At 45.4% G+C, this 143,789-nt stretch overlaps 1 protein-coding gene across 3 annotated transcripts; it reads left to right on the plus strand.

Annotated features, from left to right (window-relative positions):
* The first annotated feature begins 1,052 nt into the window (after positions 1-1,052).
* On the plus strand, positions 1,053-68,329 carry Nuak1 (NUAK family kinase 1). Of its 3 annotated transcripts, none has more exons than XM_048356707.1 (8): positions 1,361-1,500; positions 19,805-19,890; positions 31,759-31,879; positions 48,505-48,656; positions 50,016-50,081; positions 62,085-62,204; positions 64,054-64,186; positions 67,163-68,329. In XM_048356707.1, the coding sequence occupies exons 3-8, from the start codon at positions 31,807-31,809 to the stop codon at positions 68,314-68,316; spliced, it is 1,698 nt and encodes a 565-aa protein (XP_048212664.1). In that variant the 5' UTR covers positions 1,361-1,500; positions 19,805-19,890; positions 31,759-31,806; the 3' UTR covers positions 68,317-68,329. The 3 variants fall into 3 exon arrangements, with proteins under 3 accessions (XP_048212647.1, XP_048212664.1, XP_048212657.1); XM_048356700.1 differs by lacking the exon at positions 1,361-1,500 and adding an exon at positions 19,149-19,167; XM_048356690.1 differs by lacking the exon at positions 19,805-19,890 and having other exon boundaries at positions 1,053-1,500.
* Positions 68,330-143,789: the final 75,460 nt, after the last annotated feature.

The following is a 143,789-nucleotide window of genomic DNA, read 5'->3' on the forward strand; positions in this document are numbered from 1 at the left end:
CCTGCCTTCCCTGCGCCGTCTCCTCCGCGGTCACGGATGAAGTCCGGCTTCCAGGCCTCCCTAAGTTCCCCGGGCCGGGCGCCCCTCCCGGGGTTTCCTAGAGACTGCTGGAACGGTACCCCAGAATCGCCGAGCCCTACTCGGGCCGGGGGGTGCGGGCTTGCGGGCCGGGGCCGGGGTGCCAGCCTCAGATGGCAAGGAGGGGGGTTTAGGGGGACCGTGACTCACCGCCTGCCTGTAACCCAACACCGAGCGGCCTCCTCTCCCCGGGCCTCCCCTCGGCTCCCGCGGGGCCTCCAGGCCGCGGCCACACCAACAAGAAAATGAAAGGGCGTCGGGGTTCCCGCAGACCCCGGGGCCGATCGTCGCCGCCGCGCCCGCCCCGGCGGTCCCCGGCTCGGTGCGCTCTGGGCTCCGGGGCCGCGGGGCTCCAGGCACCGCCGCCACCGCCCCGGCGCGAGCAGGAGCGGAGGCCGAGCCGCCGGAGCCGGAGGCGGCGGTTGCAGCGGAGGCGGGTGAGAGCCCAGGGGGGACGGAGAGGGGGGGCGCCCGGGCCGGGGTCCTCCTTGGGTCCCCCCATCCCCAGCGCACCCATAGAGGCCTGGGCAGGACAAAGCCCTCGCATCGGATCGTGGTGGCCGGGGCCTAGACCAGGCTGCACAAAGAAAGGCCCGGGAGGGGGTGGTGGTGGTGTCCCAGTCCTTCCCAGCTCGGGGTGGGCGGCCCCGCGGCGGGGAGGTGGGAGGTGGGGGGTGGGGGAGGCCCTGGCCGCGCCCCTCGCCCCCACCCCTCCGCCGGGACCCCGCGATCGCCCCGCCCGCCGCGCGCCCGCCCCGTGCCCGCCCCCGGGGAGGGGTGGTGGGCGGGCGACGAGGGGCGCGGCGCCCCACAAAACACTCCCCCTCCTGCGCTCGGAGCCACCCTCTCCCCTCCCTCTGGCAAACACCGCCGCCTCCCCGGCCGCCGCCGCCGCCGCCGCTGCTGCCGCTGCCGCTGCCGCCTAGCCCGCCGCTCCGCACTCGCCCGGCCCGGGGGCGGCGCGCCGATCCCTCCCCGCGCGTCCCCGGACGCCAGATGTGCGGTGTCCGACGCCGCCCGTGACCCGGGCCGCGGCCGAGGCTGCGCGGGAGACCGTGAGCCCCTCCGCGTCCCTCCGAGGGGGTCCCGACACCCCCAGCCCGGTGCCCACTCCTGCGCTTCCCCGCCCGGCTCGCCCCGCGCCTGGACATGGAAGGGGACGCTGCTGCGCCCGCGGCGGCCGACGGCCCCGACCTGGGGCTGGGGGCGCCGGGCTCTCCGCCGGAGGCGATGGCCGGGGCAGCTGCAGCTCCCGTGGCGGAGGCGGTGACGGCGGTGGCGGCGGAGCCCAGGAAGCCGCACGGGGTGAAGCGACACCATCACAAGCACAATCTGAAACACCGCTACGAGCTGCAGGAGACCCTGGGCAAAGGCACCTACGGCAAAGTCAAAAGGGCCACCGAGCGGTTTTCGGGTCGTGTGGTAAGTGGGGAAGTTTCCGAGGGAGGTGCGTTGGATGTGTGTGTGTGCGGGGGGGGGGGGGCACCGGCTAGCGGAATTGGGGATCCGTGCGCCTGGATCTCTCGTGATGGAGAGGCGGTTCCCCGGGAGGCTCCCCTCCCCGCCCCAAACGCCCCACTGTCCCCCATAGCACCCCGTGACTCAGGCATGTCTCTCCTGAAACACTTGTTACATCCTGTGTGCACATATTTTGGGGCTCCCCCCCACACCTTGTATCCTGGTAGTAAAGTAGTATTTAGGACTCCCCAACATTTCCCAGCGTTGGGACCCTGGGGTTCCACGCCCCCCCCCCCCCGCTCGTCCTTCCACGGGCACACATGGAGAGCGTGATCTGGAATGTCTGTACAGCTCCCTCAAAGACACGCATCCCCGCGCGGAGCTGGCCCCTCAGGTCCCCTGGTTGGCTTCCCCCACTTCTCTCCCATCTCTCTTCCTGCATCCCTGCGACTCCAGTTGCCTACTCCTCCCAGGCTGCTGTCCCTTTCCTGCAAGGATGGCCAGACTTCTGCCTGTTTGGAAGACAGAGGGTTAGGGAGCAAAAGAGACAGCTACCCCTGTGCGTCTGAGGGGGGGGGGGGCAGGGGGTGACCGTGTGCACGGTGGCTTGCGGGAAGACTGGCACGGATGGCCATGCACGCACGGGCCCTGAGCTGCAGCAGGCAGGGCCCGCTGGTCTTTTCCTTCTTGGCTGCTGCAAGGGTGCCAAATTGGTTAAGGGGTCTGGCCTGCCGCCTCGGTGACAGTTCAAACCCTGCCCAGCTCCACAGAGGGCTGTTGAGTGCCTTGGGGTCTGTATTGTCCCAGCCTTGATTTGTTGTCATTTTCCTTTCTGCAGAACAGGCCCTTGAAATCCACACTGCTTGTGGCTAGAGAGTTTGGTTCAAAGTGACTGACTTGCAGAAACATTTCGTGTGGTGTGTGGCAGAAAATTAGCATGGTTCTTTGATTTAAAGCAGATCAGATGTATTTTAAGGGATGCAGGGCCCAACTCAGAAACTCCTGAGGAGGCTCCTTATGTGAACTTTGGGGATGGCGGGCGGGGTAGGAGGGGGGTGTTTCAGGGCTCAGGATCACTTATAAAGCCCAATACATGGCCACAGGGAAAAGCAGCATGAACTGTCAGATGAAATGCTGGCGTTGACGTTTTTCTTTTGCATTTGTACAGGGACACTTCTGTGGATAAAAAACGGGTACCGGTTAGCCAAGTTCAGTGCCCCCCCACCCGAATGATCCAGCAACTGGTTCTCCACCTATATTTCTCATGCTCATCCTCTGGGTCCAGACAAAGTGTTATCTCTGTAACTTAGAAATGTTATTAATAACTTGGAAACTTGGGAGCTGTATACTTTATTCTCAGTGTTATTGATTTCAGCTTCCTCTGTTATAAACACATTGGATGGCACACAAGTTGAGAAATTCACTGCGCAGGTGCCATTTTCACAGGTTAAAAGTCCTAAAGAGAAGGTGCCCTTTAGTGAAAGAACCGGCTTTGGGGTTTGTGGAAGTGGCTGGGGAACTCGTACTTCATTCATGCTTTTCTCCCGAGGTGAGACAGCCCAGGCTGGATGTTGAATAAGCAGAAACTGAAGCTGAGCTCCTTGCTCATATTGTCTATGATAGCTGGTGAAGAATCGCACTGGGAAGTTGGAAAGCTGGATAATGAAAAACAGACGCGTTTTTTTTTTTTTTTCTCGAGGAGCAGGTTGAGGATGTGAGAACGTGAGGGGTTGAGGGGAAAGGGTGTGTCTGGTTATTTGTGGAGGGACCCCCGATATCTAAGAAAAAGCTGGGAGCCGACTGGAAGGAGGAGGCTGTGTGGTAACTGTAGACGACTTCCTGAGCTTCTCTGGGGCTTCCTGTCAGGCGTTCTTCTAGCTGTCTGATCCACAGGCTGGGTTAGACAGAAAGGCTTGCATCAGTAGGCAGGAGCCTGCCTTTCTTTTTGGTGGGTGTCTGGCTCTTTATTTGTAGACATTGTGAACATTCCTCCAGGATTTATCCCTACTGTCACTAGGGGGCGCCCTGAGAACGCTAGAGACTCAAATCTCAGCTGCAACCAGCCTCTCTGCTGGCTCTGTTATTGTCCAGCCCTGCTCTACCCTTCCATTGTGCTATTGATTTCAGCTAACTCCCTCATTTTACTAAATAAAATAAAATAAATAATATTTTGAAACTGGAAGCATATTCAAGTCCAGAAACTGGCCACCCCCAAATGGCTTTACTCGCCTGCACGATTATTTTCTCCTTGATCGCTAATCTTAGAAATGTTAACAAGATCTCCTCTCTGTGGAACACCTTGCGTTTAGCAGATGGGAAACTGAGGTTTGGAAGAAGGATGTACATCCTTCTCGGCTCGGAGTCCTTCCTTGCTGAGCACACGGCTCACAGATGGTAGAAAAACTTAAGTGAGAAACAGGAATTGTCAGATGGAAAATTCCTTGTGTCTGGCTGAACAGAAACACACACACACACACACACACACACACACACACACACAATGAAACAAAAGCAACAAGAAAAAGGATCAGCAAGTTGTTCCTGCTCATTCAGTGCCTGATGACACAGATTGTCAAGTGATGATATATATATATATATATAATATTTTTTTTCATCTAAAGTCTGGCTCTAGTGATCCGTGAGAATCCATCATTGGGTAAGGTCTCGGTCCCGCCTGCTCCGTCCTGGGGTAGAGTTTGGCCGTGATGTTTTCGTGCTTATGTCGGTCCCAGCCTGTTCTACATCTCTCAGGAGGAGCAGGGAGATCTGCTCTGCTTTGGCAGTGCAAGGCAAGTGCCGCATGGGATTTTGGGAAGGCCGCATCCCTGTTGAAAGCAGAGAGAGTTTCTTCTTGTGCAGAAGATGACATGGCATGGCTGGTTGTTGCACATCTGGAGAAAAGCTTCCTCATTCAGCCGGCCCTGTGCTATGGTACCGCCTCACCTTCGTTGTCCCATGAGGTAGAGTCGTGAGGACAGTGGTAGAGGCCAGAGCTGTGAGCCAGCCAGCCTAGTCCTCTGTGCACTCCAGTCTTCTCCTTGCTCCATCCCTAACCAGCATCTCACCACCATTGCTTGAACATGTCCATGAGACTGGGACTCCAAGTCTCTGGAGATGGTCAAACCCAGACTTTGAGTTAAGTGCCCTGGCTTGCATTCCAGATCCTTTGCAAGGTGCTAGTTGCTCTGTGACTTGAGCCAGTTGTGTAACGATAAAGCCTCAGTTTTCTCATCTGTAAAATGGAGCACTTATAGTGCCAGCTTCTTGGCCTTACAAGAGGTGAATAAAATTATCCATATGGTGTAAGTCCCCTGAAGTGGAAATGAACCATTTTAGTTCCTGTTTTCCAGAAGATTTCCTTTCTTACCTTACTTAGGGTTTTATTTTGATTTTCTTTGTGCATTGTGAGGCTTGAAGTCAGGGTCTAGGCATTGTCCCTGAGCTTTTTTGGTCAAGGCTAGTGCTCTACTTCTTGTACCACAGCTAAACTTCTGGCTCCCCGCCACCCCCATCCTCCACTGCTTCACTGGAGTCTTGCAGACATTCCTGAGATCTTTGAATCCAAGGATCTCAGCCTCCTGTGTAGCTAGGATGACAGGCACAAGCCACCTGCAGTTGGCTGGTTTTATTTAGATTTTAAGACCATCCATTCCAAAGGCAGGTTACATTGGGCAATTAGCCTTAGGCTGTACAGAAAGAGAGGTAGGGGAAAGAATCAACTTTTTAGGGCAATTAAATTAAACTGCTAGATTAATTAGGGAGGTACATGCATAGGAAGGTGAGACAATCAGGCTAGATAGGATCTGAATATGCTTCTAAAGTCTTCCATTCGGGCCTCATTCATCGCACAACCTTTGTTTGGATACAGTTGTGGGCAGAGTGCTGGGGTGAGCCTCTGGGTCATCCATCATACGGCGTGCATGCTTCCTTAGTGCCCAACTCCTTGGACCTTCAGGCTCTACAAAGCATTGCCAACAACAACAACCCTAATCAAAACTCGGTGTTAACTGGACACTGGTGGCTTATGCTTGCAAGGCTTAGCCCTTCAAGAGGCTGATATCTGAGGATCCTAGTTTGAAGCCAACCCAAGGAGGAAAGTCCACAGGACTTTTATCTCCATTTAATCACCCAAAAGCTGGAAGTATTTCATTAGCACAGCACACAGACTGGCCATCACTCCAAAGGAACCTGAGAGTCTAGTAGCACAGATGAGTTGGACCTATAAATACAGGACTAATTCTGTTCAGTGACATAGATGTAGACCCCACTTGCTGCATGCCAATCAGCTTGGGAACTGCAGAGACACAGTGACGAGTGACCCATGCCTTTTCTGGGCCACCAGTCCCTCTCCACAGAGAGGACACATTCATTTCCGGCCAGTGTGAAGCTTAGTTCCTTCATTGGCTTCTGCCCTGGGCAGGGGCTGCTCCTCCCACTCTCTCCCCTGCCACTGTCCTTACCATGGCTGAGATTTTTGAGGGCATCACGGATGTGGTGCAGTGTGTATGCTTTCCAGACATCACCCCTCATTTTGCCTTGGTGCCTATCGGCGGCTGTGCCCTCTGCTGGGACCCATTTTCTAGATGGAGAAAATGACTTGTAGGCAGGTCAGAGGTACTTGCTGCGGGTCATGCAGCTAGATTGGGGCCCTCACATCTAGAAACATGGAGAATTTTCCCGATGGTGCACATCTGGTGATATCTCGATCTGCGCATGGTACTTTGCCAGTGAAGCTAGAATCACAACAGTCAGGTGATTCTTTGTGGAGTGTTGTAGGTTTGTTTTTGTGTGCATGTGTGCGTGTATGTGCATGCATGTGCGTGTGTGTGTGTGTGTGTGTGTGTGTGTGTGTGTATGTGTTGCATACCAGCCAGTCTTGGGGGCTTGAACTCAGGGACTGGGTGCTGACCTTGAGTTTTTTTCTTTTATTGTGCTTGTTGTTCAAGGCTAGTACTCTACCATTTGAGCCAAAGATCCACTTCCAACTTTTCGGTGTTTAATTGAAGATAAGAGTCTCAGGGACTTTCCTTCCTGGGCTGGCATTGAATTGTGATTCTCAGATTTCAGCTTCCTGAGTAGCTAGGATGACAGGCGTGAACCATGTGCCCAGCATGGCTTGGCGTGGGTTTTTATTGCTAGTTTGAGAGGGGGACATAGCAATATGAGTGTGTGGGGGATGGGCATTCTTCACCAACTAAGGGAAGGGCAAGTGCTTTTCAGGATGACTTTGGATCTGGGTTCCGCTGCCGGAAGCAGTGGGTGTTTTAGGTGGTGTTTCACTGGTGTGTGTTTAGAGAAGGGTGAGCAGGCTAGGCATGGAATGCAGGTTTGGAGGCAAGATGAGTCAGGTGAGATGAGGGCAAAAATAATAATTAACGTTAACTGATGGGCCCGTCGACACAATCCCCTATCATTCCGTTCTTTTCATATGAAGAAACTGAGTCACAGAGAGGTTAGCCAGCATGTCCAAGGTCACAGGCAACCACAGAGCCAGGGGGTAAACCCAGCCTTGTATAGGCAAGGCCTGCAGCCTTGGGAAGGTGGGCTGAGCTGCCCTGCTCTGTGGGTGCCTGTGGGAATGGGATGGGGAGAATCTCTCTCTCTCTCTCTCTCTCTCACACACACACACACACACACACACACACACAGAGCTCTTTGTTCTCCAGGGAGCCCAGACCATCCCTGGAGGGCCTCAGTGGTGAGCGAGTTCACTTCTCTGCCCCTACTCCATGCCAGGGTGCGTGGCTTGTCTTCTCAGGAGGCTGTGGAAGAGAAGGGGTGGAGTGAAGGTCTCTTGTTTGAGTTCTGCCTGGTCTGCCTTGAATCCAACCCTCTTTGATGTCCTCCGTGAAAGCCTTGCTGAGGGCAGGCCATCCATGAAGGCGTATGGGATGGAACAGAGAGGAATAAAGTAAGCAGGAGAAGGCTAGGGGTGGGATGGGGAAGTAGAGAGACTGTAGGTTATCATCCCTCACCTCCAGAAGCATTTTGATTGGTTGGCCAGAAAAGACATGGCTGGGAATGAATGGATGTCTCCACAATGAAGTCGGCGGAGGCCCGCGGACCTTCCTGGCACAGAGTCTCTCTGGGATCCATTCGCTCAGACCCTCGTTAGGGAGAGACGTCGTCATAGATGCAGGGTTTGTGGGGTTCCTGGCCCAGGGCTTCCGGTCCTCAGTGGCTCCAGAGTCAGACAGCAGAAGTCTCATTTGTCTTTCCCACATGAAAGTCTTGGAGCGCATCTGTAAGTTATGATTTGTGAAGTATCTGCTTTAAAGCACAATGCATTTATCATCCTGCTGGCCCAGACAAACACTGGCGAGTACAGGAATGAGAAGATCTCAGGCCCCGGGATGAGAGGAGGGGGCTGGGTCGTATGACCCACCCGTGAGGAGAGTCTGGCTGAATTGATAACATTCCCTGGAAACAGCCCAGCAACAGCCAGATGTGGACTTCATGGTGAGACTCCTTGGTAAACTTTTAACTGCATGTTAAAAACAACAACAACAAAACATCCAGGGCTGGGCAATTCCACTTAGTAGTTCTGCCTGGGAGAAATGCAAACATCAATACACACAGAAACATGTACAAAAAAATTCGGTGAGGTGTCATTTATAAGAACCTTGAAGTAGAACCCACCCCCCCCTCCTTCCAAAAAAAAAAATGTCGGTCAGCTAATGAATGGAGGCCTGAAATATGTTCACTTGATTTAAGGAGTATGATTTATGACCGATTGCATCATTTCACTTTTGGAACATGTATGGAATATAATTTAGCAGAAGGAAGAAATGGAGTAGTTAACATGCACCCACAGCAGATGAGCATAGACCCACCGCAACATCAATGAAGCTTGGGAAGGCGGTGGTGGTGAGTGAAAAATGCTGGCGATGAAAGAAAGCCATCTACATGCAATGTACAATTCCATTCCTGTGAAATGTCCAAACTGAGCCCGTCTGGAGGGGCAGAGAGGCTAGTGGGAGTCAGGGCTGGGGTGCAAATTGGTGATCAGTAGCGGCTAACGGGCATGAGATTTCTTACTGGGGTCATGAAAATATTTTTCAGTTGTGATGATGTCCACATCACATTAAAAATGGGGTACAAGGAAGGGGGGGCAGAGAATGGAGACCCGTATCTATCGGGCCTTCAAGATGCCAATCTTATCCCTTGATGGCTAGTTGCTAACCTTAAACCTCTGGGGCTCATAGTAAGATATTCTCTCTCTCTCTCTCTCTCTCTCTCTCTCTCTCTCTCGGTACTGAAGCTTGAACTTGGGGCCTGGATGCTGTCCTTTTTCACTCAAAGCAGGCACTCTACCACTTTGAACCACAGCACCACTTCTGGTTTTCTGGTAGTTAATTGGAGATAAGAGTCTCATGGACTTTCTTGCCCAGGCTGGCTTCCAACAGTGATCCTCAAATCTCAGCCTCCTGAGTAGCTAGGATTACAGACAGACGTGAGCCACCAGTGCTGGCTCTGGAGTCTCTTTCGCTCAAGGCTAGTGCTCTACTACAGCTCCATTCCTGGCAATTTTAGTAGTTTATTAGGTATAAATTGGATATAAGAGTCTCACAAACTCTCCTGCTGGCTTTGAATCACAATCCTCAGATCTCAGCCCCTGGGTAGCTAGGATTATAGACGTGAACTTAGGTCCAGATTGTGTGTGTTGTTTTTCAGATAAGTCTCCCTAACATTTCAAGGCTGGCCTTGAACTTGCAGACCTCCTGCTTCCATTTCCCCAGTAGCTGGAATTACAGGCATACACCACCACACTCAGCCTCATAGTAGACTCTCAAAAACGAAAGCTAGCATTGTTATTTTGGGGGAGAAGTTAGCGTGAAGACCCCGAGGATCTGTTGACCTCTGATCTTTCCTGTTAAAATCCTCCCGTGGGTGGCATGGGGACTAAAGTCAGCGTTTCCGGGCCCCGGAAGTCCTTTTTCCTTTTCCCTGGTCAGATTCCCTCCAGTCTGTTGCTTTCATTATTTTGTGTGTCGATTCCCTGTGTCTCCTCCCTGTTAGGGAGGAATCAGGCTACTGTCCATCTTACGGGCTCCACAGTGCGAGGCCTTCAATGGATGCTCAGTAAGAACAATCGAGTGAAGCGGAAGTCCTGAGAGGAGGTTGTGCAGAAGGCAGAGGCAGCAGGAAGAAGGACCCTCCCTCCCCCGCCCCCCAGCTGTGTCCTCTTTTGCAGGGTTACCTCTGTCCTCACCCCTTATACTGCCAAAGGTGTGTCTCCATCACACTTAGCACTGAGGCTGCAGAGAGGGGGAGGTCCAGCCCACTTCTGTAGTTTTGGGGGAGCTCCACGGGCCCCTTCTCAGCAGGGTTTGTTCCTATCCTGGCTTGTCTTCCTCTACATTCCGCCCCCCCCCCCGCCCCCCCACGCTCTGCTCGGAGCAGCCCTGGTTCTCAGCTCTGCAGAGGGTGCAGGCGCTAGATGCAAAAAGGCGTCTGCAAGGTTTCCAAAACATCTCTTCCTGGGGTCGTAAATCAAGCACTTTAAGAACTGTAAACCGGCTGGAGTGCGGGGGCCGTATTAATGTATGTCTGGAAAAAACACCACCGTGATTTGCCTTTTAAACTGGAGGAAAGAATTCCATTTTGTTGACTTTCAAGAGAGGTCCAGGGAGAAGGCGCGAAGAGGAGTCTGTGGTAGGTTTGTGGTGGGGGTTCAGTGGCTCAGAGCAGTGGCCCAGGGGCAGATCTGCAGCTCAGAAAAGGTAGCCTCAACAGGCCCTTGTCCCTCCTGTCTGGGCAAGGCTCCTACTGAACACTGTCGATAGTCAGCTGGGACTCAGTTTCTCCGTCTGTGAAATGGGAACAGCCATGAGGGCAAACGAGATCTGTGTGGCCCTCCGTGAGCTGGTTCTGGGAGAAGTCCTCTGGAGAAGGGCAGGCTAGAGACTCAGCGTTCTTCCCACCTCCAGCAGCCTATGGAACTGCAGGACGCAGAGTAGGTGCCCAGGGGTCAAAGGTCTTGACTTTACCTATAAGTGGAGTGGTGGAGACAAAATGGAGGCTTCATGGCTTATGGCTAGGCTGTCAGCAGCCTTGCTGGGGGAAAGGGAAGTAGCTTCAGCTTTCAGAGCTGCTTTTCGAGAATGAGGAGAATCTTGGACCATGGTGTGTGTGTGTGTGTGTGTGTGTGTGTGTGCTTCATAGTCTCTGCTCTCTAGTGGCCCAGCCTGCCTGCCTTCCTTCTCCATCCCTTTCCTTTCCTTTCCTTTCCTTTCCTTTCCTTTCCTTTCCTTTCCTTTCCTTTCCTTTCCTTTCCTTTCCTTTCCTTTCCTTTCCTCTCTTCTTTCCCTCTCCCCCTCCCCTCCCCTGCTGTTCTTCTCCCTCCCTCCCCTTTCTCTCTTTCTCTCCTTTCTTTCTGTCCCCCCTCCTTTCTCCCTCTCTTCCTCCCTCCCCCTCGTGCTAGTACTTGGTCTTGAACTTAGGGCCTTAGTGCTGTCCCTGAGCTTTTTGTGCTCAAGGCTAGTGCTTTACCATTTGTGCCACAGCTCCACTTCTGGCTTTTTTTGGTGATTAATTGGAGATGAGAGTCTCATGGACTTTTTTTTTTGCCTGGGTTGGCTTTGAACTGGGATCCTTAGATCTCAGCCTGCTGAGTAGCTAGGATTTTAGGTGTGAGCCTCCAGTGCCCGGCCCCAGTCTTTCTTTCTTTCTTTATTTTTTTTTTTTGGCCAGTCCTGGGCCTTGGACTCGGCCTGAGCACTGTCCTTGGCTTCTTCCTGCTCAAGGCTAGCACTCTACCACCTGAGCCACAGCGCCCCTTCTGGCCGTTTTCCATATATGTGGTGCTGGGGAATCGAACCAAGAGCTTCATGTGTAGGAGGCAAGCACTCTTGCCACTAGGCCATATTCCCAGCCCCCCAGTCTTTCTTAAGTAGGTCTAGGTGGTAGTTTTCAACCAGACTTCGTGTGAGACTGGCATGTTTCACCCTCTAAACTCCCCCCTCTGCTGGAGGGTTGTTGGGACTCAGGACCCCAGATGACAAGGTTGTCTGCCAGGATCGGTGCCTGTCATCTCCATAGGAGCTGGCACTGCTTCAGGTTCAGGGGTGGTGCCCAGAGGGGTTCTTGACTTTGTCTTTAGGTCTTTTGAGCTTGAGGAGGCTTAGTGTTTGGTTCTAGTGAGGCCAGCAGCCCATGCTGCCTCTGCTCTTGGCCATGCATTCGAATCTCCCCGTGGACCCCGTGTGTTCTCTCTGTGGTGTTATTAGCAGTGACCGGAGGGTTCCCCATTTGCAGAGGGTTCCCCACAGAGGCTGCTGAGGCCCAGGGCCAGCCTACTTATACCTTGGGGACGATGGAGACAATGCGTGAACTCGGTGATTCCAGATTACTTCCGAAGAGGAGCAGAACTATTTTGCTTCTATTTTCCTTGTAGAAATGATTCCTTCTCTCTCTTCTGGGTGACAGGTAAAACAATTATTTACTCATCTATTTGTTGACTCCTTTCTGTGTGCCCGGCTCTGTAATGGTCATCTATGGAGGAAAAAATATGGCCACCATCCCAAAGACTGCACCCAGCTAATTCCTGATTGTAGACTATCTATCGGATTAACCCTTTCCCTGTCTAGATCATTAGCCTTTGTGGTTCACACAAGTCTATCTTGCTGGTTCATTTAAGGAGATCAATTCCCTGTTGGCGTTTTTTTCTCCTTTAGTCTTTCAGAGTTTCATCACTTTACATTAACGATCCATTATGCAAGCTGTGTCTTCCTCAGTATCAATTAAAAGAGATGCAAGCACACTTTGAGACGCTCCCAGTGGCCCCTGATGCAGCCTCATTACCTCGTGTATGCTTCTTCTTAGATCCAAAAAGCAAATTGTCTTCAGCTCTCCGTGGGTGGGAAGAAGCTAATAGTTTACTGGGTACGCTCAGAGCTAGGCGTGTGAATGCATTCTTGCGGGGAGTCATGTGATCACTCCAGATAGAGCCCCTGGTACAAGCTTAGTAGAGATCTTTTTCCCAGGCAGAACCAGGCTGAGCATTTAGGAAGAAATGATCAAATGATGGAGTGAGCAAGTGGCTGTACAGGTATCCAGGAGCAGACGCCCCGTGTCAGGGACTTTCTATGATGTGAAGGGAATCTGCTTCCCCTATCTTTTTTTCTTGGTGCTGCTACTAGGGCTTGACAGGCCCTCTTTGGCTTTGTCACTCAAAGCTGGTGCTTTACCATGCGAACTACTTCCAGCTTTTTGATGGTTAATTGGAGATAAGAGTCTCGCAGACATTCCTGTCCTGGCCTGGCTTCAAACTTTGATCCTCAGATCTCAGCCCTCTGAGTAGCTGAGATGATAAGCATTGACTCATAGATGCCCAGCTTCTTTAACAATCTTCATAGCAGGAAACATTTATCGTGTGACCCGTGGGTGCCAGGTACTTCATAGCCTTCCCTTCCCTTGTCCCCTTCTCCCCATCCCTCTTCTCTCTTCCCCTCTCCCCTCCTTTCCTCCCTTTGCATTGCTGGGGATGGAACTCAAGGCCTTTGCATGCGAGGCAACTTCTCTACCACTGAGCTAGGTCCCCAGCCTTTGACTACTTTGCATGGTTTTCCTCCGTGATCATCACTGTTATTTTTGCAGACCAGGAAGCCAAAGCTTTGAGGAGACCAGTGACCGGCCCACAGTCATGGACTAGGATTTTGGGTCAGGATGCCTGGCTCTGGAGTTTGGGGTCAGAATTCTGGCTTCATGCTCTCTCAGGTTGATAAGCATTTGATGATCCCTGACTCAGCCAGCTCAGAGAAGTTTCTATGCTTCTGGAAATAGCACTGGGGCAGTCGTGAGGCTCGTGGCCCCAGTCATTCTGGATCTTACTCATGTCCTCCTCTGTTCATGTGAGCCTGATCTGGCTCACCAGAGGAGGACAATACATGTTTGTGGAATAGCTGTAGAGGGCCGGGAATCCTGTCAGGAGACAAGGGTGTTGGTCCCACTCTTGTGTGACCACAAAAGTTGTGCGATCTTGAGCAAGAAAAGCCTCTTTGGTGGCTTCAACCAATTTCTTTTTTTCTGTTACACGAGAGCCTTGGGACAGATTTTGGTTTAGGGTTTATTATTAAGTCAACAACTGGAGGCGGCTCTCAACATATGGTGGAGTTTACATCTAATACAATTGATAGCATAAGTGATATGTACATTTAAGACATCTGATTTACCAAGCATGATAGTCACTCTGAGCACTAGAGTATATGTTTCTGTGTATGATCCCTGAGACTGGCTAATACTTGATGTTCCATGCCAACATCCAGTATCTTGAGAGAGAATCCCATATGGCTACCTGGGAAAAAATATTCAGATTCTGAAGTATGGTTTCTTCTGCAGACCTATGTTGTTCCCACCAGGCCTTTATGTTGTGTTTGCTCCAGTCAGACACTGCCTCAGGCAATAACACTAGAGTGATTATAGCAGATTATGCTAGAGCAATTATGCTTCTTTGCTCCTTGTATTCTAGCCTCTTCCACTGACTGCATCTTGGGAATGGATACATCTTGCATGAATGTCTTCTTTCTCTTTCTTTTTTTTTTTTTTGCCAGTCCTGGGGCTTGAACTCAGGGCCTGAGCACTGTCCCTGGCTTCGTTTTTGCTCAAGGCTAGCACTCTGCCACTGGAGCCACAACGCCCACTTCTGGCTTTTTCTGTGTATGTGGTACTGAAGAATCGAACCTAGGGCTTCACGTATACAAGGTAAGCACTCTTGCCACTAGGCCATATTCCTAGTCCTCTCTTTCTTTCTTTTTTTTTTTTTTTGGCCAGTCCTGGGCCTTGGACTCAGGGCCTGAGCACCATCCCTGGCTTCTTCCTGCTCAAGGCTAGCACTCTGCCACCTGAGCCACAGTGCACCTTCTGGCTGTTTTCCACATATGTGGTGCTGGGGAATCGAACTGAGAGCTTCATGTGTAGGAGGCAAGCACTCTTGCCACTAGGCCATATTCCCAGCCCACCTCTCTTTCTTTTTTGTACTGGTACTGGGTCTTCAACGCTTGCTTCAGCTTTAGCTCTTGCTTGCCTTTGCTGATCAAGAGTGGTGCTCTTCCACTTGAGCCAGATTTCCAACTTTTTACTAGTTAACTGGAGACCAGAGTCTCATAGACTGCTTGAGCTGGCTTTGAACCTCAGGTCCTCAGATTTCAGCTTCTTGAGTAGCTAGGATGACAGGCGTGAGCCAACCAGCGTCCAGCTGATAATCACTTTTCTAATGAAATCTCAGCATGCAAAAATTCTAGTGCTACATAAAATTCAAGAAGAAAGCGAAACCAGGTGCTGGTGGCTCACACCTGTCCTCCTAGCTACTCAGAAGGCTGAGATCTGAGAATCACATGCCATTCAAAGCTAGTCTGGGAAAGAAAGTCCAAGAGACTCTTTATCTCCAGTTAACCACCAGAAAACCGGAAGTGGAACTGTGGCTCAAAGTGGGTAGACTGCTCAAAATGGTAGCCTTGAGCAGCAGGGACAGTGCCCACACCCTGAGTTCAAGCCTACAACTGACCAAGAAAGAAAAAGAAAGAAAAAGAAGAAAGAAGAAGAAGAAAGTGAAAGAGGGCAGATGTCGCTGTGTACGTTGGAATGCAGCTGAGGCCAGGAGGGTGTCAGGAAGGACTCCTTGCTTCTTTGCCTGGTGATGCTTTTTTTTGTAAACCACGCCCCCTCTCCCCCCACCCCCTTCCACTTTGCATCAAGCAGAAACAGCACTGGCTTTTGGAACAGCTCATGAAGGGGAAAGAAGAGGGGGAAAAAAAACCCCCAAAAGAGCATGACAAATATTTAGCATTTCTCTGGTGGCAGCACCGTCTGAATTCCTTTCAGTCCCACAATGAGTTCTAATTTTATGAAATGTTTGCATTAGCCACTAATTTTCCGGTGGAATTTGGGAGGCTGTGTGTGTGTGTGTGTGTGTGTGTGTGTGTGTGTGTGTGTGTGTGTGTGCGCGCTTAGGCTTGAATCGAAGCAAGCTCATAAAAACCCATACGGTGTCTCCGTCCCAGTGGGATGGTCTAACCAAGGACAACATGGCCATCGTCAGTGTGCTGGCCACAAGGAGAGCTCCGTGGCTGCTGGGTCCAGGCTTTGTGCACAGTGATGTGTTCTGAGTCCACGGTCCCTGGGGTCTGGCCATGCTGCATACCTATTCCAGCGGATCATGGGCTATAAAAATTCTAGCCCTAGTGCAATGCCTCGTACCTATCCTTGACCTTCCAGTTCCCAGAGCCAGAGAGCATTAGAGCATCCGGGTAATTGGGTGACGGGAGTTGGATGGCGCATGTGTGCTCTGTACGCTCATAGCAGCACTTGCTGCCCTGGGCTCTGATGATCCATTCCCATCTCTTCTTCTCTTTGCCCCTAGACCTTCCCTGGCTACTAGGGGACTCTCACAGCTGTTAAAAAAATTAATTATCATGAGATACAATGGGGAAAATACTGCTTCCTGGTTACACCAGCCACATGCAAAACTGCCTGTATCCCTGGGTTAACTAGTAGCTACCACTGGGCAGTGCAGAACTAGTGTTCTACAGACACTGAGTTAAGGAGAGCCGGGACAAGGTGGTAGCCCTTACCTGGCTGTTGGCAAGAGTCTTAAGCATTATCACACATAAGTTTTGTTGTACTTCTAGTGTGTAGAATGTACACCTTACTAAGAGATTCTTAGAATGCAGGAGTGAATGAATGAATACATGAATGAAGACTTTTAGAACTGCCACCGAGTGACTCCTTTGATATTTGCAGTGTTTACTATGCATCAGGCAAAGTTCAAGGCTATGGGGTTTAATTAAGAGACAGATGTGGATTTCTCTAGTTGGAGAAGTCCAACTGGCGCTTCTCCAGTTGGAGGATCCTTACATTTAGCAGGACAGGTGAATCTTTGGGGCGTGCTTGTTTAAAGGCATCCTGCTTCCTGGTTTGATTCAGCAGGACTGGGGTGGGACCAGAGGTCACCTGGGACCTTCTGCATTGTAACCAAGCAACTCCATGGTCTATACACTTTCTTCAGTCCTTACCTTCTCTTGTGTTAAGGGTGGGATTCTAAGGCCTTGGGTTCTTATCTTGGGCTAGAAGCTTGAGAGCTCTTTCCTTGCTATCCTGTCATGGAATAATAATAATATAGGTAACTACATAGCAGCAAGTGGGTACCTCACAGTGAACCCTAAGATGCACACAGTTAAGGCTGCTGTTTGATAGGTGGCTAAACCAAGGTTCAGGAAATTAAATCACTTGTCTGCATTTACACTACTCCTGAGTGGGATTCAGACTCTGGGCTTCTGTGACACCTGCCATTCATGGCTGCTGAACTTGGCTTAGCTGCTTCTCAAATGCCAAGTGGGTCTTTTGGGCCAGTTGCTTATAGTCAAAGGTTGGGCACATTTATGAAAGGTCTGTTGAGGAGATTAACAGACATGGACTTAAGGGTGTCCGCTTGTCCATCTTGGCTCTCGAGGAACATAGTTAATTAACTCAGTGGACATTCCTCTGGGCCTTCTTGTGTGCCACACTCATGCCTGTCTTGATAAGGATGTTCTGCACAAGTATCTCACCCAAGATAGGTTTTCTTTCACACAGAGAAAGCCAAGCAAGTCTAAAAAGTAATCTTCCCCTTATTTTGCTGCCCATGATCCCTTTTTTTAAAAATACAGTTTGATGTTTCATTCACCAGAGGTTTCCTTGTGCACAGGAACATCTTCCTTGCCGGCTAGAGCTTGGGCAACCCATTTTTGTCAGCACTCTTGTTCACACTTGCTTCTTGGGCAAGCTATAACCCTCTTTCCACTCCCCCACCCCTATCCCTTTAAACCACTTAGGCAGGAAATTCCTTAGATTCAAGAACTTTCCAGAGCTCCTGAGCCACACAAGCCAACTTTGCAAAAAAGAGAAGGGAAGGGACTTGGGTTGGTATTATAGACTACATCGATGTATGCATGTATTTGTCTGTCTATCTATCCATCCATCTATCTTGCATTTGCTGAAGCTTTCATTTTTTTCTTTTTCTTACTATCTTTAAGTAGTTGTACAAAGGAGTTGCCATTTAACAAAGCAGTTTATGAGTAGATCCCTAGTTCATTGTAATACAAATGATAGAGTTGAGCACCACTGGTTGCAGCAGGTCCTCAGTAGGGTGGGGGTCCAGGGTCTGTACCCCTGACAATGTCTTCATCCTGGCCTGGACAAATTGGAGGCCTTGCTTCCCCGAGAAGAATAGCCTCCTCCACCTTGGCTCCCAGCACATTTTCTTCCCGAGGCCTAGTTGTCCAACAAGTCATCCTACCAGGCCTGGGCTGGGGACCTTGTGCTCTGTTGCATCAGAGGCTGCCTGTAAATCGGTAGCTGGCTTGTTTTCTTTTTAGGCCCCAGTTGTGGTGACCTTTGTGTGTTTGTTTATTTCAAGGAAATAATTCCGTCCTGCAGAATGGATTCCCTGGGGGATCCAGAAGTACATTCGGAGGCACTTCTTGTAGTGGGGCTGGCCTGAAATGGCCTCTCAGAAGAAGCAACAGCTGCTTCCTTTCTCTAGCCCCTTCTTACCCTGCCCTCTCACAGTGTCCTCCCGCCTGAGAGTTTGAAGGCTCCGTGGTAGGGCTCTTCCACACATGTCCACCCAAAGCACTGTTTGTTAACAACCATGATAAAAGTGATGAGAACAGTCAGCCTGCTGACCACAGATGGTGCTGTGGGTTAGGCGCGTTATTAGGCATTTTCTGTATGTTATTGCGGGGCATGTTGCTTTCTCTTGAAAAGGAGAGCAGCTGACATAAGTCCAAAGTCAGATTTTTCTCCTTACGAAGGGGGAGGGGGGAGGGAATTATGACGGTGCCACACTGTTTCCTAGCTTTGTTGGAGAATGTGGTGATGTGTGAGGGAGGAAGAGGGTGCCGTATTGGAAGTGCTTCACGTGGCTAGGATGAAATGAAGATGGTTTGCTGTCTAATTGAGTAGAAGGATGTGTGTGTGTGTGTGTGTGTGTGTGTGTGTGTGTGTGTGTGTGTGAACAGTACCAGACAGCAACTCAAGTGTGTACCCTTCCATGTTAGTCAGACAAAGCAACTTGATGCGTTGAGTAAAGTCGAATACTGATATTTTGTAAGAGAGAGAACTCTAAATATGACTCCCCCCCCCTAGTTATCCAAGCTTACTCATTTATGAGCCACATCCATTTTAAAAACTGTAGGCATTTCTTCAGGAAGTCTTCCTCAGGTAAATGTACATTTTTTTTTGGGTGGGGGGGCTGGTTATAACAAAGTACCTTACAGGTAGGTTGAAACTTTTGCTTGCTATTATTAGCTAACTTATAAATTGTTCTCAGTACTGTATTTGGGGCTCTTAGTATATGTTTATATTATTATAAATATATTTATAATTATTTATAGTTTATGCATCAAGTGTATTAATTTCTTTTCATGATCTTTTGGAAATAAATTTCTCTTTGTTTCCTGTAGTAAATGTAATGTTCCATGTTGAATCTTACAAGACAGAAAAGCTAAAGGGCAAAGGGAAGCTGGTTGTTCTGTCAGTGAGGCTGTTTCTAGTTCCATTTTCCAGCTTCCCTACTGATTCTCTGTGACTAAGGCCATTGGAATGGTCTTAGCAGGATGTAACTGGGAGTGATCATGGGCAGGTTCTCCATGAGTAGTTGCCATTGGCATTTTGGGGGGGAGGTTGGCTTTCCTAGGAGTTATCCCCCTTCTTTGAGCAGTCTTTAAGGCTAAATGAAGCATGAGCATGAATCCAGACAAGTTTTGTTTTCTTGCATAAACAGGATGGGCAACCTTTTTTGGGGACTAGGCTGGCCAGCCACCCCTCTCCCACCTTGTCCACACATCGTTGTGTTTGGTCCCCTGACCCCAGGTCAGGTCAAGTGCATTTCCTACGTGGCTACTTGTTATGTATGGTTTAGCTTGTGGATGAAAGGATAAGTGGTTTGGGCATAAAGGAACTATACCTATGTTTAGACAGTTGAAACCAGAAAAAAAAAGTCTTCTCTTTACCTCAATCCATCTAGGGTTGCTCAAGTGACATATTTTTTAACTTCATTTCTGACGGAATAAGAGGCAGAGTTTATTTTAGTCCCTTCCTGAGCATGCCAGAACCCGGTTTCTGTTGGAACATCGGTCTTAGATTAATAGTGAGATGGACTCAGAGACACACTTGAAAGCATCTTGGATTTTTATCTGTACATAGCTTACATTTTATGATCTGCTTAAAGATGCAGGGAGCATAAATCTTGGGCAAGACTGTCTTATTTACTTCTTCGTCTTTTCTGCAGATGGGGTGTTCGCAGTAGAGGCAGACGGGCCTCAGATGTCTGCTCCAGGATGTTTTAGCTGAACTCTATGAGTCCATTAAACAAATGTAAGAGTTTTGGGAAAGAAGAGCGATGTCTCAAACCAAATGTTTTACATGGAGAACATCTGGGGAATATTGGTATTTGTGTGTACGGTACATCAGAAAGCAGCTTGGCGGGGTTCCGCTGGGATGTTTCTGGCCTGTGGTTGCTGGGCTTGACAGTTTCGTTGTAAGGCAATGGTTCTTATGAAGTATTGCCATCAGAGCAATGGTTGATCCAGGAAGGAGGGTCTTTGTGGAAGTGCATACTCAACTTGTTCTGATTAGCTCCCTGACTAGATCTTCTACAACAGTCCAACCGTCTGATAGCCAAGCTAGTTTTTCCCCAAGGCTTCGTCTCCAGGAAAAGGAAATGTTACAACAACCTGGGTCTGAAAGTTTTCTTCTTCGTCAAGTGGTGCCACTAATTTTGCAGAATTTAGAAAACAGGTGTGGTGCCGTGGAACACAGGGCTGGCCACTGGGTCAAAACTAAGGCATTGCCTTTATGAACTTGGGGAGTTTTAGGGTTTCTCTGGGGTTCAGTTTTCCTCTCCTGAAGAGTAAAAAGCCTGTCTCATAGGATAGTAGGGGGCGTGCGATAAAGTGGGATGGCACTGTGTTACATAGGATGAGGTCATTGATACAGTAACCCTGCACCCGTGGCTTCATGGCTTTGTAGTCTTGTCTGCAAGTACAGAAGCCGCATGGGGTCACACTAGAATCCGGAAGTATTGTCTGACCTACAGCAACTTGCACTTTCTGGGCCACGTTGGTGTGGAGTGGGCTTGTAAAAATGAATCAATTCTTTTTCCTTTTGTGTAATCGGTACTGGGACTTGAACGCAGGACTTTGCACCCTTGTTTGGCTTTTTTAAAATACAAGTCCTAGGGCTTGAACTCAAGGCCTGGGCCCTGTCTGGAAGATTTGGTGTACAAGGCTAGTGCTCTACCACTTGAGCCACAGCTCCACCTCCAGCTTTTTGCTGGTTCATTGGAGATCAGAGTCTCACGGACTTTCCTGCCTGGGCTGACTTTGCATTATCATCCTCAGATGTCAGCCTCCTGAGTAGCTAGGATTACAGGTGTGAGCCACATGCCTGGTTTGCTTGTTTTGTTTTTTTTTTTAAATTCAAGTTTGGTTCTCTACCATGTATGCCCTGTCTAGTCTTAGAGGGTGCGACACAGAACACCAATAGATGTGCTGTGAAGACAGAAGTATTTAAGTAGGAGCATAAAGTAAATAGACTTTGAGTGGAGTCTTCAGGTACACAGATTCCATTTCGGCTCATCTTTATCAATCTGATAGTGTGTGCCAGGCACTGTGCTAATCTCACTGTCGGCATGGCACACAGAGAACATCCCTATCACAACGAAAACCCTTGTACACTAATCAGAAATGTAAGACAAACACAGGGTGGTCTCCAGCCTCAGTGAGACCCAGCTCTTCGCCATGCTACTCCACCTGCCCCAGACTCCATTTATATTCATGGAGATAGCAGACACAATGCTTTTCTTTCTTTCTTTCTTTCTTTTTTTTTGCAAGCAACTTAATGAGGGAGAGGTTGAGAAAAGTAGCAAGAAATATCCCCTCCCCCAAATAAAAGCCCCCTAATACAACAAAAAAATGGTACCCACTGCCTGGCGTATAGTAAACACTTGATAACTGGTCATTGGTATTGCTGCTTGCTATTATTACGGGTCATTCTCCAACCTTCCTGCATTGACCTCGGTTTTTATGTCCATCTGAAAGACAAGGAGTTCATGCGCAGGGATCTGAGAGGACAAGGGTCGGGTCAGTGCTTGGAGATGAGCCAATGAAGGAAGACCCAGCAGCAGGCAGGGTGTAGACTAGCTGGAATAAGATGGCTCTCGGGGGTTTTATATATTTTTAACAGTCCTTTCTAATATTGGGGTGCATTTTAAGAGCTCCAGCTTCTTTGTTATAGACTTACGCCTTAGGACTTGCATGGCCCTGGCCAGCTATAAATAAAGTAGAGATGTCTTGGTGCAAATGAAGTTTCCAGATATTGGTGAGCAGATTGAGAAGAGGGGACCAAGTTGTGCATGATGGGAGCTATGGCAGGGGTGGTTCTGTGTCTCAGGGGAAGGATGTACAGGGGTGGGCCAGCTGTCGAAGTGAGTCTCAGGTTGTAGTGTGTGGAAGGCTCTTGGCAGAAAGAAATGACAGGTGCAAATGTTCTGGGGCCCGAGCTCACTCCCCACACTGGGGTTACTCCTCCGGTCCCTCTGACGACCACAGATCCATCCTCCAATCTCAATAGTAACGACGGAGGACTGGATGGGTCTTGTTGTCTATGGTGCAGCAGGAAATGCCTGCCAGAACTGAGTACACAGTATTCGAGGGGTCAGATTGTCATTGTTTGGGGTCACCCCATTTATAGCCAGAGGTGCAGCTGCCATGATCACCCTGGAGCAGGCTTTCGGAGCCCTCCTTAGGGAGATTCTGCAATGGGGCTGGGGCCATGTCTATTAACTCTGAATAATGAGTAATTCACGTTTCTCTCACAAGAAGCAAGCAAGCATGCTGCTGCTTGTGGAGAAGTGAGCCAGAGTCACTTGGGTGTGCTCTGTTCCTGAGGGCAGAGGGGACAGGTAGACCGAAGCTGTGACATCCCCCACCCCCACTGTGAGTTTCCTACACCCCCCCGAATGACTAGGAATCAGAGGCCTTTAATACTTACAAGGCAATATGTTGTACAACTCAGGGTAGGGGGGTAGGGGAGGAGGGAAGGTGGGAGAAAAATGAGGGAAGAGGGAAGGTTTGACAAGAAATGTACTCAGGGCTGGGAATGTGGCTTAGTGGTAGAGTGCTTGCCTAGCATGCATGAAGGCCTGGGTTTGATTCCTCAGCACCACATACACAGAAAAGGCTGCAAGTGGTGCTGTGGCTCAAGAGGTAGAGTGTTAGCCTTGAGCAAAAAGAAGCCCCAGGACTGGAAGAACAAACAAAAATGTACTCACTACCTTACGTATGTCACTCCTTTGCACATCACCTTGACCGAAAAAAAAAAAAAGAAAAGAAAAGAACCCAGTCGGTGATTCTTTCTTTTCCTTCTCTGTCTGTGACATCACCCCTGGTTAAATATAACATAAAATGTAAAGCCATGCCTTTGTTTTGTCATGGTTAAAATGTCTCCCATCTGAAGAAATAAAAAACATGATTTTCTTTGTTCTGCCTCCCTAGACAGGCTAAACTCAATGGACTTATCCTTTTTCTCTTTGGAGATCTGATTGAGCCTCTTAGGTGGTATTATTTTTTTTTTAATCCCTTGCTTGTTGTTCCGTATTTAAAAGCCATATTTGCCATGAATGAAGAAGGCACGGCTACAAACCTCCGGAGTATGCTTATTCTGAAGTCAGGCCTCAGCAAGTGGAGCAAGGTGGGCCGAATGGCATGGAGCACAGTGTCTCTCCCCTCTAGCCACGGGAGCACACAGCCAGCCTCCCCTGGCATCAGACTGCGGTGAAAGCGTGTGCCAGGCTGTGAAGCGAGTCATAATTTGCCAAGCACACTTAGAGGTATCTGTCACTCCCCCATGCGGAGTTATTAATAATGCAACAGCCGGGGCCTCATGGCCTAGGGGAGCCTGTCTGGGAGATGAATGTTAATAAGTCTTTGTGTGGCAGGTTGAGCCCTGCTGCTAGCTGGGGCTTGGGGTTTCCAGTCCCTTCTTCTTGCTCATTCCTGGAGGAGAGGCAGTCGGGACTCGCCTGTTGCAGGGTTGCTGTGTGAACTTGGGTCTGTACAGAGCTCCCTGGGACACAGCTTTCTCACCTGTCCTGTGAGGGAAGGGGCTGGCTTGGAACACTTGAAGGTCTTGATGATGCTGCCTATCAAGTCTGTGTATGATGACGATGCTGGCTCTCCCTTAGAGGAGAGTCCTGGGAGTGCGGAGAAAACCCGTGTGTGCATGCTGGGTTCCTGCCAGTTCTGGCCGGGGCTAGCACTCTGTTAGGTTCATAGGGATGGGTTGCCTAGGAACAGCAGCATCCGAGGGGTCAGGGGTCACGGGCGCGGAGGCCATCCATCTTAGAAGAGCCTCAAGCTTCTGGCTTATCTCTTTCCCCTTCCTCTTCAGGACATTCGTAACCTTGAGGAAAAGCAAGTCTTAGATTTCAGCTTTCTGCTCTGGTGATGCCTTTGGCTTTTGGAAATGTGCAAGGTGAAAAACAAATGACAGTTTGGCGGCAGTTGCAGTCCCAGCTCCCAGGCCTTGTATTTTGAGTCTTTCTGTGAGTCCAGCATCATCTGGGTTGACCTCTCTTGTGTCCCCAGGGCCTTTGTGTGTTCCAGGTTATGTTCAGACTGAGAGATAACGCTAGCCTGCTTTAGGTCATCATCACCCCTGAGCCTGCCTCAGGCTAGAAGGAGGGAAGTATTTGCTGGGAGCAAACTTTCCATTTGCTGGGGGTAAATTACCTGGGTCACTGGGGCCTCCTCCAGGAAGCAGCTTGTTTTTAATTGTCCTTCTTATGCACAGACAGCTCATTAGGTTCATCTGTCATCTAGTATGTAATATGTCTGCGTCATACGTAAGTTTCCAGAATAATAGGAGCTGGCAGGGTTCACACTGAATCTGGTTCAGGATGCTAGTTCTCAAACCTCTCAGAGTATAGTAGAATCACCGGGGCCACTGTAAGCTCTCTGATGCTGGGTCCACTCCAGGCCTCCACGGAGGGGGTCTCTGTGGGGTCTGATGTAGGTGCTCATTACCTACCCTTGGGTAGAAGGTTGGCTTAGCGAACCAGCTTGTCTTTCTAGGCTGACTGCTGGCTCACTGTTGGCACAGTCACCTGTGATTAACTTTCCATTTCTTTTCTCCTCTCATTTGGTTCTTGCCTGCTCAGCCATGGTCTCTATCCTGTGCTGATGAAACCCAGGACTATACAGGGAGTAGGCATCTGTCCTGAGAGTTCTTGGCCCTTGGTCCTTTCATTCCCGGTATGGTCGTTGAAGGGGGCAGGGGGAGGATAGGTGCAGGGCCAGCTATGACAATTCATGTGGCTGGAGGTGTCCCTGCCTGTGCCCCTGCGCAGGTCTTGGCTTGTTCAAATACAAATGGGCTTTGCTACAGACATTCTGGAAATAGAACCCATTTGCCTTCGCAAGAGACAACTCACCATCATCCAAGGCATCTTCATCTCTTGTGGGAGTTTTGGAAGATAGACGATTGAGAAGCAAGTTCTGGAGGAATATATTTTCCAGGTTTTCTTCCAGTGGTGGGGTGCTCGTCTCAGAAGGAGAAGTGGCCTTCTGGTCTTGGGGCCTCTGTACTCCAAACGTGCGTGCCCAGCTCTTGGCTTCCACCGGTTCCTGCCTAAGAAAACTTCGCATCACATGAATGAACAAGCCAAGGAGGAAGGGAGAAGGAGACATGTGCCTTGAGGCAGAGCTGGCTTGGGTCCTCTGGTGTGTGTGTGTGTGTGTGTGTGTGTGTGTGTGTGTGTGTGTGTGTGTGTGCGCATGTTCGTGTGTGTGTGCATGCTGTTACATCCTGGCAACTTGCTGAGTTGGCTGGGTTCCCCCTACAAAGAGCTGAAGGTCATTGAAGTAATTTGGGGCTTGGGTTGCAACATGGCCTTCTGGGTGGCACCGCCGAAGCGATTTCAAACAGAAGCTTTCTGGGTAAAAGCCCCCTGGGGACCTAGGCATCCCTTAGGCTGGGTGGTCCCCATGTAGCCATCCCTGGACACTGGGACTGCTTGATGTGGCCCTGGGCCCCGTGTTCTGACTCAGCACCCCGTGGCTTTGTCAGCGGCTCTAGCAGGTGTGAGCTCACACCTTGTGCATGGCAGGGAGGTTGCCAGCTCTGGTTGCTGGGATTAGGTGAGGTGCTTGCTTGTAGTCACTAAGGGATGCTAATGCCCTATTTATGACATGCGGCTGCTTCCTCTGCTCCACTCACGCCCCCTTGCCTTCCTTTAGGCGTCTTAGGGAGTCTGTCACCTGCAGCATGGTTCTTCTGCCTCCTCTATCCACAGCCTCAGGAGTGCTCTGCTCATCGGGGATCCGTGGAGTTCCAGCTTGTTTGTTTGACTTGGGACAGCACTGATCCCATCTGTACAATGAGTTTTAGTAAAATAAGATCTGCCCGCGCCCTAGTCTACACATCCTGGAAGTCCGTGAATGGGTTACCGTGAATGTTACTGGCAGGGCTTTCAACTTGGTGGTTCTGTGGGCTAGGGAGACAAAGCAGTCCAGGGACTGGTGGGGTTCCTAGATGAGCAGCTCTGGCACCACCTGGGAGCTCATGAGACATCCCAGGATGAAGAGCATGGCAGACCTCTCAGATCCCAGGCCCCAGTCCAGAATGACTTGAACAAGATGCCCTGCAACGCCTGCTTGAGAGGCGCCCCTTGTAGGTTGACATGCGTCAGTGAAGGAGGGTCCAGATGGGGTGGCTGGGGGTAGAAGACACTGGGAGTCTTGATGAGAATGTCACGTGCACATTGCCTGCCCAGACCCCCAGCCTTCCCTTTGTCCCCCTTTGCTTCTCTGGGGGCAACTGACTTTTTGTTTTAACCCACGTTTGCCACTGTACACTGTACAGTTGGGTTTACTGGTGGGGAGGAACTGGAAGATGATTTGCTGTGGGCTTCTTGTTCCTTATGCGTGGATGGGGACCCTGTATCACTGTGTCTCCTGCACAAGCTTCGTTTATAACCACGGACTGAGGGAATACTGACAGGGGTGCTGCCACTTTACTTCCATGATTCCCACTTCTCACCACGGCCCCAGGAAGGTAACCCATTTACAGATGTGGAGACTGAAGGCTGTCTCCCACCCAAGAAGAAACAAACAATCAAAACGTTCCCTTGGCCTGGGGGGCCCCTCCATCTTTGCCTGAATTACCAGCCTCTCAGCCTTCACAGCAGCTGCTAGGGATGAGTCTGTTCTGAAGGTTTGTGGCTTTCAGTGATTATCCAAAAAATGGGGAAAAAATACCCCCTTCCCCCCCCCGCAAAAAAGAGAAGAGAGCCAGGCCTGTTCGAGGTGGGGTTGATTGGGCTGAGTGGGGCTCTTACCTTGTCAGTCATCACAGGACAGAATGAGAGGGCCGCAGCCAAGTCTGCTGCTACATACGGTTTTAACATTAAACTATAGGGTGGCCGGATTTAAAAGCTGGCTGTTTTATAAGGCGCACGGTGCTGTCTAGACTTGGGAACATTTATGACGGTGGCTGCTCAAGGTTGGGCTCAAACACCTGTGCTCCCTTGTCTCAGCCTTGCCTTTTCACAGTGTAGGAAAGAAGTGGATCTTGCTGGGCGGTGGCGGGGGGGAGGGGGGGTGCTGATGGTAGAGTGCTGGATTTCAGACACTGAGTCATCTCTTCCTGCTGAGCCCTTTGCCTTACCTCCACTTCCCTGTGTAGATGCGAGAGTGAAGGAAGACTGTGGAGGGGCCTTTTCTGTGATGATGGCGTACGGCTTAGGTTCCTGCGGTATCCCTGGCCACTGGGGGAATTCTGTCATTATTGGTGTCCTGTTTGGTAATGGTTCACCTCCTTCCTCCACGCTGCATTGGAATCACGCTGTCTTGCTGCTGTACAGACTGGTGCATGGCAGGTGCTTAGAAAAAGAGTAGGTCAATAGATTAGTCCACAGTCATTAAGTATGGAGTGGGCTATTATTGTTATTTCCTCCTCTTCCTCCTCCTCCTCCTTCTTTTGTGATGGTCTCAGGGCTTGAACTTAGGGCCAGTGGTTTTTTGTTTTGTTTGTTCTCATGGCTACCACTTGACCCATAGCTCTACTTCTGGCTTTTTGGTGTTTCATTGGAGGTAAGAGTCTCACAGACATTCCTGCCTGGGCTGGCTTGGAAATGCGATCCTCAGATCTCAGCTTCCTGAGCAGTTAGGATTACAGGTGTGAGGCACTGGCTCCTGGCAGAGTGGATGTCTTCAGACAGATTTTGATCCTGAGCAGTCAAATTTTATCTGTTTTTCCCAGTGTAGCCGAAGGGACAGTAGTAAAGAAGGGTTGGGGATGGGGAGATGATTCTGGGGTTGCTTTTTGCTCAAGAGTTTACCCTCTTACCTGGCTTTGGACACCAATGTCATGAGGTCTAACTACTCTCAGATTCTTTTTTTTCTTCTTCAGCTAATGTTACCATTTAAATGCCCAGGATGGAGATATCTTGTCCTATATTTATTTTTGGAAGCAAAGGTGGTCCCAGTGCTCAAGACTTCTATTTCCTTCCCTTGAGGAATTCAGGCTTGCTCTCAGGAAGAATGGAAGGGTTTTACTGATGGGGCATCTACTCTGGGTGAGAGTGGCAGGTGTTTGCTGAACAATTATATGCCCAGGCATGTTCTTAGGCACCTGACATGTCATCTTTGCAGGAATCTGTGAGGCAGGCACTGTTATTGTCTACTTGAATGAGGAAACTTCGGTCACACAGCTAGAGAATGGTTTTAGCCAGGACTCAAATCTATGTGCCCAAATATTATGCTATACTATCTGTGCTTTGATAGTTTAGCTTATCTTCCAGCTTCAGGGACCAAGGAACTCATGTAAGAGCTATGTGTACAGACTTACTTTTTTGAGAAACTTTTAAAAAGTGTGCCAACTATATCTGAGATTCAGTGGCTCACACCTATAATCATCGCTACTCAGGAGGCTGAGTTCTGAGGATTGTGGTTTAAAGCCAGCCTGGGCAGAAATGTCCATGAGACTCTTATCTAACAATTAATCCCCCCCGCCCCGACAAATCTGGAAGTGGAGGTGTGATTCAAGTGGTAGAGTGTTAGCCATGAGAAAAAAAAAGTTCAGGCACAGTGTCCTAAGTTCAAGCCCTAGGACTGGCACAATAAACAAAACCAAACAAAACAAAATGTCCCTAACAGGTCTAGTAAGCAGTAAACAAGTAAAAGAAAAAAAAAAGAAAAAAAGACAATGTAACTTGGTGTGAATTGATGATTTAAAAATAAGTGGGAGGGGTGTAAGAGAAAGGTATGGCTTTGTCAGCTGGAGGAGTCTGGGTAGGGTGGAGCTGAAGCTTGACTAACAAGTGTACAACACCAGTGGCTTTAGGATCACTGTCATTATTGTTCTCCTGGCCTGCCATTAGCTGTCTGTCTGACCTTGGGTGGGCCCTCCATGGCCGTCAGGACTGGAACCTAGTGTCTTCTGAGCCTTGGCACTGGCATGGCTCTTTGTGGTGTCTAGCGTTTGTCTGGTCTTGCTTTCCAACCACCCCATTTGAAAACAGGAGCAGAATGAGCCCTCTGGCATTTGCAGAGGAAGATTTGTTGTAAAAGGCGAGGGCAGCTTTTGGGGAGGGGCAGCCAGCTTGGTTGCTCACATTTGCGAAGCCTTTGTGAGTTTCCGAAGTGCGGAGTGGAGTCTGATTGGAATGTGGGCACTTTCCTGTTCGTGCCCAGCTGGAAGCAGTGCCCTGGCAATTTCACTGTGAGACCATCAGCCTGTTGTTTGACTGTTGGTGTTGGGGGCGGAAATGACAGTGGGCCCATTTTCTTAGGCTAGCATGTCACTGACCCAGGATGGTGAAAGAATGTATTCCTATTGAATAGGGCCTTCTTAAGGCCAAGTTCAGCTTGCTGCCTAAATGAAGGGGGGTGGTAGGCAGTGGTGGTTTCTAAACCCTTGGTCCATCTTTAGTTTATGGAGGAATGTAGGAGTTGGTCCAACAGCCACCCACATCCTCCATGTCCTGTGTGTGTTTCACTGTCTGCTTCTTCTAAAACCAGACTCTCAGGATGCAGGCCTGACTCATGCAGAGTGAAGCCTTCCACTCACACTGTGATTGACTTCTGACATGAGCTCAAAGGAGAGTTCTCTTGGTGTCTATTGAATGGGACTATGGTGAGGGTCGAGGCAACTCAGGGCCTGGCACCAGGGTGAAACGGGGCCTTTGAACTGGAAGGCTCATTCATCAGCCACAGGGTCCAGCCCGGGTCCTCCTATGATCCAAGGGAGGGTGGATGATGGATGCCTTTCTGGGGTTCACGGCTGTGTATCCCAATGTCTCAGCTGCTTTCTACAGTTTTTGACTGTCCTGGGAAGGTTGGAACAACAGAAGATCATGTTTTTGCAAATGTACCTATGTTATCAGTATTATATTCAGGAAAAAGGTGGTCCCTTTTGCCTGGATTTCTCCACTACGTCTTTGTTTTGGGTTCCCATTACCCTAATATTATCCACTCCTTCTTGCCTGTTGCTTCCTTGCCTCCCTCCCTCCCTCCCTCCCTCCCTCACTCCCTCCCTCCCTCCCTCCTTCCCTCCTTCCCTTCCCTCCCCTCCTTCCTTCTTTTTTTCTTCCTTCCTTTTCTTCGTCTTTCTTTCTATCTGCTGCCTGCCTGTACTGAATGTTTGCTGAGATGGACCAGGGGCCAAGCATGAGGGTAAGGGCTGGAGCCAGAGCCCTGAATAAGATCCCCACAACTGTAAAGCCCAGTACAGACATAGGTCTGGATGCAAGCACAGATTGGGAAAAAGACTGAGTGAAAGGAGAGACACAAGTGTGGACCTAACCTGGGTGGATTAACCTGCTTTCTGGGAGCCAAATCAGGAACACCCACTTCCCTTGCTGAATCCCAGATGGATGGACTGCCTTTTGGGAATGGTTTTGGCTTATCAGGCTGGGTCAGAAGTTTCAAATGCTCTGGTGTGTGAATTCCCTTCTGCTCTGGCTTGGCTGTGGTGAGTAAGCACAGTGCTGGTCAAGGTGTAGCTGGAGGCTGCTGATAATGTGGACTTGATTTCTGCCGATGAGAAGTTAAGTGCGTGATGTTATCATCCAGAAGCATAGGCGAGCTGCCTTTCAGCTATGAGAAGTCGTACAGGGGAGTGTAGAGGTCACAAGTGGGCCGTTCGGAAGGGAGCTTTAAGCAGGCTTTCAGAGAAGGTTGGTAGTTTTCCTTGTTACCCCTTGGGTGCCCCTCTCCCCCCCCCCCCACACACTTTTTGTCCCTCTTATAGCCAAGGCGGATAAAATTACCAACTCTACTTGTTTACGAGCAAAGATGACTTCGTTGGCAAATGTGTTTTTCCTTGTTAGATTCCTATTGTCACTTAATGCCCTATTATTTATGAGTTGCTCTTGAGTAATCTCTGCGCTGGCCTAGCAGTTCTCTAGTTTAGATTTGCAAACTCCACTGGCAAGGAGCTTTTGGAATCTACTGGGCTGGGCACAGAGCAGAGCTGAGCTGTCATTCCTTTTGTTGTGTCCTGGTTTGTCTGTGGAAAAGCCTGTTTGTCGTCTCTGTTGAAGGTACCTGGGAAAGGAGGACAATTTGGCTCCTGTGCAATTGAGTATACACAACCTAGGCTGGTGAAGTTGCCTAAGGTGACTTTTGTTTCTGTCTCAGTACTGAGGCTTGAACTCGGGGCCTCTCGTTCTCTCTTAGCTTTTTTTTTTTTTTTTGCTCAAAGCTACTGCTGTGCTGTTTAAGTCATGCTTCCACTTCTGGTTTTGTTTTGTTTTGTTTTTTGCTGGTTTATTGGAGATAAGAAAAGCTGAGTGGTCCAAATTGCACCTTACTGTGTTTAGTCATCAATAACCCTGTAAAGGAAGCTCCCTATTTTCTTTTCTTTTTCCGAAAGGATCAGGATTCCCAGAGTAAGGGAATCTCACTAAGTTAAACAGTCTCTGTTTTATGAAAAAGAGAAAAATATTTAAAAAAATCCAGGAGCCCAGCCCTAAGACTGTTAAAACCTGATGTCTTCTATTGCAAGTGAAGGGTGTTTTTACTACAAATAAAAGACATGACAAGGAGGGTATTTCGAAGCTTTGTTTTGATGATTGTTCATTCTGCCAACAAGTAACATCTGTATTTATTTTCCAAACTCTTTCAATAGCTGATTTGCATCTGTTTAGTTCTCTGAGTAACATTTCATTTCCTGACTTTATAGGTTGCTATAAAATCCATCCGTAAGGACAAAATTAAAGACGAACAAGACATGGTTCACATCAGACGAGAGATCGAGATCATGTCATCCCTCAGCCATCCTCATATCATCAGTATTTATGAAGGTCAGTGATTTTTTCCACCCCCCCACTCCTGAATTAGTTACCATTTTTCATACCATGGGGGCCTGCCAAAACTTTTAGGTAATTGCCCTTCTGGGAAGGAGCCAAGTCTTTTGCCTCATGATGCAAAAATAGCCCGGTGTTATCTATTTGGTTACCTTGAATGCAACTAGACACACATAGGGCAGTTCATTGGAGTCATAAACCATCTCGGGCGGCTGTCTTCTTCCCTCTTCCAGTGCCTTAGGGGTTGCTAAGCAACCTGTCTCATTGAAAGCCAGTGTTTGAGGTAGCTGCTGGTCTCTGAAAAAATGACTACTTGCCGAGTGATCAGCCAGAGTGGCTATGTTGTCACTGCCAGTCCCTGAAGCCCATCACTTTGCTGGCAGCAGGAAGGAAGGAAGGTGGGCCTCTTTGAGTTGGGGATGAAGTCTAAAACAGGCCCAGAAAGCATCCTGAAAGAGGGTTAGTGCTGCAGACCCTCCTAACTGGAGTCCAAATTGTAGTTGGTGTTTATAAAAGTGCAGGGTGGGGAAAAGCTTATAAGAATGCTCATGCTTCAGTTCAATTCTGGTCCATCACAGGAAGAAATAAAAAAAACTATAAACCTCCCACAGCCTGTAATTTTTTTAATATCCTGTAAAGAATCGCACAAGCAATGTGTGTTTATTATAGAAATGATTGAAGTGAAAGACATGACATCTCTCAGTTCGTTAAATGACTATGCTATCTGTATTTTCAATCTATTTCTCTGTGTCTCAGTGTGGTTTTTATCCAGAATTAGATTATAACATTTTTACTGCTTTTTAGCTTTTTCTTTAAAAAATTGTTATATCATGTATCTCTTCCTATGTCAATAAATATTCCCCAGAAAGACATTTTAAAAGATGTTATAATATTCCATTTATGGACATACCATAGTTTATTGAATCTAATTCCTTTTTGCCAAGCATTTAAGTTGTTCCAAATTTCTGGTTATTGTAAACAGGGCTTTTATTGACTCTGCTTGTACATCATCTTGACATTCATTTCTGATTAGTTTCTTAAGAAAATTTCTTAGTTTTGGACTTACCGAGTCAAAGTGTTTGCCCAGAATATTTTTTAAGATGTGGCTGAGTCAGTAAAAATGAACCTCTTTTTAATTTCTGATCTGCTCATAAATTATCAGGTGGATCTGAAAGGAAACCAGACGATGGTCTTAAAATATTTTAGTTTTCCTTCATCTGGTTCCCTGATCTTTGGTCCATTCCCTCCCCGCCTCTTTGCTGTTTCTATTTTTACTTCTTATCTAGGAGTGAAGGTTGGTTCATATCATTTATCCTGATCTTTCTAAAGCTCACTTTTGGAGCCCTTGGTGAATAAGATTTCAAAGGGAAAATTCCATTCATTCAATTATGTGCTCATTCCACACACACATCTTACATTGGTCTCAATGTTGCAGGCCTTGGGTCAATAGTTCACCATCACTTGAGATGATAGAAATGGTTACTTGCAGGCCTTACCCGGGACCATGGAACAGGAAACTCTGGAGATAGGGCTGGCAGTCTACTTTAACAGTCTCGAGGACCATTGTCCTACTCAGTATCTTATTTCTTGTTGAGCCTTCTGATAATGAGGTTACTAAAGATGAACTGACATACATCCCATAATTATGGCCCAATACAAAGCAGTATGGGAAATGAGTGTAGGGTTCAAAGTGTAGCTTGCTGGTAGACTGATTGCTTAGCATGTGTAAGACACTGGGTTTGATTAACGAAAGTATGTAGACTGGTGAGCAAGGTCCTCTGGCCCCATGGAGACTTGAGTGTTGAATGTTTCATACAGATAGATGATACCCTGGCTGAGCCTTGAAGGAGAATTTTAGGGGAAGACTTGGTAAAAGTAGAATTTGGTGTTGATAAAACAATTCAGGTATGCCTCATGAATAAGGGGAAGTTACTCACTCTAACTTAGAAAAGAGTAGAGATACAAAATGCAGGGCAAGAGTGAGGTTCCTTAAAATCGGAGGGTTTTTGCTTCGTGTGCCCAGTTACCATAGAAATCAGCAGGCCAGGGTGAAGGATGCCCTGCACTGTGTGGGCCCGTGTGGGTCCTGTGCTCTTGGAGTACAGCTGCATTTCTGAGCTTCTTGGCTCTAATGCAAGGCCTTAAAAAAAAAAAAGATTCCAGTCCTGGAGCTTGAACTCAGGGCCTGGGCACTGTTCGTGTGTGTGTGTGTGTGTGTGTGTGTGTGTGTGTGTGTGTGTATGTATGTGTATGTTTTCTCAAGGCTAGCATTTTGCAACTTGAGCCACAGGCTCTCCTTCTGTATTTATGGTGGTTCATTGGAGCTAAGAGTCTCACAGATTTTCTTGCCAGGGCTGGCTTTGAACTATGATCCTCAGATCTCAGCTTTCTGAGTAGCTAGGATTATAGACATGAGCCACGGTAAGGACCCCTGCTGGAGGCTTCATAAAGGAGAGAAGCCCTTGCATTATAGCCTTAAAGATGGCTACCAGTGTGAGTTAACTTTCAAGGCCTCAGGAGGGATCTTGGGCCTGCATGTGTGAAACCCTGAAAGCCGGCTGTAGGGAGTCAGGGAAGAGCTTGAGTTTGTACATTGCCCATCAGACATATGTGCGTTTGTCCCAAATTTTCCACGATGACCAGAGATGGGCAAGATGGTGGGTCTCAGTAATCATACCATCAAATGGATGTGGCAACTCTACCATGCTTCCAGGGCTGCAGATAGAACTAAATGGTATGAGCACCTACCAGCTCCAGAAAGTAATTGTTATGAGGAGACTTTCATTACCATACTTCATCAGTAACCACACATAGCTAGTGGCTACCATACTGGACAGGTTCGATCTAGCATATTCTCCGCATTGCAGTACATTCTTTTGGACAATATTGATATATAATGTTTTATATGTCACATTTGGTTGTAAATTCTCCTCCCCTCCCATTGGACAAAATGCATAACCTTTATCAGATTTTCAAAGGAATGCCTGCTCTCAAGTAGGTTAAAGAGAATGCATTTCCTTGAAGTGTTCTTGGTCTGTCAGGACCATCCAAGCAAAAGGTATTATCTTTATCCAGAAAATTCCTAGAGATTTACATGTGGTTGATTTTTTTTCCCTTTTAAATGCTTAGAGTTCTCTAGTTTCTGTTCTGTTCCCTTTCCCTTCTCCCACACAAGTTCTGTTTCTCCCATGTTCATTCAGTAAGTGTAGAAGAAGGCACCTCTCTTCTTGGGGGTCAGGAGAAGGAGTTTGCCACAGCTCTGACTGTCACCCACGGCCCTCTGGTTCCGTGACTTTATGTGCTTTATTGCCTAGCATCCTACGATCCAGTTCTGTGAGTGAAATTTGAAATCCTAGTGTCTCCATTGGAACTCTTTACAGTTTCCAAAGATCTTCCACGCTTAGACTCGCTGGATCCCTCCAGCAAACCCTGGAGGTGGCAAGGCCAGTTATTTCCATTTTGCAATTGTGGAAACTTGGGCTGTCTGGAAGGTTAATGAGTTGCCATTTTAGTTGGCTGGGACTACCAGGACACAGCTCTAGAGATGAACAGCTTGTTTTCTCATAGCTCTGGAGGCTGAAGTCTGAGATCAAGGTGAATGCAAATGGCTTCCCTTGGATAGCTAGGAGCGAAGGAGGGGAAGCAGCCATTCCTGGTCTTCTTCCTGGGCTTGACCATCTTATCACTGGGTCCCAAATGCCATCTCTGTGTTATTCCTCCTTTCATAAGTTCACAAGTCAAAGTGGATTAGGGTCCGTGCTAATGAACTCATTTGAACTTAATAACCTCTGTAAAGATTCGGTGTTCAGAGTCACCTCTTGCGTAGTGGGTGTTAGGGCTTCGGCATGAGTTATGAGGAAGGAGAAAGGGTTCCATCCATCATATTTGCTGTCACAGCTAGCTGGTGACCACCCACTGTCCCCCCCTTCCCCCTTGGCTCTGCTTTTTGACCTCGTCTCTTACTTTTCTGACTCTGTTGGCACCTCTAAGTGGCCTTTGCTATTCTGATCTTGTTGCCTGTTTTTAGTGATAGAATAAGGACAAGGGTGCTAGCAGCAATGGTGGGACAGGGCCTGTGGGTCTGTTATGCAGGTCTCCTGCCATTCACAGAATGGAGGGAACCTTTTTTTTTTTTTTTTCCCCCCCTGGAAGCAGCTCGGTGACATTGCCAATCAGAAGCCTATGCTGAGTATGGAAATGCATTTGTTTGCTTAGTAGGAACTTAATGCTGGGCACCTAAGTGGCTCTTTGGCTATTATCCAGGTGAATAGAAGCTCTTAAAGAACATTAAAATTTCTTTTCCAATAAGAACCTTTATAATTGACATACATGCAGCAGCAGCAATGTGACAGCGCAGCGGCTTGTCTAACCCTGCGTGTTTAGGAACCTGGGGTTTTCGTGAGGGGAAGGTACCATCTGGCTCCGCACTAATGGGGGATGTTAGCCTGGGAAAGAAAGTACTTTACTTATTAAATACATGAACCCAGTACCTACAGTGTACAAAGCCCTGTTTCAAGCAGTGGAGATACAAGGACAAACAAAGCAAGTGTCATCTATCCGGGGGCTGACCTTCAAGAAAGTCAACATCGTGAGCAGATGAGGTGGTCAGGAAGGTCTTTCTGATTCACTTCTGAGCTGAGTGATTTTTGAGGAATTGTTTTTCCTCACTTCTCCCAGAAAAGCCTCATCTACTGCTTTAGCCACGCCTCCAGCTTTCCCTCCCTCCCTCCCTCCCTCCCTCCCTCCCTCCCTCCCTCCCTCCCTCCCTCCCTCCCTCCCTCCCTTCCTCCGTCCTTCCTTCTGTGACTGCGTCTTGTTCACTTTGCCTGGGCTGGCCTGGAACTCTTTCTGCCTCTACCTACTGAGTGGCTGGGATTACTAGTGTGTACCACCATGTGTGGCTTGGGCAACTGAATTTTGAGGCAAATCCTTAAGGAAGTAACGTCTAAGCTGGGCCTTCCAGGAAAAGGGGCAGCACGTACAGAGCAGCATGCTCAGAGGAAGGAAGAGCTTATGTTAGCAGAAGTGACAGGGAAAGGGAGAGCTTGAAGAAAGGTGAGGAGGGGGAGGAAGAGGAGAGAGCCAGATATGAACCACACGAGCTAGAGAAAAGGGTATGGGTCCAACAACAGGAATGATGGAGAGCTACTAGAAGGTATTATTAGTTACTAGTTAAAAGCAATTATATTTTCATATAACACACATATATTTCTTCATATATAATTTATAATGATGTAAGATAATACTAATGATGGCTAGGAGCTGCCTCAGTGCTCGGAGGTATGCATGTATTACCTTATTTAAACCCTTATGAAATATGAATTTTTTTTTTTTTTTTTTGGCCAGTCCTGGGCCTTGAACTCAGGGCCTGAGCACTGTCCCTGGCTTCTTCCCCCTCAAGGCTAGCACTCTGCCACTTGAGCCACAGCGCCCCTTCTGGCCGTTTTCCATATATGTGGTGCTGGGGAATCGAACCCAGAGCTTCATGTGTAGGAGGCAAGCACTCTTGCCATTAGGCCATATTCCCAGCCCCGAAATATGAACTATTAACACTCCTGTTTTATGGGGGGAAAAGTTGGCTTACAGACAAAATTCCTTTTCTAAAGTTATACATACCAGTTAGTAAATGGTGAACTGGACTTTGGAATTGGGGCAGTGGCTTGCTGAAGTTCTCCCAACACTGCCCAGGGTCTTGAATTTTCAGTTCTTGCTAAGGTAAGTATTTTTCTAGATTCCACAATACAGAGATTCACAGTGGTAACTATGTTATGTATCTGAGAACGTGAATTCCCCTAGCTCCGTAGGGATTGTGGGAAATCCTTCTGTTCACATCTCAGGAAGAAATCCTGAGGCCTTACATCTCATAACTTCATAGGCCAAGTGTTTTCTAAACTTCAGAGTGCTGTGAAAATAGTTTATTTATAGATCATTCACAATGCCAACGGGCCTATAAAATTGTGACTTCACTGAGTCATCTTCTGGTCTTTACCAAACCCCAAACGTAATTTCTTTCAACTGTGTCTTTCTGGATTCAAGAGCCTGAGGTTAACTATCTTACTGACCCATGGGGTGAAGGTGATTGACTCTCAAATTTGTCAACTCTAGGTTAGAGGCAAGCCATCATTGACTCCTGAGGCAAAGTCAATAAGAGGCCAGACACAGGCTGTGTGGTGTGAACTTCTAGGGTAACCCAATCAGGAGAGCAGACAGAAATCTCCCACTGCATCTGAGGTGGGATCCCTCAAAAGAATTCCATTCACTCAGCAGGGAGGTAATTGACAATATGGGGGTGGGGGGGGGTGGGCGGGGAACCCAGCTGAAAAGGAAGTGCCTGCTGGAAGCTTTCAACTTGGTTGCCTAGGCTGGAAGAGATAAAAAGGTTTTGCCTGAGGTTTTGATTTCAGGCTGAGTTCAGACATCAAAGGCAAACTGTCTCACCCCCTCACTTCCCTCTTTGAAAGCTTAGGAGCCCCCAACCTAACAAAATGCAGGGGATACCCACCTCTGTTACACAGCATGCTGGGAAAACTTCAGCTAAGAAAACAGTCCTGCAGGTGAAAGAGGCAACAGCAAGTCAAGGTCTTTAAAAAATCTGGAAGAGCAGAGGGAGAAATCAAGAGTCAGGGTGTATGTGGAGAATCCTGGAGCCCACCCTGTGGCCGGAGCGGTGGGGCAGTGGAAGATGTTTCTGCAGAGTCCGGCCGAGCATCTAGGCGTCAGAGTGTGGCGATTCCATCCTCTGTCTTTGGGAAGTAGAATGGCAAGACTCCTGGTGAGCTTCCTGAAAGATGCCTCTGAGAAGTTGTTTGAGCAGTGGTTTCCGAAGGGAGGCCCAGGATGAGCCAAATCAGCCTCAGTTGGGATCCCAAGGTGTTAGAGAAACTGCTCTGTGGCAAGGTAGAAACCAAAGTGGTGCCACATCTCTTACATACTTTGTTTCCAATTAGTGGCAGCCATTTACAGCTCTTTGGCTTCAGTGGGCTACTCCAGGATTCTCAGACAGCAAAATTTACAAGAAGGTGCTAATTTAGATTGGGCAGGATGATGAGGATCTAACAAGATCTGTTGCCATTAGCACTCCCTACGATTCTCAGTGGTCTCAGTAGTTGCACCTGTCTCAGTATTTGCTCATTCAGTCATTCATTCATTATCAGTTGTTTTGCAAAAATGAAATATTGAGCACTGTATATGTTGTGTGTGTGGAAGATCAAGGGGAGGGGAAGACTCATGGAGAGAAGAAGGGGGGGTATACTTATAATATTCAATGTACATATGTGAAAATTGGCCCAGGTAACTTGAAGGAATGGGTGGGGTTGGGAGAGATGAGGGAGAATGATAGAAGGGGTGTTGTCGATCAAGGTGCGTTGTACTCAAAAACTAACATATTCAGCCCGGCACTGGTGGCTCATGCTACTCAAGAAGCTGAGATCTGAGGATCATCTGGACAGGAAAAGTCTGAGACTTATCTCTAGTTAATCACAGAAAGAACTGGAAACGTCACAGTGGCCCCAGTAGTAGAGTGCTAGCCTTGAGCAAAAAGGAGCTCAGGGACAATGCCCGGGCCCAGGACTGGTAATTTTTTAAAATAAAAAAATAAATAAACCTAACATGTTGAATTAAAGCCCCCTTGTACAACGATTTAAAAATTATAAGTTAAAAAAATTACTGAGCCCTTATATTTCAGGAACTACTAGTTAGGCAAGTATGTAATTTATCTTCCAAATAGGCTTAGATTTGACTAAGCTCTCCAAGACTCAATTTTCTTATCTGTAGAATGGATCATTACCTAGCTACTCTCCGGATAACACTGTAAGAGTAAATGAGCTAATGAATAAAATCACTAAGCACAGTGCTGAGGTCCTATTCAATATGTGCTATTGATTATTCTGGATGTGAGATTTAGGAACGAGTCAGAAGTCTTTTCTGGCTGAAGCAGAAAATTTGTGTGTGTGTGTGTGTGTGTGTGTGTGTGTGTGTGTCTTGAACTTAGGTCTGAGGTGCTGTCCCTGAGCTTCTGCTCTAGGCTAGTGCTCTACCATTGGAGCCACAGTTCCACTTCTGGATTTTTCTGCAGCTTATTGGAGGTAAGGACTTTCATAGATTTTCCTGCCAGAGCCATCTTTGAACTGTGATCTTCAGATCTCAGCTGCCTGAGTAGTTAGGATTACAGGTATGAGCCCCTCAGCTCTAGAGTAGAAAGTTCTATCAGGAGGTTGTAGGAGAAATGACTGGGGCCTTTACTTCCAGATTTGTGATTTTTAAATGCAAGGCCTACACCGGACTCTCATGAGGAATTTGTAAAACATGATTATGCCCGAGAGTCACCCTCGAGGATGCTAATGTATTGGGCAGGCTAAGAAGTACGAACTGTTTCTCTTGCTCCTTTGACCAAGAGTATATGAGTACCTTTCTGGAGAGTCTGTCTGGATCACTTGTTCTCAGTGGATTCTAGAATGTGTGTCTGGCAGTGATCACCGAGGGACAGTGAGTGACACCTAGGGTGGACATGATTAGCCATTTTGGTTGCTGCCCTCCTCAGAGGCCTAGGGCCTGTTTGTTGAACTTGGCAATGAGGTGTACTAGCCTTCTGTTTACTCTTCAGAACCCATGGTGGATTGTGGAGCATTTAAACAGACACTTCTTGCTGCCAGGTTTACAAGTTCCCCACACAGTCCCTCAAGACTGGACTCAAAGGAAAGAGAGCTCACCCCATTAATAAGCCAGACCCAGAATTTTCTTCCCTTTTAATTACAGTAACAAGCTCTTTGGCTGTGAGTCTGTCCGGCCACACTTCTAATGAGTTTCCTATGAAGTTAGCTATTTGACCTTCAAGTGTATTATTTTCATTGTTTTCATTTGATTACACCCAAGTCATTTTTTTTCCCTAGGGGCCAGAGATTAGAAATAAAACAACTAAAAACGAATGCTACTCCCTGGCTGTCCTGCCTCGCCCTCTTGGGTTTCCTGGAATTCAATATTTTTTCAGTGCCTTAAATAATACCACTTGTACTTGAAGCAAAAATTTTTAAAGAAAAAAAATGAACTGTACTGCATTTACTAGAGGGCCTATTGAGATGGACTGAGATGCGTAATTTGCCTGCATAATTTGCTCAGGCAGTCACAGTGTCCATGTAGGAGGGCTCAGGGAATAGGGAAGAGGGGTCTCTCTGATGGTCATGTCCAACAGAGAGATGTGGATATGGAAGGGGGATTGGATGAGCTGTACAATCTGATTGGGGAATTTGTGCTGCTTCATACCATGCTTTTTGACAGCAGTAGGCTCATCTAGTCAGTTGATCCATGCACCGAGACCTTGAGATTGACAGCTATATACTTTGGACGGTGCTAGGGACTGATGTGAGGAATCCTAGTAAAAGGATCCAGGCTTGCTGTCAGCTCAGTCTTTGGGTGGACCATGCAAGGCCATGTTAGTCACCATCTTCGCCGTTTTCCCACCTCTTTCCATCATGCACAACGCACATCTTGAAGACATCAGTGTGGTCCTAGGTGTGGATTCGGTGATGACAGATCCAATATCCTGGCTCGAAGACCCATTTCTTATGCTCAGACCTGCTGCCGGGCTGTCACAGGGAACTCCTCTTCCCATTTTGCTTCTGCTGTGTGCTGCATAGTGGGAGACAGGTGGAGGTTTTGTTTTAGCAGATGGAGACACTGAGGCACAGAAAGGTGAACTCTCGGGCTGGGAATATGGCCTAGTGGCAAGAGTGCTTGCCTCATATACATGAAGCCCTGGGTTTGATTCTCCAACACCACATATATAGAAAAGGCCAGAAGTGGCGCTGTGGCTCAAGTGGCAGAGTGCTAGCCTTGAGCAAAACAATAGAAGCCAGGGACAGTGCTCAGGCCCTGAGTCCAAGGCCCAGGACTGGCCAAAAAAAAAAAAAAAAAAAAAGGCGAACTCTCTTGCCCAAGTCATCCTGCTGGTAAGTGGCAGAGCCTAGATGAGAACCAGGGGAGGGAGCCTGACTCCAAGAGCCCAAGCTCCTAACTGTTGCCCTTTGGTGCCCAATGAACCAGGTCAGAATTGGTCCTCAGGGTGGTTCAGCAATCCTTGATGGGTCAGGCAGTGGCTACAACAAGTGCTATGGTAAACACAGGCCTGGCTTCCCACCTTGGCTAGCTAGGTGGCTGAGCTATAGCAAAGCTCTTAGAAAGATCAAGTCTGTCTGTCCAGAAGGATTTTGACCCTTGGGAGAGCTTACCTTTTTAATTTTAACTCTTCTTTTCTTGTGGTGCTGAGGATAGAAACTCAGGGCCTTGTGCATGCTAGAATACAGTTTTCAATTCGTTGCATCAAGTTCAAGAGCCTTGCTGCAGCTTGGGGTAGGTAGGTGTGAGAGGTTCTGATCAGTTGCTGAGACTCAGGTTGAGGCTGATATGTATATAAATGGAAAGACAGAGATTGAAGTAGATGGGGGTGACCAGGGAAACTGTAAGGTATGGTTGGTGGGTATGTGCTGATGGCCAGTGGAGCACATTTAATCTTAAGAGTCCTAATTGGTTCCCATGAAAATACCATGGCAATGGTGGAAGGAGGATGGAGCTCAGTGGCTTGCAGCTTAGTGTCCTCAAACCCCTTCTTTATTACAGCTCTCCCTCTGTCCTGTTTTTTCCTCCAGCCTTCCTAGGATTTGCTCCTCTATCTTGGCTTTTCCCCTTGCCTTCCTAGGACTCAGTATCTGTTAAGTCCTCAAATAGCACTAAAAATCAAGTGATACTGATTCTACAGGTCATGTTGCACTTTCCATTCCCTCTGTGTTTCTGAAGCCCATTGTTGGCCGTGGGTGGCCAGACTGGCTGTGGGTCTTCTTGGTATGCCAACCAACATCCAAAAAAATGTTTTGGTTTGTGAAGACAATGGGGGAACTAAAAAACCTTGTATTGTCCAGACCAGGAAACACAATGAATGATTCAGCTCTGACCACCTCATTGACAATAGAGGAATTACCAGTCTAGCCGAATTTTCTCACCCTCATTGCACTGGGCTTCCAGACGCAAGGAAACAGAAGCTGGAAGCCCCTGAGGTATTTGACGTTTCGCTCTGGGGAGGACACTCTTAAAGAATAAATCGAGTATTGCCTAAATTATTTCATTAGGCTACAGAGTGGTCTTTCATTTCTCCCAGGCGAGAGCATTGTTTTGATAATGTACATTCTGTCACGTTGTACAAGTTGTGTTATTAACCTTGAGGACAGCAGGAGGGAATTATTAAGAGTCGGGTAATTAGTGTGGTTGTGAAAGTCAGACAATCAGAGAGCAGAACTGGACTGTCAGAGCGAACATCTGATGAAATTCAGGGTTCATTTGGAAAAGTAGCCATTGCTACAGCAACCAGTCCCCACTCTCCCTTGACATGGAAAATAAACAGAAAACAAGACAAGTAATTCAAGTTGGGAAGATGGAAGAGGAAAAAGGGTGAGAATTTGGCTATTTGGGGTATGCAGAAATAATGGCAAAATTATTTCATTAAATCCAAATGTAAGACATTTGGAATGGTCCACTTTCCCTAGGAATCTTTCCCAGGACCTGTAGGCTCATTTCATGGGCCTTTGATCAGCTAGGTACTAGAAGTCTGGATTATACATATTAGCTCCTGGATTACTGGGTAAATTCTAGTCATTTCCAACTAAGAAACAACTCCTTGTGCTGCTTTTGTATCTGCTTTGACACATAACAAAATGCTGAAAGCTTCAAATAGGCTGATAAAAGGGCATTTTTCAGAAAAGGCCACAAAGTCTTTTACAGAAGGAGAGCCCTTATAGAGGACAAGGAGGGAAAATGGGTACTTGACAGTTGTGGGGAAAACACGTACTTTTTTTTAACCATCCTGGGATTGAACTCAGGGTCTCACACTTGCTAGACTGACCATGTGGGCTACACTTCCGCTCCTTTCCTGTTTTAGTTTGTCTTTCTGATAGAGCCTTGAACTTTTTTGCTTGGCTGACCTCAGAACTGAGATCCTTCTACCTCTGTCTCCTAAGTAGCTGGGATTACAGACATGCCCTACTGTGCCTAGTTAAATCCACAGGCAACAGCAACCATAGAGAAGTAGGAATGCTGCCCATGACAGTACTTTTCGTAATGAGTCTTCAACTACAGACGGCTCACATGTCAAATCAGCAGTCCGATGGATGAACTCATCAAGGTTGAATCATATAATGGAATACTCTACAGCTGTGATAATGAACCATCTTGAACTACACAGGAATAGATGGATTACTCTCACAACATTACATTGGACTGTTGAAGCTAGTCACAAGAGAGTACGAACTGTATGTTCTGTTTCATTTGAACTTCAACAGTGGCAACATTCAACACTGTTACTGGCTTATATATTCAGTGTGTTCACTGTCTGGGAAGTCTCTTGGGGAGAGGTGAACCCTGAATAGGTACACGATCTTGGATGCCACCCTGGCTCTTATTTTTCCATCTTTTGGATTGTTCTTGGAAATGTTTGGTCCCCTATCTGACAGTCCAATCTCTCCTAGGGGTCATTCCAGGCCTTGGTGTGTCGTTCATTGCCCTCTTCTTGTTTTTCTCTTATTCCTTGGCATCTGGCACTGGCTGGTAGTTCTCTTGCTGCCCCTTTCCTCCTTCTCTCGACTGGTAGTCTTCTTTTATGCCCACCAATGGCATCCACACAGTAAGTGTTTTATGAAACTTTGTTGCTTAAAGGCTTTGGGCCACATGGCCTTGGCCCAGTGCTGTGGGCTGTCCAGGCTGAGCTCAGTTTCTATTCATGGCATTCCATTTCCTGGTAGGCCTGGCATGTCAAGGGCCATAGTTTTCCTTACCACGCTGGAGCCACTGACCTTCTGGGTAAAACTGTCTGGCCAAGAGACACAAGCTTTCATTTTTCAGAAAGGAAACCCTTCCCAAGTGATGGAAAATAAGCTTTAGCTTAGTGACTAATAACATAAACACAGACAAGATTTCTGGGCTTATAAATAACCAGTTGTAAAAGTGGGGGGGGGGTAAGGGACCCATTTTGCCAGAAGAATGGATGAGAGTGTTCCTACCACCTTGCTGGCTAACAGTGGCTTGACCCAAAGGCAAGGAGCCCTGGGCTGAAAGCATGGAACATGGCTGTTCTTCAGTGCGAGTTCCCAAGGCTTAGCTCGTATGTCTTAACATCCTGGGCTATTCTGGAAAAAACCAAAGAAAAGAATGGATGATCACTAGTCCTTTTCTACTTGAAAACGCTGTGATTCTGCAGCATGTTTTAAAGGATGCTGGCTAGCAAGGAGAAGAACACTTAGGGTTTTGTTTTGCCCCAGAGGCAGGTGAAGGAATGAGGAGAATAGCTTCTGTGTATTGAGCATCGGCCAAGGCACTGTGCCGATGGCTAGCTCAGTGTGTTTGGAACGTTTTAGCCTTCTTGGCCTGGTGAGAGAGTGAAGTGAGGGGATTGGTGCTTGTCTATGGAGTGGTAATAGAATGACTGAGAGTTAGAGTCTGCAATCAGACTGTCCTAGCCCGGTTCCCGGCACGGCCTGTGCCTCCCTGAACTTGGCTGCACCCAGGCAGCTTCTTCTCCCAGTGATGGAACGTAGTTGGCCTACCATACATGTTACTGATGTTACGGAAGGGCTCAAGAACACCCCAAACACCACATAGCTTCCTTGATGAGTCATTTTGCTTCAGGTCTGGAGCTAAGCATCCACATTTAGGTCCTGTCAGGTTAACATGTAGGGTTAATGGTGATGAGACTGGGCTGCTTCCTGTGAGGGTGACAGACGGTGTCCCAGAGACAGGCGTGGCTGAATCCATTCTCCCATCAGGCTGCTCAGCCATGATAAGCAGAGGTGTTTTGATCACTCAGGTGCCCTTTCATTCATCCAGGATCTCCCAGGCTGAGTCCTGATCCGTTCTCGGTGTCAGCAGGAATGGGCATGTGGCACAGTTCACCTGTGGAACTGAGGGAAGGACAGGCTGCCCAAGGGCAGTCATGTATAGGACTTGGTGTTTTCCAAACATCCTATCTGTGTACGGTCACGGCACACTTTCTCTCCAGAGTGGCTTTCTGGGGAATGCTTTGGAGAATGTGCCTGTGGTGCTGCTATGCGGAGCCCTCATGCCATACAGTCAGCACAGAGGTAAGAAAGGAAGGTGGATGCCCCCCTGCCCCAAGCTAGGCTGGTGGAGCACACACAGGTGCATGGACTTGGGATGTGGCTCTCCTAGACCTTCTGGGAGACCTCCTGGGAGCTGCATATTGGGCAGAATGGAACTGAACTGGACTCTCTTTCCATGGTGTCAAGTCAGCCAGTTGGGAAGAGGAAAGTCCATCCCTGGAACAGTCCTTGTGTCCGTGTGAGGCAAGTGACTCAACCTCCCATGACAGGTCAGCAGCTTTGAAGGATGGGTCACACTCTGGGGGTGTGAGGTCTTTGTTTATACCCCCCCCCCCCCGCCGCTTGTTCTATCCCCCATTCAAAATTAGAAAACCTGATGCTTTCCCAGAGTGCATCACTCCATCAAGTGTGGAGCCGGAGCCACGTTTCCCAAAGCAGCCTTTCCAGTTTCCAAAGTTCGCTGTTAATGTGAAGTCCACCCCAGGTTCAGTCCTGTTGGGAGCTCGGGCGGCAGAGTACAGCGAGGCCAGCAGACATAGGGGCAGCCAATTTTATCTGGCAGTTCCTCCCCCTCCTGCCTGCCTTCCCTCCTTCATTTTATCAGAGGAGTTTGACTGGACTTGAGGGAGCCAAAAGGAACTGGAGTGGGAAAAGAGGTGTGTGTGTGTGTGTGTTTGTGTGTGTGTGTGTGTGTGTGTGTGTGTGTGTGTGTGTGTGTGTGTGTCAGGAGCTAGGGTGGGGTGCTGAGCTTCTAGTAGCCACTGACATGGTGTGGGAGGACAAGGGGACCCAGGCCTGGGGCAGATCCTAGTTGAGTCAGTTTTCAGTAAGTGCCATGTGTCTGTTCTGATCCCATTGTGTGTCCAATAATACTGACACCAGCAGTCCTTGTTAACATGATCGAGTAGGAGCTGGCTTTGCTGTAAACACTTACCGGCTGTCAGTATTTTCCCACAAGATTCTACGAAGTACCTAGGAGTTCCATTCACACTTTATAGTTGTATAAACTGAGGCCCAGAGAGGGAAACACACATCACACAGCCATTGAGAGAGAGAGAGATAGGAATCCTACTTAGGGATATCTGGTTCACAAATGAAGATTTCCAGTCTCCGTTCACAGCCCAGGCTGGGGGAGTGGATATATAATGGAGGAAAGAAGTTGGCACCATTAGCCAGTACTGTGAGTTAAGTATCAGCTAGTACATGAGAGGTAGAAGGCAGGTGATGTAAAAGTGCAGTCCAGTGCAACCTGTGAATTAGAGTTTCCCTGACAGGGGAGGCAGGTGAGGGCAGAGAGGAGAACAGGTAGGTGGGAAACAGTCTCTCTCTCTCTCTCTCTCTCTCTCTCTCTCTCTCTCATATGTGTGTGTATGAAAGTATTGATATTCATGTGTGCATGTGTGTATGTGAGTATGCATATGTCTGTGTATGCAATTATAAGAAACAGCCAGTAGTTTTGTATTTGGACTTTGGATCCTAACTGCAGGTCATAATCCCCACATGCCTCAGTTTCCTCATTTTGTTTTCAAGTGGCAAAATGACAAATACTTCCTTGGCAGTTTGTTGTAAGGTTTAAATGAGTTTGTGCACCTTGTATGAGCCTGGTACACAAGAAGTGCTATGCAATGGTTTATTATTGTCTAATATGCATTCATGAAGTTTTGAGTTTCCTCATTTAACAAATATTAATCAAGCTCATCCAATAAGCCATACACCATTCTGTATGCCGGTTATACATCAGTGGGTATACTAGATCAGCCCTAATTTACATTTGAGTCAGGGAGACATGGTAAACAAATTCACAGAATGGAATGGAATCAGGCAAAGATGGTCTCTGGGATGGTCTGCAGGACTTGATGGACCCCATTAAGAAACTGGGGTTCTGTTTTGAGTGAGATGGGAAGTCTGGATAGTTTTAAGCAGAGAGATGCCAAAATCAGGCACTTGTTTTGGAGAACAGGTCTGTCATAGATGTGACTATGTCAGATGCTCAAGAGATGGCCTGGCTTAATGGCTCATGTCTGTAATCCCAGCTACTCAGGAGGTAGAGGTAGGATGATCATGGTCAAGCTGAAGCAGAAAACCTTGTCTTAAATTAAAAGGGCCAGAGCTGGGATGTGGTTCAAATGGTAGAGCACCTGTCTAGGAAGCACGATGCTCTGAGTTCAATCCTTCCCCCAAATGAGAGGAAAAAAATAGGCAATAAACGATCATTGTGTTTGATTATTACCCCCTATCTTATCCATAGGAGAGCTGGACTGATGGGAAGAGGTGAGACATGATTTTGGCAAAAGTAGCTACAAAAGAACCACATTCCTCTCAGAGTGACGTCCAGTCACCGTAGTGCGACGCTGATGTCACCCATCTTGCTGGAGACTTTGCCCAAGTCCTTGTGATGGGGAATGCGCCCATCTGTGCCTGGATCCTGTACTCTGACGTCTCTCCATCATGCTTCTTGCATCATACGTTGAACTTGCTGGGTTAACAGGGTATTTGTTGATTGTCCCCCTCTCCCTTACCCTCCAGTGTTTGAGAACAAAGATAAGATTGTGATCATCATGGAGTATGCCAGCAAAGGGGAGCTGTATGATTACATCAGCGAGCGGCGGCGCCTCAGTGAGAGGGAGACCAGACACTTCTTCCGGCAGATCGTCTCCGCTGTGCATTATTGTCACAAGGTACTATGGTGCCCAGGCCACAGCTCCCACCGCAGTTGGTTCCCAGGGCATCCCGTGAGGCTTTTCCTATTAGAAAATCATCATTGTTCAAATCCCAAATGCTTAACCCATGTGAGCAGTAGTTGACCTCTCTGTGGACTACCACAACTCAGACCACACGCTGTGTTGTAGTCGGTCCTTGCGTGTCATTACCCAGGATTCCAGGCTGTGTTTTTATCACTTGAAATGTGCAAATGTGGATTCAGGATGAATGAAGTCTTATTAGACTCATTCCATCTTATTATGCAAAACCAGGAATATAGCCAGGTGCTGGTGGCTTATGCCTATCATCCTAGCTACCCAGGAGGCTGAGATCTGAGGATCATGGTTAAAGCCAGGCTGGGCAGAAAAGTCCTTGAGACTCCTAGCTCGAATTAACCAGCCCAAAGCTGGAAGTGGAGCTGTGGCTTACGTGATAAAGTGCCATCCTGGAGTGGAAAAAGCCAAGTGAGAGTACAAGGCCCTGAATTCAAGTCCCAGGACTAGTACATATGCACATATGAAAGAGAGATTCAGGAATATAATAATGTGAACCACATAGCGCCTTGTATTTAAACTCGGATTGTTTGTGCTGAGACCCTCTCCTCTAGGAGACTGTGCATTTCTGAATTCAAAGCTCATCACAAGGGCTTGGATGAGGAAGAGAGTAGTAGAGATACAGGTGGAATCAGATGCCAGCTCAGCCTTCAGCTTGCCGGGGTCTCCTTGAATGAGGAGGTCACACAATGGTATCCCTGTTTTAGACCCAGCCCCGAGTCCTGATGCTGAGTAAGAGTAGGACTCCCAGAGTCTTTCCAGATAGCAGCTTCGGAGGAAGTACCCTGATTACCCTCAGAAGGGACCTGGATCCATTTCATTTGACTGAGTAGATTGATTGGTCGGGGCCCCTTTTCCCAGCATGGGAGGTGCAGACAGAAACACCGACAGGCAGAAGCGGGTGAGGCCTGGGAGTTACCCGCTCTTGAGTCTGCTGCTGGCCTGGGAATCCTGTCTCAGACAGACAGGGTCTGGATTCTGCTTTTACACAGAGGAATCCCATCCCGACAAAGATTCCCCCTTCTCCTCTACAGGCTCTGGGAGAGCCGGGATTCCTGTCATTTTTCCCTTAACCACACAGCAAGTGACTAATGCTGTCCTGTCGCTGGTGGCTGACAGGGGAGTTTCCTGACAGCCAGTACAGCCCTGAAGGATGGAGGTGAAGACCACCAGGGGTGGGGGGCATTTCTTTCATCTGTCAGACGTTTCCTCCTTCCTCTCCTCTCTCCTCCCATCCCCATCGGCAGCTCCCCATTTCAGTGCGCTCCTGTCTTCTCGTTGCAGAATGGTGTGGTCCACCGGGATTTGAAGTTGGAAAATATACTGCTTGATGACAACTGCAATATTAAGGTAAAGCTCCCAGGCCTTATGGATTGATAGGCAGGGTCTGGCTATTCCAACCCAGTGGGGGCTTTGCTTACAAGGCTGCGGTCTGAAATGCCAAAATACAGCAGGTTCCAGGAGGGTCTGCCCGCTTCCACTCAGTTCTGTTCAGAAAGTTAAATTCCACAAGCATTAATTGATCTGTGATGGCACGCCAGATTCTGTTCTTCCTGCTGGGATAAAAAGAAGCAATTAAGATTTTTTTTGTCCTCAGGAAGCTCACATGCCACCTCCATTCCGGTAACATAAAAGCCCTTACACATCGTTCCTGTGTGTCTTACATCCAGTTTGCCTGGGATTCCCTTAAATTTTGTCCTAAGGACCACTGTATGTGATGGGCACTGTTTGTTTATTTCATTGTACCTACAGGGAAATGGAGGCACAGAAAGGTCAAGGGACTTACCCCACAGTAACCTAGGGCCAAGTAAGGAGGACAGTTGAGATTTGCACCTCACAAACCCAGGGTTACTGGATTGACTTGTCAGGCTCCAAATTATTTTGAATGTATTGCTTCTCTTCTATTTTGTTGTTGTTGTTTGTTGTGTCGTTTTTGTCACTTCCTAGTCTTCCACTTCTGAGCCAACTGAGGTACTGGTGGGAGTTCCTGCAAAAAGCTGGTGGGGGTGTTTGCTCTTGAGACATGGCAAGCGATGGAGTTGATGTTTATGGAGACTATTGTTGCTGGCTGCTCCTGGAGCTGGAGAAAGCTTTCCTGGCCGACAGGGTTCAAGTGCCTCCCTGGGAGTGCTCTGAATGTTCTTTTGATCACGTCTGCAAAATAAGCAAATATGGTTTCAAAATAAACGCAGCTCACCGCATGGGTTTCATTATGAAATGGCCTTAGTACTCCCAGCAGCAGCGGGAACTCTCCAATTGGACACTTGTGACGTGAATGGCTTAGCCCTGGTCCCCAGACAAAGCATGGGAACGAGCTCATACCTTCAGTGGTATTGTTGCAGTGTGTGTGTGTGTGTGTGTGTGTGTGTGTGTGTGTGTGTGTGTATGTGTGTGTGTGTGTGCGCGCGCGCGTGTGTGATGGAACCATTTTCTTTCTGGGACTTTGTATGTAGAACGAAGCAGCCACCATTTAGCCTCATCATCCTTTGAGAGATCCCTGGAAGCTGTGACCCCATGACCTCTTGTTCTTGCAGAAAAGTTGACCTTGGTCACATATTTCTGTTGTCATCCATAGAGTAAGGAGGAAATAGCTGGTCAAAGCACTTCTCCTGAGGACAAAGAAGTGAAGTTGCAGGGTCTCTCCCTTTGTGGTGGAGGGGCTGGGATTTTCTAGCAGGATCACTGGTTGCAGATTTTGAAAACTCTGGGCCCTACTAGCTTACTAGCTTACTCGTGGCTTACTAGCTGCTTGACATTGAGAAAGGCATGTCATCCTCTTCTCCTCAACTGGTAAAATGGGCAGCAGTGATACAGGTTTGCTTTGGGGGTGAGATCAGATTTTCTCTGTGTTTGGTTTTGTGAGCTGCTAATAAGCACAGTGGGCAAATGATTGTTTATGAGGAAGAGTAGTGACTTGGATGGAGTTGGATAGCCTGAGGTTGTTTTGCAACCTTGTCTCTTACTAATTGCAGGATCTGGGGGTAAATTGGTCTTGGTTTCTGCATATGTCAAGTTCCTAGGGCTGCCAGTTCCTGTGGCTAGGATTTGTTGTTGTTGTTGTTGTTATTTGCAGTATTTTTCTGATCAGTTACTGTGTGCAGTGCCCCATATCCAGTCCTGGGGCATGAGTAGGTAATAAAGACGGTCAACAATACTGTAGTCAAAGCAGATAGCACATTGCTATTACTCTACCAGGAGCCTGCTTAAGTGGCTGGCCTCTGAAGAGGGAATTGAACCAGAAGCCTACTGTGCCCTGTGAAGGTGCTGGGTTGGTAGGAAGGCTCTGACTGGAAAATTGGATCTTGGCTTTCTAAAGGCTTGTGTCATTGACCTTAGTGACTTTCTCTCCTGATTCTGCCTGCCACCTGCCCCCAGAACCCTCAGAACCAAATGTAGTCTTTACAAGGCCTGGAATGTGAGCCTCTCGCCTGGGGATTGGGTTCTGTGGCACAATGTGACTTCTTGGTCCCATGATGTCGTTTCAGAAGTGATAAGGCGCATAGCTTCCTGCAGAGTCATAGAATTCTCCAATGGAGGAGGAGACTGGCTTGGATTCTGAAAGCAATTGTGCAGGGGACAATGGGGCAGGAGCCTGGAAGAATGGCTTCTTTGCTGAAGCAATAGGACAATGATGTTGAGCCTCCCAACTCCCAGACACCAGAGCCCTTCTGCCTGGGTTCTTATTATATATTATACAGGCAAATAACTTACTTACTTACACACACACACACACACACACACACACACACACACCATTATAAAATTAAAGTTTGTTCATAGCTTTCTCTTTTCCTTAAGAATTTCTGCTCCTGGCAAGGTACACACACACACACACACACACACAGACACACACACACACACACACACACACACACATCCTAAACAGAAGTCAAACCTTCCCAATTTTATCAGTTATCTATTGTTCCTCTTTCTACTTATTCAAGGGATCTTATTACATCTTAAGATCCTAAAGAATTTGGAGAAACTTGGGCAATCATTTTCCAACCCTTTTGTTTTGACTGTTCTGAGTGAAATGCCCGAGATCCTGCGGTGGATAATTAAGATGATTGTGTTTTAGTTTCCCTAGCTTGTCACCTCCTACCTGACACACAGTAGGGACTTGAGAGCCATTTGATTTTAAGGCAAAGGATTGATGAGCCTGGATTAGAACTCGAATGTTTGACTTCTGGGCAAATTGTCTTTTCATCATCTGACACTCACTTCCAGGGTTTTTAAAAATGTGTTTCAGCTGGCGTTGATTTGCCTTCCGGCCATACAGGCTCTGTTCTTCCTGACTCAGCATTTTTCCGAAGCATATTTAGAAAGGGCACTTGCTGACAGAAGCAGGCAGACACATGGCTACAAGCTGGCCTCAGTGTGCACAGAAAGCCCTGGCCATTTCTGCCATCTCTGACCGAGAGTCCATGGGCAGAGACGAGCTGCCCTCCAGCCAGATGTAAGCAGCAAGGTCCAGCCACAGCCCTGCGATGCCCCCATTGTGGGGCCATCTTCTGTGCTGAAGGGTGGAGGACTGTGGCCACAGTACTTGGGCCTTGGTGGCTCCCACCTATAATTATGGCTGCTCCACAGGCAGAGATCTGAGGATGAAGGTTTGATGGCAGAAAAGTCCATGAGATTCTAAACTCCAAGGAACCACCAGCCTAGAAGCTGAAACTGCAAGTGTGGCTCAAGTGGAAGAGTGCCACCCTCAAGTAGAAAAAGGCATGTGAGAGCTTGAGGTCCTGAGTTCAAGCCCCAGTACCAGCACACACACACACACACACACACACACACACACACACACACACACACGCTATTGGGTCAGGCCTTGGTGGTTCATACCAGCAATCCTAGCTAATCAGGTGGCTGAGATCAAAGGATTGTGGTTCATAGCCAATTAATTTCCAATTAACTACTTAAAAAAAAAAAGCCAGGGGCTGGGAATGTGGCCCAGGAGTAGAGTGCTTGCCTCACATACATGAAGCCCTAGGTTCGATTCCTCAGTAAGTACCATATAGAAAAGGCCAGAAGTGGCGCTGTGGCTCAGGTGGTAGAGTGCTAGCCTTGAGCAAAAAGAAGCTAGGGACAGTGCTCAGGCCCTGAGTTCAAGCCCAAGACTGGTTAAAAAAAAAAAAGCCAGAAACTGGCATTATGGCTCAAAAGTGGTAGAGCAGTAGCTTTGAGCACAGGAACTCAGGGACAGTGCCCAGGCCATGAGTTCAAGCCCCAGGACCGGCTCCAAAAGAAGGAAAAAATGGTTTGAACTGGTCACACACTCCGCAGTTTTATAGCTCTTCCCTGCTTGGTGTTGCAAAAGAGCCCATGGGGCCATGGAAATGTATTATTGTTACTATCATGATTTTGCTGTGCTGGGATCGAACCCAGAGCCTTGTGCATGCTAGGCAAATCACTCTACTACTGAGCTACTCCCTCAGCTGGAAATTATTTATCTGGCCACTGCGAGAGGGTGTGGTTTCTAAAAATATTTGCACTCGCGCAGTCGGTCAGCAGAAGGAATGAAAGCAATGTGCCGCTCCGGGTTGCATTCCGTACTCTGTAGAAGCCTGAACTAAAATAGCACCCAGCGTAGCATTAATTCGCAATTAATAAAAAATGGGCCAGCTTCACATCCCACTCTCTGGGAGAATGGAATGCTGACAATTCCCATCGAAGGCTCCTGTAACAAATGCCTCCCCAGGAGCAGAGGGCCAGGCACGAGGGTCGGCTGACCTCCTCAAAGAGTGCTGGGAATCTGCTGAGCTTCAAGGGCTCAGGGTAGAGGGGCTTAGGGGAGATGATGACCTGTTGTCCCTGGTGACAATGGAAGCCGAGCTGCTGGGGATAAGAAAAGATGCTTTGAATGGCAAGGGACAGATGAGACAGAAACCTCAGGGCCTTAATAAGACGGGAGGCTTGGGATCATAGGCCGCTGGGCTTTGATTCTATCAGTGTGAGGACCGCATTCGTGCATTCATCCATTCATTTGTTCCTTCGTTTGTCCATTGTGCATACGAGTGTGTATGTGTGTGTATCCCTTATGCCAATCTATCTTTATCCATGCGTGCTGCTGCCACTCATCTAGTCCTGCATTTATAATAGATATCGTTTACTCACTCATTGAACCTCTGCTATGGACAATACTGATTTCCAGGTTTCTATTATGTGTTTGGTTATTGTGGGATTTAATAGTGAATCACAAAACCAGGTTCCTGCCATTGTGCATGCAGAATCCAGCAGTAAGAGAGAGAACAATCGAAAGATAAATGAAGAAGGCACTTTTCTAGTGGATTTGGAATTCTGCATGGGAAGAGATGCAATAAAGAAAGAACTACGTGGTACAACTGTCTACAGAAGCATAGGGTAGGACTAAAGCAAGGTGAGGCTATGGGAGCCAGGGTGGCCAGGCCCCCTTGCCTGGTGTTTTAAACTCTGTGAATCTACCACATTTTCTCTGGCTTTCTGACTGTGGGCATGTCTGGCCCCTTTTGTCTACAGTGCCCTTCTCACTCCTCCTTGCCTTGTCCCTCCTCTTGGGTTCTGTTGAGTGCCTCTTCTTTCAGGAAGCACACTCTGATCCCTTGGACAGGACCAGATGGCCCGTGTCGTGTGTGTGTGTATGTGTGTGTGTGTGTGTGTGTGTGTGTGTGTGTAAATGTTAACCAGGAAGTTGTGGATCTGTGCTCCAAGGGTGAAGAGCTGGATTTTGAAGGATGAGTTAGGGGTGTGACGGAAAGCAATGGGAGGATGGTTATCGAGGGTGAGGAAGAGGGCTTGGGAACCCTTAGGAAGTGAGAGCCCGGTGTCAGACCTTCAGGTACCTCATTCATTTGGTCCTCAGGTTGTCCCTAAACAGGAAGAGGCTCTGCTAGCTAATAACTACAAAGCTGTGGTTATTTGACTCTAAATTCTACCCTTTATCATATGACCCAAAGTTGCCCTCAGTCCAAGAGTTGCATCACCTGAGGACCTCTTGGGTCCTCTCCTTCATGTCAGCCGTATCTCGTGTGGAGGAGGCTTGCAGACACCGTCCCTGGGAGAGAATCTCCCAGTGCTGACTGTGGCCCACAGCCAGACTGCCTGGGGTCACAGTGAGAATAGCTGTGTAGGAGGCTGCTGTGGTGTGCGCAGTCAACCAGCAGTGGCTGGGCCTTTGCATTCTCAGGAGGGCTGCCCTTGGATGCCCCCTCCATGAAGAGCTTCCCCAGATTGCTCTGGGTTGCTCTTTTCTGGTCTCTTGAGGAAAGCCATGTCCCCTCCACCCATCATTCCACTCCCTGGGTTTTCTTCTTCACTGCACAGGCATGGGACCATCATGGACAAAGCCAACGGCAATCAACTCCGAGGCCTGAAAGGAGCCATGACATGTGTTTTCCTGGCTGGGATGGGCTGTCTTCCTTGCATCACCCAAAGCCCATTTCCTGGGTGTCCCCTCCTCCCCCACAAAGCAATGACCCTTCTTATTGTAAAACTTCACAGCCACTAAGGGAAGGCCTCCTCTGTATTGGATGTTGTGCAAGTGCTCTGCGCGTATCCGTTTCCCTGGTTTTATACCAGCCCAGCCAGGCTCCTTGACCCTTATCAGCTCCATTTTTGAAGATGAAGAAACACAAGGCCCATGTCTTAAAGGAACCCTCAGGCCTTCTTGTTAAGATGCAGGTTATGAACTGGGCCTAGGGTGAGGGACCCAAGTTTCCTTTCTAATATATTCCCAAGTGGTGTTGGTGCTATTGGTCCATAGCCTCAGGTTGGGAAGAGAGGAGGTTGGGATTTGAACTCAAGTACTTCAGCCCTATATACCTTATTTCCTCATCCTCACACACTGGCCATGCTTGTTTCATATGGGGGCAGTAATAATATCTCTTGACTCCCAACACCTTCCGTTCTGAGTTTGCTGTGTGTAGCAAACAGTTATAAAGTTAAACCACCCACCAGCTTGATCATGATGGCTGTGATTTATAGTTTGCCTTACCAAGACCGCTTCGTGGGTTTTACCTGTCTCTTCTCCACACCCTTGAACTGAGTCCTGTCATGAGTCCCAGTTTGCAGATGGAGACACAGAATGACTCGGCAGGTCCTACCTGGGAGGTGCGTCATAAATGAGGCCAACCTTGGATAGGTCTAGTGCGCCATACTTCCTTTTACACATTGTGAGTGCCAGACTACTGTTGATTCTTATCAGCTTCCTCTGTTAGTGTTAATATCAACAAGCTGACACTTCCTTTCCCCCTAGGTGAGCCCATTGTTCGCAGGGATCTAGGCTTAATCTGCTTTTTATGATTACGTGTACTTTAATTTGTGTCATGCCACATCCAGTAGGCTGTGTTGGTGTGCATAGCACAGGGGCATTAAACATGCTCTCATTCTGCAGCCATGACAGCTTCCCTATCTGTCTCCAGAATATGTTCCTCCCACTCTCCCGCACCCCCCTCCCCCCCCCCCCCGCCCCTGCCAATCTCCACTTCCACTGAACACTCCACTCCATGCTTCCCCTCCCCCACTCCCCGACAACCACTGCTCTACTTTCTGTCTCTATGACTTTGTCTACTCTAGGGAAGGCACATAAATAGACTCAGACAGTGGGCCTGGATTCGTTCACTTAGCGCACTATGTTCTGGGTTCATCCGTGTTACAGTGGGGGTTAATCCTTTTGACAGGTGAATGATGGCTTCCTAATTGATCTTTTGAATTCTGATTCTGACTTAGCGGGGCACATATCTCTAAAGGACTGATAGTCACAGAAGTTCCCGCTTCCCTCTTCCTCCCTCCAGATTAAGGAATGAGCCTCGCCATCTCCACACCTAAGCAAGAGCAAAGGCTGAACGGCTGCCCAGGGCAAGGCAGAGACAGAACAAACATGGTTCTGAACAAACATGGGGCCAGGGAACAACCTAGTGCCAGCCACAACACCAGGGAGGCACCTTTCTCTCAAGCTTACTTGTGTCAGCAAAGTGCTACTCTGAAAGCAAAGCCTGGTGGCCTCTTTGCTGGATAACAATGACCTCCATATTACAGCTGATGCTCTGTTGCTGAGAAACTGGACAGCTGGACAAGACCCACTGGCCTGTGGTTTGCATCTCTTCTTCCTGACCTTTAGCAAAGCTTCTCATGCCCAGACCCCTAAGCTGCTTTGTTGCCTGAGTAAAGGGCAGGATTACCATTATTTCAGGCTCTTTCATGTGGAAATCAATTCTGACATGTGATTATTTTTGTCTTATTATGTTTGCATTGAATACCTCCCAAATTTCAGTGTGGCTTTTATTCTTCCTGGATGATGATTATTATTAATTTTCTAGGATGGCTTAATATTTTCAATTTATTTCAAGTCCTTTTTCCCCCTAAAGTAATAATTAGAAGGAGAAGAAGCCATAAATAATTGCCTATCATTGAAAGCCAATGTGGTGAGCCCAAAGTAATCTCAAAAATAAACATAATAGAAACCAAGTAGACGCAAGGGGGATTTCAAAGTTCTAGCTTGATGGAGAGCGACTAAAGATAGTAAACACACAGCCTACTCCCCCTCTACCCCCCTGCCCCTTCCCAACCAAGAATTGCTCCTGGATTTAATTGGAAGGGCTGAAAAAAAGAACTCACAGAGAAATGAGTTCTTCCTTTTGTGATTCAAAGCTGTGCAATTCTTTCCCGGGCACCTAAACCTTCTCTATTTCTTCACTGTTCAGTTCAACTGTGTCTCAGGCATCAGGAAATATGCTAGCTGAGTTGAAAAGGTGGCAGGCAAACATTGATTTAGTTCCAATTGGGTGTCTGTTACTGTCGTAAGCATCATTAATTATGTTGTATTGTTGGTCACTAAAACACTGTAGGGGTATTAAGACTCTTCCTACCCCCCCCCCCCCCCCGCATTTTACAGAGGAGAAAAATGAGGCCTATAAAGGGCCCCCAATTACACATAAGCTCCCTGTGGCATTAAATCCAAAGAGCTAAAGCCCAAATTTGAAAGGTCTAGGATTTGAGGACATCCTGCTCTCCCCCCACTTTCTCTCCCTCTCTCTCTCTCTCTCTCTGCCTTGATTAATATTGCTTTTCCGTTTAAGTGCCAAGAACACGGGCTAATCTAGGTTTCTATTAATCTTGGGTCCTGAGCAATGACAGCTTTACAGGGAGAGGCTGATAAACATCAGTCTGTGCGGATGGGAGGGGGTCATAACATAAACACACTTCTCTACAATGGCTGCTCAGCCTAGCAAGGGTGCCCAACTCCTGTGGCGTGTGTACACAGCGGGGGCTCTCACACTTGTGTGGGAAGGAAGCTCCAGCGTGTCTCAGACAACGTGCACGCGCTGTGGGGAATGGGCTTTCCTGAGCTGTGACTGAGTCTGCTGTAGCTGGACAAGACTCGTTGGGATTCTCAGTGCTGCAGTCATTCCGTTACTGTTCTGATTGACAGGACATAAAGCTTCCAACCAACTTCCTGAAAGCCAGTGTGTGTGTGTGTGTGTGTGTGTGTGTGTGTGTGTGTGTGTGTGTAGAGGGGTGGGGGGAGGGTGCTTGATAAGAAAAGTGGGTGGAACTCGGGGCAATGAAGTGCAATCTGAGCTCTGAGAATGTACGTTCCGAGGGTGGTTGTAAGCCAGCTGCTTCCAATGACATTCCCTTCATTCAAGGATAACTTTGAGCAGATTGGCTGCTTCTAGGGGCTTCATTCAAAGCAGAGGCTCCGGTGGTATTCAGGCTGGGCTGTTTGCTGTGCTTGTGGCTTGTGAACCACCCAGCCTATTTATAAGCTGCAAATGGAAATCAGGTTGGGGAACTGCAGAATCCGCAGGGGGTGGGGTCGTTGTGGGGGGCGTGGCTTCACCGAGTGAAATGCACAGATTATCTAAGGGCTCGGTGGCTTAGAGGTCCAGGTGTTTATGTCACTGCTTACTAGTTAGTTACATGCCTTCCCAGGAGTAGCCTTGGCTCCTTCTCTCCCGTGTCTCCTCATCGGTGTAATGCATTCATCGACAAGTACCCAGGACATGAAATAGACCATTTTTTGAGCACTTTTAGGTGTAAAGTTGAGTGGTGTAAAGTTTACTCACACAGTCATATCGTCACTGTCATTGTTAGGATGAGACTAGGGCATACAGCAGTGTCTGATCATTTGTTGAATAAAGTTTATGGTCTGATGCCATTCTTTTACATTATCTATTGACACCTTGGGCTTTTCAGGATAGATAAATGCTGTTGTCCTGACTGGCACTCTGCAGGGAATGATTCAGGAATGGGGCTGGGGGAGGTGTGCAACTTACCAATTGCCTCAGGACTTAAAGTGTGGAAGGGAAGGCCCATATTCATGCCTGCGTGTAGAGCGAACAGATGTGCCTGTGCTCATATGAGATACCTACTAGGCACATCCACATGTATAAGGAAATAAATAAAACACTTGAAGTAACCAAAGAGGAGAGCAATGCCAAAGAGCATGAAAGAGAACAGAAGCAAGGTTAGGTGAAACATTGGTACGGAGCTTGCAAGTTAGGAAGCATGTTTGCCTCTATGGTCGCAACCTGATGAATAATTATTATCTCCCCATCATCCTCTGAGCTAGAACAGGGCAGAGATCATGATTTCCATTTCTGGGTGGATACAGGTGAGGCCCAGAATTACAGAATCACACAGAGGGCTAGTGTGCCATGAGCTAGGATGGCTCAAAAATCTAGCGCTCTCTGCATCTCCTCTCGTGTTCCACAGGGGTTAAAGGCAGTTCTGATCAGAGTGAGGTAGATAGGAAGGCCGTGGTGTCAGTGGAGTAGTAGGCCAGGATTTCCCACTGTGTGATACGGACAACACGGCAGGTACAGTCCGACAAATTTTAAATGAATAGTTGCATAGTAGTCTCCCATACTTGAGATGTTACTTGCTGTGATTTTAGTGAACGACAGTCCAAACGTATCACATGGAAAATAAACATAAGTCATACGTTTTAATTCTGGAGTAGCACGATGACATTGTGGAGTCTTCCAGTTCTATCTTACCTGGAAAGGGATTCATCCTTGTGCAGTGTAGCTTCACTGCCTTCCAGCCCTCCCTCCCCACACCTGTGACTAGCTGTCTCATTTATCTGATAAACTGTCCGGATCCTGCTGTGCTTGTGGTCACGTGACCCTTATTTTACTTAATCATGGCACCAAAGCGTAAGACTGGTGATGCTGGCAGTTAATTTTATTACAGTATGTTGTTAAATTGGATTTAAAAAATTTAGGTACTGCTAATTTCTTACTATACTTGATTTATAAGTTAAACTTGATCAGGAATGTATGTATGAAAACATAGGATATGTAAGAAAAAGAAAAAAACATAGAATGTGTAGGATTCAGTGTTGTCTGAAGCTTCAGGCATATACTGGAGGTCATTTTTTTTTAAAATTTAAGCTGTAGAACAAACACAGCAGTAATTTCTATGTTAGCCTCAATAGGACAAATAAATTAGTTATTTTTGTTTGTCACTCATGGGGCTTCAATGCAGGGCCTGAGTGCTGTCCCTGAGCAACTTTGCTCAAAGCTAACACTCTACCACTTTGAGCCACAGCTCCATTTCCAGTTTTCTGGTGGCTAACTGGAGATAAGAGCTTCACAGATTTTCTTGCTTGGGCATGATCCTCAGATCTCAGCCTCCTGAGCAGCTAGGATTACAGTTGTGAGCCACCAGCGCCCAGCTTAAGTTCATTTTTTAACATCACTACTGCACTCCAAAATTGGAGGCAACACATTTATTGAGGGCCTTGGGACACAACTTCTACAATGAAGGCTTCTGTACCCTTTGTGTCCCTTAGGTAATCGTGACATAGGTGATTTTGTGTGTGTGTGTGTGTGTGTGTGTGTGTGTGTGTGTGTGTGCTTGCGTGTGTGCCAGTACTAGAGCCTGAAGTGGAAGCCTTGCACTCTTGCTGGGCTGTTTTGCTCATGGCTGACATTCTACCACGTGGCCATACCTGCAGTCCTGACTTGTTGGTTAATGGGTGATAAGAATCTCATGGATTGGTCTGCCGCAGCTGTGACTCTCAGGTCTCAGCCTCTGAGTTAGGAATGTAAGAGTGAGACGCCCAGTGCCTGGTTAAGTTGGTGATTTTGTAGACATGATTGCTCAGTTTCAGCATAGACCAGAGTCCATAGGAAGAGTGCTTTTGAGTACCAGAGCCTGCAGTGCATGGATAGGGCAGAACCGGAAATGGTGCAGCGGAAACACTGCCTGTCCCAGTCCTGCCAATTGATCCTTCCATGGAGACTCAGGACCGGAGAGAAGAGGGCCATTCAGATTTCCCATCAGCTCCCAGTGGGGATGAATTGATGATCTATGGCTCACACTAGTAACTTAACCCTAACGAAACTTCTTGTGTCTCACTTCTCATTGTAGATTGCTGACTTTGGGCTTTCCAACCTGTACCAGAAGGACAAGTTCTTGCAAACATTTTGTGGGAGTCCACTCTATGCTTCCCCTGAAATCGTCAATGGAAGGCCTTACCGGGGGCCAGAGGTGAGCAGGCAGCCTAGTGTTTACAGGGTTGGGGGAGGAGGAGGAGGAGGGAGAGAAAGAGGTGTTGGTGGTGGTGGTGGTGGTGGTGAGAGGGAGAGGAGGAGGGAGAGTCGAAGGAGGGAGAAGCAAATAAGCAAAACAAAACAAAAAAGCAAGCAAAGAAAGCTTGAGATTAGATTGCAATCATAATATAGACTATTAAAAGCAATAATATACACACCTGAGAAAATTTAGGAAACCTAGAAAATTCTAAAGGAGAACATAAAGTTATCTGCTACTCTTCACCCAGAAGAAACGTATATGTAAGGATAGATATACATATGTGTTCAAAATGACTCTTCTTTTGGACTATTCCAAGATAGGGCTCTGCATTTCAGAAATAATAGAGCTCTCAAAAATAATTGAGATCACCTAAAAATAACTGAGGTCACATTACTAAAAGACAAGGTCTCCTCCCTGTGACACACATATCTCTGCCCTTTGCTAACCTAACGTTATATTGTGACATCTTCCAAAGTCATTATTATTTAAAATGTAATTTGTAAAGATCACATAATTTTAATTATTTATCGGCGCCAGTTCTTAAGGTTCAAAACAGGGCCTAGGTGCTGTCCCTGAGCTTTTTTGCTCAAGGATAACGTTCTACTACTTGAGCCATAGAGTCTCCTGGACTTTCCTGTGTGGGCTGGCTTTTGAACTGCAATCTTCAGATCTTAGCTTCCTGAGTAGCTACCATTACAGGAGTGAGCCACCTGGGCTGTGCCAGAGATACATTTTAATTGCATCTTTCTTTCATGGGAAAAGTATTTCATGTCTAAAGCTTCCAGATAGATACATATGAAAGTATTACTTTGCAAATGGGCGAGGTGTAGGGAATCACTCTCCTTTAGGAAGGTGGTTCTCTTTACAGAGAAATTCACTCAGTGTCCTTTAAATAGCTGCTGCTCAGTGTGTGGAAATGTTTTCTTACAAATATTTATGTACTGTTGGAGAGTGTTTAAGGGGCAGGGCTGGGAGTGAGGAGAGGATGCCAAGAGCTTGCACCAGAGAAGAGAAGCACGGGACTCAATTGACATAATGGTTGAAACTTGACATTGTAAATTTATCATCGCTAATGAGTGATGGTCTCTCATGGCCTATGTTTGAAATGCAAAGCTGGCAATCTATGATCTAGCCAAGCAAGCATGCTTTATTTGGCCATACTTGTATTTGTAAGAAAAGCAAACAAATACTTAATGATGGAGAGATTTCATAGAAAAGTCTTTTTTTTTTTTTTTTTTAAAATCCCTGTAAAAACTAAAGTCTCTGACAGTGCTGGTCCTGCATTTCTACACAGTAGCAATTAGCCAAAGAGAGGCTGCCTGCCTAGGATGGATGAATACATTCTACAGTTTGTTTCTGTCCCGAAACCTCCATATTATATCCTTATTATTTTTTCTTTTTCTTTTTTTTTTCCATCTGCCTGGCTCCTATGTAATTTGAGTTTGCAACCCATGGTGTATCTGAATCTTCAATTGGCAATGAGGAGCCTGCATCCTAATTTTACCTCCATCACTTGGAGAGAGCCTCTGGAAAAACCATTTTGTGGTCTTGTGCCTCAGTATTCTAATCTATCAAAAGGAGCTAAAAAGATTCCAGTCCCCCCACCATCCTGCTTCAAAGAATTATAGTGAGGACCGAAGATGATAATCTACTGAAGACAATTCTTAAGTAGGCAGGGCCTGTTGCAGCCCAAGCTGCCTTGATTGCTATGTCAATTGTCAGTCTGTCTACTTTGTCAGCCAGGTGCTAAATTCAGTTCCTTGGGGGCCGTTTCTCAGCTCCTGTGTCTCCTATCTCCCTGTTCCAGGTGGACAGCTGGGCCCTGGGCGTGTTGCTTTACACTCTTGTGTACGGAACGATGCCCTTTGATGGTTTCGATCACAAAAACCTGATCCGCCAGATCAGCAGCGGAGAATACCGGGAGCCCACGCAACCCTCAGGTGCGTGTCCTCTGGAGGGCCAGGGAATGAGGCGGGGGCTCACAAGCTCTCCTTTAGATGTCTGTACATATGTCTGTAAGGAGTCTTCTGCTTTCCCTCATTTGTCTTTCCAGAAAAGTCCTCCTAGACAAAGCTGGCTTGTGAGACAGCTTTATCTAAACCGTCCCAGGTGGAAATTTCGAAGCAAATACTCCTATCTACATGGCAACCTGGGGTTTTTGTGTGCTGTACATATCTGGGCAACTCAGTCTTACTGGCTTGGTTTCTCTATGTAGACAGATGACCACCACTTGGCCTGCACTGACGTGCCAAGAGAGGGTAATGTTCTGTCCTTTTCACCCCTGTGCCTAGAGTCCGATTTCTGGCATCTGGTCCTTCTGACCTCCTAAACCAACTCAGTGGCTTAAGTAACCACCATGTAATCATCTCTCTCCATCCTCTAGGTTGAGCAGTGTCCTGGCCTTGCTTGGGGGTCTGGTGGGTAGGTGGAGTCTTCTCTAGTTGTAACCAGCAGGGGGAGCTGCTGCTGGGGCTGAGTGTTAACTTATTCAGCATGTTTCCTTGTGGACTCTGCCCCTTTGAAAGCCCTCCTACCACATGGCCTCTCTTTCCAGCATGGAGCCTGGACTGCTTACAGATCAGCTGAGGATTCTTAAGAAGGAAGGAATCTGGCAGACATTCTTACTGACTGTGCTTGGAAGCTGGGTACTGTCGCCTCTGGTGTGTTCTAGTGGTTAAAGCAACCAAGCTCCGTCTCTTCAGGGGAGAGCATAATGTATACACAGTGAGAGTGTGTATAGATGACTATCTGGGATCTACTTAACCCAGGCATTTCCACTTATCTACAACAGAGATGTGTGCATACCGACCGAGATACACACATAGAGCCGACTCTCATTGCTTGCTACAATTATGCTTTAAGAAGTTGCTTCAAGCACTGAGCGCATACTGATCCATTGTTTCTAGGGGGAATAGTGGGTTAGATTCCTGTGACTTCCCATCATAGTATCTATCAATCAATACTCAACGATGTTTGTATATTTAACACACCTTGTGAACTATATGTTATTAGTTGGGCACTGGTAGCTCATGCCTGTGATCCTAGCTACTCAGGAGGCTATGATCTGAGGATTGAGGTTTGAAACCAGCCTGGGCAGGAAGGTCTGTGAGACTCTTATTTCCAATAAGCTAGAAATAGCCAGAAGTGGCACTGGGGCTCAAGTGGTAGAGCCATAGCCTTGATCAAAAGAAGCTCAGAGACAGCCCCCAGGCCCTGAGTTCAAGCCTTAGGACTGGCAAAAAAGAAAAAAAAAAAGGAAAAGAATTATGGACAAATTAACCTTGAAACCAGTGATCGGTAGCTGTGTAACTCAGGCCTGACGCTTGTCTAACACATATTTTCTTTTTGTACTTAGGAATGTTAAGCAGTACTTCTGTACTCTGCTTTGGGCCATTTTAAGTAGTAGAATCACAGCAGAAAGTCCCCAAATGTGAAATACACTTCCCTAAGTAGACTGAGAAAAGGATGCTTGTTTACCGGCTCAGAGCTGAACCCAGCTGCCAGCTCACATAGGTTTTGGGGCCACTCAAACATTTCACTGCTATGTGAGCGTGCAAAAATGCCTACAAGAGCTGGGAGTAGTGATTTGGGGATTGCAAATAAGTTTTACTTAGTAGAGGAATTTGTAAATACAGAATCCGTGGACAACGAGGATTGACTTGTCGATGAAGTTATAAATGTACATATATAATATAATATATATAACACATACACACACTTGCACATATGTGTGTATGCTTGTGTACCTTTATACACACATATTTGCATATGTATACAAACATATTGAAACAGAAAGAGTTCCAGAGAGAGAGGAGGAAGTACATGTATGGTAATATCTAGCTATATATGTATATATATATTTTTTTTTCTCTCAATAAGCTAAGCTGTTCTTTTGGGAAATTTTTGGAATAACTTCTTTGGTGGTCTTATTTGCTTCACAAGCTAACTGGTGCTGATAGAAATCCTGGCACGTTGTGGGAGTTCAGGAAATACTTACTGGATGACTGAAGGCCATCCCTTTGCTTTTCAGGGGTGCAACTCACTGGTCCCCATTGCCAAACCTTTGCCAGCTGCTCAGCAGCCTTCTTAGGTGGCCGGGGAAAAGTGGCAGCTTCCCAAGATATAATTCAACCCCAACTGGTGGGGGAGGGGGGAGGATGACATACTTTGACCTAACAGTCAGCTGGTTGGCTAGGAGCATCCTTGATCCTCTTTGGCCAGAGAGATGTATGAGGAAAATGTTTCTGAGACAGGCTGTGGACAGAGGGGTAGGTAGAAGATACAGATTAACCTTCTCATCGGACAGCTTAGTGAATACCAGTATGGCTTAGGTCAGGCAAGGAAAAGAGGTGAGCTCATTGGGTGTGGCTCTCAGAACATGGCCCAGGCCTTGGGGGTGAGGCTAACTTTGGGGGACAGCTGCTTTCCTTGCCCAGGTGTGTGAGTGAGCACCACACCTGGCCCTGTGAACTCTTCTCTGCTCTCTGCCTCCAGTACCTTTCCCAGGGATTGGAAGCACAGAGTGTTTATAGGTGCCACGGTACTCAGCCACCTGCTTTCTGTGTGGGTAAAGTGATATCCACTAAAGGAATGGCAAGGTCAAGCCTAAATTCTTTCCTAATGAGACCTGGCCTTCTGTGCTTTCCAAAGGTCGGGGTGGTGGAAAGGTGGGTAGTTCCAGGGTGTGCTATGCTAGTGCCTTGGCCTCTGTGTCTGCGCCTTGATCATGCTCTTGTTGTCCAGTCTGAATGAAGGGCTCTGGCTTCTTGCTCCATCATGAGTCAGGCCCAGCCCTCCCCATGACCTTTTCCTAAAGCGAGTGTGTGTCTCTTTAACCGCTTCCGGAGAGCCACCCCTGCCCCAAAGCCCCAAGATCCCATGCATCTTTCTCAAGCCTTCTGTCTCTCATCCCCTAGACGCTCGAGGGCTCATTCGGTGGATGCTGATGGTGAACCCCGATCGCCGGGCCACCATTGAGGACATCGCGAACCACTGGTGGGTGAACTGGGGCTACAAGAGCAGTGTCTGCGACTGCGATGCCCTCTGTGACTCGGAGTCCCCGCTTCTGGCACGGATCATCGACTGGCATCACCGTTCCACTGGGCTGCAGGCTGAGGCCGAAGCCAATAGGAAGGGCCTGACCAAGCCTGGAGCGTCTGAGGTCATGCTGGAGCGGCAGCGATCGCTGAAGAAGTCCAAGAAGGAGAATGACTTTGCTCAGTCTGGCCAGGACTCAGTGCCCGAAAGCCCCTCCAAGTTGAACTCCAAGAGGCCCAAGGGCATCCTGAAGAAGCGAAGCAACAGTGAACACCGGTCACATAGCACGGGCTTCATTGAAGGCGTGGTAGGTCCTACCTTACCGTCTCCTTTTAAGATGGAGCAGGACTTGTGCAGGACGGGTGTGCCCCTGCCTACCTCTCCCGAGGCAGACATGCAGGGGAAACTCAGCCCCAAGCAGTCAGCCACCATGCCCAAGAAAGGAATCTTGAAAAAGACCCAGCAGAGAGAATCAGGTTACTATTCCTCACCAGAACGCAGTGAATCCTCAGAGCTGCTCGACAGTCAGGACGTGATGGGCAGTGGCCTCCCTTCCCCCAGCCTCCCAGACCCAGCCAGGGTGACGTCCCATAGCCTGTCCTGCCGCCGGAAGGGCATCTTGAAACACAGCAGCAAATACTCAGCCGCCACCACGGACCTGGCCCTCACGGGTCCTGAAATGCCCACACTGGAATCCTTATCACCATCTGGGGTCCCCACCGAGGGCCTGTCACGGAGCTACAGCCGACCGTCCAGCGTCATCAGCGACGACAGCGTCCTGTCCAGTGATTCCTTTGATCTGTTGGATATGCAGGAGAATCGCCCGGTCTGCCAGCGCATCCGAAGCTGTGTCTCCGCTGAAAACTTTCTCCAGCTCCAGGACTTTGAGGCGCTCCACAATCGGCCCAGGCCCCAGTACCTGAAACGGTACCGGAATCGGCTGGCGGACAGTAGCTTCTCCCTCCTCACGGACATGGATGACGTGACTCAGGTCTACAAGAAAGCGCTGGAGATCTGCAGCAAGCTCAACTAAGCCCTCCAGGGCACCCGGGATGGGGCGGGTGGGGGCGAGGGAGGAAGGGGAGCAGGACTTGTACTAACAGGCTGGTTAGTTACCTCTTTGCTGGCCCACGACCACAGACTGAAAAAGGACTGGCGCCGTCTGGGTTGGCCACGTTTGCAGTCTTGAGCCAGCGCCTCAAAGGGAGAAGCAGCTCTCTTGCCAATTCTGCCAACTGCCAGTCTGAATAAGCATCCTAATTGGCATTTGCATATGACGCCTTGTGGAGGACCAGCTGTCCCAGGAAGGGAAGGTGGTATTGGCTAGCACTTAGTGGGAGGGGGACCCAGCGGGGGAAGGTCGCATTTCCCAGAAGCATTTCTAAATGCTTTTGGAGGAGGAATAAGAGAGACTGGGGCCATCTACTTTGATGAACCCAGAGAGCTTGCTTGTATGTGTGTGTGTGTGTTTTTCCTTACATAAGCAAGCTTGGTCTGACTGCATGGGGTTGGCAAGATTTCAGCCATTTGAACTTGAATCGGTGATCAATTGTTGATGTCTACAGGATGTGCTGATTTGAGTAGCCCAGGCACATCAGAGTGCTGTGATTGATAGTAATGGCTGCCATGGGAATGGGAAGTGAGAAAGTAGCAATCATGCTATGTAGTTGTCACTTTTGATTTGTCTAAGCCCTGGGAATCAGGTTAAAGCATTTTATCCTATGAGGTCTGTCTTACCTCTTTCATGCCATTTGTTCGTTTTCTACTCAACCTTCAGTGGGAAATAGGGCTTTAATAAGAGAAAGAAAGAGAGAGACAAAGAGAGAGACACACAGAGAAAGACAGAGTGTGTGCTTTTAGCTCTATTAGGGACACAGAATCAGTACATGGTAATTTTTTGATTCCTTGTTGTCTGATTTCTTTTTCCTGATGCCTGCTCTTCAGCACAACCTCTTGAAGATGGACAGGGGGAAAAAAGATGGCAATATATCAGAGTCTGAAACTATTAGGTATGATTAAAGCATAAGACCCTTTGTGGTCTTTCACAGTTGGACATAAAGTGAGCTACACCTGTAAGGGGCAACTTGACATTTTTCCTTTAATGTCTCAATATGAACTGGAACGTTGTCTCGTGGGTTCTCACCTGCCTGAACGGACGCGACACCTCCCAGTCTCCATGAAACCATTTGGCTCCACCACTGATCCCCCACGCACTGAGTACATCAACATAGTGTGGAGTCCTCCGCGGTAGATGAATTTGCATCTGGAGTTGGTGTGTAGGGGGCTATTTCAGTGAGGAAAGGAAAGTCGGGAGGAAGGTACTTCATTCCCCAAACCTAAGTATTCTGAACTGTGGTCTTAAACTTTGACATGAACTCCTGGGCTTTGGGGAGAAAGCATGGTCTACCCGTTTAAGGGAATGAAGTGTTGAAAAAGGAGAATGGGGTAGGAACAAGATTAGAGGAGAGTAATGCTTCCTCTAGAGTCATCCAGATGGCTCTGGAGGAGGCAGAAAAGAAGTGTGACTCTTAACTACTTACATAATCTCTAAATTTCCAGGTTACCAGAGATGATATTCTCCCAGTGTTTGAAATAAATGGTCTCTCTGGGATGACATCAGATTCCTTGGGCTTAGGCAAATCAAAACCTTTTTCTCCAGGTGGCTCCACAGAAAGGTAGGAAGGTGGGTCTTGGGATATCCTCGGAGAACCTAGAACTCACCTTACAGCACTGAGAACAGTCATGAGGATGACCCTTCCGTACGGACATGGTTCTATTTCCTTCCTACCCACTCACTCTGGTGGCATTCCATCAGGTTGAGCTGAGTGCATTGTGGGAAGCTGCTTAGGTTATTCAATCAACTTCACAACTCTTTCTGGAATGCCAGTGGAGGCTACAAGGGAGAAAAGTCTATAGATACTAATTGGGGGTGCGGGGTGCATGGAGGGAAACCCATAACCTCTGAGTTCCCATGTCCTTGGCTCTTTGTATGCAGCCATTTGTGAACTGCCCCCTGCTGCTTCACCGCTGGTCTCCAAGCATGGCTGCTGGCCTCATCAGTAGCTTTCAAATATGACTTAAGGCATAACATCCACCTACTAGTCTATGTGATTTTCCCCCCGCCTGTTGGCCAAGTGATTGCATCTGGTTTGTGTTTTCCATCCTTCTAATCTTTAAGCAAAAAAAAGGATTTGATTCAGGAAAACCCTTCTTCTCTCCTTTCCTACCCAACATCAGTATGTCCTCACCACAGATGGTGGCAAATCCTGTCCTGCAGCCAGAGGCCGGGACTCTGAGATGAGTCCTACTGGCTGTGACATTGGAAGGCCTCAGATACCTGAGGGGCTGTGGGAGGGGACTAGTTGGTTTTTGTTGTTTTTTTCCTTTTTAATCAACGGAGACTTGAAGGGGTGAACAGGCTGGTCACCTAGGCCCTGCTCTGTTCTGACATCTCTTTCTAGATGTGACAACTGTGCTTTCAAGGAAACACTTAGAATAGAGGGGAAAATCTCTTCAAAGCGACTCCTCCACTGCTTAAATCCTCTCATCCCTACCAGCCAAACTCCAGCCAAAGACTTTATGCTTGATTAATTTCAAGGGAGTTATAAGTGAGAGACACTCGAGGGCCTGGTGTCCTGGCCCTCTCCTGCCCTCTGGGGCCCTTCCAGCTCTTAGTTTACATGTCTGCCAAGGGGTGGAATTATACTTCTTCTTTCTTCTTCTTTTTCTTTCTTTCTTTCTTTTTTTTTTTGTAGAAAACAGGTAAATTTCAAGGCAAGATCAGTTTTCAGGAAGTGCTTCAAGACCCCAGGCGAAATGAAAGTGCGCGTGCCCTCTGAATTTCCACCCCTATTAGCAGGTGCTCTTCCTTGCTCAGCTGAACAGAGCGCTTTGCAGGGTGAAATTCGAGTGAGTTTTGCCCAGGCCTGCTGTCTTGAGTACAAATGTGAATGATCCGCTGACTGCTTGTTGCCAAACTGGAAATATTCTGTAGGGAATTGACTGGCATGAGATCATTCCTAGGAGAAAAAAAGAAGAGAGAGAGAGAGAGAGAGAGAGAGAGAGAAACTTGACTGCACATTTTTAAAAAAAAATCCGTGTTGTGACTTTTATTTAATTTCTATTTTTTTTGGTAATAAAAAGTTGACTTTTTAATTTGAATTTGTCTTTTTTTATTTATTGGTCTGAAAGGCATTTCAAAGGTATAATAATATATTGGTGTAATTTAATTGGTGCAACATGCTTTATGGCTCCAGTCAAAATTGATTTTTACTCATTTGATTGGTTTGAGAACATGGAGAAAAAGCTGGATAACTACCCAAAGTGTTTGTTCTTTATTGGAAACTGATTTTTTTTGTTTATTTCTATTTTTAAATTAAATAAATTGCAGTGAACTGAACTGAACCGGGACCTTGCTTCTTTATTTGGTTGTTCAGTTAGTGCGTATGGGGCAGGATGGGTGTAGGTAACAGAAACTTACCCAAGATACCATGAGCACCTAGAGCACATTTATTCTACATTCTCACGGAGATGCGGCTCAGAACCCACTGGGACAGATGGCTGGAGATGTGGGGTTCCGGAAAACTAAATGCTTTCTTTTTTGTTTGTCCTTACATATCATTTTTTTTTCCTTTTCATTATCAAATGACACCAAACCCTAGCCTGTTACCAGATATTGGAGTCCTATTCTGTAACTAGTAGTAGATCCAAGCCAGAAAAGTCTGACTCTCCAAGGAAATTGAAGTTATATTCATTTCCTGATCTACTGCAAGAATTCCTTCTAGTGTACCATACTAGAATCAGGATGCTTCTGTGATTGACTTTACTTGAGTCTTGAGGTTCCATCCGGTCCAGACAGAGTCCAAGTGGAGATCTGCTCTGATTGGTCCACTGTCTGGACCATGTGACTACCCTTGTGGTATACTTGAATGACAATTGCTTTACAATCAGAGTGTGAGAGTGCAGATAACATTAAATAATCCCAAATGTGAACAGTACATGAAATAAAATACCTAATATTGCCTGGCTCAAAGAAGATTTTAAATTCATATAGACAGTTTCAGTGAGGACATTAGTAGTAGCAGTACTGTAGAAAGGAGATATGTTTGTTAGGAAGATTTTTATCTGTAAACTCAGCTATATCAGGAAAGTCAGCTGAGGTTGGCTTAAGCATTGCAGAGTTCAGAGACCTGGAATTCTAAAAGATAGGGGCAGGTTTCATGGTTGTTTAGAGCTGGCAGAATAAAGGAACAACAAGTAAATATAAAGCCTCTCCAACTTACCTACAGTAATGTGTTATAAGGAAACTCAATAGGGTGCAGAGAGAGGAGTGTGGAGGGCTATTTCCTGTAGGAGTAGTCAGAAAAAATATCCCTGAGGACATGGCCTTTGGTCATAGACTGGACGAAAAGAGCTAGGCATGGGAAGAAGAAGCATTCACACAGGGGGAATGGCATAGGCAAAGACTCTGGGACCTTTGAGATGGCTTTACAGGGTTGATTCTGGTCCACTGGCAAGGGACAGCCATGATGAAGGGAATGTGGTGTTTTGTGAAACATGTGTGGCCACACTCTGCCGACTGGCTCTGATGAATCATGACTCCCTGTGCCCTTAATTACAAATGGCAGCTTCCCTCGACAGGTGGTTCCCAGACGAGACTTGTGCTGTGATGTGAGATTTTAAATGAAAAGATGTTTCCGCTGCAGATATACACTGCCAATTTATTGCGATGGAAAGGATGTTTTTAATCTACAGATGCGTGCACAGCTTGGGGCATGGGAATGGAACAGCAGGGATGCTGTGTGCAGACTGGAAGGTACAGACTAAGGTTTTAGCCTCTCCCACGTGAGCACACGGGCCTCTTTCCAATAGGAAAATGTGTGAGAAATCAGCAATAATTCTCTTTCAAGATTGTGACAATTACATTCTTCCTGATGAACAATTTACCCTCTACCTGATAGGGAGATAACTCAATGAAAGTCTGGACCCCTAGACCTCATGATGTTTTCAGTTTTTGTTTAGCTTTGAGTTAGTCTGAATAGGCTATGTCATGCTGCAATAACAAGTAAACCTTGAAATGTCAGTGACACAACATAATAGTATTTCTTCCTTGCAATAAGTCCGTGATGGGCTGGGCAGTTCTCCTTTCATACAGTCTTAAGTAGACACGAAGGGATTTGAGCTTGCTGCACCCTGTGGTTCTGGTCTTCCAGGGTCTTCGGTCCTGGGTATGTAAATGAGCGAGAAAGCACAAATCCAAATCTGTAAAGTTCCACATGTCATGCCCATCCCACATTGGCCAGAACTCAGTTCCCTGAGCCCAACCTAACTTGATAGATAGCATCAATAATGCTTAAAAAGCAAAAAAAAAAAAAAAAAAAGAAATGAGATGATGTCATTGGGACACTTGGCAATGTTTCTGCTACAGTTGATTTTTTGCTTCCTGTAAGGATCTCTCAGCTAAAAAGGGAAAAAGTAATTACTGGTATTATTGTTATTTTTTAAATTAAATTTTATTGACCAAGTGATATACAGAGGGGGTATAGTTATATAATAAGGTAGTGAGTACATTTTTTGCCTTATTTGTTACACCTTCCCTAGTTCAGGTAAGCATATATACAATATCCAGTGTACCAAAATCATATACAGTGACCACAGGGGGTACGCCAAAGAACTACTGGTATTATTAACCTACGTAGCAATCTGACTACCTTTTGTGTATCTGACATCTTTGAAAGCTCCTCATGTCTGCTTATATACATTTCACTCGATGAAGGAACAGTCAGTGACTCATTAAGTCACCAACTGTTACATAAGGAGCTGGATTTAAATAAGGGGTCTGGCTCACCCACTTCAGCATGCAAGCTGTTGATTGTTCAGTTAGCCACCTGCAATGGTTCTTCTGCAACTCAGACTCCTTGACTGTAAGGCCCAACTTGTCATCACCTTAGTTCCTGTAAAGAGCCTTTTCAAGGCACGGGGCTGAAACAAGATCAAGAAGGAAGACACTGGCCCAAGACAATGAATTCTCCAAACTAAAATGAAATGAAGAGCAATGCTTTCATTCGGTTTTTAAAAAAATGTATGTCAAGTTCTAGAAGATTCAATCTGGAGAGATGGAATTAGAATGATTCAAGTTGAAGTTCTTGAGAGTGGAATGGGGTGGGAGAGTTTTTCTTTTCCCAACCAGAATACCTGAAGCTAGGTACCTGGTCTTCAAAGCTCTGTGCGCATGCATCAAGTGACCTCCTCCCGCCTCCCCCATGCTCTTTATGCTGCACAAGGTCTCAGGAATGTTTGCTGGAGAGCTCCTATCAGTCTTCCTGTGCCCAGAAGTCAGGCTGGGCTGCACCAACCTGCCTGTCCTCAGGCACTTCACAACAGCAAATTCTCTTGCACCCAAAACAGCAGCACCTAGTTTTCAAGCCCTAAGCATAGGTAACTCGGGCACCATGCCAAGCCAGACTTCCAGAGAACACCTCCTTGTTGGATGATACTGGGTTTAGAGGACAGTTCCTTTCAGAAGCTAATGGAGAAAAAGCCTCCCAAAATATAGCTAGCCTGAGAACAGTCTACAAATTGGAATTTGTAAATCACTGAAAGCTGAAAAACATCTGATTCAGCAGATCCCAGGGCATTCCAGAAGCTTCAGCCACCCTGCTTTGGAGTCCAGACAGAGCATATGTTTGAAGCAGAAAGCCAGATGCAGACCTCAGAACTAGCCCTGCCAGTTTGCTCCAAAGAGGTCCTGGTTGTATGTAGGTTCAATTCCTGTGAAGTACAGCTGGCCCCTGGAAGTGAGCCCTGCCTGGATTGGCTTCTCAGACACATATGTCACGGGGTACCATGACAATGAAGTTAAGAGACATGGGAGGCTGTGAAGAAATTGCCTTCCGCTCCTTCTCAGATCCAGAATGGTGGGCTCCTGGTGCCATGAGGTGAAGCGGAAGCTGCTCATGGAGAAAGGGGTTTCAAAGTGAAGGAACAGGCTGGAAAGGCAAGCAATCCCCCGAGGGCCCAGAGCGGTTGCACGTCTGTGCTTTGACTGGTGTTCGCCTTGCGGTCTTCCTTTCCTTGCCCCTTCCATTCCGGGATATTGCCTCCAGGATCCAGACCTGTGCATGTCCTGCCAGCTATATTGCTTGAAGCCCAAGTCCTGGACCTCACTGCTCTGGCTCCTTCCTCCCCCTCGCCTGCCAAACCAGTGCTACCTTCTCTTGACCCTTGAACTCTGGCTTTGCCTTTGTTCACAGCCTCACACTCCTTCCTCAAGTTTGATTTACCTTGCACGGGACTCTTGGATCTGTCTGTATCCTCTATCAATGTTGGACCACCTTGTTGTCTGACCCAGTGCCTTGTAAGTGACCGAGAATCATTCTTTCAAGCTAAAGGAAGTCAGGGTGTGTGGTCCGTTGCAGATACCCATGATGAACCAGGAGACAGGAAGTCTTAGTTCTGTTGTTTGTGATCTTAACCCATTGTTTTCCCTTTCTGGGCTCCATTTCTTAATCCATTGATTTCTCTTTCTGGGTAAAGGGAGGAGTTGCATTGAAATAGTGATGTTCAGATTGTCCTTGAAAAATCATCTAAACATGGCTTGAAGAGACCTGAGCTACATCAACCTAAAATAGTCCATTTCATCTACCTGTGTATTGTCTTCTTGAAAAGTCTTTGTTCGAAGAGGAGAAGGCATGCCTTTGCCAGTGATATTATTGTAAGCAATGCTTACCAACCTGTACTCTGGGGCCAGAGCATCTGGTCTTGGAGAAGGAGCAGGGTATGAGGCAATGAACTGGGGTGTAGCATTTGCCAATTTAAGTCCTCTGACCCCAGAAATGTGCAAGTTAGTAACGGCATATCAACCAATGAATTGCAGGAAATTAAAAAAAAGTTTCTTATAAATCCATTGGCCCATTGGGCCCTGGATTTTTATTTTCTGGGAGACTTGATTACTATTTCAGTTTTATTTCTAGTTCTAGATTTATCCATATCTATATTCTAATGTTTCTTGGTTGATTTTTTTCCTAGTTGACCTATCTGTGGGTAAGAGTGTCATACTGAAGTCTCCCACTACTGCATTGGAATCTCTCTGTACTTTTAAGTCCAGTGGTGTTTATGTAATAAAATTATGCCAGTGGTATCTCATCTTGATGAACTGGTCCCTTTACTAATATGAAATAATCTTCTTTGTTTCTTCTGACTAACTGTAGTTTAAAGTCTGTTTTATCTGGTATAAGTATAGCTATTTTTACTTATTTTGGAAGTCCTTGGAAATATTTTCCCATCCTTTTACCCTAAGCTAATGTTTATTTTGGTCAATAAAATGCATTTCTTATATGCAACAAATGGGTAGGTCTTTCTTCTTCTTTAAAACAAAATTACACATATATTTATTATTTTTAAAGTAATCGTACAGAGGAATAGTCATTTAACAAAGCAGTTTATAAATGCATTATATCTTGATCCATGTCAAGGTCTTTCTTTTTAATCCAACCCACCAGTCTATGTCTTTGATTGGTAACTGAGACCATTAAGAGTCATTATTAGGGGCTGGGGATATAGCCTAGTGGCAAGAGTGCCTGCCTCGGATACACGAGGCCCTAGGTTCGATTCCCCAGCACCACATATACAGAAAACGGCCAGAAGCGGCGCTGTGGCTCAAGTGGCAGAGTGCTAGCCTTGAGCGGGAAGAAGCCAGGGACAGTGCTCAGGCCCTGAGTCCAAGGCCGAGGACAGGCCAAAAAAAAAAAAAAAAAAAAAAAAAAGAGTCATTATTAATATAGAACAGTATACACACACACACACACACACACACACACACTTCCTGTCTTTTTTGGTGGCATTTGCTTCTTTTCTAGTTCTCATTTGCTAGGTCTCTTATCTTGTGGGACATATTTTTCCTGTATTTACCTATTTTTCTTCTGTCTCTTTTGTGTGTAGTATTTCTTTACATATGTCTTCTGTAGTGCCGGGTGAAAAGTCATGAATTCTTCAGTTTCAGTGTATCCACAAGAGTTTGCACATTTTCAATTATGAAGGATATACTAATTTACAGTAGCAGTTATTTTCTATCAGGCTTGGAAAATATCATTCTTTGACTTCTTGCTGTCTTAAAAAATTGCTGTTATTGATAGGTTTACTTGCATCTGTATCTGGTTTGTTGCTTCTCTTTGCAGGTTTCAATATTCTTTCTTTTTCTGTGTATATTTTGTATCTTAACTACACTATATCTAAGGCTGTTTCTTTCCTGATTTTGCCTTTTGCTTTTCTATAAGCCTCCTGTACCTGAATGTTCTTTTGTTTTCTGATATTATTTTTGAGTATGTTTTCTATGCTTTTACCCTTTATCTCCTCTCCTTTTCCTTTACTCATGATCTTAAGTTGGTTTTTTGTTAGTACCCCAAAGTTCTTTCATGTTCCATATGCATGTCCTTGTTGACAGATCCAGTTATTTTCCTTTATCTTTAATCCTCATTACTTTATTCTCAATGTGTTCCATTTTATTAGTAAGAGTATAAGAATGTTAGTTTAGATTATTGAGCCTTTTGTTTCTAATATTTCAATTTGATTTTTTTCCCAGGATTTCTGTGTCTTCACTGAATTTTCCCCTTTGTATTACTTCATTCCGTTGTTCATTTGAATATTTCAGCTATTTGTTTTTATCCTCTTTGGTTTCATCAAGGTATTTATATATGTCCTCTTTAATTTTGTTGATAATTCTTGTACTGTTCTTTTGATATGATTGTTTGAAATTTGATACAGTGGTGACTTTTTCTGGTTACTTTTCTTTGTCCAGTCTCCTTTGTGTGCAAATTAGTATAAACCCCAAGACCCAGAATGCCTCTAACACGGAGTTTTGAAGCTCTTTCTTTAGTGCCTTCTTCTCTAGGACTCTGTGCCTCCAAATCTAGGTGTTGTGGACTCCCTAATCTCTGCCACCCACTAGGTTCTTGCTTGGAGCAATTCAGTGCAGACATGGGGTTTGTCTTATTTTTCCTTTTATTCAGGATCATGGTCCTCTTTTTCCTTTTGTCTAATATCTGAAAACAATTGTATAATATATTTTGCCATCCACTGCAGTTTATTTTTCCAGGGAGCAGGAGGTAGAACATCTGGAGGAGCAAAAGTTGGATTTCCGTTCATAGCAATTAGAAACTCAAGATATGTCAGACTTCAAAGCCCCTGCCCTTCGTCATTATCAAGATCCCCTTTCTCCCTTTTTGGTCATGTTCTGGAAAGTAGGTAGTTAAAAGCAAATGATTTGCTTTGCTTGTTCGCAATTCTGGTGTAGAAAGGATTAGCTAGGGAGCTTGCCATGATAGTCGGCTGCTTCTCAGGGTTCCCTGCAGGTTCACTATCATTTAGTGAGCGAAGGAAGACATGTAGGGCAGGTCTTTATCGTTCACTCATTCATTAATTCTATCACCCATTCATCAGATTATTATTATTATTATTTATTTTTTTTGGCCAGTCCTGGGGCTTGGACTCAGGGCCTGAGCACTGTCCCTGGCTTCTTTTTGCTCAAGGCTAGCACTCTGCCACTTGAGCCACAGCGCCACTTCTGGCCATTTTCTGTATATGTGGTGCTGGGGAATCAAACCCAGGGCCTCATGTATATGAGGCAGGCGCTCTTGCCACTAGGCCATATCCCCAGCCCATTCATCAGATTATTTATGGGAGCCTTTTATTGCGTTTCAAAAACCGTAAGCATCAGGCTCCTTCCCCCTTCTCTAAGCACTGAGCTTTCTTTCTTTCCTCTCCTTTTTAATTTTTTTCTTTTCCTCCTTTTTCCTCTCTCTCTCTCCCTCTCTGTCTCATCCCCTCCTCTCTCCTCTTCACTTTTCCCCCTCCCTCCTCTCTTTCCCTTTCCTCTCTCCTCTTCTTCTCTCCTCTTCATATGACACTTAGTATGCTCTACTCATTAAGTTTCTCTTTGCTTTCTTTTTCTTCCTCTCTTTGCTTACTATTACATGCCTTCAGTGTGATCACATAGAACAGGCTCAGATGGTGACATTGTAGGGATGTCTTGCTGGACCCTGGAGGAAACTGTGGGCAGTTATCAGGGAAGTAAGGGTCTCATTCTCTATAAAATAAATCCCATTACTTCCGAGAGGAATCGTGTGTTAAGCTATTGTCAGATAAGCCATCTAGTCATTAACATTTCAGGAGAGACTGATGAACTGTTGATTTTGTAAAACCCCATGAATAGAAGTGGCAGCCAAAGGCAGAGAGGTGTTGAGAGACTAGATAGAAAGGTGGACAAATCCAGATTTTTACAAAGTGCGAATTACTATCAAATTGTAGATAGAGGTCTAACCCCCATCCCCACCCCTGCCCAGTGGCAGCCAGACAAGTAGTTCCTCACATCCTAATTCATTAAAAAATGTTTGTATGCTCAACCAGGAAAACATGGGCCAGAGCAAATTGGCATGTACCTGGCTTTCCTAAAACAAGAACTACAAAACAATCCAACAGAACAAAACAAAACAAAACAAAAACCCCCAACCATTAACAGGTTCAATGTGAGTTAAGAAATGGTTTAGAATAAATGACCATCACAACATCATCAGCTGACTATCCTAATGAATCTATGTGTCCTAATGAATAGGTCTGAGATGCAAGCCAAGGTCATTGGTGGGCAAGAGATAGTTGTGACCATGATGTCTGTGGTCCGGTCCAGTGGGATCCTTGCAAATATTGAGTAAAATAATTGGAGAGCACTGCAGGCCTTTTAGGGTATGGGAGAAGAAGACAAAGCAAAGGCGTTCTCACTGGAAGAAGGTAAGAATAGACCCTAAAATGTTGTTTCCAAGCTAGATCATTTAAGTGAATGTCCCTTCCTCATTGTCTCTAGCCAGTGTCATAACTAACAAGACTGAACAACACTTTGGAACTTACAGCCACATTTATTTATTTTTTCCTTGAATCCCCCCTCTCAGTAGATCTTGGAGGTGTGGATCACTATTGCTGATGGAAGGGAAGCTAGGAGAAGAAAAGTCACAGGCTCAAATGGTCCAGCTGGAAGTGCATGGCCCGAATTTGAACCCATGCCATCTGGCTCCAGAGCTTCTGATCCTAATTCTAGTCTGTCGTCCAAGCATGCAAATATGCTTGCTGTGACCAAATAGTTTCTGTCTTTATTACTGCTGCCATCAATTAAACATTTTGCATGTGCAGCCTTTCCACAGTGTACCAGGTTTTGTGTCCAAGGTCATCTGGGCTCTTTTGCACACCATCCAGATGTTTGTTGCCAACTTTGGGAATGATTTCTTTCCCTTCGTGGCTGGTGGATGTTGATGGAAATGAAAAGGCAAGTCGGGCCAGCTACTGCCTGAAAGACCAAGAAATGTCAAACAAAAGGACAAGATGTTCTCATCCTAAAGCTCTGCACAACATCTGGGCAACTTAACTAGAAAGAAAGGCTTTCTGAGGAGAAGCCAGAGTCAAATGTTAGTGTATTGTAAGGTCTGTTGCTGCTGGAAAATGGAGTGTAATGTACTTGAAGTTGTAAGTCCACTCATCAAAGAAGCTGGAGTGAAGGTTAAATGGGTTAATGAAATCAATGCATTTCCTGCTTCCTCATAACTTTATTTCCAAGGCTGCACTGTATAATAATTCAATAAGGCTGAAATGGCAGGAATGTCTGGCAGAGTCTTTTGCAGTAGGATACTTATCTCATTAGGGCAGGTCAATTTCAGTATAAGCTGGGAGAAAAGTCACAGGCCGATGGGTGGGGTACAAAGGAACATCAGAAGCTGCGTGACATTTTCCTCTTTCAGTATCTACCACCTCAGCACTGCCTAGTCCACTGTAACTTCATTCATGTGAATACAATATGTTATGTACTGATTACTTCCTGAAGCTTAAGGTCTATTTGAGAATGAGGTTTTCACTGCCTACTAGTCATGCTTTTCATAATTAGGAAGTTTACGCCTCAGTTAATGGTCTCTCTTTTCCTCTTGCTGTAACGAGAGACTTCATCTCTTTCCCTTGAGTAATGCCTGGGTTCAATGCTCAGGGCCATTTTCCACAGTATGGGTCCCAGAGACTATTTGAAACCTCTTTCTTGGGTGTGGGAGTGAATGTGTGTGTGTGTGTGTGTGTGTGAGAGAGAGAGAGAGAGAGAGAGAGAGAGAGAGAAAGAGAGAGAGGAGAGTGGTGTTGGAGATAGGAGGGGGTAGAGAGAGAAAAAAGGAACGGAGAGGAGCTAATAAAATTAATAAGAGTTTCAATTATGGTATTTATTGAACATCAAGTATGTGCCAAATAGTGGAAATCTGCTCCTTTTTGGGGGAGGTGTTAATCAATTCTTCATCATATTCTTGTGTGTCCTGTCTCTCTCCATGCAATGTGATGCTATAAGACCATCACCACATGGATTTCTCTTTATCAAGACCTATGATTGATTCTGAATGAATTCAATCCCTCAAACATGTCCTCCCAGTGATGTTTGGTTTAGCTTGGTATGAATGGTGAGCGAGAGGTATTTATGGGAACTACCTTCCTTCCTTCTTCCTCTCTTCTGAGCTTCCACGAGAATTATGATATCAGCCTGATATTATAGTAATGTCTTTACTACTATCAAATTTTATTACCAAATGATAAGAGGAATGCTCATGTAGATGACAGAGAAAGAAAGAGAGGGCGAAGTGAAGGAGATCAGAACAAAGAAGCAAGTGCAATGTGTGCTAAAAACCACTGGGTCTCTGAGTCAGGCAGTACCCAAGGCAAACACCGATACGAGACTTCATGGTGCTGAAATGCTGAGAGCTTGAAAAGTGTTCCCTGGTTTGGATTAGATTTATTTGATTTGGGTTTCTGTTCCTTGCAACCAAAGGATTTTTGATTGATAAAGTTTCTGAGCATAACAGTATGAGCATAAAAGTATGAGGGAACCTCTTTGTGGTAGCCAAGACTCTACTTTCGTGTTGTTTATAGTGAAGGGAGATGTCCTTTCACTGGTTATATCTCAGTCACAGTTCTTAGTTTTGAATACCAGAAGCAAATTTGGTTCTTTTAAGTAGGAATAAAATTCATTAAAAAGCTCTTTAGTAAACATAGACTCTGCATGAAGATTAGGCTGAGCCTGCATGTGCAAAACCAAAACTCTGTCATAGAACTTGTCAGTGAGAGACCTCACAAGCACAGTCATTGCTGTTAGTGAGGAAGTGATCTGGAGGACAGGATACTAATGATACAACATTTGTTGTGGTGTGTCTCTGAAACTTGGGAGGCATAGCCATTGCCACTTCCTGACTACTATGTTGTGTGTGTGTGTGTGTGTGTGTGTGTGTGTGTGTGTGTATGTATGTATGTATATATGCAAGAGAGAAAGAGTGCACAATGGAGTCTGTGTTTAGGCTTGGGGACCATTCCAAAGCTAGCTCATAATGACTGTACAAGTATCTCAAAAGCCAAATAGTCTGAAATCAGAAATACATCTGGCCCCAGATATTTCAGGTAAGAGATATTCAACCTGAATCTTTATTTTATAGAGGATGAAAACAAAGTCCAGAGAAGTCCCACAGGTGGTGAGCCCAAGATTATATCAAGAAGTGGCTAAGTCAAATGGCAGACAATTCATTCTTCCTGACTATTCAACTCTTAGCTCTCTGCCTCTGAAGAAGAGCCACAGTCTTGTGTACCCCATGAAAAGTAGTATCTATTCAACTTTTACTTGGTGTCAGGTAACTGTGCTAAGGGTTTTATGGTGCCACCGAGTTAGATATTACTGATTGCATTCTAAGTGTGGATGACCAGAGAACATTAGAGAGGTTGAATAGTCTGCTCACGGCAACACAGCTAGTTAAGAAACTAGCCTAGCTCTTATGGGATTCCAGAGGTCGTGATCTGTCCAGTGTATTTCAGGGCAGGGGCCTGAGGAAGGAATGGAAGGGTGAGAGGGAGATAAGAAACAGGCTGTGGTGGGGCACATTTTGGAGCAGACAGGCAGGAGTGAAGGAGAACCCAGGTGGCAGTGCCCTACTTGGGCTTGGAAGCATAAGGGGCCTGGGCAGGAAGCGCAGAGTACCATCTGGATCTCCAGAACATCCCCCGGCAGCGTGGCGCAGACGTGCACGGAGGCAGCAAGCTCGCATTTCGGAGGAGAAGGCCAAGCTGGCGAGGAATGCTGTAGCAGACAGACGCCAGGCAGACACTGGCTCCCAGCCACGCCGTGGGTGTGCCTGAGAGGCTCATCCTCATCCTTGCTCCTTGCTGGAACTTTCTACGTTCAGACCTCCTTCTTTCTCCTTGGCTATCCTTGCTGTGGTAATTTTTAATTTGCCTTTGATTTTTCTCAAGTTCCTTTGCCTAGGCACGGGGGAGCATCTTCGCTCCAGTGGCTCTTCATTCTGATGGTCCATAGGATTTCCAAGTCTAAAGTATTCAAAGCAACTCCACATTCTCCCCACCTAGAAAGCCCCTGTCTTCTCCTCCCTGGCTTCCCGTTTGGCTGGCTGGTACTGGATCCTCAGCAAGGATATCTGGGAAGAGCAGCCATGCTTCCTGCCTCTCCTTTTCCTGCCATTTCCCATCACGTTTTGCTGCCTGGCCCAGTTCCACTCTCTCCCTCTCTTCCTTGAGATTTCAGAAGGTTTTTCTAAGCGGAGTCCTTGACTGCTTTGTTTCCTCTCTTCCTTGGGCACCGCATCTTAGAAAAGACTTGACTCCGAAGTGTTTTCTAGGTAGGGCAGTCTTAGCAAGAAGAAAAACGCAAGGCATTTCGGGAAGGAAGGGGTGATGGGCAGATTTATCATCGTTACCCATCTCCTGCCCTAAACCTGAGGGCTGGGATGTTATTCCCATGGCCAGCAGGACTTTGTGGTTGCCATTTAGGTTGGATAATCAGTAGAGTGTGAGATACAGAGATGGTCCTGGAATAACTAGGCTGGCCAGTGTGATCACATGAGCAGTTAAGTGTGGAAGAGGAAGGTGAAAGGGGAGCAGAATTATTTAAATGAGGCCTTCCTGCCTTGATGGTTTTGTGATGAAGGGGGCATAGATAAATAGATGATTGATTGACAGAAAGACAGACAGAAGCCGTAGTCCTACAGCTTCAAGGAAGTGAATTCTGTCAAGATCCTCACTGACCTTAAAAGTGGGTTCTGCCCCAGAGCTTCCAGCAAGGAATGCTGTTCTGCCAAGCTCTTGATGTTGCTCTTGTGAGATGCGGAACAAAGAACTCAGTCATGTTGGGCCAGACTCCCAAACTATGGCACTGTTGCCCAATGTGTGGGTGTTGTATCTTAGCCCCTAACTTTGTAGCCCTTTGTGGAGGCTGCCCAAATGCCACTCAATACTAGCAGAAAGAGAGTAGAGAGAGAAAAACGAGCATTTCCACGTTCTGCTGTCCAGGTACTGCATTGTGCAGTGGGTGCTGAGCTAGACATGGCTCTTCAGGACAAGAAAGAGAAAGGAACTTCCGCTGACCTAAGTGGAAAAATAAATTTATGGAAGGAGATGGTACCACCCTAGAATCCCCAGGAAATCTGGGAAGCAAAGACAGGAGAAAGCCAGGCACATGGAGGAAGCAAGGTAGCCAGTGCCCAGGCAGACTGGAACCACAGGGAGTGTGCTGAACTGATCACAGCTGCTCAGCCCTGGCTCTGTTGCCCCAGCCAGGTTGGCCTCTGGTGCCAGACATTGTGCCCAACGGGAGTGTTGTCTGGTCCCACCGGTGTGGTTCATTACAATTCTGAGCAGGCAGATGTACCACTTATTAGAATGCTCTGAGGCTGGGCAGGCAGAAAATGGTCCACTACAAGTGACAAACCACGGGACACCATCTCTTCTCAGTTAATCCACAGAACAAACCAGCAGGGTGTTACCCCCGTCTCACAGATGAGGAAACTGAGACTCCAGGGAGAGGAAACTACTCCCCACCCCCCCCCCCCAAGCTCCTGATCTCACGTGATCCCTTCCTCTGGGGATCTGAACGGGGCCAGTGGGGTTCAGTGGGATGCAATCCTACCTGGCTATACAAGATAAGCATCCATGTGTGCTGAGGTTGGGGATCCGGCTTGCTCTTTCAGTGCTCAACCCATCTAGTGTCCTTGATCCAGTTTGGTTTCCCACCCTGAGCCAGGCCAAAAATAGGGGGAAAGGCATTCGTGTGGGTTTGTAGAGCAGATTCAGCCACAGGCCAGTGATGGAAGAGAGATCAGTTAACTATTTAGAGTGAGGGTCAGGATGAAGGGAAACAAGCTATCTCAGATCTCACAGCAAGGAAACCCTGGTCCTGAAGTTCCTTGGGATGAACACCAATAAAAGCCATTGGTGAATGTGACTTGCAGTTCCGACAAGACTTGGTTCATTTAGGCTGCTTCCTCCTCCTCCTCCTCCTCCTCCTCCTCCCTCTCCCTCTTCTTCTCCCTCTCCCTCTTTCTCTCCTTCTCCTCCTTCCCCTCCTCCCTCTCTCCCTCCTCCTCCCCCCTCCCTCCTTCTCCTCCTTTCCCCCCTCCCCCCTCCATCCTCCTCCCCCCCCATCCTCCTCCCCCCCCCATCCACCTCCCTCATTTCCCCTCCTCCTCCTCTTCCTCCTCCTCCTCTCCCCTGGGCATTAGGCTTTTTGTGTTCTTTCCCTTCTTTTCTTTCTTCTCCTCTTCCCTTCCCCTCTCCTCTCTCCCCTCTTTTCTTCTGCCTTCTCCTCTTCTTCCCTCCCCTCCTTCCCCTCCCCTTTTCTCCTTTCCCCTCTTCTCCCTTCACCTCTTTCCCTCTCCCTTTCCCTCCTCCCCCTTCCTCCCCTCTTCTTTCCTTTCCTCCTTTTTCTCCTCTTCCTCCTTCTGTTGGACCTCTATTTCGTTCTTTCTCTCTCTTTCTCTCTTTTTCTGGAACTTAGGACCTCTTACTCTCACTTGGCTTTATTGTTTGTGGCTGGTGCTCTACCCCTTGAGCTATACCTCTAGTCATGCATTTCGCTGGTTAATCAGAGATAGAGTCTCATGGACTTTTCTGCCTGGACTGGCTTTAAACTGCAAGCCTCCTGGCCTCAGATTTCTGAGTAGGTAGGATTATACCAAAGCAGGAGAAATTTCTCTCTACTCTTGTGGCTGCAGGTAGCCACTCCTTATTTGAGCACTTAGGAGGTGTAGGGCTCTTGGAGACATCATTCCTAAGCCAAGGACAATAAAATAGCAATTTGTAGCCAAGTCAATCAAGACTTGAGAGGTCAGTAAACTTGCCACCCCGGGTCATGTGAAAATGAAATACAGCTCTGGGCTATCTGGTTGCAAACTCATGCTCTGACTCCTACTTCAGGCTGCTCTGCTTTAGAAGGTTCTAGGCAAGGGGCTGGGAATATGGCTTAGTGGTAGAGTGCTTGCCTTGCATACATGAAGCCCTGGGTTCGATTCCTCAACACCACATGTTCAGAAAAAGCCAGAAGTGGTGCTGTGGCTCAGGTGGCAGAGTGCTAACCTTGAGCAAAAAGAAGCCAAGGCTAGTGCTCAGGCCCTGAGTCCAAGGCCCAGGACTGGCAAAAAAATAAAAATAAAAAAAAAAAAGAAAGTCTCAGGCGAGCATTGTTAGGGGCACATTTGCGGGGAGGAGGGATATTTATTCTTTTATTCTACACTTTTTGTTTTTTTTTGGCCAGTCCTGGGGCTTGGATTCAGGGCCTGAGCACTGTCCCTGGCTTCTTTTTGCTCAAGGCTAGCACTCTGCCACTTGAGCCACAGCATCACTTCTGGCCATTTTCTATATATGTGGGGCTGGGGAATTGAACCCCGGGCTTCATGTATGCAAGGCAAGTGCTCTTGCTGCTAGGCCATATCCCCAGCCCTATTCTACACTTCTTTATGGAAGTACTTCTGTATTTTTTTGTTTGCAATATAATAGATAGGAAAGACAATAAATGAGCAAATAAATAATTTTGAACAGTACCAACTATTTCAAAGGAAGACAAAATAGATAAAGCAGTAGAAATGATAGGAAGCTGGGGTTCAGTGAGGTCATTTTGATAAAACGAATTCTACATTTGAGACATTCTTTCCTTGGTAAAGGAAGAGTTAGTAGAGGTACGAAGGCCGAAGAAGCTTGGAAAGGGAAATTTGGATATTTAAGGAACAGAAAGGAGATAGTGAGGGGAAGGAATGAGTGGATGATTCTAGAGATGTAGACTAGATCCACCTTAAGTGCCTTAAAAAAATCACAGAAGACAAAACCTATTAAACATCTTCTTCCTCAACCCCTGAGACACAAAACTAGACTACATTTCCCAGTCTTCCTTGTGGCCATGTGTCTCCATGTGACTGAATTCTAGCCAATGGCACCTCTTTCAAGCTTGGGACTTTATACTCTCTTTTTTCAAGGCATCATTAGAAGTCATGGACTTAAGGTGGTAGAGTTGAAGATAGACAAGATTAGGGGAGAGTAGAAATTCAGCTAGGGCACCTTGGCAGCAATCAAGGCACCAGTGGTAAATCTCCCTGTTGGGAGATTATTTCCTGGGATAAACTTACAGCCCTTCCCACTCTTATTTCTTATCCTTCCCACTGCTTGAGTTCAGTAAATGGAATCCCATCTAAGGCCCCCAAACAGTAGCCCTAGAAAACGAGTCATTTAAATGTTTTACCTCATGAACAAAGCCCTATGAAATTGGACTCTCTTTTTCCTTTCCTGCATTCCCGCTTTGTCTCTCTAAATCCTCCTGTCTTTGTTCATTTAACACTGCATTATTTCCCCCCTTTCTGTTCCTCAGACAAAAGGCAGCTTGTCCTAGCTTCAGGGTCTTTTGCACACATTTACCTTTCTTTCTGGAATACCAGGGCCCCAGCTCTTTTGCATGGCTACCTCACCATGGCATCATTCAGGTCTTAGCTCAAATATCCCTGAGAAAACAACAACCCAACTCATTGCCCTCCGTCTTATGTGTATCATTTCTGTGTCTCACTTTCACCTGACCCTTCTCACTTTCGGAGGCACGGCTCCAGGTGGGGAGGCCCCAAGGATGCAGTAGAAGGGAAGGCTAAGCTTGGCTGTGTCTGGGACCCATTCCTGACCCTGGTGACTCAGATCTGTCTGTCGCTTGCAGAAGATGCCAGAATGAATGAAGAGTGAATCTAGCATGCACTGACTCAACCTGCAAGTGGAGCAGAAAAGTAGGGTGGGAAATAAAGCTCCCAGATATCCAGAAAAGAAGAAAATACCATCCCTGGAGTAGGAGCCAGGGAGCAGCCCTTGCTGTCTGGTGGTTGAGAGGGGATGTTGCTGTATTCATTGCAGTCTCTGAAGACTCCTCTACCTCATTAGGAGGACTCTGGTGGGCATTCAGGCTCTCCTGATTATGTGACATGGGACAAGATAAATTCTGCTTGTTACTGGTATTAGGTAGTGGGGGAAATGTTGGCTAAAATGATGGATCCTCTTCTTCATAGGAAGTAAAGTGGGATCGATTCACTGGACTAAGGCAGAGACACATGGAAAGAATGCTGACTCCGCTCAGGGCTCCCCTGCCAGCCCTGCAGGACATTTTTGTGGGCCTGTTATAAGGGGAAATCTTAGCCAGTGAAGGACTTTCGGTCTTATCAGTCTTTCAGCTGCGTCTATCCTGAGAGCATTTGGTGTGTTGGATACTTAGGGCGGTGTGGGGAAAATCTTTACTCCAGCCACAAGTGGTTGGTTAGAGGTTTTGACCCAGAGAGGCCTTCCCCAGGAATTTCTTCCCTTATTTTCCTGTTCCCATGAGGAAAGTGGGGAAAATTTCCAGGATGTGCATGAAGTAGTTGGGAAGAATAAACTTGCAACATCTTGTTTGCCAAATCAGAAGCCAAGAGAGTCTAATCCAATGAATTGATCAAATTGAAATGTGTGCTCATCTGTTCTTCCCTTCAGGCCCTATTTTTTTTTCATGGCCTACATAGTCTTTCTCAGAGTCTTCACAGACAGTTGCTCAAGCTATGCACTGCACAACTCCATAGTGTTCCACCTGCATAGAGGATGCAAGTGGTCTATCGAGTGCAGGCCCAGAATTACTCTGCAGTTTTAGCCCCAATGTGGGACTTAAACTCTCATAAAAAACACCTTGAATCAGAATCCAGAGCTGAGCTTTAAGGATAGATCTAGAAAGCCATCTCTTATTGTCCCAGCATAGGGCTCTATGGTGTGTAGAACATACATACCTTCTCCCTACCTTCAGATGCTCACATCTTAATCTGTGGAATCTGGGAACATACTATCTTATGTAACATGTAGCAGACACTATTTGGAGTCTTGAAATGGGGTGCTTGTTCTGAATGATCTTACGATCACAGGGCTCTTCTAATTGGTGTGATGTTGGGAGGAAAAAAACAGAGAGATTCAGGGATGTCTGCTGTTGACTTTGAAGATGAATCCAAGGCAATCTGGGGCCAAGGAGAGAGTGTCTGCTGAAGATTAGGGACAAAAGAAAAAGAAGACAAGGGTTTTGCATTGTGACTGTAGAAGAGAAGCCTTGAAGGCCTTTCCAGAACTGGCAGGACTCTACTCACAATCCATTCTCAATGGTGTAAAGACTAACTCATTTGAAAGGTTTTCATCTGAGAAGCAAGCTCCTAGGTACCCTGCCTGCATTCAGATATCTAGGCACTCAGAGGTAGATACAGTCATGGTCCACAGGGCTTGGCTGCTGTTGGAGCTGGTGGAAGACATTGGCATCAACCGTGTGATGTTGGTTTTGCATAACAAGAGTTATTGGGTTATGGAGGCTTCCATCCAGATATCGGAGGAAAGCACAGAAGATCTGTCAATACATGGTAGACAAGAGTTCGGTCCTGCAAGCAGCCCCAGAGAGTGTGATGTGTACATTTAACAGAATAAAGGCTAAGAAACAACGAGACTCCGGGAAGTTCAGGATACCAGGAATGTAGAATGTCTACCAAGGAAAGCTCCAAGCAACAAACAGAGCCAGTCCAGGAGAAAGCATGTGTGTTACAAATGGTAGAACATGGGGACAAGGCAAGCAAGTCCTTGGAAGTTCACACGAAGCCACCATGTGTTACAGGAGCACCAGATGTAGAGCTATAGGATTTAATATTTGCTTGTCCTGTTGGATTTTGGGCTCACTTTGTTCTAATTCCTCCTTGACGTTTCCAATGACTGCTTTCCATAATGAGAAGGTTGGCCCCGTGCCTTTCGTGGGGTGGAGGGGAGGTGGGGGAGGGTATGTTACTTGTGTTTGGCTTTTATAGTGGCTCACAGCTAAGAGTTTGCTTTGAGTTTTGGAGGAGACTTTGTTGCACTTTGGAACAATGTTGAAACTGTTCGAAGACCATGGGCACTCCTAAGAGATGGACTGAATGCCCTTGGAAAGATGAGGTACTTATGGCACTTTGGGGAAATGGCGGTGGAATATTGTGATTTGACCAGATGCACAGGAGTGTCAAGTTTACAAGGGGTGGATTTGACTGGATTGAGAAGTGCCTAGGAAACTGGAAAGTCCATATTGGGTTGACTCTGTGAGAGCGTTTCCAGACAGGGTTCACTAAAGGAGGAGGACTCTCCCTGAACTCGGAAAGCACCATCGTCAAGGCTCCTCACTGTCTGCTCAGCTTCTGGTGCTGAAGGGTCTAATAGACCCCTACCACAATGGTATATGTCCCCCCCCCCCCGGCCCTCCTCCCCTCCCCCCCATCTCCTCTTCTTCCCCTCTCTTCAGGATCTCAGGACTCCAGAATAGGTCCAGTTGCTAGAGCAGGGTGTAGGGCTTTATAATGTAAGTCTCTCACAGGAGGGATTTTTTTTAAGCCATTCCAGATTGATTACTCTTCAAGTGTTTATGCCAGTGGCATTTCAGGCTAAAATAGCTGCTGTTATCTATTTCACAGGAAGTGGGAGATGGAAGCTGCTAGACATTGCGTGTGAGCAGCTGGCTGCGGCTGAAGCAGTCATTCCTGGCCTCCTTTCTGCAGGGTTGAGGCTGGGGCTGCCCTGGAGCCGCTCTGAGGTTTATTTTGGGGTATTGCCTAGGCGTAGTGAAGCACTATTCCTCTGAGAGACAAAACAAAAGAGCCAGAGTGGCTTACACGGGAAGAATTGGCATGCATCTGAGAAAAGAAAAGATTTAGATTTCATGCCAACATTGCTACTTAACTCTGGGAACTTTGGGCAAGTTAATTCACCTCTCTGGATCTCAGTATTATTATTATATTTATTTTTGTTGGTCATGGGGCTTGAACTCAGGGCCTGGGCACTATCCCTGTGCTTTCATGCTCAAGGCTAGCACTCTACCACTCTGAGCACACTTACAGAGCATGTAGCTCTGTTTCTGGTTTTCTGGTCCATTACTTAATCAAAATACACATGAGATAATTAAGTGGAGATAAGAGTCTCATGGACTTTCCTGCCTGGGCTGGCTTTGAACCATGATCCTCAGCTCTCAGCCTCCTGAGTTGCTAGAATTACAGGCATGAGTCACCAGTGTCTGACATAGATCTCAGTTTTATTTGTTTGTTTTTGAAATGAAAACAAACCCAGTACCTCATGTCAATCTTGAAGCTACTTCTTTCAAAATAGCTATGTTCAGTGGGATGGTGTATTTCAAAGGTAATGGGCATTAAAAAAAAACACCCTAGTATATTGTGGGAGGTGCTTAGTAAGCAGTGACTAGAACTCACTTCTTCAATGCCTATTATATGGTTATGAAGCAAGTATTATGTCCTGCTTTGCTACACATTTCCACAGGTCACAAAGAACTACTGGAGCCATATTCTGATTTTGTTTTATATGTGATACTACCCAAGAACACCATGAATACATTTTCTTTTGTTAAAAAAAACAACGCTTAAAAATTCAGAAAGTATATAAAGCAGAACACTAAATTCATCTCCGCTGCTGTGGTGTGCACAAATGCCCTTCTATGTGATAAAAACCTGGCACTCAGCCCATGGCACTCTGGGGAGGGGTCTTGAAGGAGTGGGGCTGAAAGTTGGGTGCCAGTGGTTCACATCTGTAATCCTAGCTAATCAGGAGGCTGAGATCTGAGGATCATGATTCAAAGCCAGCCCGGGGAAGAAAATTCCCCGAGAGACTCTTACCTTCAATTAACTGTACAAAAAACAGGAAACAGAGCTGTGGATTAAAGTGATAGGACACAAGCCTTGAGCAAAAGAGCTCAGGGACAGTGCCCAGGCCCTGAGTTCAAGCACCATGACCTCCAGAAAACTACAAAAAAAAGATGTGTAGCTGAGTAGGTGTTCTGGTCACCGGAGGCGTGTCCTTGCAAAGGATGCTGGGACTCCCACCTCTGCCCTTCCCTTTCTCTCTACATTCCAATCGTTAGGCCAAGGGTTTCACGGTGATTCTTGGTTGGATGGATAGCCTTTGCCACAGGCCCAGATGCAACGGGGCCAGCCAAGCATGGATGGGAACCTCAAAAACGGTGAGCCGAAATAAACCTTTCTTTCACCTTTTTGAGTTAATTATCTCACGAGTATTTTAAGTAATGGATGTACCTATTGACCTCATTTGCCTGATAGAAAAACCAACTAACAGTTCACTGTAGTCCATTTTCTCTGTTGTTACATAATTATTCCTAAATAGATTTTAAAAAATGAATGGGATTTCTCTTCTCGTCTCTTTCCACTTCCTTGCTTGCCCTTCTTCCTTCCTTTCCTCCTCTGGTTTCTCCCATTGTTTCTGTCTAGCTAGTTCTGTGACTCAGTTTGACACTCAGCTCTGGATTTGGGTTCTCTTGTAACTTTGCATGATTCTTTTTAACCACTCCATAAGATTCCTTAGAATGGCTGTGAGATAAATTATGTAATCAAGATTACTGATGATTTTCCTACGGAAAATCATCATGGACTATTTGTAGTGTTTCTTTCTTTTGTTTTTTTTTTAACTCCATTTGTTGGCTTTTCTTTTGACATGATTTTTTTTTTCTTAGTCACATCTATCTGCTAGTCTTTGGTCTTCCAACTTGAGTTTTGTGACATGCATTGGAGGATGTCTTCTTCGGGATTAAAAAACATTCTTCTATTTTTCTTCAAGCAGGCTACAATTCCACTATAACTCTGAAAGTGCTGCCCAATGTAGGTAGCACCCCCTACAGGTGTGGGGGCTGGTGTAGTCAAGCTGCTAAGGATAAGACTGAAGTTGTGCTTCAGTATTTTGTGTCTGACTGTGTCAGTGGTGGCGTGTGCTTTGTAGCCGTGGCTTTTTGCATTCTAGTCAGATGCATCTGGGACTCATTGTTTTTTTTTTTTTTTGGCCAGTCCTGGGCCTTGGACTCAGGGCCCGAGCACTGTCCCTGGCTTCTTCCCGCTCAAGGCTAGCACTCTGCCACTTGAGCCACAGCGCCACTTCTGGCCGTTTTCTGTATATGTGGTGCTGGGGAATCGAACCTAGGGCCTCGTGTATCCGAGGCAGGCACTCTTGCCACTAGGCTATATCCCCAGCCCGGGACTCATTGTTTTGAACGGTGTGAAGTAGGATCTAATTTGATTCTTTCCTTTGTAAATGAGCAGTTTGGCTAAAACCATGTATTGTCCAGTCTTTCCCTCTCTATAATTTAAATGGTCACCTTTATCAGGAAAGTAGATCCCTATTTATGGACTTGTTTCTGAAAGCTCCTCTTCTATTACTATAGTTTGTAGCCATAACCATGTCATTTTTTCCCCCCTGTTCCATTGCTGTGCTTGAGCCAATATGAGACTGGAAGATAATAAGTATTCAGATAATACAAAAAATAGTTTTGAATGAACTAATGCAGTGAATTATAGAAGCAAACTCCTCATTTCATGATTGTGTTATTTCTTTTATTATACCGCTAAGTACAGTCAGTTAATATTTATATAGGGCTTTGCAATTAGCATAAAGAAAGGAAAGATAGCTGCTGTTTTAATCTCTTGTTTTGTTCTTTAATTTGCGTGCTCTCCTTGTCTGACTTTAGTAACAGCAAGTGAGTCCTATGCTCATCTTACTGGCTCCTAGCTTCATTCAATTGGATTTGCACATATGTTAGTGACAGATTTTATTTCTGCTGTCATGATAGCTCTTAGCTCTGGAGCATCAGAGAAAAGCTGTAACTTACAAAGAGGCAAAAACAACAACAGATCTTGATCATAGAAGAAGTGACTGAATGTGGGGGTTGTAAAGAGGAGGAAGTGGAAGCTGTAAACTTGAGGAGTCCTGAGTTCTTATTCCCACCGTATGTGAAAATGAGCATGCCTTTATGTGATGCATTTGCCTGAGTATTTGCATATGTAATTGTGGTAAGCCTGCATACAAGAGAATGTAGTATATACATGGAACAGGTAAATGAGTATACATGTCTGGGAGTGTATGTACATACGTATGAACATGTGGGTTTTGGAAATGCTTGTGTGTGTACTGAAGACATTCCTGCTTCATTCCATGGCTGGTCAGGACTCTGCAGAGATTGTTTTGCCCTTCCAGGTTTAAAAGATGGACACACAGAAGGCCAAGATGGAATATACCTGGGAAAGGCTCAAGTAAGGAAGATGAGACCCAGCTCTGACTTATTCCATTTAAATCTCACCTTCCACCAAAACCGTGACAACAACCACCAAACAAGAACAACAAGGACAACACAGGAGAGATTTAATATGCCTTTGTCCCTTTATCTGGCTTCAGGCTGGGTAAGGGGCTCCATGAGTTAAGGTCTGTGAATGGTCAAAACTAAAGGATGTGCTATTAAGCTCTGGCTCCTTATTTCCCAATTGTTTGGTCACTAACAATGCTGGGACAATGGCTGACATGGGGACTCTTGACTGGCTGGGTTGCTTCCTCTGAGCTGTCAAGCAATATGGGGGAATGTGCTTTGTAGGAACTGGGGCCCCTGGTCACAAGACACAAAAATTCACCCCAGCTACAAGGTAACATCACTTCTATGCACCTGTGGATATAGGTATTGGCCCCTTTTCCTCCATTTTGCACTTGGCATATGCATAAGCTAAGCCAAGGCAAAACAAAAACAACAACAAAAAAACCCTGTGCCTCTCTCTTTAGGACAGATACCTGACAGGAAGTTCAACCATCCTGTTGTTTAAGTTATTCAGCAGAGTCTACTAATTTTCTCTCAGGTTTCTTTTTTTTCAGGTTTAAAGGGAGCTTTGAACAGAACTTATATGAAATGGTCTTCAGCTGAGAGAGAGAGAGAGAGAGAGAAGAGAGAGAGAGAGAGAGAGAGAGAGAGAGAGAGAGAGAGAGAGAGAGAGAATATTTGCCAGTTCTGGGGCTTGAACTCAGGGCCTAGCTTCTGTCCCTGAGTCTCTATGCACTCAAGGCTGGCACTCTACCACTTGCACTTGAGCAATAATAGTGCCTTTTCTGTTTATGAGGTACTGAAGACTCAAACCCAGGGCTTCATGCATGCTAGGCATGCACTCTACCACTAAGCCACATTCCCAGCCCATGTGGGCAGTGTGTTTTGTAGGGTCTTCACAGCAATGCTTCAGGTGCTGGCAGCCACAGAATGGATGGACAGAGGATCAGAGCAGCAAGGAAGACCTGTTGCTTTGGGTCAAAGGAAATCTAGGAAAAGAATTGCCCAACAGTAATCCAACAGATCAAATAGAACCAAAAAGTCCTGTCAGGTCACATCTCATGGGAAGTGTATTGGGACTCTTTCAGTGTAAATGACTGAAACAAGATAAAACAAATACCAGTTCAAATTAGCTCATGGAAAAGTCAAATCTATTAGCTTAGGTGACTGGGAAGTCCAGAGTATGTTTCAGGCACAGGCCTCAGGGTGCATTTGTTGTTGTTGTTGTTCCTGGGACTTGAACTCAGGGCCTGGGTGCTGTCCTTGAGCTCTTTCATTCAAGGATAGCTCTCTATCACTTTGAGCCACAGCTCCACTTCTAGTTTTCTGGCAGTTAATTAGCAATAAGAGTCTCACAGACTTTTTTTTGTGCCTGGGCTGGCTTTGAACCATAATCCTCAGATCTCAGTCTCCAAGGAGCTAGGATTACAGGTGTGAGCCACCAGCACCCAGCTGCATTTGTTTTTATCTCTGCCCCATCTCTACATTGCAGAATTCTCTCCTCTTAGAGATAAGTTAACTCTCTGTGATCCAAGAAGATAGTTGCTAGCTTAAAAAAAATCCCTTCTTTATTTAAAAGCTTTAACGGATATTGTCCATATAGGCATACAATCTGCTTCAATCATATTCATATTCCTTCCAATCATTCTCTCCTTTTCCCTCCCATCTGCTACTATGTTCCCACAAACAGTCCAATTTTTACATTTATGTAATTTTTATAAGTCTAAGTTTTCTGCATATAAGAGAAAACATTCAATATTTGTCTTTCTGAGTTTTGATGATTTTGCTTAACATGATGTTCTCCAGTTCTATCGTCCTACACATGACATAACCTCATTCTTCTTTGTGTTGAACAATTATCTCTTGTGTGTATATAACACAAGTTCTCTATTCAGTCTTCTGTCAGTGGACACCTAGACTGAATCCACAATTAACAGCCCAAAAGCCAGAAGTGGAGCTGTGGCTCTAGAGGTGGGGTGCTAGCCTTGAGGGAAAAAGTTAAAGGATAGGGCTTACACCCTTCCCTGAGTTTAAGCCCCAGTACCAACACGCACACACACGAGTTATATTGCATAAAACACAGTAAAAATTCTAGGTTTGACCACCTAGCTAAACCAAAATGTCCGTGTTATCTTTATTTTTTATTTTTTGCCAGTCCTGGGCCTTAAACTCAGGGCCTGAGCACTGTCCCTGGCTTCTTTTTGCTCAAGGCTAGTACTCTGTCACTTGAGCCACAGTGCCACTTTTGGCCATTTTCTATATATGTGGTGCTGAGGAATTGAACCCAGGGTTTCATGAGGCAAGCACTCTTGCTGCTAGGCCATATTCCCAGCCTCTGTGTTATCTTTAAAAAGCAAATTTTCCTTGTAATGAATTCCCACAAACAGTGGCTTAAACACACATTGATAAACATCACAGTCTGGTAGACAAGGAACCTGAGCATGGGACTCTCATAATACTTCAGCAGGGCTTTACCTGGAGGTCTGATTGTTCTTTCAAACAGGTGCTGCTAGATGCCTGAGTGTGTGTGTGTGTGTGTGTGTGTGTGTGTGTGTGTGTGTGTGTATAATCTTTAAGTAGTGATACAAGGAGTTGCCATTTAACAAATCAGTTTATGCATACAATATATCTTGATCAGTATCACCCCTTTCAACATTCTCACCCATCCTTCCCCATATCCACCCCTTCTCTCACTCTTAATTTTGTAGGATATACCTTGCATGCCTGCCTGCATTTTCCTCCTCTTCTCCTCTTCATTTCTTTCCTCATTTCCCCTTGACATTACCCCACCCCCTTTGAGTACCCACTTCCTGGTATTTGTTTCCTGAACCTTGATTCTGGCTTTCTAAGAAATTACACTATTTGAGATCTCCCTTGGCGCTACTGTATTTCAATTAATACATTTGTATATACTTGCATACCACCCAATGTATTTACTTACGAGTTTGTAAGATAAACCTAACTTCCACATATAAGGGAAAAACATGGATTTTTTGTTTCTCTAGGCCTGATTTACTTCATTTAACCTATTTCCCTCCCACCCCCAAATACTGTTTAGTCTTATTTTTCTCAAAGAGTCCTTCCTAAATTGTATAATTTGGATCTGCCTCTCTTTCTCTCTCATTACTGATTCTGTGATTTGCCGGGCTAGATTTGCCTCCCCTGGTGCGGGGATGCTCAGCTTACTCCCTTATCAGTGCTCCCCTTTTCACCCTCTCCCCTGGGCGCCCGACCCGCGGGCGGCCAAGGTGGAGCGAAGGGACACGGGCAAGCCTACAGTGCACGCTGCCGAACGAGATCCCCTTTTCCTCCCTCCTTACCCACCAAGGAAGCCAGGCGCAGACAGATCTAGGAGACGCTTTGGAGAGCAATCTGATTTAATCGGGAGGGGCTTACAGTAATATAATGATGATGACAAGGATTGAGCAGGAGCTGGCGATAGGCTAGCGAGCTTGTCCATCCAAGAGCAGCTCCCAAGGACCTCCCTCATGGGCTAACGTCACTTCCCATAGTACCGCCCTCTGGGCAAAGCCCGCGAAAAAGGGAGCACACATGCTTGCTGGCGCAAGGTGCGGGATGGTCTCAAAGCTATACCTTCTGGGTATCCCTTCTGGTTCCGGACCCAGAAGGAGATAGGTGTGGCTCACTTTCACACTGCCCCAGGGCTGGGGGAAGGGTGGTGTCTCGGGAGCGCTCTCCTCGCTCTTCCCCCCCTTAAGGCCAAGATGAATTCCCAACAGTGATTCAGGATCCTCTTTCTGAGTAACCAAGCATCTTTGGGAAATGAGCAGAGGGCAGGGGAATCAGAATGCCTTTGCCTTCATGTCCCTCTGGGCATCCCATTCAGCTCCAAGAGTAGAGTGAACATGACCAAGTTACAGGCTGATCTAGGTACCTCTCAGGAACAGGCCCACAATTCATGAATAAGCCTAGTTATTTTATGGGCCCGTTAACTAGGGAGGCCGTTGAAGAGAAATTCAACACTGTACAAGGCTTGTGTCTCCTTGTCCTCATCCCTCTTTTCTCTCTACTGTAGCCTGGGACACTGCCACTGTTTAAATTTAAGCCCATTTGCTCTCAGTATCTGCAGTTTGATTATTTGACTATTGCCTGGCTTCTTAGTAAAATTACTGGGGAGCCCACTAGCCAGTGATTAAATATGGGCCATGATTATAATGATCTTATTTGAATTGGGACTCTGTTTATGGGCCCACTGGTATTAGTGTGCAGTGTTATTGTAATGAAGAATTAACCTCCTGGAAATAACCATGTGAAGCACATCAGCTGAGAAATGCTAGGCCAGTCGAGTCTGTTGTTTGGTCTTTACATCTTTTATCTTGCTGTGAATGAGAGCATGTGGGAACACTGGCAATTCTGAACATTAGCATGCATCAGGCAGGACCTACACATGTTTCCATGTCACATATTTTATTTTTAAGTGATCAAATAAGTAGTGGCATTAGCACATTTTTATTTCCAGAGGAGGCACAGAAAAGTTAAGAGAATGGCCCCCAGTCATGCAACTAGCAGGTGGAGGTGGTATCTGCTCGGTAGTCTGCTTGACTTCAACACTCTGACCTCTCCCCTTTCTGTTGATTGCTGGTATGTAATCAGACAAGCACACCTCCCATCAATGGCAGGTACATAGGCTAGTTAGTGCTGTTCTTTGTCCTGTGTGTGGTATATACTTAGATAAGTACCTCCCATTCTTGTGTGACCTTTTGTCTTATTTTTGGTCCAATAGATCTCAGTATGGGAACTGCCCTTTGACAAGAGGAAGTTCCGAAAGGTCAGAATTTAGGTGAAGTCATTTTTTAGGAAGACTCACCATGATTTTGGAGAGGGAGAATTAAGTTTGTGATTGTCTCAGAGTTTTGTGATTTTTCTGTTGTGATAACAGAACCCCTAGGGAGTGGATTTGCAAAGGAAGTTTATTTAGCTCTGGCCTTGAAGTTCAAGAGCAACGTGCTGTGATTGACAGGTTTCTAGTGACAGCCTCATGCTGCTTCAACTTGTGGTAGAGGAGGCATAAGCAAGCTTTCGAGAAAGAGGTACATACTAAGGGTAATTCACTTGATCATGACTGCCCTTTGGGTAAATAAAATCTAGTTTTGTAAAGAGAACTTAGTCATTCCTGAGAAACAGCACTGATCCACTTATGAGGATGGAGACACAGACCTGAGCACCTCCAGGGTTCCATTTCCCACCACAACAGCATTGGAGCCGCACATGAATTCTGGAGACGTTTTCAGACCAGAGCGGTGACATCTCCAGCATCTTCGCTTTTTGTCTTCCTCATGTTGTTATTTTGATTTGGAAAGTGATTCCAGGAACTGTTTTGAAAGAGAAGGACAACGAAGTATGTTTGAATTGGAGAGTCCTTGCCACAGCCTCTACTTGAGAACAGAGTTGCCTGAACTCTGAGAAAAGGGTGAGGAAACTGGGCCAGATGTTTTCTACCCAACAGCTATTCCCTCCCAACTTTTTTTTTTTGTACTTACTCTCAGGACAGCAGTTTGATTTTAGGTCATGTTGTGGGTCTTTTAGGTAAAGGATGGGTGTTTTCCCAGGGATGAAAAGTGATTAAAAACTGATTAAGGGGGCTCTCATTTCACTTGTCACCAGCAAGTTCAGGTGTGACCAGGTGATGTAAAGGTGATGGAAGCTATGGGGGTTTGAGGTGTGTGTGTGTGTGTGTGTGTGTGTGTGTGTGTGTGTGTGTGTAAAGCTACCCTTATTGGTTGATAAGGAGGAATCTCTCTCCTTTTTCTATCTTTGGCAGACCCAGAGATGGAGCAGCTATCCTGGAGACATAAAGGAAGCTGACCCAGGCAGCCAGGCCAGCTCAGTGAAGATGGCACAGTGAAACCAAGAGAAAGAATTCTTGAAGTTATCATGAATCTACTGATTAGCTCTACTTGGAGCCACTCACCCTTAGGAGCTTTGAATAAAAAAAAAATAAAGAATTTCTAGTGAGACATTTTCTAATATTGACTAAGGTTCTAAACCTCAGTCTTACCCCATTATATACAAGTGAAACAGGGATTTTTAGACCCAAGGCCCAAAGTCTAAGAGTCCCAAGTTAGGTCTGGCCACCCCACTCCTCCAGTAGGCCAAATAAATAGGCATGGCGAAGGACAGAAAGGAGATTTATTACATGGCAGCTATGGATAGACAGCACTACAGTACATCTTTAGCTCTCTTCACACAGATACACAGAGACTTCAGATTAAAGAGGGAAAATTGGGGACAGAGGCTGAGAACTGCATGTGTATCAAGTCACAGGTATTGCTGGAGACCATATCTCAGTCTTTTTCTTTTTCCCCCTTGGAACGTTCTGGAGAATTATTAACACTTTACTACGAGAACTGAGCAGGAACAAGATGGCCTCCTGAGTTTTGGGCTGTTTCCCTTAAGATGATGAAAAGAAGGCATTGCCTTTCACATATGATGCTTATTGTCCAGTCTTTTCTTTCCTGGAACTCAAGGTGATTGCAAAGGGACTGTAGCCTTGTAGCTCAGATCAAAGGGCACAGACACAAATTTGGGGGACTTTTAGCTAAGTCACAGGGCTCATCCAAAGCATCTTACCCAAGGAAGTACTGAACCACCATTTTGACCTTTTGGACTGGACAATTCTTCATGATGAAGGAATGTTATCTTAGTATGTTTTGCATTACTATCACAGAATGTGGTGACTAAGTAGTTGAGGAAGGACAGAATTTATTTCTTAGTGTTTTGGAGTGTCGAGGTGTTGGCCTCTGAAGAGGGTCATCTTGCGATGACATCCTTGACAGAAGACCAAAGGCCAAAGAAGAAGTGCAAGACAGCAAGAGAGTCTCCACGGAGTCCACCGTGGACATAATAAATCGGCTTCCAAGGTAAGCACACCAATCCATTCACGTTGGTAGAGCTCTTACAATCTGATCACTTCTGAACTCCATTGCTTAGGGATTGATTTTCTAGCACTTAAACTTTGGGGGGAGGGCACCAGCATCATGGGAGGGTTATCAATATCCCTGCTCCTTAGATGTCCCACATGACAACTGAAAATGTCTCCTGACATTGCCAAATGTCCCTAGGAAGGGGAAAGGAGACATCATTTTCCCTGGTTGAGGATATGGACTCTCTATGAACAATTCTCTCCAGGTCCCCTTCCCTTGGCAAGAATGAAGAGAACTACTCAGAGCTAAATGCATTTCCACTGTCCCACGCTGGCTAGGCTGTAGAAGCTGCTGGAGCTATATTCTATTGGAGCTGAGCCTGTTTGAGAAGCTCTTAGGAGAGCTTTGAGATGTCTGATGATTTAGGGGCTTGAAGGACACTGCTGCTTGGAGAAGTGTAAAGGTGAAAAGCTGGCTGGGGTGAATGGCACTGGCTGGGGTGAATGGCACATGAGGGCAGCAAAAAGCAAGGGCCATGGTAGTAGGGAAGCAATAGGATGGTGTGTTGAATGCCAGGCATGGAGTTCCCTTGCTTCATGAAATTGTGAGTTGAGGGGAGAGCACATGAGGTGTACTGGGAAAAGCTGGCAATCCATCAGTCAGATGTGGGGGATTCCCTGTGCTTCTGAACACAATCTGGCCCGTAGCCCTCAAGGGCTGAGTACCCAACAAGCATTGAAGGGTTTCCACACATGGCTGCTATTTCAAGCAACAGTGGTACCACCTGATGAGAACTTGCCTCTCATTCCTGCTCTGAGCCTGCCCTGAACGATCCAGAAATAACTTGAGCAAGTGAAGAGACCGATGAGGAAAAGGGATGGGAAAACATCTCCAAGTCCCCTCTGCTCTGGAGGCTTCCTAGATGGTATGGCTTGAACCAAATAGTAAAGAGGCCCTGGTAGCAGGAAGGAGTTTCAAAGTGGGGGGAGAAATTGCACTTTTGACATTTGACTTGAGCTGGACTTTTATTACCTGAAACATGATAGAGTTCGTGTCTAAGAGCAAACAGAAGTGCTCATGCTATCATCCACGGCAGAGTCAGCAATCTTTCCTATTGAAAAGGTCGAGCAAACATTGTAGGTTGGTGGAGCCACAGTGTTTCTGTTGTACATACTGAACAGTAATGACCATTGTGCCCTGAAAACCACTGTGGTCGGTTTGGAAATGAATGTGTGTGGCTGTGGTTCATAAAGTTTTGTGTACAAAAAAAAGAGGCAGTAGGCTAGATCTGCCCTATGAGTGATTGTTTGCCAACCACTAATAAATGGGTTCATGGTCTGAGGTCTAGAAGCAGTGAACTATTGAGAAGTTTTAAAAGACTAAAGGTGTCTCTTATCCTCTGAATCCAGCATACTTTATAAGCCAGTTACATAAATGTATTTCAGTTATTTATTTATTTAGGGCAGTATTGAGGTTTTGAACCAAGTACCTTACTTAACAAGCACTACCACTTGAGCCATGACCTCATTTGCTTGCAGTTATTTTTGTCAATAGGCTCTTGCACTTTTGCCCAGACCATTGTTTGGACAGAAACCCTCTTATTTCTACTTCCCATCTGGCTTGGATGACAGGTGTGTCCCACCAGGCTTAGACTTACTGGTTGAGATTGAGATCTTACTAACTTTTTGCCTGGGCTGGCCTGCAACTGTAGTCTTTCCACTCTCTCCCTCTGGTGTCACTGAGCTTTATAGGTGTGAGCCACTGCACCTAGTTCTGGGGTCCTTGTTGTTAAGCTTTCTGTTATCCAGGACCAAGCCAGACACAGAATTCCAAGCCAACTAATCCTGGAGGCATTATAATTGCTACTTCTCTCTCAGTGCTAAAACTGGAGCTGTGTAGCTACTAACCAAGAATCCCCCTGTCTCCCTCCCCATTCCTAGCATCCACTGTTGTACCTTCCGTCACTCTGACTTTGACTATCCCAGGCACCTCATGTAGTGGGCTGCACCCTTTATGTTGTTTCACATAAATAATTCCCTCAATGATGTCACATGTGACAGGATTGCTTTCCTTTCGAAAGCAGCACAGAGTTTCTTCTGCTGTATGGGGAAACCACATTTTGTGCATCCATTTATACATGGGTGCTTGGATTAGTTCTAGCTATTGGTTACTGTGAGCATTGCTGCTATGAACATGGGTTAAAGTCTGCTTCTGAGAGCCTGAATTCAATTCTCAATGTTCCACAGTGGGGTTGCTGGATCAGGGTGCATTTCTATTTTGATTCTTTTTGAGAAGCTACTACACTCTTCTCCCTAGCGATGACACCATTTACAATCCCACCAGTGATGCCTTATTTGTTAGTCCTTTAATTTTTAAGGAAAATGTTGGGGTTTATTCTCATGAGTGGAAAGCATCTCCCCCCAACTTCCTTTGAACCTACTAGCATGAGGTTACCATCCAGGTTAAGGTTTTTCCTTGATCCCCACTCACTGCCCCATCCTCTGTAATGCGGCCACAGCTTCAGTTAATAGTTCCTGCTTGTTTGCCCAGCACAAGCTCTGTGGGGGCTGGCTAGGTCTCTGTGTCCATTAGTTCTCTGGCCCAGCACACAGTAGGTACCTCTGAAGTGAATACTTGCTGATGGAATGGACTGCAGCCTTCCATCTAGCCCTTCTCATTCCTTCCTCACTCTGGGGTTTTGATGCAAAGTGGCCTATTGGAGAAAAGGGCACGGATGATGGAAATGTGGAAGGAGAAAGGGGTGAGGAATTTTATGCACATGAACCACATTCAGCACCAGCAAATTCACCACATTCTTTAGACGCCTCTGAAGAGCTGGCAGACAAAAAGGAGTCTTGTAAGTGGGTGGTAAAAGATGAGGATGACCACGAATGGACTGTTTTTTGTTTTTTTTTTTTGAATTGGAAGAGGGTGAGGACTGGCTAGCCCTCTTGGACAAGAGAGTACAGTGTCTTCCAATTTTCAAGTCTTCTCTTCTTCTACAAAAGGCCCAATTGATGAGTTGGGAGGGGCTTCTCTCTTGGGAAAGAAAATCCATGTGTTGGCACGAACAAGGGAGCAGCCTCTGGAATGAAGCGTGTCTTGTAGGTGTAACCACGGAGGAATTCGACCCCACATTGTGCAAGATCACAAGGGTTCCTGGACAGTTAAGATGGCCGAATCTCTGTATTTCCTTCTGCAAGGCATTATTATTTTGAGGTAGTTCCAGATCTAAAACTGCAAGACAAACAAACAATGCCCCCCCCCCCCCGACAATTGCAAGAATAGTATGAAACATTCCCCAAATATTCTTCAAGTTCCTTTTATCTGAGTTTTTTTTTTTAACTCATTCTCTCTATGTAGATGAATTATCCTGTCTCTTTATGGACTGCTTGGGAAACATATCTCTCTATTTCTAAGTAATTTAGTGTTTATTTTCCTCAGACTTAGGGCCATCTCTTACAGTGATCAATTTATGTTGATATAATACTATTATCTAACCCACAGGGATTAGGGTGTTTTGTTTTTTTTTTTCCCAACTGACCTAATAAACCACTTGGTCCAGGTCCTGGATTGGATACAGGATTACATGTTAAACTTGGTTATTGTGTTTCCTCAGTTTCTGTCAATATACAATTGTCATTAGGCTTTGTCTTCATGACCTGACAGTCTTGAGAGCATGGACCAATTATTTCTTTTAGAATGACCTTCAATTTTCCCTTCCTTCTTTCTTTCCTTCCTTCCTTCCTTCCTTCCTTCCTTCCTTCCTTCCTTCCTTCCTTCCTTCCTTCCTTCCTTCCTTCCTTCTTTCCTCCCTCCCTCCCTCCCTCCTTCCCTCCCTCCCTCCCTCCCTCCCTCCCTCCTATCCTTCCTTCTTTTCTTCCATTCTTCCCTCTTCCTTCCCTCTTTCCCTCTCTTCCTTCCTTGGCAGTACTGTTGAACTTAGGCAGACATGCTTGCCGAGCAAGTGTTTTTGTACTTGAGCCGCACTTTTTCTTTAGTTATTTTTCAGGTACAGTCTCATACTTCTTGTCTGGGGCTGGCCTCAGATGGCAATCCTCCTATCTATACCTCCCAAGGACCTGGGATTATAGGTGTGAGCCACCATGTCCATTTGATCTTTTCTCATACAGTCACATGTCCCTTAAGGACAGGAATACAGCCTGAGAAATACAATGTGAGGCGATTGTGACACTGTGTAAATAGACACAGGCAGGTGGCAAAGCTTATTGTATTCCTAAGCTACAAAGTATAGCTTGTGTATGTTAAATTTTTTTAACTCAAATTTTTTTTTATAAACAATGAGAAAGTAAACATGCACAATAACCTAGGTCTCTACAGGGTCAAGGCCAGCTGGATCACTGTCTTCTCCCTTTCTGTTCCCCTGGAGTGACCTCAGGCACAGCCACACACAGATAGCTATGACAACCGTGCCTCTGCAATTCCTCCTGAAGGGCTCTGTGGAGGTCGATTTACAGCTAACTTTGTTCTTCAATCAGTAGAAAGAGGGCACTGCAAAATAACAAAGAAATTATAGTAAATTCATCCACTGGCTATGTGGTCATCTGTCTATCAACGATTCCGTAAAGCACATGGTTGTAGTGATACGTTTTTGTGCAGGAGACTTGTTTGCATCAGCATGACTGCAAAACATGTGCTAAGTGTGTTGTGCCATGGTGTCACAACAAGTAAGATGTCCTCAGGATCTTTTCAACCCTGTCACGGTCTTATGAAGCTGGTGTCATAATGGTGGGCTTTACTGACCAAAAGAAATGTGGTCAGGAGGTGCCTGGCTTGTGGTTAGATTTGGATTTGCATTTTTGGCAAGAACACGCTAAGAACAATGTGGCATTGGTGAAGGCTGATGTTGAGAAGGTGGTCACTTCAAAGAGCTGGCGATTCAAGATTGTTTGGAAGCATCCCAGAACAGTCACAGTTCCAGGCTGTCCGGGGTCAGGTGTGCAGTTTAGCTTACAACCTTGAGAGAGTCTTTTTTATTTTTCCTTCACTTCTTTGAGGCTTAGCTTCTGTGCTAGTTTCTCATCGTTGTGAGAGAAAACCACATAGAACAACTTAAAAAGCAGAGGGATTTATTTTGGTGTCTGGTTTTAGACATTTCAGTCCGTAGTCGATTCTAGACCCACGGTGAGGCAGAGTACCATGGTGGAGGCACATGGAAGAGGCTCCTCATCCTCATGGTAGACAGGAAACAGTGAGGAAGGGACTGAGGACCAGGTGTAACCTCTAAAGGCATATCTCCAGTGACCTACTTCTGCCAGCCAGGCCCCGCCTCCTAAGCCTCTGGGCACTGAATGCTCTATACAGGAGCCTGTGGAGGACACTGCATATTCAAACCCTAATGGCTTTTTCCTCAGTACATTAAAGTGTCAGAAGCTTTGGATGCCTTCCTGGTGGTGGCTCATTTAATCCTTCTGGAAGTCTTATGACAGGAGGCATTTTGAAACCAACCCTTTTCTCCTTTTCCTGATGATGAAACAGGGGCACAGATAGGCTCAACTGGCAGAATGCAGGGATGAGCTTCCCAGCCAGGGACTGTCTCCCAAGCTTTCCTGTTTAATCACGACACTAGACCAGTTCACTGAAGTCATCCCTTGGAAGGGCTGTTTGTGAGGACCAATCGTGGGTACACAAACAAGCATCTCACCCAGCACCTAGCACATCACAAAGATATCAAGTGACAATGGTTAATGTCTTCCTTTGTTCCACTAGTGTCTTATTTTAAAAGTGGTTCAAGGAGATCTTTCAGATGATACTGAAGTCATCAGGAATGCAAGGCTATCCCAGGACCCTATGACAAGGATGAGTTCCCTGGGATTCATGAATGATGAATTCAACCCTGAGCTTGGTCAAAGGGTGGAGAAGGGGTGGCAATTCATCATCTGTACTTGGATGATAGGTGGTTCTCAGGCTTTCATAGACTGCCGACGCCCAGTGGTGGCATGGCCTGCTGAGTGAAGCTTAGTGAGAGACTGCGAAGCAATTTTCATTGAATCTTGGAAGGCTGCAGAGGAACCTTACAATCTCTAAGGCACTTGTTTCGGATGATCGTTTAAAGGGTGTTTGTATTTCATAAGTTCTGGCTAACTTGGGGGAACATGGAAGAGGCTGCCAAATTAGATCCTGCTGGGCAAGAATTTGGACACTTTGGGATTAGAATGTGTAATGTTAGGGAGGGGTGGAGAAAGAAATCTCAGAGGAGCTGAGTTCATCACATTTTTGCAGGGATAACCACCACCCCAGAATCACTTTTTCCTTCTGCCCAGATGGCAAGGAGATTAAATCGATGGCATACTCCGTACATCTAGAGTGATGCTCAGAGCCAGGCTTCGTGAGCAGGTTTCAGGGATTCTGCAACCCCCCTGAATTGTACATAAAGTGTGTGTGTATGTGTGTGTGTGTGTGTGTGTGTGTTTGCATGTATTTTCCAAGGAAGAAGGAGAGCTTTTCAGTTTGTGTTAAGCCCTCAACTGTTCTGTTATTTAAAACAAGAATCCTTGGGGTGGGATGGGGGGGTGGTGGTCAGGGAGAGGAGCTGAAAGAGAAAGGGAGAACAACAGAATAGAGGGAGAAAGAGAGAGAGAGAGAGAATATCATCTCATAATAATTATACAGGAAGTTGCTAGGAAACCATTCATGGGCTTTGTGAATTAGAAACAGTTTTATCTTAATCCCCAGATAAATAGATCTCATATCAGTCTAATGATGAGAACCCAGCTGTTTGTGTGTTCAGGACAGTAAGGGCTGGGCTCTGTGTGTATAACCCTCACTCAGCACAAGCATGTATGAGACAATATTTCTAGAAGGAAAGATATCCTTTATGGAGTGGTGAAGGGGAAGGGAGAATTTTTCCAGGCAAAGGTAGGCTGAATGGATGGGCTGAGGAAGTTCACTGCAGGTAGGAAAAGTAGCTTGCACAATGGCAGAGAGGTGAAAACCAGAGTAGTGGGGGCTAAGGATCCCCTCTGTATTCCAGAGGGAGCTCTAACATAGGAGCTCATGGGGCATAAGGCTTGGAAAGAAATGGGAGAGTGACACACAGAGGTCCTCGTGCTCAGGTATTTGGCCCTTTATACCACAGTTTTAGAAACTACAGTGTAATCTTCCATCCATGGGAGAATACAACTCAAGACACCCAGCATGGCTCAGGCAGAACTGTGGACGAGGAAATAAATCTGCTTTCCTAAGTCATTTCCTGAATTTATTATTATTATTGTTGTTGTTGTTGTTTGAATTTAAGAATAATAAAAAAACAACCAGGGATTGATCTCACTCACAAAACCTAGAACTTGAGCCTTGCTTTTCTCTCATCTCATTGGAAGTCTTTAGAGCAGTCAGCTGTAGTAAAGCTAAAGGACACAATATAGGCCCCCAAAATATTACACAGTGTAAATTCAAACAGGCTTCTGATTGCGTGAAATATCCTTTGGAGTATCTGAAGTGCAGTTCGTGCCAGCCGCCCATTGGCACGGCTGATTCTGATGATAACAGCATTACACGTTCACTTCTGGAGAACACCTAGACCCATCCCTTTGCACTATTCATTTCCCATCTGGTTCCTTTAGCATTTGCAACATAACTTGAGCAGGGTCTAACCCACATGCCAAAGGGCATTCCACTGAGCATCTGTGCTTCTTTCTCTGCACATATGTTTGTTTACTTGTCTGTTTTGCTGCTTAGCGGTTGTTTAAAGGGATGATGTTAAACAGATTCTCCCTGATGAAGCCATTCTGCTCATTAATGAGATCATGTGCCTTCTTACGATATTCCTTAGCAAGTGTATTCAGAGGAAGGGAGGCTTCCTGACAGTGTTTACTGTAAAGCCCATGTAGGAGTGTAATTCTGATGATTTTGTGGAAAGAGGCAGAAAGCCAGGGCTACCTCAAAAGCTTCTCTCAAACAGGGAGGTTAGAGGCGTTCACATTTGTATTTGCATTTTTCCAATAGTCTTCTGGCTGCAGTTCCCAGAGCTGTACAGTATGCAACATATCATGTGGTAAGGTATATATTCTACCCTCAAAGGCAAAGGCGTTATTAAAATAGGAATATGGTAAGGTTTAGTGGCTAAGGACAGGGAAATCCTAGGAATAATACATATTGCATACTGGGATAAGAGGTGTCCAGTTGTTGGAATTCACCAGATCCAGGGTTCAAATGTCACCTCTGACACTTTTTTACATTAGCCTCAGTTCTCTTGTCAGTAAAAATGTGTTTAGTAGTTCTCACTCCATAGTACTGGTGGAAGAGTGAAATAAGAACAATGCCTAGCAAAGAGTGTCTATTATGATTATACCAGTAATGATAATATCTTTTAAATGGATTTATCGTTATTAAAAAGGTGATGTACAGAGGGGCTATAGTTATATTAGTTGCATAAGAGCAGTTTTTGACAGTGTCTCCCCTTCCATCACTTTCTCCCATTTACATTCCCACCCACAAGTTGTGTTTATTTTCAACATACGGTCCAGTGAGTGTCATTGCTGTATTTGTTCACCCTTTGTCTCTTCATTAATGACAATATCTTAACTGGTAGTCTCTGAACACTGTGAAATGAAAACCAGGTAGTTACGGTGGTTAAACGTTTGGGAAACCAGCTGGTCTGAGTTTACATCGTAATTTTGCCGAGGATATCTGCATAAGTGTTGAGAAGTCTTAACTTCCCTACGCTTCAGTTTCTTCCTCCATAAAGTTGGATAAAATAAGTACCTAGACAAATTGAAAGCACCTAGACTATATAATAGAAGACTAAGGCTTAGGCATTGAATAGCTTATGTGGACCAAAAGTCTATGGCCCTTTGTGTTCCTACCTGGATCTCTGTGCTGTCTTTAGGAGAGAAGGCATGTGGAGAGGGTTCTGGTTGGGGGCCACTTTGAACACCAGTGTTCCTGCTATGCACCAGAAGTGCTTTCCAGGAAGCTGGAATAAGGATTTCTGTTCTCTGTTCATAGGACAGAGCCCTTGTCCCCTAAAAAACTCTGAAAGGTCTCACCTTCCAATATCTTCACAGTGCCCTTTAGATTACAATAGGAGTTTAAGAGGGGACTTTTTAAGTCCTTGTATCTCAGAAGTTCTAATTTAGTGATGGTGATAAGATATGGCTGTGTTTTGTGAAAGGGATATGAAAAAAAATCAGGGACTTGGAGAAAGTATCTGGGACTTTGCAGATCAAGGGATGTAATCTTAAGTCCTAGTTCTGGTCGTAAGTAATTCTTTTTTTCTCCTAGTTTTATTCTTTCCTTGTTTCTTTTTTATTTATTTTTTTCTTGTAAAGGTGATACTCAGAGGGGTTACAGTTACATAAGTAAGGTAATGAGTGCACTTATTTTTGAACACTGTTACCCCCTCCCTCATTTGCTCCTGCCCTCTCTTCCCCCAACTCCTCTTCCCCTAAGTTGTAAAGTTAATTTCCAACAGTGTCTAGTGAGTATCCCTGTTGCATTGGTTCACCCTTTACCCAAGTCACTTTGTCCTTCCAAGTGAAATTCAGTCATCATTTTTTTCTTTTTGTTCTGTCATCTTTAAAATGGGACTGAGCATAGAGAGCAGCGAGTGAGACAAGCCTCATCTAGGAACAGTAATTTCTCATATAGGCACAGATCGGCATGGCTTTGTACCATTAATATCAGCATAAATATTATCATCACTAACGAGTCCTCATAGTCCTCTTGGTGTGTGGGTGTGTTCACCTGTCTGTGCCCACTGAGTTCTCCTTGATAGATTAGTATTATTTCACTGTTATTCATGAGCTGATCTGACCAGAGGGATTCAGTGAACTTCTATCTACTTAAAAAAAATCATTCATTGACTACATGTATTGGGCAAGTCCTGGGCACTGAGGATATAGAATTGAATAATCATCGACAAAATCAAGGTCTGCTTTCCTGGGATTTATTTTTTAGTAAAGGAGCCATGTAAGATGAAATATTTAGTGAAATATGAATTACAATGTCAGAAAGCGAGACAATGATGCATAATAAAGAAAGGAGACTGGGCATCTTGCTATGACACGGAATATTTTATTCCTGGACTTAATTGCCCACACCATGTCCAGTGCAATAAGTTCAAGTTTTAGCTGTCTTTGCACATGATAATCTCAATCAGCAGGTCATGCTTGAGAAGGCACTTCCATTATCATCATCAAGTGACCCCAGTTGTCCAATGACAGACATGGCTCTCATGTGACTAGAACATTAGAGACTGCAACATAAATGCAAAGCCTGAGAGAGGAGCGTCACTTCACCATGACACTGAAGACAATCATTCTCCATGCTTATTTGTCACATGTGTGGCCTTGGTTGGGAACAGTTGCTTTTTCTGTGACTGGTTCCTTTGGTCAGAGTAAGATGTCTAATTAGCTTGATTTATTGATCTCTTAAACATTCATCAGATATACCTGACTTTACCATTATTTATGGCTTGCTGAGTTCTGGCAATGAGCTCTGTAGGAAATAAAGTACAGGTGGAAGGAATGGCTGGGGGCTGAGGAGAGTCTGAGGTAAGGAAGGGAAAAATCCACGCTTCCTTAGCTGATGTGGAGCAGATGGGCTGCCAAGGTGGTGAATTTCCAAAGTGTGTTTAGCTTATCCTCATTCTCTAGATTCCTTCCACACATCCGCCTCTCTGCTTCCTGTTCCCTTCCCTCCCTCTTCCAGAGACTGTCTCCCCCTGGCAGACAGGCCCTCCTCAGATCACATGATGCGCACACCAATCCTGCCCTGTTTCTGGAATTCATTTTATAAGTCCTGTCATGGCATCCTATTTTTTATAAATGTGGGGAGGAAGGAGAGGTGAGAGAGGGGAGGCCTGAGGAGGAAGAGAATCAAATGCTTCTCATGTTGAGTTTTCTACTGCAAGTGCGGCTTAGCTACAGGGATATCACACCTGGCTGCCCCAGTAGTCAAGATAGAGGATCTGAGCAGAAGCCTCGGGTCTCCCTCATCTTCTTCCCCTCCTCTGGATCCCAGCAGGCATTGGGCCCTAAGGAAATCACGCAGTGTTTACATTTCTTTCCAGGGACTGATGGGAAAGCACGCCTGGTGGCTGCCCCTGAGTCATGTACTCAGGATATCCCAGAGGCCCCCTTTATATTCAGTCTCCTTATGCTCTGCACCTTTATGAACATGCTTCATCCTGAGCCAGACAGGAGCTGGACACTCTTGAGCTGTCATTGTACATGAAACACCCCAGACTAAACACTGAGTCACTGCTCCCTTGCTTTCCTTAAGCTCTGGTTTCTCAGGGATGACCTGAGGGCTTTACTGAGTGAAATAGTTTCCCCTTTTTCTTGCTGGGTGGTTTTAAGGTGCGGCAGTGTCAAGATTGCTGGGAAAGTTGTGGGTGGGCAGAGGGCCAAATAGAATGAAGGTATCACTGGGTCAGCATTTTGCTGAACATCTACTCTGATTGCTCCTTCCCACCCCAGCCCCCAGATTCTCACTATCCTCTGGCTGGCCAAGGTAGCATATCCTATTGCCATTGTCTTAGGCCACCAGGACAAGAGGCAACTAGGCCATCAGATCCCATAGCGAAGGGAGAAAGGAGAAGAAACAAAGGATAGAGGGAACAGAAGACTTGTCACGCTAGAGGCTGTTGGAGATTGATCTCCCAGGCCAAGTCTGGTCTCTCAAGCCCAGTGCTCACATCCCAGCAGGAGGCTACAGGAAACAGCTGGATTATATAGTGAGGAAAGAGGGAATGGGAAATTTGGTATTGGAGTCTTAGGGAAAATGGAAACTGGCCTCCCACAGTGAACACATCAAGGCGTGGCTCCTGGGCTGGGACATTTGTTCATTGGTCTATGCACTGACCCAAACATTGCAATTTTCCATAACTAGAGAAGGGCACAGAGGGAATGATTGGCTCTTAATGCCTTAGCCTAGTTGTTGGAGAAGTTGCTTAGCTTGCTAAGCAGAGGCTGGCCATCCCCGAGCAACCTGGGGGCTTGTGTGTTTTTTCCATCTGTCTGTATATTAGGGTTTATCTTTTGCGAATGGGAGATCAGCTTGATCATAATGTATCTTACAGAGATAGTTCAGATTCATGGTCAGTCACTGTTAAGGCATTTTTAAGGTCAGTCTATTAGAAGACTCCACACTGTGATCGATGAGCCATGAAATTTAATCTAGTCTATGTGTCAGTGTTGCATAGCAGCTGGGTTTGTTCCCATTTTTGTCTATCCTGTGGTGACAGATCTATTAATGGATACAAGGAGAAGAGCAGTGGAGGAAGAGAGGAAGGCCAGAGAGAAGCGTTTTGTATGTTAGCATGACACCTGCTCCTGAAACCTGTTTAAAACACAAGAACCAAATCAAACTGGAGGAAAGTATCCCGCTAATTCTACTGAGCCTCTGAATTGGTCACTCTCCTAAGGTCATGTCCTAGGGAAAATGACCTTAATAAAGGGAAACCCCAAAGGATAAGAAAATTTGAAAAAAAAAAAAAAAAAAGGGAAACCCCAACTGGGACAGAATGAGGGAGAGGAGGACACTGTTCACTAGGAAATGTACTCATTACCTGACTTATGTAACCGTTATCCCTCTGTATATCGGCTTTACAATAAAATTTAAAAAGTTAAGAAAAAGTAAAGGGAGAGCCTGGCTGAGGCTTATGGTTGGGGAGTAGCCTTCTGCTCCCTGGTCCTCAACTGAGTGAGCCACAGGTTGGCACCTGACCAAAGCTCAGGATTGCGGGGAGGGGAGAGCCATCTGACATCACCCTATAATCTTGCTCTTGGGGCTTAAGACACAGCTGTGGCGTTATGATTGATTCCTAGGTTGTCCTATGCACAGTTACCTGGCCAGTCTTGGCTTATGCAGGGGACCATCTGTAAGTACTCATAGTGCCCCATTCACTCAACGTGAGCTGACTTACATGGCTTGCGTACTATCTTGGGTTGGCTCCTGCTGATATTGTAAATGTATATGATTACAAAGAAATTTCATATGCATCAGCTCATTCTTTTTCATAAATAGATTAGTTTCCTTCCTTCTGTGTGCCACCACTAGCTACCTGGGATCTAAGCCAGACCTAGGAGTCAGCTGGGTCCTTCCTTCTTGAAGGAATCCATGTATTGGCTCCTTAAGTCATTTGAGTATCTACCCATGACTGAACACTGCGAGACTTGCTGGACATATTGCAGCCAGTGAAATGAATAATCTTGTTTTCTTTGAATTTATAAACAAGCTCAGTAAATAAATATCCATAAATATAGCTGTGGGTGGTGGTAAATATGGTAAAAGAAACAACCAGGCTTCTTCTTTGTACTGAACATCCCAGTCCCCAAAGGGCCAGTTTATGAACAGAAGTGTGCAGCAAGGATTTAAGGGAGTCTGTTGACATTTTAGGTGATCATTCTGCAAAGCATGTAAGTAAACAAAGTTCTGTGAAGGGCAACATGGGAGGCCACATGAGAGGATCTTACAGTTTTCTAGAAAAATATTGATGGTAGGTTCCATGAGGATTAGTAGAGATAAATAAAAATAGGCAGAGTAGGGAACTGCTTTTGATGTACAAATGGTGAGGGTATGCGTCCAACATGAGAACCAGGTGAGTGAATTCATCAAGAAGCTGATGGTGGCAGATAGATTAAATCCTCACTTTAGAACAGCATTGGGAGTATGTATGTGGCTCTACAGGCACATGTAATATAGTGGGATCTTAGATTTAGTCTAATATTCTGCTGTGGCTATGTTGAAATGATAGTAATTTGACCTTCGCATGTGTGATCTGTAAGTGGTCTGTTTGGACAATGGAGTGCACGTGTGTGTGTGTGTGTATGTGTGTGTGTGTGTGTGTGTGTGTGTGTGTGTGTACAGAAGAGATGCTGAATGGTCCTATCTGCCATATCTTGCCACTTCATTTCCACATAGCACTTGTGAAGTACCTGAAGTACATGAATTTCAATGACGTTTAAAATGAATACAAGGTGAGCATAAAATGTCCGTGAGTAGCAAAGTGGAGGCACTGCCCCCCCCACCAAAAACTGTGCTTTCCTTTCAAATTGGGACTTCCCTTGAACCCAGAAAGTAGGCAAAGGTATCCTAATAAACATAATAACAAAGGAAGCCAAGCATGTCCTTCCTTGAGCTGCAAATGAAGGTATGGAAGGAAAGAGAACAAAGAACAACTTGTAGTTCTCCCTTTGTTCCTTTGTTATCATTAAGAGGAAGGTCAAGAGTATTAATTGAATGTATGTTAAGAAATGATGTAAAAAGTTGAGCTAGTTTTGTACATCGTTTTAACCATTATGCTATGAATGCAATGTAGATTCATGTTAGTATTAGGAAAAAAGTATTCTGTAATTTTGGTTGTCTCCTCATGAGTTAAATCGCTTACATTTGCCTTTTAAATTGTCATCTCATGAAACAAAGATGAAAGGGAAAATTTATGCCAATAATTGAAGTTTTAGTTTTTCTTAGAATGACAAGACATAGCAAATAAAAATATCATGAAAACTTTCAGGGTAAATGTAGGAGAAAGGAAACATTTAAATAATTCTACATTTTTCATGTTACACTGGATGTTTCAAATTATGGAGCTGGGCCTGGATAGCTGGTCAAGGAACTGAGTTAGGAGCTCCATCTTGCAAAATCCTGTTGAGTCTGCCAATTAACTATGTCATCTGTCCTCTTGTGCTTTACCAGCTTGAACTTGAACCACTATAGTATTCTTTTACTGGTCTTGCTTTCCTTTGCATCCCTCAATTCCATCACTGTGAGAACCCCCGCCCTTGCCATTCTTTAAGGAGAGCTGGCATGTTCAGAGTAAAGCAGAGATACATCCATAGAAAGGCTGAAGGGAAGAAGACTGAAGGACACAGGAGAAGCCAGGGAGCTAACGGATGGCAAAGGGGAGAGCCCATGTAGGACAATTCCAGGAGCCCTAGAGTTCATAGCCAAGGAACACGCAATGTAGCCTTGTCCTTTGTGTGGTGAGAGGAGACAAGTCGTAGTTGACTGTGTGTTGTGGAAGAACAGTGCGCAAAGTGCTAATGTGCTGGGAAAATACTGAAGATGATTTTTCTCCCTACAGTCTTCTAAGAAGGTAAGCAGAGGAATGTCACACTCAGTGCTCATTTAAGAAATTCATGTCCAGAATTTTTGGCTTTGGCATACTGTCTGGCTATGTTTGAACCTAGACTACTCCAGGCCAGATCAACACCATTTCTCACTGTCCCGGCGGGGTCAACTACGCAGGACAAAGAGGAGAGCGTGCTCTGTGAGCTCCCTAGAGTTGAGAGACTGTAAAGGAAGAAGCAAGGGGACTCTGTGAAGAATGATCTAGTCCCCTGTTCTGGGACTTGCAAGAAGATGACATTTCCCAGTTTCCTATTCCGTTGTATTGTGGCCATGTGACCACATTCTGGCCAAGGAAATGCAGATAGGAAGGATATAATGGTGGCCGATGGTCCGTGTGGAAGGTGGGACTTGTATAACATTGCGTACGCTCACCAGCCATTCTTCGCTAACCTCTTCCTTAGGGTACAGTAGGGAAGTGGGGAGACAGACAGTGGTAAATCTAAATGGGCAAGGTAAGCACTTCACAGTAGCTTTCCTCAGGACAGGCAAGATGTTTGGGGTAGGTAAACGGCTACCATGATGGCTCTAAGTGAACCCTCTCCAGAGTATCTGTGCCCTTGTGCGATCTTCCGTCTTGACTGTGGGCTTGGTCGGGTGACATGCTCTGTCCCATGGAACATATGCAATCAGGACATGGTTGGAGGCTCGGTGAATGCTCATATCCTGGGGCTTGCTCTCATGGAACAATCTTCCTTGCCATGCCAGCTGAGCCTAGGCCACAACCGCCAGGTTCTTGCAGCTATGTGACTGTGCCCAGTAAAACCAGCAGAGGAAACACCTGGCTAACCCATGGAATGATGGGAAATAGTTGTTCTGGGACATTAGATAACTAATACAATATCTTACTTGTGTCTCATTTCTTAGAACTTGTGACACTGCCTCAAGCCATTTTTGTTGACATCAACTATTCTCCTAGCAGCCTTGACTGGTATGTATTACTATCATTCTGTGTTTATTTTTAATTACAAGAGTCACAGAAACTCTTACTCAAGCCAAGCCCAAATGCTAGGGGACTGTCTGATTATCCACATTCTTGGAGAGGATATAATCAAGATGAGGGAGATGCAGCAACTTGTTCAAGGTCCCTGAGGCAGACTTTGATCACTGATTATTATTTGTAGCAAATAACTCATAATCTGTACCCTATATTGCTTACTTTGATCAACTGCTAGAAACTATAGGTCTACTGAGACACATCCATTCTGGGCAAACCAAGTGAATCAGGCTCTATCAACATCTCATTTTAGAGATGGCAAAACTGAGGTTCAAGATGAATGTACAACTACCTCCCCAGAAGAGAGCTGTGAACTAAGGGCCATTTGCCCCTCTTATGCTTGTCACTCACTTGGTGTGGGGTGTAAGTTCATCTGGGAGTTAGGTATTGAAATGAGGGCATGGAGGAAAAAAATCACATCGAAGCTCCCTGAAACTGCCTTGAACTAAAGTGTAGATGTAGCACATTTTAGGTTTATGTCATGTTAGATACTTTTGGCACAACTATATTCTTGAGGCAGAGTCTACTTGGATGCTTACAAATTTCATATATTACCTTTTGGAACTCATGGGAAGAGTGAGCTTTCTACCCTTTGCAGGTAAATTGGGTCTATGGACTGGGCTGTGCCCAAGGGAGTATGTATGTGGATGGTCAAGGTGACTTCTAGACTCGGTCCCTAAATATTTTATCTCGAAAACAAGAGACAGCCAACCATGAGCACTACCTGTTCTTGTAAATAAAGTTTTATTGGAACACAGTCCCACTCCTTAGTTCACATTCTCGCCTATGGCAGCTTTCAGGCTGCAACAATAGAGTAGTACTGACTGAGACTGCAAGGCTTGAAAATGTCAACCATTTACTAAACGCTTGCCAGCCCCTTCTCCAATCTTCTGATGTGACAATGCCAATAAAGGATCACTGTTAGCTGTGAATTTATTTCCTTGGTGGTGGTGGGAGTGCTACTGGAAGGCCATCCCCCTCTGCCTCTAATGACAACATTACCACCCTGCTCCTACAAAGGACAATTGTAAAAGCTCCCCACATCTAGAGTTCCCCGGGGAGTTGGTGAACATCTTTTCTTGGATCTGCATCACAGCAATTCCTACTCAGTCTTGTCGTTGTCTCTCTCCCACAAGTGTGAATCATCAGAACACTCCAAATCACCTGTGCCATATTCAGCCTCCATCTCCGAGTTGGATTCTGTGAATTCTACTCTGTGGTATGTCTCATTGTCTTCCAGAGTCACAGATGGGAGGGCCAAGTCCTTGGATCATGCATTAGACTCCAGAGAAAACCACTGGACGCACGTCCCAGTATGACACTGGGCAGACAATCCACCTGTAATATGTTCTGCCTAGAACCATCCCTACTTTGACAAGTAGACTCAGCAAAGTGAGATGCTTTTACTATAAGAGGCATGTAGGAACTGAGACATAACTGTGGGACCCACTGATTCACACACACTGTAGTTGGGGGTGAAGTGTCAGGTCTCTTGTTCTTTCTTAGCAGTAGTCTAAGTGAAAAATGGACAATTTGATTGCACCTCTATTCCTGTTTGGGCCTCCAATCATTGGAGCCCCTTTAAGCATTCTGCAATGATTGGAAAATGTAGTATGAGGGTGACTAAGAAAAGTGGGGAATCTGATCAAATCTAGGTGTAACCCACACTATCAGTTGGAACAGAACTCAGAGGAAGAGCCCCTGATGGGGGCTGCCAGGAGCCCCACATAAACAAGCCTACTGTTGACTCCCTACCAAGCATGGCTGCATGTGCATTAGCCCTTCTGACTGTCTGCAGAGGAATTGGGGTCCAACATGGTCTGTTGTCTTTCCTGTCTGTGAAGTCATCCTAGGGAACAGGTGTGTGTTCTCCACAGCCAGAGGAGATGAGTCAGCTTTCCAGAAAGTGCCCCAGAATGGGTCTGTCAGCTGAATCTTGTCTGAAAGAGCAAGGTGCCCCCCCCTGACCACAGTGAATGAAAATGTGTGGTTTGCCCGAAGAAGACTATGCAGTTCTTTAAAGGAAGGATGCTAGCCACAGATGTGTGGCATCTGGCATGTGTTTGGGCTTTTCCCAAATGAGAACAGTAACCAGAATCACCTGTGCAAATCACCCATGCAGGAGCTGCCTTGAAGTCCAGGCATGCAGTTCTTCACTTACAGGCTGCGACTTTGAGCCACAGAAGTTCAGGTGCAAGTTCAAATGCCTCTTTCTATCACCTGGAAGTTTCATACTTGATTTAGCCAAAGACCAAGAAAAAAATTACTTGGAACTTTTATAATATGCTCCCCTCTTATTTTCTGAAGCTCTTAATAAATATGATGGAGACATCCAAATATCTCTCTGTCTCCGCCTGTACACCTTTGTTTGTATTTTCTCCTCTATGCTTGTTCTGTTACTCCTCCCCTTTTAAAACGTCATCCAATTTGTTAGGATCTTTCCAATGCAAGTAAGAGAAGACCAACTCCAATTGGTTTATACAAAAATGTATTGAGTTCAAACAATTATTAAGGTAATTAATATGTAGGACTATTTGATTTGAAAATGAGGAAATTCAGGAGTTCCAATGACTGCTCCTTTCCCCTCTCTCCCAAGAATATGTTAGTCTATTTCTCTATGTCTAGATAATGTTAGAGAAGGGAGTTTTCTCTATGTTAGAGAATGGAGTTTACCCTGTAGAGGAAATCAGAATCCTAGTATGAGAAGAAGATGGGTGGACATAGAGAAGATCAGCTGACTCCATCCATAGACTGCTTCTCAAGGTCAAAGTTATTCTTCGGCCTTTTCTCTAATCACACTTCCTGCCTAGGTTGTCTCTCACATCACCGTAATACTTGGCTATAGAATATCAGATTGTCCATAGCTCCTGCTCTTCACTTACTCTGTCTAGAGGGCTGAGTAGTGTCGAGGTCATGGGGTAGGATTCAGGTAAGATATCAGAGGTAGAAATCACACTGTTATTTCCCTGTCCCATTCGAAACCCACTGAAATGAGGGAGGAACAAAGCAGTCTTGAATCGAGATGAAAACAGTTTCCACAATTGACTGTTAACGAAGTCTGGGGACAATTGACAAAGTACGTGCATGTGCATGTACATGTGTGTACGCGCGCATGCGCGCGCGCTTATGTGTGTGCCTCTATCTCATATTCGTGATGGCTATAACCAATATCAGGTAGAAAGCCAAGGTTTGCCATACTTTGGGACTAGCGAGGATGCTTGGGTAAATCATTGATTAAGCTCTTGGTGGCCTTAGCTCTATACCTTGTATAGGGAGGCAAGAGGAGCCACATTGTTCATGCTGTACTCTGGCACTTTGGTGAGCATCAAATCATTACTCAAAGAGTTTTTGTTTGTTAGTTTGTTTCTGAGAGAGAGGTGGGGTGTAACTGTTGTAGGGGCTAGCACTGAAGGTAGGAGTCAGGGTATCTGAGTTATAATTAAGTCTCTTGACCTTGACTAAGTGAAGTAGCTAGACTCTAAGGGCACTGAGCAGGAAAATAGCTATTTGTGTTGAGCACTTCTGGTTCTCAACACTTTCATTCCAGTTTCTTCACAATGACCCTAAGAGAGAACCCAAAGGCTGAAGGGCCAATTAAAAAATATTCTTTTATTGTTATTGTTAAGGTGTTGTACAGAGGGACTAGCATTTCAAAAGTCAGGTAGTGAGTACATTTCTTTTCTTCCTTCTTCTTCTTCTTCTTCTTCTTCTTCTTCTTCTTCTTCTTCTTCTTCTTCTTCTTCTTCTTCTTCTTCTTCTTCTTTTTTAGGATAATGTCACCTCTTCTTTTACTTTCCCCCAGTTTCCCTCTCCCATGAAGCGTAACTTTCCAAGCTGAAACTTAAGGGAAAGATTGAATACAACCAAAATTCCCTAGGAAACACCTCTAAGCTATCCTCCAAGAAGATTTTTTAAAAGTTATATTGGTATCTAGCCAGTAAGTTCTCTAACACCTAGATATAAATTTGTTTCTTTTCGCTGCACAAGGAAGATACACCAAAATAAAATGATTTTGTCACACACAGACCAATACCAACACACCTAAGACTTCAGCATTATCTTCCCATGGTTGTTTCCCTTGTGTGAATATGGAAATGCTTATAAGCTAGTACAAGGGAGTCATTCTCCTGACATACCACTTCAGGGAAAGGAAGGACGATCACTACCTAGATAGTGAGTTCTGTAAGTTCATATTTATGATTAGGTGACAGCATGATATTGAGATTGTCCTTTACTCAGAAGAGAATCAAATCTTCTTAAGCAAATAAACAAAAGGTTATATGTGTAAATTATGTGGGATGCTACGGTAACATGTCACATTATGTAGTGGGAGCATGTATTCCAATGTGCAATTGTAAAGTATAGGCGCATAGGCATTCAGATTCTCACATGAGGGAAGGGAGAAGAAGAGAGAAGCTTTGTGGCTTTAGTTTATGTATCACTCAGGGAAACAGCCACATTGAAGGGACTGTCGAGCAAAACTTCCATACTATTTCAACTGTTATTTGGGGTTTCCCCTAGTTTTTCACTGAGTGCAAATGGATAGACTTGAGTAAATTAAGTGTGATTCATTTCCCTAGTCTTAGTCAATTAAAGTGTCTATTGTACATTTAGGAGGTGGCAGGCATTGGGCTGGGGGAGAGGCTTTGGTGATTAAATAGGTGTGATTTCTCGCCCAGTGGAATTTATTATCTTGAAGACTGCTTTACAAATGGGAGGGAAAAAACCCTACAAAACCCTGAACTTCCGAGAGGTAATTGCTGCAGAACATGGTCAGTAGGCAGCAGGGTTTCCATAGGAAGCTGAATCTTCTGACTGTTAACTTTCAGATTTTTCTGGCTTCTGTGATAAATCACTTCCAAAGTTAAAAGTCAGAAACCCTAAGTTCATTGCATAAGAAAACAGGCCACTGGAACTGTCCACTAGCCCTGGCAATTAAGATTCAGAACTGAGGTTCGTATTTGGTGTTAGCCCGTTCCTTCCAGAAGTGGCATGGTTTGGAGTGGAGTGGAGCGGAATGGTCATGAGGGTTTCATTTGCTCCAGGAGGCTTGCTCCCTGTCCTGCCCATAATGGTTGACCACCCTCTTTAGGCACCCTATTGATTATAAAGAGTGGATTCCTTTTGATGCTAGCAACTGAGCCAAGGGCAGTTAGAAGTGAGCCCTAGTCTTCGAAATTACTGTCTTGTGGATGAACTGTGTGAGGCAGTGGTCCCAAGGCTCCCTGACAAGGACAAACAGGCTGGTTCTGGGCTTGAGTCTTCTTGGTTCATTGTGCACCATACCACACATAGCCTGAGATCTAGGGCACCCCCTCTCTTAGAGTCCACACCATTTGTGGTCTCAGGCCTCATCTTAGGAGAAGGCTTGAGGATACTGCCAATAAGACCTATCAAACCTTGGAGGTTTGCCCTGGCACTTGGAGTGCTGACCTAGCCCCACCACTATGTTGTGTTGCCAGGCCTAGAGCCCTTTCTAAACTGGTCAAGGCCATCTGGGTAAATTCAAGAGTCATTTTCCCATTGCAAACAGTGGCAGTGAGTCTCTTCTCAGACCTGAGGCAGGCCAGATCTCCCTTCGTCTCCTTGGTTTTACAAGGAGAAGTCTGCAGATACTCAGGGAAGAATTTGTTCCTTCCATTGACCCTGTCAGAAAGGTAGAAAGAAACCATTTGGCCTAAAGAAATTGTTGGCTTCTCATGCAGACTTGTATATTTACCCTTTGGAGAAATGTCACTAATGGTATTTTAATACTGCTTTATGTGCCTCGAGACCATTAAGAAGAAGAACTTATTTCCCCAAAGCAACGACTTGCCCCTAATGATGGGCTAAGGATCAGCTACTGGCAGGATAAGTAGTTGGTAAGTACTGGGTAATTACCAAGCAAATTCATCATTATTCCTGTCTTATAAACCAGAATATGTGTTAAATAATACTTCGGGGCCACTGAAGGTAATTACTGAACCCCATCTCTGTAAGAACATGTATTTATCCTACAGTTACCCTGTGTTTACTAAGCAAATCTACACAATTATTATCGAGAGCCTAAATCTTGCCCTCAGAGCCACAAAAGTGCACCCGAGGGCAGGTCTGCTGTATGTGCACAGGGTCACAAAACATGGGGACCTCTACTCTCCAAATTTCAGCTCTACCCGCATCCCCAGACTCCAAAAAGCCACAAGTAAGGTTCTGTGAAATAAGTCTCTTGTATCTTTGCCTTGCTCCAGTATGCGCAAGGCCTTTCTTTGAGTTCCCTATGATAGCACATTGGCAACCCAGAGATACCAGAGCACCTCTATTGTAGATCATCTGTGTACCCTGCCCTCTGCAAAGGGCACATGCTGCCCTCACTTGCTATTATAATGCAGTAGATCCACGGGATGATACTTGTTAACATTGTTCAGTGCTCAAGCTGCTATACGATGAAAATGTTCTCTTTCCCCTTTGGAACCAATAGATTCTTTCTTCCCGTATCTCACACAGTCATTAGCATTTTTACCAGGCACTGAACCTCTCTTATTGAACTTTTGGTGTTCTGAGTCTGGACTCCATTCATCTTTGTGTCTATAACACCAAGCATAGGGCCAGAGACCTAGTATGCACTCATCACATGTTTGTTGAATGAATAGCAGTCACTCAATAAACACCCCCACCCCCAAATTAAAGCAGGCCTTCAAAGACCTACTTGACCATGTGACCAAGACAATGAGCCAGAGCCACAGATTTTATTTTGTTTTCACTAATGTGGGTACATTTGGGAGAGTTGGGTTTTGAAAGGATGGCAGAAAAGATTTCTTTACTCTTCAGATGAATGAACAAAAGACTAATTAATTAAAAACAAAGAAACAAAGGCCCTCAAGCAGCAGGCTCCTTTCTGTTCACTTGGTATTGAAGAGTTGACATTTGACTATGAGGCTGGGTCTCCAAGCTAGGACCCTGGCTCCTTTGTTCCAGCAGCCCCAGACCCAAGCTGGCTTTGGTGAGCTGCAGAGCTGAAAGCTCTATTGTTAATGTTTTTTTTGTTCCTCAGATTCCCCAGCTGGTCCTGGGTCACCACGCTTCACTGTTTGCTTGTGTATTCTTAAATTGGGGCCCTTGGTGTTAGCAAAAGCTTAGATTTTTCTTTCAGCACCAACTGTTCCCCTCCCACCTACTTCCCCCACAGCTTCGGTCCCCAAATCTGGCAGGGTGAATGCTAATGAGGCTGAACACAGGCTGGGAGGTCAGTGGCTGGGGCCTCCGAGCTAAGCCATCCTCCCTCTAACAGGTTCTTCAATGTGGTCATGTGATCCAGCGCTAAATTGGTGTATTATCCTGTCAAAGAACTTCCTTACACCTTTCCTCTTTTAGTCTCATCAGTAGGACTGCAGTGGCAGGTATTTTTATAAGCCCTCATAGACTCTAAGACCCAGTGATGGAAACTGATCTGTTCATCCTTACAGCCAGGGGACAGTAGAAAAGAAGGTAAAGACGTAGTTTCTACCATTATCATGCCATGCGTTTTTCTAATCTGTCACAATTATCTATGTTGTTTCAAAAGATACTAAGAGGCCTATTAAGCAAAGGATATTTTAGAAGCAATCTGGCCATCTCAACTTTCTAACAGATAGTTTGGTCATTTCTTGGGTTTGCTCAGGGTTAAGGCATTGCCAGTGAGAAAGAAATGGAGATGAAAGTGAATTCAGTCAACGGAAAAGGATTCGGCCAACTTCTGTCCATTCCACTCAACAAAAGCTCCTTCCAAGTCAGTAGCTACTCAGGGTAGATGCGAGGGATTGGAGGAAGGAACCCTCAGCCTAAGATTCTCCTGCCATTAAAGGAACTCAAGAGTCTTACTGGAGAAGTATGCTGAGCGATAATGGACAAAGACCTCATTGGAATGACATAGTTTAGGAAAGGTTGCTATAGTGTTTAGCAAAACACATAAGACTTGAAAGAAGCTGAGAAGGAGCAGAATGGTCAATAATGGCTCCAGAGCTCAAAGTTTTATTTTTGTTTTTAAATTCTTCTAGTACCAGATATTGAACTTAGACTCTTAAGTTTGCTATACGAGTGCAGTAACACTTAACCATGGCTCCAGCTCCTTTAGCTCTGGTTATTTTTGACATAGGGTCTTTCTTTCTTTCTTTTTTTTTTTTTTTCTTCTTTTTTTTTTTTTTTTTTGCCAGTCCTGGGCCCTGGACTCAGGGCCTGAGCACCATCCCTGGCTTCTTCCCGCTCAAGGCTAGCACTCTGCCACCTGAGCCACAGCGCCCCTTCTGGCCGTTTTCCATATATGTGGTGCTGGGGGAACCGAGAGCTTCATGTGTAGGAGGCAAGCACTCTTTCCACTAGGCCATATTCCCAGCCCCTTGCCTTCTTCTTCTTCTTCTTCTTCTTCTTCTTCTTCTTCTTCTTCTTCTTCTTCTTCTTCTTCTTCTTCTTCTTCTTCTTCTTCTTCTTCTTCTTCTTCTTCTTCTTTTTTTAATTTTTGGCCAGTCTTGGGCCGTGAACTCAGGGCCTGAGCACTGTCCCTGGCTTCTTTTTTGCTCAAGGCTAGCACTCTGCCACTTGAGCCACAGCGCCACTTCTGGCCATTTTCTGTATATGTGGTGCTGAGGAATCGAACCCAGGGCCTCATGTAGACGAGGCAAGCACTCTTGCCACTAGGCCATATTCCCAGCCTTGCTTTCTTGTTTATGCTTCTTATGATAGTTGAGGTGAGCATTGTGTGCCATCATGCCCAGTGTTGTCTGTCAAGATGGGATCTTGGGGACTATTTTGTCAGGGCAAGCATGGAATTGCCATTCTTCTGATCTCAGTCTCCTATGTACCTGGCATGACAGCAGTGTGCCAGGGAGCCCAGCTATTGGTTGAGATGGGATCTTGTAAACTTTTGGCTGAGCTGGCCTTGTATTACCATTCTCCTGGTTTCCAGCTCCTGAGTCATAGATTTATAGGTATGAGCCACTGGCACTCAACAGCAACCAACACTGATTAAAAACTTATTTCCATCTCCACTGGAGTCTCTGGAAGAACATTATAGCAGACCTAATTTCCTAAAGTTCTTTGTTACCATTTCTATCATTTTCAATATCTCCCAAACATCTCAGCTACCCTCAAGCCCCTTCTTTTCCTTAATAATTATTCTCAGATTTCTACCATAACCTCAGATAAAAAAACCCAAGCCATGTGATTCTGGCTCTTTCATCTTCTGCCCATGTTTGGGAGATTTTGCTTTCCTTGTTTTTCTATTCAATTTGTCCAAAGAAAACATTTATTTTTTTCTACATCTTACATTCTGACCCCAGTGATTATTGTGACCCTTGTAATAATGCTCAGGAACTGAACTGAAAGACCTCAAATATCTCTTGGAAAAAAGGAAGAAGATGGTCAATGATTAAGATGAAGACTTTCTTGATGGAGAAAGAACTGTAGGATAAAGGAGAATGGGAACATTTGATTATGTTTTTTTTTCTCACTTGCCCTCACAGGTCTGTTGACTTTTGAGTGTGTTGCTAGATTGTGGAGAGAGAATGAGATGAACAAGACATGGTGCTTGTCTTCAGGTATAATGCTGCACATGACACTAGAAACAAACAGGAGATATTCTAGTAACACTGTATGTAGCATCATCCCTAACCCCTTGTGACAGGTCAGGGCCTAAGCTGGGACCAGAATGAACAATTCTCTTGTCACCATGTACAATTCAGGCTGACTACAGCATAAATCCAGGTAATCAGGGTGAGTTCCATATAGAATTTATCGAAGGACAATGGAGGCTGGTCATCTCAACACTTAGTTTCCTGTGGCTGTTTTGAAAGTGGAGGGAATTTGAAGTCCTTAACTAGAGTTCAGAAAGGCACTTTGGAGCAAAAAGTGAACACAAATGGAGTATGTCAGCCCATAGCTATAATTCCAGGTCCCAAATGGATGGTCTTAACTAAGATTTTCTGAGTGTTAATATATACTTCCAACATTAGTGTCTATATTCATTTTGCTGTCTTTTCACGGGTCTATGGCTTTTCCTTTTTTTTTTTTTTGTGGTTGTGGATCTTGAACTCAGGCCTAGGTGCTGTCCCTGAGCTCTTTTGCTCAAGGCTAGTGCTCTACCACTTTGAGCCACAGCACCGTTTTTGGTTTTCTGGTGGTGTTTGATACTCAGATTGGTCCAACTCCAAAACTCAGTTTTTTTTCCTCTATCCCCCATCTTTCCTCTGTCATAGCCATTTGCTTCTGTGAGTGCCATTAACATGGCCAGTTGTGGTTTATCTGCTTGCATATTTGCCATTCCACAATCCAGTTTTGTCATTAAGATTATGGCCTAGGTCATTAGCATTTAGTGTGGTCTCCAAAATTATTATGGTAGGTATGACCTAATGGTCAAAGGTATGAATGGAGGAGCTTAGAGGTGGAAGGAGACTGGCCTCTGGTTTCGCTTTAGTGTTCTTTCTATTATGTATTTCTCTACTTCTCCGTAGTATAGTACTACTAATTATTTAATGTCTCCTGTCCTTCAAGGATTGGAGAAATCTTGACCTCATTAACCATAACAATGGGGAAGGGCATTGGTTAGGTATCTTCCAACCTAAAGTAACTATGTACACTGTAATTTTAGCCCTGGTCTCTTGAAGTCATGATCACTCATTTCCTTGTGTGCCCTCTTGCTACATATAGATTTCCTATATGCCACTTATCTCTAGCACCTAGACAGTAGCTGGAATAACACAGTGGTGATTGTTTAATAAGCACAAATGGCTGGAAGGTATCCTTCATTCATTGCTTTGCCCTTTATCTACAGGAGATTGTAAATGTCAGAGATGTGAGAGGGGACTAAGTGGTGTGTGTGTGTGTGTGTGTGTGTGTGTGTGTGTGTGTGTATTTGTGGACATTTCAACAAATTATGCCATCATTATGGAAGCTCAAGGCACCACAAAGCATTCAGCAAACTCTCAGTCTGACCTGATCGATTTCCTTTTGGATTTTGACTGTCCACAAGGTCAATGTTAGCATGTAACATAGAAGAGCTTTTGCTTATTTGTTACTCACTTATGTATTTACTTATTCATTATGCCTTATGGGGAGGGGGGAGAGGAAGACTCTACAATGGAGCTTAAAAAGAAATATTTGAAATCAAGTGTATAATATAGATCCCAGTGGCTCCTGGTATACTTTGCAGATTCTTAATCTTCCTTGACCATTCTAAACATACTTGTTGAAACAAGTTTATGGATGTTACTGAGTGTTGATTTCAGCTCTGCAGTCTTACTGTTCCAGGTCTCCCACACAGTACCCAGCCCTCCCTTGGGGCTAACCTGAGAGTCTTTACCATCTGGGAAACTAGTGCTCTCAAGTACCAGTGCTTAAGCCTAGTTTTCACCTTAAGTTGCTTTCTCTTTGTAGTATTCTACATTTTTAATTGTTAATAGTCAACCACCTGCATGTCCTAACAAACCTCTGTATGTCTTTACTGCTAATACTTTAGGCCAAGATCTCACTTTTCCTCACTGGGATGATTGACACGAACCTTTACCTGCTACCCTCACTTTCTTGCTTACCTCACCATTCCATCCAAGCCAGAGCTAGAGTCTTCTTTGGACCATGCAAGTCAGTCCTGACACTTACCTAATTAGCATTCTCCAAGGACTATTTGCTGCCTTCCTGCCTGGCATGTCTGCCCACTTTCTTTATATTTCTTTCCTTACTTACTATATCCCTTCAATTAAAAACCTAAAGAGCCTTGTCATCAAGGGAAGCATGATGGCACGTCTCAGCTTAGGAGCCAACCTTGCCTGGCACATATACACTACTGATCCTTAGTGGGTGCCGAGAACTGAGCCCATCAAGGGAGGGGCGTGCCTATGAAATGCAATCAGAACTAAGCAGACAACTGAACTTACCACTGTCACCATCCTCAACACGAACTCCATCATGAGCACCACCATTTTCATCCTTATCTCACTACCACCAGCAGGGGCAACATCAACTTGACCATGTTTATAGCCTGCTCCTCTGTGAACCGTGAGTCAAAACAATCACCTTTTCTTCTTTAAAAGATTATCGCAGGTTTTTTTTTTGTTATGGTGATGGAACTAACATACATTAAAATAGCAGCTCTTACAAACAAAAACTGATTGTCTCAAGTGTTGTCAAGAATGTAGAATAACTGCAAGTCTCATACACAGCTGGTGGGGAGGGGTACCCCAATGGTAACATTAATGGTACCATTAGGTAGGTACAAATGGTATCTCCTAATGGTAGGAGGTTCTGCCCCAATGTAGAACCACCTTAGAGATGAGTCTGGCATGTGCTTACCACATAATACAATCCCACTCTCAGGCATTTACCCAAGAAAAAACCAAAATATATCCCTACCAAATACTGTGTGTAAATGTTTATAGTGATGCTATTCATAATTGCCAGAAACTGGAAACAACTCAAATGTCTTTCAGCTTGTGAATGGGTAAACAAAGAAATCTGTATGCTAGGTTATAACTCAGCAATTACAAAGAATGAGCTATTGATACATACAACATAAATAAATCACAATTTGTATCATGCTAATGCAGAGCGGGTCAAAAGTCTATCTTACTCCAATGATATTACAATCTAAAGTGCAATATTGTAGGGCTGGGTAGTCAATGAGTGGTTACTAGGGATCAGGCTGAGCTGGTAGGGGGTTGATAAGGTTTGATCACAATGAGACAGCAGGGGGTGGTTTGGGGAGCTGCTAGAACTTTCTAGTATCCTAAGCATGGTGATAGTACGTTTGGGAAAACTTAGAAAACTGAACATACTCTCCTCATTATTTTCACTATCTGTGAATTTCTAAAATAAATGATGTTAGCTGGCCTCAACTGTCCACTTTCTTTCATTTCATTCATTCTTCTCATTTCCCATCCTGGTCTCTATACACATGACACCTTCAACATCACTCTTTCCTAAACACCCCTCAGGTCTTTATTCTCTATTCCCAATACCTTTGTCATTCATGACTTCTTCAAAGCAGTCACTGCGAAGCTCCAATGCAACATCCAAATCCTGGTTTACATCTCAGCTGCTTGTGGTATTCCCCTAGCCCTTGGCATTTATGCTGTGATTGTCTTCTCACATGCTTGTAGTCCAAGAAAATTGGATTCAAATCTGGCTTCTTCCAGAAGCTGCATGATCTGGAGCAAGTCGCTTTCTTATGCCTCTATTTCCATGCCTGCAAAAATTGTTGAGATAAATGAGATAAGTGAAATAATCGTTCATTGAGCATTCATGTGAGGGCTAAGTACCTTCTCATTTTCTGCCCATTCACAGAAATCTGTCCGTCTACCTCATCCCCTTTGTTGTCACAATTTCAGTCATAGTTTTATCCTGTCCCTGACCACCAGTCAAGCCATTAGTCATAGACCATAAATCAGTACTCAATTACCCATCTATCCATTTCTTCTTCAAAGTGCATAGCTAGGCTCAGTGCCTGAAGCTCAAACCACTGGGGAGATTTTCCTTCACCACTGTTCTTCAGGGACACCCTAGAACAAGGCTGTGGTAAAGCAGTTGTCCACATAGGGGTGGTGCCTGTCCGCCCCCCCGCCCACCGCCATGTTGCAGAACCATCTTATAAACTAGGTTCAAATCTTCTCTCTCAACTGATGACAGAAAGCTCCCTGTGATGACATTGGTGAAGCAATAGGAGAGGAACCATGGTTATCTGGGCCACTTTTCACTTAATTTTCTTATGCCTCAGGGCTTTCACAGACTCAGTTCTCTATCTAGCACTTCCATTTGATAGTGGAGTACTGGCCAGTTTCACAGCCTATTAGTGGGTCAGATGACAGCCAAGTTATGGTGGACATGACTTAGAATAAGTTCTTGGTCATTTTCTGCTCAGCATTTAAGCATTCAGTTTCTGCAAAGATACAGCCAGGTTGCGAGCTGTTTCTCAAGAGGAGACTAGTTAACTGCAGAAGATGACAAGGTCCTATTTCTTTTCTTTCCATTTAAAAAATTAATTTATTGTTATTATAGAGGTGATTACAGAGGGATTATAATTATATGAGTCAGGTAAGGAGTTTATTTCCTTTTGTGCAGAAGAAATGGATGAATTTCTAAACAAACATCACCTACCAAAATTAAATCAAGAGGATGTAGAAAACATAGCCAGGTAAATAATAAGCAATGTAATTGAACCAATTATTTAAAAAGAAAAAGTCCATGGCTGGATACATTCAAGGCTGAATTCTAACAAACATTTAAAGAAGAACTAATACAAATGCTCTCCAAACAGTTCCATAAAACAGATAGGGAAGGAATGCTTTCCAACTTGTTCTACAAAGTCAGGATCAACTTTAACAGTTGAAATGGAAAAGGGAAAAACAAAAAAGAACAGCAGTGATGAACAACATAGGCACAAAACTCATCAATAAAACACTTGTGAATCAAATCCAACAGTACATTCACTCTAAGTTGGTTTCATTATTAAATTTATGTTACTTGTTTAATTTATATTGCTAAATTATTGGGGAATTCTTTGCTAATGTATTCTTTTTAATTAATTGTTAGGTTCAGTACAATGCCAATAATAAGCTGTGGCTCAAGTGGTAGAGCACTAGCCTTGATTACAAAAGCTTAGAGACAAAAGCCTAGGCCCTGAGTTCAAGCACCAGGACCCCAAAAAGAAAAAAAAAAATCCTGCTCATTTCAACATGTTTATCCTTCACCAAATTATTGAGACTTCAGCCCCTACCCTTTAAAAATAAAACACAAAAACCAAACAACCCCTCCCCAACAAAACAACAAAAGAAATTCTCAAACTAAGCAAGAATACATTCAAATAATATCTGAACCATAGCAGGGCAAGGACCAATCACTTCATAACACACCATCTAAACTCCTCTAGGAAGGTCTGCTTCCTTCTTAGTGCACCCCTCATCTTTGTACAAAGAGGCTCAACTTTTCTCCATTCCTCTCTAATCTGTCATTACCTTTTCCTCTAGCCACTGCCTTACCTCGCTCTTCATTCGCTGAACACCTGGGAAGTGGTCCATTCTCCTCTTAACTTGCCCTCTAAAGTCCCAACCACTCTTCACCCAATCCATTATTTGATCTCAGCTTCCTTTCACTTTGGTGAACCTCCTCAAATCCCCATGTTGCGTAATTGCTCAGTTCTATGCTTCACTCTTCCTTCTGGATTCAAAGGGAGGTCCAGCGAAGGTCATCATCTGAAAGGTGAAAGAAATGCAGCATCTCAGGTTCTACCCTGACCTCCCGAGTCAGCATCCACAGTTTGACAATCTCTCCAAGCCACTGGCTTCATCTTTTCCCTTGTTTTCTTCTTTCTTAGAGTTCTGTCCTCCCTGCTATCCTGGCCATTTCTTAATTTTCTGGGAACATTTTTTTTCCTCTCAGATCTTCAACTACCATGGAAAGCTGATGACTCATATTTTTATCTCTTTTCAGAGAGGCAGTCTTCTATTTTCAACTGCTTTCCAGTTTTGAGTCTGTTCTGCAATGCTTCAAAGACAACACACCCCAAGTAGAACCCATTATCTTTCCCTCTTCTTGCCCTTATTTCTCCTACTGAGTTTTCCTGTCTTGATTCCTTACCTCATCACCCATACGCCTCCTCACAATCACTGGGACTCAGGGTCTTCTCTGAATCATTTCACTGTCTTCCTACTTTGTCCAATTAGTCCCTGAACTTTTCAATTCCAGCCTTATCTGTCTACTACCATCCTTCCTCTCTATTCTTCCTGTACTGTTGGCATTTTTAGGCCTTTGGCCTATTTGAACTATTTAGTAACATCTTACCTGTACTCTCAGCCTCTATCTTCCAGTTCATCCTTCAGATGACACTAGCGTATGCTTCCCAAAAAGAAAATCAAGTGTTTATCCTTGCTGCTTTTAAAATTCCCCAGTTCTGTAATAACCAAGTCCAAATTTCCTACCTTGTCTTTCAAAGTACTCTGTGATCTGTGCCCTGCTTATTTTCCTAGGGAAGTTTCTATGTGTCTTCTGCCTACCAGAAATACTCCATTTCTTATATTTCTTCAGGTTTACTTTTGCAGTTTTGGTTCTGTTCATGCTTTTGCTCTTCAAGAAGACATCCTCTTTTCCAGAATATCCTCTCCCACATTCTGATTTTCTTGCCTTATGCTGAGGGAGCTGAGACTTGATGTTTACTGAGCATTTGAAGTCTTTGCCATGTCACTATGCGACTCTATTAGTAGTAAAAAAAAAAAAAAAGCACTTGATTGAAATTTCCCTACAGGCTCTAGAAGAAGGGTCTTTAATTCAATTATACACTTATTATTTCCTTCCCCAAGTATACTCCTAACATGGGCTGCACAGAAGATAGCTCTGGTAAACTTTGACACCAACTATAAGTACCTTGATGTGGCAAACTATACTCTTATGGTTAAGAGTTTGAAGTCTGTGGTCAAATAAACTCAGGCTCAAAAATGTCTACCCTGACTAAGTGCTCCTAGCTACTGTAATCCTAGCTACTCAGGAGGCTGAGACCTGAGGGTTGCAGTTCAAAGCCAGGCTGAGCAGAAAAGTCTATGAAATTCTTATCTCCAATTAACCATCAGAAAACCAGAAATGAAGCTATGGCTTAAAGTACAGAGCACAAAGTCTTGAGCAGCAAAGCTCAGGGACAGCACCCAGGCTCTGAGTTCAAGACCCACAATTGAAAAAGAAGGAAAAAAACACCCATTCCTGCCTTGCCCATATCTACATGTTTATCTTTAACCAAATTATGAAGATTTCTTACCCTTCGATTTCTTCACCAATAAGATGGAAATGATAATAGGATGGGCTTCCTAGACTGACTATATCTAGTGGCCAGCATTCTGAGAGCTCAGGAAATTTCCATGTGGACACTAGAGGAAATGGTGAATGCTGATAATCAACTTGTGTGCTCAAGCTCGACGCTGAGCTGAGTAAGGCAGCGGGTCAGAAGGTACTGGCCAAGTCCAGCCCCATGGAACACTTGTAAAGGCCATGGTGGGCCGCACACCTATCCTGGCCATTGCCCCGGCCTGCCTGACTTCTCAAGAACAAGGAAACAAAACCAAGACCAAACAATCCACTCACTCCTGTAAGAACACACAATAAGAATTCTCCTCTCCTTCAGCATCACGTGTTGAATAGCTTTCAAAGACAGTAACAGTATTGCCTTTTCAAACACGTTTGCTTTTGGAAGAACTTTCTAACCCAAAGCCCTATCCATGGGTGTCAGGCACTGGGTGATTGCAGATACATTTGTGTGGTTTTCTACAATCCTTGGGATAGAATCTCAACTTTCTCCTTTGTGATATGACTCTTGTCTCATCATCTCCTCCACCTCCAGCCCCTAACTTGAAGTTCAGTTTCTTTCTTATTACTCTAAAAATGAGAACTAATGGTTAAAAGCTCAGGCTTTGGAGCCACATTGCCTAGGTTTAGACCTCGAATCTCCATACTTCCTGACTGTTTGACTTTGGGAAAGTCATTGCAAGACTTCTTCCCTCCATGGGTTTGGAGCCACAAGAATACTAGGTATTGATTTATCATCTTTCCTACTAATAAAGCTTGATGATACCTACAGGGAAAAATCAGCCTTTCCAAGCCTATATCATCTATGGTGTAAGTCTTACCTAGGTGTTCAATGAAGAGAAAGCAGCACAGGTTTCCTTCCACCCGTGGTCATGGCTGGCTTACCACAGGGAAAGGCAGAACATGTGTATTCTCTTGACAGGTCAGGATACTCTACAAAAAAAATGAATCAAAAGCCGGGGAAGGAATGAAGGATTTTTGCACCAAGATATTCTCAGTCTCTGTAATTAGAAACCATGTTTTTGAGTTTCATAATAAGAAATATATATTTAGTCTTCCATTCCTGTTTCCTGGCACATAGCTCCTAAAATGATTGGAAGTTTAGAAATGGAAGTGACTTGTGTATGCCACTGAGTGGCTAGGGGATAGCCTCTGAATGGAGGGGAGGCTTGTTGCCAAGGGAACCCATGGTAAGATTATGGGGTCAAAAGGTTTAGCCCTATCCATGATCTCTGGGGAAGAGAAAGAGGCTAAATGCTGAGTTAATTACTAATGGCCAGTGATTTAATCAATCATGCTTAAGTAACTAGACCTCCATAAAATCCTAATAGGATGGGGTTAAGAGACCTTCAGGATGGTTGAGCCGAAGAGGAAGGAGGAGAGTGATGCACCCCGAAAGGGCATGGGAGCCCTATACTCCACCTGTACACTTGATTTTATTCATCTTTTCCATCTAAATCTTCCTGAGTTGTGTCTTTTTCTATTAAGCCGAAGATCTAATAAGTAAATGATTTTCTTGGGGTCTATGAGAATTCCAGCAAATAGTAGACCATGAGGAAGGAGGTTGTAGGAACCCCATCAGAAGCACAGGTAACAAGGGATAACTGTGTGAAGTTGGGGGGGGGTCCATCTTGTGGGGCTGAGTCCTTACCTTGTGGTGTCTGATGCTCTCTTCAGGTAGAGATGGTGTCAGAATGGAGTTAAATTGCTAGACACCCGGTTAGTGTCTGCAGAGAATTGTTTGGTATGAGAAAACATTTACTTTTCCCAGAAGCTGCATAAATGGAGCTTTGGCCTTGGATTGGAGTATACACTTCTACTGGCAGGGGTTATCTCTTTTCAGATTTCCCAGACTCTGGGTCTTAGTTGTCCAGATCCGTCCCCTGCACAATTCAATCCCCACTTCGTTGAATTGATGTTCTGTCTCTTTTGGCAATGTTGTCAAGACTGAGTAGCTTGCCATTCTCCCTTGTTTTGAAATCTTAGGTCATTCAAGATAAGCTGCGTGACCTTGGCTAAGACACTTAAGCCCCCTGAGAAGGTAATAGAAGGCACAGATCTCTTAAGGCTCATGAGTGCTAAGTGGATGTCATGTAATGAATGTGAAGTGATGAGTACATGAATAAAAAAATTGGTCCTTTTCCTCATGTCCGTGATCCATGGGGAGATTAATGAGTTCTTCTTGGATGGCTGCACTGATGGCCTCACCCCACACTTTTCCTTTCCCATTGCCCAGAACATCTGGACACTTATGACACATCGATGACTTTTGCAGCGGAGGCAGGGCCCACTCCACTTGTCCCAAATTCAGGGAAACCCACAGGCCTCCAGTATCATTGGATCTCAGTTGAAACAAGTTTTCTTTCACTCAAGTTGACTTCTCCTAGGAAATTGGTCCTATGGGCTATGAAGTGTGTGATGTTATTTTTGCCCAGGCCTCTGATGTTTGACTTTGAAAGTGGAGATTCTATAGCCTCAGCGGTTCTACTTTCTCAACTTTATATAGATAGATGTTTGTGCTCGTGCCAGTTTCCAACCATTTAAAACCTTACTTCTGAATTTCTACAGGTCTCTGTTGGTGTTTGCAAGGGGAGTGGTGTTGCTAGGAAACACATCTATTTTCTTGTGCAGCTAGAAAAGAGATCAGGAGACTGTGCAGACGGAGCAGCCTTATCTTGACAATTTTGATCTCTCCTTAGGCTGTCTTCCAGCCCCTCAGGGAGATGGGGGAATTGGGGAGCCTGGAAGAAAATGCCAACCATTTTCTTTCAAAACTCAGCATTTTAATTTCAATTTTTTTTCAAACGATATTTTTAGTCACGCTTCAAACAAGTAAAAAAGTGCAGAGAAGAGAACTAAGAGGGAACTCCAATTTCGTCACATGGAAATCACCATCTTTAACATTTGTGGCTGGAATTCCATCTTCTTTCTCTCTCTCCCTCTATGTGCATGTGAGGAGATAAAAGAACAGATGGAAAGCATATGACTATCTCATGTATGCCTTTAAAATGTATTAGGCTATTATTTCATGGAAGTAAAGGAAACAGTGAATGGCTCCAACCTCATGTAAGTATTTACTTACAGCAGGTGAGAAGTTCCTGAAAGAGCCTACAATGGTAAAATATAAAGATCAGTAAAAACTTAACTGATTGAGGTTGTGATAGTTTTAAAACATGAGTGCTAGATGTAGATCTAAATTCTCTTATATTAGAACTTCTCATTTTACCCGAACTCTAGTTCACAGTGTTATTAGTCACAGGATTTATTTTTAATCATGTTTTAAAATTACCATCATTGCATCTACCTTTTATTTTGTATTTTGCTATATTAGTTTTATGATCTATTTTTAAACGCGTTTCAAAATCTGGTATTCTGTGTTTTTAATTTTGATTCTTCTTTGGGTTAGCTGGATTTGATAGACAAGCTTTTAAAAAAAATTCTGTCCAAGGTATATTAATGCTATATTCTCTTTTTGTTTTGTTTATTTTAGCTTGTCTCTTGCATATGAATTTTACGGACAAGTTTCTTAGATCTTACTTGACTCCCCCTTCTCTCCCTCTCAAATTGGTGACCTTCTGCTCTTGAGATAGTTGATCACAGATGAGTTTTACCCTTGTGGGGAACTTTATTCCTCTGCTTATATATCAGTGGAGTGAAGGTAGTGTCGATGATGGTGGGGTAGGGGTGAGGTATTAGAATGAGATGGTAGAACCTGTAGCGGTAAGGATGGGGGGGTAGAGGTCTAGGTAGAGGTAGTAGTGAAGAGTTGAGGTAGGGTGGGATTGTTGGGGTATGTCTTAGTTTGTTCTAGATGCTATAATACTATGTTGGCCATTTATAGAGAGCAGAAATGGATTTTGTTCTTTGTGTGGTGAAGACCTGGTCTCTGCGTCTAATCCGGCACCTTGTCGCTGCATCTCTGGAGGGAATGGATATCACGTCCTCATATAGCAAGAGAGACCTAGTCAAAAGGCTTCTTTAAGAAGAGCACTAGTCGGGGCCTGGGAATATGGCCTAGTGGCAAGAGTGCTTGCCTCCTACACTTGAAGCTCTCGGTTCGATTCCCCAGCACCACATATATGGAAAACGGCCAGAAGGGGCGATGTGGCTCAGGTGGCAGAGTGCTAGCCTTGAGCGGGAAGAAGCCAGGGACAGTGCTCAGGCCCTGAGTCCAAGGCCCAGGACTGGCCAAAAAAAAAAGAAGAGACTAGTCTATTCACAAGGGTTCAGTCACCATTATCTAATCACCTCTTAATAGTATCATACTGGGAATTAAGCTTCCACATGAATTTTGGAGGGACACATCCCTTCACAATGAAGTAAGATGGAAATGAGGCAGTATGGTACAGGTGGAGAGTGGGCAGCAGAGAACATGGGTTAGTGCTGGGGTGGGAGCAAAATAAGGAGATGGGAGGTGGCGTCCTCAAAAGGGGAAGAGAAGCTCTGAGGCAGTTGGCATTGGATTGCTTTCTCCTTAATGTTGCAGCTCCACTAAGAAATAGAGCCAGTTCTGTGGGAATGAGGTCTCTAATGAAAACATGTAGATCATCTTTCCTAGACAAACCTTCACAAGGAGACCAGATGGAGAAAAACAACCCCTGTATTTCTATAAGTGATTTTTATACACACAAAAAGTGTTCCTCCAAGTAGCCAGGACAGGCCTCTCATTTTTCATGCTTCAGCTTTCACTTTCCTTATTTGGGGCTCAGACACCTCCTATTTATTTCTGTTTGGCTTTGCAGCTCATTAACGACTGGAGTAGGCCATGTACTTGCCCTCCCTAATAATGTCTTTTTTGGGGGGAGGGAAGCTGATATGAAAACTGAGTTGGCAATTGCCAAGTAGCCACAAGATGACAGCTAGGAGGGAGGACCTGAAAGGTTCAGATATGTGACAAATGGAGAAAGAAGTTGCCATGTGTCTTAGACAATGGGAATCTACACACGAGATATTGAAGAGATAACTGTGAATCTCGCTGCTGGAGTGTCTCATACAGATGGAGACATGGCTCTGAACAGCAGTGTCTCTGCATTGAAGGACAAGGGGAAAGGAAGCAATTACAGCCACAGTGCCTGAAATGCCCTTGTCCTAAATGAGAGAGTGACTCAGTGGATATTATGACTTATATCCTACTTTTTTTCCCCCACCTTGGAAGAGAAGACACTTGCCATAAATGAAGCCAGTTGAAGGTTCTTGATATGCTCATGATAGCCTTCTCTGAAGTTTGTACCCCATGTTTTCTTTTGCTCTAAGTGCCTTGAACATATGCACACCGCCCTATTGGGTCCTAAAGACGGTAATAAGCCAATGTAGTATTTTCTCTAAAGGAGTCTATATGCTAGATACCAAGACTTTAATCTTAGACCTACAGAAGCATCTGTAACTCCGGTGGTGTGGGGTAGGGAAGCCGTAAGGGAAATGAATATAGGCCTTTTGTGTCTATATAGATGCTTTTGGATTGCCACTTATGACATTGTAGGTCCCCATTTGTAGGTGACATGCTGGCTCTCTGCTTCCCTGCTGATGCCTAATGGGTAGGACCTGGAGCCCTGTATCTTGGGCAACTCATTCTTGCCACATGGCCCATAGTGCTGAAGAAATCTTGCCAAGCATTCAAAGGTAGCACTTGATAGTGGCTGGTCCCTGGGCTGCCTCCAATCTTGTCCAACTGTGAGTGCATCTATGATGCTACTTTTCCTGGACTCTTGCCTCCTCCCATTTCCTGCATCTCTACTTCCCTGACCTGGAAGGCTTAGGTCTTGGGGCAAAAATCTTTCTCTGCTAGTTCCATACGTACAGAGAGGGTGGGGTGGGGGAAGTTTTCCAGCCCAGTGGTGGCCTCATCTCTACCAGTTCCAATACTACTGGTGCTGTGACTGTAGTGGAAGGGAAAGGACAGTGCTGGCATGGAAGGTGCAGTGAGAAGGCTGAAGCCTATCGTGGTGAAAAGATTTGCTCAACTGAACACAATTCAGGGCAGAGCTGGAGTCTGAACTCAGACTTCAAAGCCCAAGCTCTTAACTACCATGGCAGAGATAGGGTCAAAGGGCAAATCTAAGAAACTGTTCCAGAAAGAATCAGTGGTCATTCTCTTTAGATTGGTCCAGACACGACTACCCTGCCAGCAATGACAAAGCCCAGACTGCTGAGTTCTTACTGTTATGCTTCCTGCCAAATGAAGGCCTAAGTCTTCCAGCTGGGGCGCGCCTCATGATGATATGTTATACCCAGTCAGTGGAATCCACTCTCATCCGTCTCCTTTCCCTCCCTGTCTGGGGGACCTCACACCTACTCTACTTCCTTCTGCCTCCATTCCCCTTGGGTATTATCTCTTCAGGATGCAAAGCTGCCTTTGAAGCAGACAAGGAGATTTCTTTAGTGGGAGTGGATATGTATCTGGAGAGGCCAATGGAGAGCAAAGAATGGGAAATGGGCTCACGTCCTCCATCATTTTCTTTCAACTCAATTGCTGCTGATCAAAGCTCTGGTGGAATAGCAGTGTTGAACAGATCTGGTTGCAGAGACAGGATAGATGTCAGTCCCCACTGGTGGTGTTAAACACTTAGAAAGGGATATGAAATCAATTCATCAAGTGGATTAGAAAATGAATAAATAAGTAAGTGAGCTGAGCAGAAGCAGGAGATAAAAGCGCCACCATTCTCCCAGTTTCCAAGGAACTCTTTGATAGTGCAGTGACTCTAGGCCATACACATTGGTCACATTATTTATCACTGGAGCATGAAGGTCCTAACCACATCCAAAGGCTTTCACTGGGCTTCTTAAGTCACTGCAGGACCACAATGAAATGCAAATAGCCTAGTAGATGGTTGAGAACAAAGGAAAGACAGTTCTGGCCCTTAGCCTTTTCCCTCAAGTCTGGCAATGGCCCCAGGGCCCAAGTAGGGACATTTTTCCTTTGTTCACCCTTTCCTGTATTTTGTGCTACTCTGTTCAGCTCCTGTGATAGAACTGATTTATGGATTGAATTTTTGTGACTTTTTTTTTTTGCTTGCTTGTCTCTGAAAATCTTGAGGCATGAAGTATTACCTGCAGATAACTTCCTTTCCCCTCACCAACATGTAGAGTATTTCTGTCTTCTCATGTAGTCTTAAGGACTTGCTTCTAGACATCTTGACACCATGGGAGAAGCCACTGTTTGAGAACAGAGCCGAGGATAAAGAAAATAATCGAACAGTAATTTTTCAATAAAATGGGAAGAAGGAAATCAAGGCCTGATCTCAAAATAGGAATATGGTGTTCAGGTCTATCTGATGGCTCTATCAACCCTACCTCATTCAATTACATACTTGAACACATATTTAGATTTGGTTTTCTAAAGGCTAATAATCTAGAATTGAAACCCCAAAGAACAGACAATTTGATGTTTGGAGTTTCTTTAAGGAAGAAAGAAGAAAAAAAATCTTACAAATATACTCTGGTTTTTCATTTGTTCTAGGAACTGGGTAGGCAGGACAGAGCAGTGGTGAAGAGGCTTTGGCTCGGCAGTTAGACAAATTTGTCCAAGATCTTCAGATCTCAAAAGTAAGTCAAACCCCAAACCCAGAGGTTAATAGGCCCAAGGACTTCAAAGGGAGCCTTTGAAGTTCTTTATCTCTCCAGTTGCACATAAAGACTCCATTGTTCATTTGGGGCATTTGGGTTTCACAACCTACCTATGCTTTAGGCATTTAGCTTAATATAAATCTCCTCATAGGGTAGATGTATTCATATGTTTTGCCAGCGCTCCACCTTGTATGGAAGGAATTAATCTTTAAAGTGCAATTGGATACACAGAAGAAAAAAGATAACTGACTCAAAAGGACTCTATGTTAAGTTTCCTTAGTTTGGCCTGAAGCTTGGTTAGTTTTCTGAAAACTGATCAGCACATTAGTGTTCTAAGACCTGCTACTTTGCAAATCAGAATGAAATCTTACGATACTGGCTTCCCTGATATCCTGGGAAGGGGAAGGAGTGGGGAATTGACCAATTGGGTTAAGTTGAGCAATGGAAGTTAGGTATAATTCTAAATTCATTTTCTCTGGTGGGAATGGAGAATGAGGTATGATTATTAATACTATGTGGAACTAAAAGATGGACATTTAATGCCACTGAGATTTTGATTGATTTTCTCAAATATGTGGCACAGGTGCCAGCATTCCCTATTCAAATTTTGAACTTCTACCAAGAATAGATATTTCTTGCTAGTTGAGCACTCTCAATAAATAAGAAATACAGCTTTATATTTCTCAAGATAGTGCTCAAGAAAGCCATTTCTTATTTCTTTCACTTGGGATTCTTTTGGTTACAAGAGATAGAAAACCTAACCCATTTTTGGTTTATGCATGAAAGAGAACTGCAACATTTCTATAATGGGACATTTGGGAGAAAAGATCAGGTTACAAGCATGGTAGGACCCAAATGATTTGCAGCCAAAAACTCTGCTTCTTTCTCCCAGCCTTACTTAATTTTGTATTGCCTTCATTCCCAGTCTGCTTCTTCCTGCATTCTTGCAAGGAGCTGTTAACTGCTCCCAGTACATGGCTATCCATACTCATAGCTACTAGAGAAAAAGGGGAGTGCCTCAAGAGCTCCAACAAAAATACTAGAGTTGAATCTTCTCAGCTGATTGTTCTAATTTGGGTCACATGTCTTTCATCCAATCAGTGTCAGTGCTTATCTCTGAACTGATCACTGTTACCAATGAAGTGATAAGTGTTGATTGGCTTAGCTGAGTCATTATTCCCTCTGAAGAGTCCAGAGGGGGAGAGGTATTAGAGGCAACTTCAAATAAAACATTCAAATTGAGAAATGGTATACATTTCACTCTTTTCATATAATAGCATAACTATAGTGTTATTAGAAAGAACAATGGATGTTGTATAAGAAACACACATTCCTTCTGAATAGTTAACTGTAATTGCTTAGATAGCTTTTTTTTTGTGATGCTATACTTAATGTTACACAGCTTACCCATTGAAAGTGTGAAAATTCTATTTGTAAAAGAGAAGTGGAATAATTTTTATTTTGCTCACATGTGGACTTTTGCAGCCATAAGCCAAATAACATTTCATGACATCAATCACTCTTCCATCCTACATCCTGAAACTCTCTATTAGCTGTCATCTCCCATTTGTCCCTCCCACCAGTCCCTGTCAATCACTAATCTGTAGATTTTCCTATTTGGAAAACTCATGTAAATGAGTCCTTAGTGAGTGGTTTCTTTCACTTAACATGATGTTTTCAAGATTCATTCATGTCGTAGCATG

Source organism: Perognathus longimembris, chromosome 1 (assembly GCF_023159225.1).
Source record: "Perognathus longimembris pacificus isolate PPM17 chromosome 1, ASM2315922v1, whole genome shotgun sequence".
NCBI classification, from domain to species: Eukaryota; Metazoa; Chordata; class Mammalia; order Rodentia; family Heteromyidae; genus Perognathus; species Perognathus longimembris.

Excerpts from the sequence above, each read along its gene's own strand:
- Nuak1 (XM_048356690.1), top strand. The coding sequence starts at position 1,228 with ATGGAAGGGGACGCTGCTGCGCCCGCGGCGGCCGACGGCCCCGACCTG. Across the intron at positions 1,501-31,758 it reads AGCGGTTTTCGGGTCGTGTG|GTTGCTATAAAATCCATCCG; the intron begins GTAAGTGGGGAA and ends CTGACTTTATAG. Across the intron at positions 64,187-67,162 it reads GGAGCCCACGCAACCCTCAG|ACGCTCGAGGGCTCATTCGG; the intron begins GTGCGTGTCCTC and ends CTCATCCCCTAG.